Source organism: Canis aureus, chromosome 1 (genome assembly GCF_053574225.1).
Source record: "Canis aureus isolate CA01 chromosome 1, VMU_Caureus_v.1.0, whole genome shotgun sequence".
NCBI classification, from domain to species: Eukaryota; Metazoa; Chordata; class Mammalia; order Carnivora; family Canidae; genus Canis; species Canis aureus.
Genome location: NC_135611.1, coordinates 108,396,525 through 108,510,890, shown reverse-complemented (window position 1 = coordinate 108,510,890; position 114,366 = coordinate 108,396,525). Strand labels below are relative to the sequence as shown.

The 114,366-nt window shown below is 54.0% G+C and overlaps 8 protein-coding genes and 2 long non-coding RNA genes across 22 annotated transcripts; 6 read left to right on the top strand and 4 right to left on the bottom strand.

The window, feature by feature from the left end:
• The first annotated feature begins 1,759 nt into the window (after nucleotides 1–1,759).
• EMP3 (epithelial membrane protein 3 (MAM blood group)) lies at nucleotides 1,760–5,885 on the top strand. 5 transcript variants are annotated; one of them, XM_077846627.1, is made up of 5 exons: nucleotides 1,760–2,093; nucleotides 3,053–3,171; nucleotides 3,447–3,549; nucleotides 4,400–4,540; nucleotides 5,615–5,885. In XM_077846627.1, exons 2-5 carry the CDS (start codon nucleotides 3,094–3,096, stop codon nucleotides 5,782–5,784), a joined length of 492 nt encoding a protein of 163 aa, XP_077702753.1. In that variant the 5' UTR covers nucleotides 1,760–2,093; nucleotides 3,053–3,093; the 3' UTR covers nucleotides 5,785–5,885. The 5 variants fall into 5 exon arrangements, with proteins under 5 accessions (XP_077702753.1, XP_077702742.1, XP_077702750.1 ...); XM_077846616.1 differs by having other exon boundaries at nucleotides 1,762–2,093; nucleotides 2,936–3,171; XM_077846624.1 differs by having other exon boundaries at nucleotides 1,762–2,093; nucleotides 2,920–3,171.
• Nucleotides 5,886–6,687: 802 nt separating this feature from the next.
• On the bottom strand, nucleotides 6,688–27,648 carry TMEM143 (transmembrane protein 143). Its single transcript, XM_077846604.1, has 8 exons — nucleotides 27,491–27,648; nucleotides 26,896–27,136; nucleotides 25,429–25,533; nucleotides 16,330–16,524; nucleotides 15,320–15,450; nucleotides 14,084–14,363; nucleotides 8,682–8,871; nucleotides 6,688–7,764 (listed from the first exon to the last, which is right to left on the bottom strand). Exons 1-8 carry the CDS (start codon nucleotides 27,511–27,513, stop codon nucleotides 7,523–7,525), a joined length of 1,407 nt encoding a protein of 468 aa, XP_077702730.1. The 5' UTR covers nucleotides 27,514–27,648; the 3' UTR covers nucleotides 6,688–7,522.
• A 193-nt stretch (nucleotides 27,649–27,841) lies between these two features.
• On the top strand, nucleotides 27,842–38,609 carry SYNGR4 (synaptogyrin 4). 5 transcript variants are annotated; one of them, XM_077846613.1, is made up of 5 exons: nucleotides 27,842–27,960; nucleotides 28,946–29,140; nucleotides 33,324–33,561; nucleotides 34,788–34,927; nucleotides 35,239–38,609. In XM_077846613.1, the coding sequence occupies exons 2-5, from the start codon at nucleotides 29,048–29,050 to the stop codon at nucleotides 35,470–35,472; spliced, it is 705 nt and encodes a 234-aa protein (XP_077702739.1). In that variant the 5' UTR covers nucleotides 27,842–27,960; nucleotides 28,946–29,047; the 3' UTR covers nucleotides 35,473–38,609. The 5 variants fall into 5 exon arrangements, with proteins under 5 accessions (XP_077702739.1, XP_077702735.1, XP_077702738.1 ...); XM_077846609.1 differs by having other exon boundaries at nucleotides 27,861–28,014; XM_077846612.1 differs by having other exon boundaries at nucleotides 27,893–28,014; nucleotides 28,949–29,140.
• On the bottom strand, nucleotides 38,094–48,988 carry KDELR1 (KDEL endoplasmic reticulum protein retention receptor 1). Of its 2 annotated transcripts, none has more exons than XM_077846614.1 (5): nucleotides 48,693–48,988; nucleotides 45,630–45,730; nucleotides 44,803–44,961; nucleotides 40,234–40,486; nucleotides 38,094–38,868 (listed from the first exon to the last, which is right to left on the bottom strand). In XM_077846614.1, the coding sequence occupies exons 1-5, from the start codon at nucleotides 48,802–48,804 to the stop codon at nucleotides 38,834–38,836; spliced, it is 660 nt and encodes a 219-aa protein (XP_077702740.1). In that variant the 5' UTR covers nucleotides 48,805–48,988; the 3' UTR covers nucleotides 38,094–38,833. The 2 variants fall into 2 exon arrangements, with proteins under 2 accessions (XP_077702740.1, XP_077702741.1); XM_077846615.1 differs by lacking the exon at nucleotides 48,693–48,988 and adding an exon at nucleotides 46,404–46,662.
• GRIN2D (glutamate ionotropic receptor NMDA type subunit 2D) lies at nucleotides 48,304–84,720 on the top strand. Its single transcript, XM_077846587.1, has 14 exons — nucleotides 48,304–48,505; nucleotides 49,305–49,594; nucleotides 52,622–53,112; nucleotides 56,722–57,341; nucleotides 61,721–61,835; nucleotides 62,134–62,345; nucleotides 62,618–62,786; nucleotides 63,185–63,338; nucleotides 65,652–65,777; nucleotides 65,966–66,195; nucleotides 67,904–68,064; nucleotides 81,592–81,779; nucleotides 81,990–82,222; nucleotides 82,393–84,720. Exons 3-14 carry the CDS (start codon nucleotides 52,648–52,650, stop codon nucleotides 83,731–83,733), a joined length of 4,014 nt encoding a protein of 1,337 aa, XP_077702713.1. The 5' UTR covers nucleotides 48,304–48,505; nucleotides 49,305–49,594; nucleotides 52,622–52,647; the 3' UTR covers nucleotides 83,734–84,720.
• Nucleotides 54,795–65,837, bottom strand: LOC144282940 (uncharacterized). 3 transcript variants are annotated; one of them, XR_013351359.1, is made up of 6 exons: nucleotides 65,735–65,837; nucleotides 63,226–63,462; nucleotides 62,724–62,880; nucleotides 61,739–61,931; nucleotides 59,205–59,295; nucleotides 54,795–59,046 (listed from the first exon to the last, which is right to left on the bottom strand). It is a non-coding gene; the product is annotated as an uncharacterized LOC144282940 (long non-coding RNA). The 3 variants fall into 3 exon arrangements; XR_013351354.1 differs by lacking the exons at nucleotides 54,795–59,046; nucleotides 59,205–59,295 and adding an exon at nucleotides 59,304–61,275; XR_013351348.1 differs by lacking the exons at nucleotides 54,795–59,046; nucleotides 59,205–59,295 and adding an exon at nucleotides 59,304–60,262.
• On the bottom strand, nucleotides 80,045–82,461 carry LOC144282957 (uncharacterized). The gene is made up of 2 exons (XR_013351368.1): nucleotides 80,943–82,461; nucleotides 80,045–80,204 (listed from the first exon to the last, which is right to left on the bottom strand). It is a non-coding gene; the product is annotated as an uncharacterized LOC144282957 (long non-coding RNA).
• Nucleotides 84,721–85,547: 827 nt separating the features above from the next.
• Nucleotides 85,548–92,293, top strand: GRWD1 (glutamate rich WD repeat containing 1). The gene is made up of 7 exons (XM_077846605.1): nucleotides 85,548–86,018; nucleotides 86,222–86,339; nucleotides 86,496–86,655; nucleotides 89,017–89,230; nucleotides 89,369–89,511; nucleotides 89,667–89,864; nucleotides 91,311–92,293. Exons 1-7 carry the CDS (start codon nucleotides 85,847–85,849, stop codon nucleotides 91,626–91,628), a joined length of 1,323 nt encoding a protein of 440 aa, XP_077702731.1. The 5' UTR covers nucleotides 85,548–85,846; the 3' UTR covers nucleotides 91,629–92,293.
• Nucleotides 92,294–92,446: 153 nt separating this feature from the next.
• On the top strand, nucleotides 92,447–102,293 carry KCNJ14 (potassium inwardly rectifying channel subfamily J member 14). The gene is made up of 3 exons (XM_077846606.1): nucleotides 92,447–92,933; nucleotides 97,432–98,185; nucleotides 99,812–102,293. The coding sequence occupies exons 2-3, from the start codon at nucleotides 97,484–97,486 to the stop codon at nucleotides 100,406–100,408; spliced, it is 1,299 nt and encodes a 432-aa protein (XP_077702732.1). The 5' UTR covers nucleotides 92,447–92,933; nucleotides 97,432–97,483; the 3' UTR covers nucleotides 100,409–102,293.
• A 1,601-nt stretch (nucleotides 102,294–103,894) lies between these two features.
• CYTH2 (cytohesin 2) lies at nucleotides 103,895–112,121 on the top strand. Of its 2 annotated transcripts, XM_077846603.1 has the most exons (13): nucleotides 103,895–104,124; nucleotides 104,567–104,660; nucleotides 104,959–105,106; nucleotides 105,196–105,262; nucleotides 106,266–106,384; nucleotides 107,538–107,618; nucleotides 108,116–108,228; nucleotides 108,315–108,463; nucleotides 108,863–108,975; nucleotides 111,146–111,224; nucleotides 111,439–111,510; nucleotides 111,609–111,763; nucleotides 111,855–112,121. In XM_077846603.1, the coding sequence occupies exons 1-13, from the start codon at nucleotides 104,122–104,124 to the stop codon at nucleotides 111,940–111,942; spliced, it is 1,281 nt and encodes a 426-aa protein (XP_077702729.1). In that variant the 5' UTR covers nucleotides 103,895–104,121; the 3' UTR covers nucleotides 111,943–112,121. The 2 variants fall into 2 exon arrangements, with proteins under 2 accessions (XP_077702729.1, XP_077702728.1); XM_077846602.1 differs by lacking the exon at nucleotides 104,567–104,660 and having other exon boundaries at nucleotides 108,863–108,974; nucleotides 111,148–111,224.
• Nucleotides 112,122–114,366: the final 2,245 nt, after the last annotated feature.

Here is a 114,366-nt window from a genome sequence, read left to right as displayed (position 1 = left end):
GCTTTCCACGCTTCTTCCAGGGCCAGGTCTCGTCCCCTTCGTCCCCTTCGCCTACGCTCCATGGAGACCACGTGACCCTCCATCCTCTGATTTTTCCCTCACTGACAGACTTTCTAATTTCCCCGGGGTTCTGGATTCAGACTCCCAGTCTTTGTCCCCAGGAACCCTCATTTTGTACTCCCAACTCTTAAGCCTTGGGGCAAAGGGGTTATTAGTAACTTATCCAAAATCACAGCTAATGAGTGAGTACAAGCTGCTTGGATTTGAATCCAGCCCATGTGCCTCTATAGACAGCTGTACTGGTGCCCACTTTCTGGGTTTCCCGAGTACCCCACCGAGTCCCTGAACTGTTCATCCCTAACCCCTTCAGGGAGTTGAGATGACCAACCACTCTCCTGCCACCTAGCCCTGGCCCCATCAAGATTCCCAGACATCCCCTGGTCCAGTTTCCTTTCCCTGCAAGAACCTAGGATTTCAAGTCTCCCAACTCTCAATTCCCTCTCAGGACCCCAGACACCTGGTTCCCTGTCCCTCACTTTTTACTAGCACCCAAACCTTCCAAGAGACCCAGGTATATAGTAATCACAACCCATTCTAATTCAATAACTCAACAATCAGCAATAATAATAGTGAACACTAAGTCCCTGGTACTGCACTTCTGTTTAAAACCCTCCACCGGCTTCTCACTGCCCTCAGAATAAAATCCAAATTCCTCCCCTAGTCTTCAAGGGCCCTCTTTGATTCCCCTTACTACCACTCCCTCCAACTCCCTCTATTCCAGCCACAGTGGTCCCTCTGTCTCCTCCCCAAACAACCTGAGCTTGTTCTTGGGAGCCTTGCATTTCCTCTTCCTCCCAGCATTGAAATGAGTCCTGTCCTCAGGTCTTAGCTCAGATGTCACCTCCCCAGGAAACCTTGTCTGATCACCTTGTTTTAAAGTAGGTTCCTCCTACAGGGTCATTATCACCTCTGTCTTATTTCCTGCAAAGCACTTAGCACTGTCCGAGAAATTTATCGTCTTCATCAATAGATTTTCTCTTTATGGTCTGCCTGCCCCTACTGGGAAGGTAAGCCCCATGATAACAGCAGGCATCACATCTGTGTTCTTTATTATGACCTCCTGGTTCATAATAGATGTTCAATAAATGTTTGATGAAGGAATGAACGTGTCGCTGTGTTAGTGTACCGGTACTACCTTATTCATTTAGAGCAATTATCTGAATTATGACTACCACTATTAATACATTGTCAGTATTATCAGTATTACTGTATCCATGTCACAGATTCAGAAAAAAAACGAGGCTCAGAGAGTCGAAATAGTCAGTCGAGGTCCCCCAGGCAGGAAATGGTGGCACTGGGATTAACTTCCCACCCACCCACCCTCACCCCCACCCCTGCCCCTTTCCAGATTTTCCACCTCTGACACACACTGTGGGGCCAGCTCCCCTCAGCTCTCAACCCATTCCACGCAGCAAGAATCTGGTGTCTTTCCCCAGACCCCCATTCTTCAGAGCATCCAGTCTTAAGCCCCAACAGGGAAAGCAGACATCCCGTCAGGGAGGAGACCCAGACTGGAGGCCTGAGAATCGGACCCTCCCATTCCTCGATGCCTGCCCCACCCTGGCCCTGCTCTGCTCCCTGGGTTCCGAGGACTTGTCATTTCAACCCTGGGAGGGAGTCCCCAAAAGATGCCTGTCTGGGGGCAGTGGGTGGGGACCCAGAGAATGAGGAACCCGAGTGCCTAGTCCCTCCCTCTGGCTGCAGACCTCAGCTGGGTGCGGTGTGGGTGGGTATAAAAGGGTCAGTATATATTGAGAGGAGCAGAGAAAGAAACCAGGAGAGTGAGAGAAAGAAGGAGGTATAGGCAGTAAGGACTGGAGAGAGAAAGAGGGAAGAAAGAAGGGAGAGAGAAAGAGAGATCTCGATTGGAGGGGAGAAGGAGGGAGAGAGCCAGAGGGGAGAGCAAGCGAGGGAGGGAGGAAGGCGGTGAGAGAGGCGGGGGCCTCGGCAGGGTGGAAGGAGGGAGGAGTAGGGCGGGGCACGGAGGCCCCAGCAAGGGACGAGACTCCAACTCTGACTTTCTGCCGCTCTCGGTAAGTTTCCAGTCCGTTATTCGGACTGAGATTTCTTTATTTACTTGGGAGTGCAGCAGTTTGGAAAGGATACCCCCAGGCTGGGAGAGACACCCCGACTCTCAGACCCCATGGAAATCCTTGTAATTTAAGAACTGATCTCTTAGCACTTGGGGTGGAGATTCGGGAAGGGGTGGGGCCCGGCAAGGATTTGGGGTTCTCAGCAGAGCCCTCCACTGGTAAACTTCCTTTAGTTTTTCCCCATGGCTGTCCACTCTCTCCTGAGGACCCTGAGATGGGGGCTTTCCCCAAGAACACCACAAGTCTGGGGGACCTCCAGGCACCCCCTTCCTGGACACTGAAGGGTCCTGGAAGGCTGGCTCCTTCTTCTCAGACTTCGCCCATGCAACCCCCACCTCCCACTTCCAACATGAATCTTACCCATTTTCCTCACAAAATGTCCAGCAGGCACCAGTCTGGCAGCAGGGTGGGGTGGGGACCTCATGGGCATAGCCAGGGGCTGGGGTTTCCCTGGTTCTTGGAGGGAGGGGTGTGGGATGAGTCATTGGGTGACTCACTGGGTCCCCCTCCCCCCCACCCCAGGAGAGGAGGGGGGGTGAGTCAAGGATGCCTGTCTTTGGGGGAAGCCCCCAGCTTCTGATGACTCTGGAGGGGTATCAGCTTGAATTTTCATATCCTGGCCCATATGTGCCCAGGGTCCAGACTTAGGAGACGGCGTGGGGGCAGGGGCGGAGGTGCACACTGCTAGTCCTACTCACTCCTGCACCCAAGAGTCCATCCCTAGCTTGTTCCAACCTCTGGAGAATTCAAGAGTCCTGGCCTCCAGCCTTCTCCCCATTCAGACTCAGGAGTCCGGGCCCTCAGCGCTCTTCTCCATCACCCCAGGAGTCTGGACTCAGCTCCCTTCAACACCAGGATTGGACCATCTCACCCACCCTTGTGCCAATCTCTTCAAACAGTCATCTCCTGACACCCCCTAGCCCAGGCTTCCACAGCAGCCATGTCACTCCTTCTGCTGGTGGTCTCTGCCCTTCACATCCTAATTCTCATCCTGCTTTTCGTGGCCACTTTGGACAAGGTAAGCCTACTCCAGCAGCAAGACATCTTCTGCAGACTCCCGCCAGCCTTGTCCTTCTTCTAAAGTCATTTAGGCCACTCCCCTTTACCCTAGCATCTGCTCTTCTGCGTTCTGCCTCTGATGCCTCTACCCTAACCTTTCCCCTGACTGCTCCCCACTTCTTACTAAATCCATACTTTCCCAGCACCTCATCCTTTCCCTAACCCTTCCCACAATCTCCCTGACCCCGCCCACTTTCCTTTTCTAACCCTGCCTTTGTTTCTCCTCCATCCCAGTCCTGGTGGACTCTCCCGGGGAAGGAGTCCCTGAATCTCTGGTATGACTGCACATGGAACAATGACAACAAAACATGGGCCTGCAGTAATGTCAGCGAGAATGGTGAGGGGCATCGGAGACTGGTCTGCAAGGGGAAGGGTAACCCCAGATCTCTTCCAGGGACCAAGAACTAGGAACCCCTCAAAGTTTAAGTGGGCAGGTCTAAGCCCCACTGCTGAGTGAGTGGGGCTGATTATGACCCTCTTATCCGGATGGTAGGGGGGGCAACGTGCTTATGTTCAAGAGAGGATGGACCAAGCCTCCCTCCCCTATGATTCAGAAAGAGTGGAAACCACATGCTATAGGTTTAAGGAATGGGGAGAAAGTTTCCAAGATTCTGAGAAGGTAGGATTATGTTTTCAAAGTTCTAAAGAGATGGGACTGGTGTCCAGAATGAATGTCTGGCACCAATTTGTCCAAATTCCAAGAAATTGAGGCTAGAATCACATTAAGGTTCCAAAGGGGTGTGGCTCATCTGAGTTAAGTTATACAGGGGGAGAGCTGCATTCTTCTAAATTTCTAAGTGAAAGAAAATGAAAGAGGAAATGCTTTTCCCTAAGAATGAAGCAAGAATTTCTGTTCTCACTAGTTCTATTCAGTGTTGTATTAGAAGTAGCCAATGCAACAGGGCAAGAAAAATAAATAAAGACATCAAGAGGGAAGAGGAAAAAGTAAAAATGTCTCTATTCTCGGTGGACCTGGTCATGTAAAAAATCCTAAAGAATCATGAAAACAGCTAGAACTGATAAGGCAATTTAGCAAAATTATAGGACTCAAGGTCAATCAATATAAGTGATACTCCTAAGTATCCAAGTTTCTATGGCTCTAAATTAGATGGGGCAGTGAACGATGAGCAAGCTGGTAGAGCTGAAACTCTGGACATACTGTAAGTTCCACCTCTATCTTATTGTAGGCTGGCTCAAGGCGGTTCAGGTCCTCATGGTGCTTTCCCTCATCCTCTGCTGCCTGTCCTTCATCCTGTTCATGTTCCAGCTGTACACCATGCGGCGAGGAGGGCTCTTCTATGCCACTGGCCTCTGCCAGCTTTGCACCAGTAAGCACAGTCCTCAGGGAATTGAAGGGAAGGGAGGGGGACTGTTAGAGTGCTGGGGGCCCTGAGGATGGACATCGGGTCAAAGAAAACAATTATCGGCAGACCAAGGACCACTTGAAGTACCTCCATAGGCTACCTTTCTAGCTGGGGACTTACAGGAGTTGTATTTACACTGATTCAGTGGTTTGTGGTGTGTGTCTCTGAGTCATGTGGAAGCTGACACTTAGAGCTTCAAGGAGCTGGGGCTGGGAAAGGTGGTGTGGGCAAATAATTTAGATCCCAGGGACAGGAGGGCCCAGATGGTTGCTAAGTAATACTCCAGGAGAGGACTCTGAATCATAACAGTACTAATTTTATAATCACAGCCAGCTTCTGTTTCTGGTGGACCTACTGTGTATCAGACTCTTCAGCGAGTTTATATATTAAAATTTTTTGACTTCAAGTGCAAAGAGCTGAGTTAGTATAGTCCTCAGTTTTTGGAATACTCTCTTCTTAGGTTCCTTACAAAGTCCCTCTTGTTTTTGTTTTTAAAGATTTTATTTATTCATGAGACACACACACACACACATACACACACAGAGACTGAGAGGCAGAGACACAGGCAGTGAGAGAAGCAGGCTCCATGCAGGGAGCCTGACGTGGGACTGGATCCCTGGTCTCCAGGATCACACCCAGGGCTGAAGGCAGGCACTAAACCGCTGAGCCACCCAGGGATCCCCAGTCCCTCTTGTTTTAATTCACTATTTTCGTGCTTGGCTTGCATACAGGTGCTAAGAAATATTCCTTGAAGGGATGGATGGATGGATGGATGGATGGATGGATGGATGGATGGATGGATGGATGGATAGTATCGTCCCATTTTATGGATGAGTAAAGGGCACCCAGCTAGATTAAATTGCCCAAGAAGAGTATGTGGTCGCCTTATTGCGCAGCTCAGGGAGAGTGAACCACAACTCCCAGAAGGCAGCGGTGCTGCGCCCTGGCCTTTCTGCGGCGTTTTTTGCCCCGTGGCTTATTGGGAAATGCAGTCCTCTTGCGGGCGCTGCCTGACACCTGGTTCTCGTCTCCCCGCAGGCGTGGCGGTGTTTACCGGGGCGCTGATCTACGCCATTCATGCCGAGGAGATCCTGGCGGAGCGCCCGCCGGGGGGCAGCTTCGGTTACTGCTTCGCCCTGGCTTGGGTGGCCTTCCCCCTCGCCCTGGCCAGCGGCGTCATCTACATCCACCTGCGGAAGCGGGAGTGAGGGTCCCGCGTCGCGCTGCCGCCCCTGCCCGCCCCTCGGTCTCAGCCCCGAAGCCCCCGCCCCCGGCCTCCTCCAGAAAATAAAACCGTTTAACCGCCTGATCCGCCTTTGCCTCCTTCCTTCCCTCTGCCTCCTCCAGGGCCCCAGGCTACTCCCGCCCAATCTCTCCTGAACCTGGGACAGCACCCCAGCAGCAGCCTTCAGAACGTCCTGCTCCAGGCCCTCAGTTCCTCCCTAGGACACGGGAGGCCGGCGTCCCAGCCTCCTTTCCCCCTACCCGGATCTGAGGCCCTGGGCCCTCCCCTCTCAGGATTCCTCCCGAGTCTAGACCTCTAGGCACTTGTGGGGAAGAACCAGGCATGTGGGTTTCCTGTCCTCCCTTTCCTTGTACAAGGGTGTCTTTCTCTCAACCGGGCAGGGTGTGTGTTGTTCTAGATTGTTGGTCTCTGCCCCCCACTTTTCTATTTCCCTCTTGGAACTCAGACACCTTAACACCTTAGTAAAAACTAGATGCCATCCACCACCAGCTCCCCTCCAAGCTTACCAAGCCCCAAAGGGACATAGGTGGGGGACAGGGAGATGGCTGGATTTTACAACCGCCCGTGCCCTGGCTGTGCCTTTGTGCAGTAAACAATTTGCACAACTGCACGTGGCTGTCCTATCTCCCCGTCATAACACCCAGTCTTTTGGGGAACTAGGGCCTCTTCTCAGGAACCAGGTCTTCTCTAAGATCCTCTTCTGTTACCCACCGCCAATCAATTTCACCAACTTCCAACCCAGTCTCTGCTTAGGACTACAGCTTTCTCTGCCTAGGCCCCACTCAAATGCCTTCAGCAAGACGGAGTCTTCTTTCCAGGATTCTGATGCTTTCCTTCTCTCTGACCCCTGCAGGTACCGGACTCATTTAGATTTATTAAACATGATTTATTCCTTTGGGAGAGGGGGCAGGGGAGAAATTGGCAGACCAATAAATATTGCACAGGCCACTGGTAGAAGAAAGATCCAGACCGAGGTAGTTTCTGCAGAAAGAGTGAGGGACCTGGGCAGCGAAGGCACCTGAGGTTGTTGGGGCCTGAGTGGACATGAGTCTTGAAGTGAGGATGGTCTCTGGTTCCTCTTGACCCACGGCCGTGTGCCTGACACAAGGCTCCCAACCCCTTGAGCCTGGACCAGCTGATCAGCAGTTGACCTGCCTTTTGAGCAGCGGCAATTGACAGAAAGATTAGGTTTCCTTTAGACGTTCTGATTGGTTGCTCCTATGCAGCGACAACTGGCAGCCTCGGATGGAGAGTGCCCAGCAGCTGTCATTGGCAGTTGGCCAGAGAGCTGGGCTGACCCGCTCCCATTGGCTGCAGACTGGGGCTCCGCCTTGGTGGACGCGTTGGGCATCTTGCCCGGAGCGGGCTAAAAAGACAGTGATCTATGGCCTCGGGAGAGTACAGTTCAACGGCGGTGCCTGGTGGTTTGCAGCACCGGACGGCTGTGATTGGCTGACACTCCTCCTCAGCCGAACTCCGTTTGGGACTAAGGGGCGGCCTAGAAGCAGAGCCAAGAAGCTTTGATTGGCTGTTCAGGGGTGCCTAGCAACTGTAGGCTGCCTCAATCGCCGGCTTCCTTTAAGAATACAGTAACGGAAGTGACTGCGGTTGGTAAGTGGAAGTTGGGGCGGGGCGAAGCATGGTAGCTTTGATTGACAGCTTATCGTGGAGGAGGCGGGGCTTAGCCCCTCACCAGGTGGCTAGGCCAGGCTGGGCGGAGGTTTCCCTCCAGGCTCCTCACTGCTAGGTGCCGGCTGGGGGGCCTCGGAAATGACCGTAGGCAACGGGTCTAGCTTGGGGAGACCCGGGGGTGGGAACATCCCAATGCTGGGGGTCAGGGCTTGCAGGTGGGCCAGGGCCCGAGTTCCGTTGAAGGCCACGGCACAGCCTGACTGGGCCAGGAGCCAGTTCTCTACCTCCGACTGGAGCCACTGGGAGGTCTCTGCAGGGAAAGAAGAGATGTTGTGAGGAGGTGATCGGGGCCTGGGAGGGCCAGGAAGGGCCAGCAGGGAGGGCACAGGGCAAGGAACATGAGGGTCTGGGTTTGGGAGAAGCCTAGGGGTACGCTTGAGGTTAGCAGGGAAATGGGACATGGCCTAGGAGGGTCCAGCTCTGGGGCTCTCATCTAAGGACATCAGGGACTCTTGTTCCAGATGGAGGTTTCTGTTGGCAGGTGGCTCAGCATTTTAGCACTGCCTTCAACTCAGGGTGTGATCCTGGAGACCCGGGATCGAGTCCCACGTTGGGTTCCCTGCATGGAGCCTGCTTCTCCCTCTGCCTGTGTCTCTGCCTTTCTCTCTCTGTCTCTCATGAATAAATAAATAAAATTCTTTAAAAAAAAAAAGAAAGAAAGAAAAAGAAAAGGAGAAATCCTGAGGCTCACATAGGGAGGGGACAAGAGTCTCTTTTGGAAGAAGCGCTAGGGAAGTCGCCAGCACAGGAGGGCATGCCACACCAGGAGTCTGATGATCCAAGACCCTTTTCAGGATAGGGAGGTCACTGCAAGGAGGGACCAGGTCTATCAATATCTGAAGCAGAGTTGGGGGGCGTCTCATCTGCTGCCCACCGAGGTCACCTCAGAAATTGGTCAGATTCACCAGTGGGAGCTGGGAGTGCTGGGTCTGCAGCTTGGGGTTGGTGTCTCAATGGGGTGGGGATCACTTGGGACTCAGTGAGGGGAAAGGGGAATGTCTTGACCTTGTAGGGACAGGATGGAATCTGTTCCAAGTGGGGCCATGTCAATGCTGGGTTGAGATGGGATGGGGGCAGGGCAGCAAAGGATGGGGGGGCAGTGGCGGGGCAGTACTTAGGGCAGGGCCACCTGGTACAGGGTACCAGAGCCCCAGGGCCAAGTCCTACCTTTAGACGGGCTGTGTGCGCCCCGGGGCAGCCGGGCCAAGAAGCTGTGTGCCAGCAGTGCCTCCTTGGCATGTTCATCCTGTGCCCGCAGGGCCAGGGCACTGAGCAGCTCCGAGTTATTGGAAGTGCTGCGGTAGTAGAGCATGTGTGCCAGCTCCAGCGCCTGCATGCTGCGCCGCTGTCCGAACATCTGCAGGTGGGACAGCACCCACGGGCTCAGCTGAGGAACTGGGTGGGAGGGGCAGCGTCCCCTGGGACCCCATGCCCCCACCCATACACCACTATCACAACCTCCCTACCCCAGTTACTCAATGCTGGGCTGGTCCTTCCCATGGCCTTCCCCAGACCTCTTGGGTTCAGGTCCCCAGGACCGGGGCCTGGATATTTGTATTTTTAACACACACACAAACACATACATACACACACACACCCTCTAACCCCAATGACTCTGAGGCCACCAACAGCTTTTAGCAATCGCTTCACTGGTTTGCTTATCTGAGCCAACTATTAATGGATTTGTTCAAGGATTTCCAGACGATTTGAGCCTTAGCCTTGGAACTTTCTGTTATGATTATTTTTTTTAAGTCCTTATCTTTTAGACACATACTAAAGTATTTCCAGGCGATATGTTTAGGATTTGCTTCAAAATAACCCAGTGATGGGAGAGCAGGGGGTGTCTTTGGGTGAAACTCGATTGACTACAGAGAATTATAGATGCTGAATGGCTGGCTACATGGGAGCTCACTGTGCTGTTCTATTCCTGCATTTGTTTGAAGTTTGCCATAATAAAAAGGTTCTAGGGACGCCTGGGTGGCTCAGTGGTGAGCATCTGCCTTCAGCTCAGGGCGTGATCCCGAGGTCCTGGGATTAAGTCCCACATCAGGCTCCCCTCGAGAAGCCTGCTTCTCCCTCGGCCTGTGTCTCTGCCTCTGTGTGTCTCTCATGAATAAATAAATAAAATCTTAAAAAATAAAAATAAAAATAAAAAGATTTTAAATATTAAATTGTCAAGAGAAGTGTCAACAGAAAACAAATACTCCAAGCCTCTTAAGGTAAGGAGACTGGGGGAGGGGCAAGTCTGGGGCCCAGCTGCCTATTAATAGGTGGCCCCCTCCCCCACCCTTTGCCCCCTCCTCACCTGGATCCCTTACCCCATCCTTGGTGTCCCTACGGAGGGAAAGGAGAGAGCTCACAGGTGCCCCCAGAGGCTCACACTAAACACCTTCATTCCAATTCTTCCATTCATCTACAAAATGAGTTCCAGCCTGCTGGGTCCTACAGTCAGGATGCCTGGGGGCAGGCCCAATTGTGCCCCCCACCCCCCCACCCCGGCCAGCTATGAGCCATTGGCTAAGACCTAAATCCTCAGGGGGCACTATCAGTGGAATGAGGTGGAGGATAGGAAAGGTTCCAGAAATCAACATGAGGTTTATGAGATGCTAGGCACTGTGCCAGGCCCATAACAAGCATTGCAACATGAGCCACTACGGAATATTTAGAATATTCATCTGTCCACACTCCAAGCTCAGTGCCATCTTTTAAAGGCACGGGCTGCTTGCCCATCTTACATGGGGACCCAAGGTGAAATCGCTCAAATGACCTGCCCAGGACCGATGACATGGCTGTGTGTGCCTGTGCTCTGCCTTGTTACAGGCCCTGCACGGTCAGTGTGTCCCTGCGTTGGAACCAATCACCAGCTCTTCGGTGGAAGGCGAGATGTGGGAAACCGCTGTTAGGGACAGTCTGGGATGAAACACCGGGGTTTTGCATCTATTCCCGCCAGCTCGTGCAGTCGACTTCTCAGACATTAAGTGGGCTGCTCATGCTACTCCATGGCACAAAGAACAGGCCAGCCCTCTCTCCCCGGAGAGGACACAAGAGCTGCCACCTGGGTATTCCCTTCAACACCCACCATGGCCCCTCATCCCACCTCCCTGTCTACCGGTTCTCCCTTCTTGGGCTCCAGATCTGGGCCTCGCCATCTATCCCATCACAGGCCAGACCCCTGGCAGCATTCTTGCTCTCAGTACATAGGCCCTGTCCCCTCCTCTCCTACCTGCCTGGTGCATGGCCTCCTCCTGCCTGCATCTGCCCCTTCCAGTCTGTCTCCACACAGCCCCAGAGCTGACCCTGCTCTTCCTTTGCTCACAGCCCTGTCATGGCTCCCCAGTGCCCTCAGAGAGTCCACACTCCCTGGCCTGATGCGTAGCCTGGCCCCTGAAGATTTCTCCCGCTCACCTCCTGCTCCTGCTCTCTGAATGCAGCCCATGTTGATGAGCCAGTTTACCCAGAACATTACCCCAGGCTGCCCTCTCTCTCAGCCCAACCGAAGTCACCCCTGGTCTGTTCTTAGAAAATACTCACTGCTGCATTCTCAAGGTTCAGGGTGGACACTGTCCCACAGATGAACAACTGTGTTGGCAGGCTCCCGCAGGGGCCACTGCAACCTCTGTTAGACAGTCCATCCGCGTGCCCCGCACCTCTCCCTGCAGGGCAGGACCAGCCCTGACACATCTCTGGGATACCTGCTTCTCAGCAACCCCAGGCCTGCTCTGTGCTCAGCCTGGGTATGACGGGAGCCCACAAGGGGCACCCCCTGGGCCCAAGAAGGCTGGGAAGTTTTCCTGGAGCCTCTGAGCTGAGGATAAAGAGTGAGCAGAGGATGGTCAGCCCAACCAGGAAGAAAAGACATTGAGGTCAGAGGGAACAGCATCCGCAAAGGGGAAAGCAGTGACGGGGAGCGGCAGAGTGGGCAGGAGGAGGGGGTGCTGGCAGTATATTTTGGTGGAGCTAGAGCACACAATTGTGTTGCATGAGGCTGGGGAAACAGGTTTCTGGGGCCAGTCTGCGAGCAAGGAGAGAGGCCGACTCTGGGGCCCTTGGGATGGGCTGGAGGGCTGGGCAGGACTGACAGGGAGGCTGGGAAGACCTGGGCTGGGGCTAGGACAGAGGGAATGAGAGGAGCACAGAATTGGAGCAGGAAGGACAGGCTGGGTACTAACAGACTGGGGGGCAGGGCAAGGGCCATCTCCTGGGGTCTAGCCAGTGACTGGGGGCACAGGGCATTCTACAGATAGAGAACCAGGATCAGGGTTGGGGTGGGGGCAGGGGGCTGCTGCTGGAGGTGCCTGTAAGGGGCCCCCCAGGGGGGACTGCCCCTGAGTTGGCCAGCTCCAGGCAGAGTGGGGAGCCCCAGATCTAAGAGATGACAGAGAGCTGCCTGTGGAAACCACACAAATGGATCCTCTTTCATGGGGCAGAAAGAGGGATGGGTGTACTGCAGTGAAATCAGCGCCCAGGCATCTGATCTGAGACAGGGACAGGGACTCGGAAGAAGGGGGTGCAGGGAAGAAGAATCCTGGGCTCAGTGGGATGCAGTGTCCGTAGGAAAGGCTTAGGCACTCGTCGAGGGAGCAGGCAGGGACAGGGGTCTGGACACTGGGAGAAAAGCCTGCATCAGAGACAGATATCTGGGAGTGACTGACACAGAGGAAGGAACAAGAGAATGTAGGAAGAAGGCTCAGAGGACCCACATTTAAGGATTGGAGCTTAGCCACTTAGCCGGGAGCGTGGGAAAATATTTAATGGATGCACTCAATTAACTAGGGAACATGGTTTTACACTGGACCCTGCAGCGCTTGAGGCTCCACAGCCCCTTGGGGCCTCAGAGAGGTGGGACTCTGGGTGCCCCCCCAGACCAGCTGACACCCCTCACCAGCACCTCCAGGCCACTGGCCTCACAGCCCCACCCCTTTCATGGTTGCTGCACTCCCTCTGTGCTCGTGACTCTTCCATGGCAACTGCTGCTCTGTGGATAAAGCCTAGGGTCCCTACTCTGCCATTCAAGTCCCTTGACACCCTCTGGGGCCTCACTTCTCCCCCCTGTACCCCGGACTCCAGCCCTGTGAGATTCCCCAAGCTCTGCTGGCTCAGCCCCTTCTCCACCAGAATCTTCCCCTTTCAAAGCTTCCTTTAAATCCCATCTGACCCCTAGGCCTCAGCAGGAGTTGCTATCTCCCCACTCCCAGCCCTGGACCCTCTCAGCCTGGCTATTATCTGTGGGATTTATTACCAGTCTTCCTAAGACCTCACTGGGATGGCTGGAAACAGCTTGGAAACCAATGAGCCAGGGAGTGAATGATCAAGTACAATGGACGCCACATACCAGTCCACACCACTGGGGCCAGTGCCAGCCCTGGGAAGAATGGGTCATAAGCAGCCCTTCTGGGGCCCACTCAGCCTGGAGACAGCCCACATGGCACAAGTGAGGTTTCAGCCCCCACCCTATCCTCTCAGCCATGAATCCTTGGATGGTGAACAACCTGCGCAGCTGTATGAAGCAGCCAAATACTCACATGTAGCAGAATCAGGAAGGGAACGTGTTAAAAATATAGTTTCCTGGGACCCAGTCCCAGAGTTTCCTATTTAGTCCATTTGGGCTGGAGCTCAGGAGGCTGCATTTATAAAACAGCTCCCCTGGTGATAAAGAAACCCTGCCAGGATGAGGAAGCCCAGATTCAGAGAACAACAGCCCAGTTAGTAATAATAATAACAATAATAGTAATAATAATAGGGATCCCTGGGTAGCGCAGCGGTTTGGCGCCTGCCTTTGGCCCAGGGCGCGATCCTGGAGACCCGGGATCGAATCCCACGTCGGGCTCCCGGTGCATGGAGCCTGCTTCTCCCTCTGCCTGTGTCTCTGCCTCTCTCTCTCTCTCTCTGTGACTATCATAAATAAGTTTAAAAAAAAATTTAAAAAAAAATAGTAATAATAATAATCATAGCTCTCATATAGTAGGTTTTGTACTATATGCCAGGCTCTGTTCTCAGCATCACATACATATTCATCCAGTTAATCCCCACAACAACTGTATGCATTAAGTTCTTGTCATCCCCACTCTCCAGGTGTGGGAGCTGAAGCACAGAGAGGTTAAGTGGCCTGTTCAAGGTCACACAGCTAGAAGATAGAAGAGCTCCATTCAAACCCAGGCAGTCCAGTTCTAAAACAACTTCACCAATTTACTAAAACTGCCTCTAAAACAGGCACTTAATGGCTGGCTGTGAACACTCATACAGCGTCTACTGCACACCAGGCACTGTGCCCCGTGCTTTTCATGGCATCAGGAAAACAATCTTCGGGCATACAACCCTACAAGGCAGGTCTTAGACTTGTCTCCATTTTCCAGGTGAGGAAATGGAAGCACAGAGAGATCAAGAAGCCTGCCCAAGGTCATGTTGGGGTACACAAGGTAGAGAAGGAAGGGAAGGAGGGAGGGAGGGAGGGAAAGTAGGAATGACACAAAGCAGGAATAACGCATGAAATAAAACTATAGGGTGGCCTGACCTTCTGGCCAAACACCCAGCAGCAGGGGCCCAGGGAGCACATTGGGTAGTCTGCTTACCTTGGAGGCCCGCAGGCCCATGAAAATAGCAAAGAGTAGTAGCAGCAGAGAGGTGGTCATCTTGAGGTCTGTCAGCACCACCATGCCCACGTTGACGAACAATGCCATGCCCGAGACAAAGAGCGTGAGGTTGAGCAGGGCACGCTGCATGGCGGATGTGCGCACCTTTAGCTCTGGCAGCAGCTGCTCCAGACCCTCCAACGGCGTGTCCTTGAAGCTCTTCAGCACCAGGTGCCCCCGCTTCGTTCGGGCTGCCAGAACCACCCGCTTAAAGTACCTCCTGACGACAAAGACGGGAGGTGGGGGTGGGGAGGTGTCAGGACCACCCCAGGGAGCCCCTCCAGCCCCAGGACACTCTCTACCTCTGTAGTCACGTGATCATTGCAAAGGCTACTTAATGGTGGTGGGAGGAAAATGCAAAGTAAACTAAGTGCCCAACAACAGGGCATCAGTTAAATAATGCAATCCCCTGTTACTGGACACAGAGGTTGCTTCTGGTTTCATGTACTTGGTAAAGGAGAGCTGAATAAAAAGCTTTTTGTTCTTTTTCAAATTCGGAGTCTACTTTTAATTTAGAGTGGCTGCTAGGAGCCAGGGCATGCTATTAAGCTCTGGAGAAACAGCAAGATGAGTCAGTCGCTGCCTTTGTGGAGCTTATAGTCCAGCGTGAGAGATAGATAATTAAACACACAGTCTGCAAGTATAAATATCTCCTTGGAATAGATTCTTGGAAGTGGAATTACTGAGGGGCATCTAGGGATATGAGGGGTTTGGGTTTTGTTTTGTTTTGTCTTTGGGTTGTTCTATTTTGTTTTGTTTTTTTGGATTCGTGACCATATCCGATAAATGAATTTCCAGAAAAGACTGGGTAATTTACAGGCCCAAGATATCCAGCTCTCCTGACCCTGCTCTGTATTAGAATAGCCTCTGTTAAAAATATGATGTTCATCAGAGTCCTTGCTGTGCCATTTTCTCAGAATGTGACCGTCCCTTTCTGAGCCTCAGCCGTCCTCATTTGGAAAACAAGAAGTATCCCTACCCTTTCTCTTCCCCTGGGCATTGTAGTTCTTATATTTCCCTGGGAAGAAAAGGCAGCATTTGGGTGATCTCCCCACCCCTTTCTTGACTTCCCTCACCAGGCCCCAGACACCCAAATCCAAACACTGACCTGTCAGTCCCCTCTCGACTCTAACCTTGCTCCCTCTCGCTGCAGCTGGGGAACAAGGGCCGCCTCACCTCTCTGTGGGGGGCGACCTGCTGAAGAAGCCACGTTTGGAGCCCACGCTGGACTTACGGGGCATCTGCCCAACTCGCTGGCCCAGGGCCCAGAACTGCATGTAGATATACTGATCCAAATTTATTGTCACCTGGCGAGGGAGACAAAGGAAGCAGAGGCAGCTTAGCATGGGCTGGGGTGAGAGTACAGGCTACTAGAATTAGATGCCCCACCCTTCAAGGATTTCTACTCCTCTCCAAGGCTTATCATCATCCAATGTCTAGGCAGGGTGGCCACATATAGTTGCTCATGTTGTATACTGCACAAAGCATACTATGCACGATGGCACCATTTACTTCATAGTCATTTTTATTACCACATTTCCGAAAATCTAAGAGGCTACTGATTTTAAGATACTCTATGACTTTTTAATTGAATAAATATGACCTGTCACACTGTGTAAGCTTAAGGTACATAACATGTTACTTTGATACATTTATATATTGTACTATGATCACCAATGTGGGATATTCCTTATTTTTTTTTTTTTTTTGGATATTCCTTATTTTACGAAGCAACTAAAAAAGGGAAAGTATTGCCAATTCAAACTTTGCCATACCACCACTTATAAGTCATATCCCAATTTCAGACAATAAAATATGACTTCAGAAAAAAAAAGTAAGTCTTAAAAAAATCACTAAAATGGGGGACTTTGGAAGATTTTAGTATTTTTATTATAATTTTGTTGACTTTAAGGACAAAACGTTTTTTGTATTATTTATTATTACACTTTTCTGGCCGATGGTGTTAAGGTATCTAGGCCTAAGAAGCTTGGTATATTATGATACTTTTCCAACAGATGGCAGTAAGGTGACTGGGAAAGAGGTGCCTTATTCGAATTAACCAAAAAATGCTCCATGGGCTCATGCTCTGTGCTCAGGACAACTCCCAGCAGCCTCTGCTTCCCAAAGGCTCCATCCCTACCCCAAGGCCTCCCAGGAGTTCTGGTTCTCCCCTGGAAGACAGGCACCTGGACCTCATCCTGAGGGTGATGGACCACCAGAGCGTAGGCCAGAGTGTCCTCAGAGAGTGGGGAGAAGTTAGCCTGGGCCAGCAGGGGCTCCAGGGCCTGAAGCACCTCCTGCTCATTGGACAGACGCTGGGGGTCCGTAAGCGAAGGCTGGTCGAGGGTCTCCCTGTCGGGGTTGATGGGGTCATACAAGGCCTGAGGAGAGAGTCAGAGGGAAGAAAACTGGGCTACTGCACAGCATGAGGGACTGTCCCTGGCCCACGCTTTAGGTAACAGGGTGCCCCGAGGCTTGTATTGGGTCCTCTCCCCGTTCCTCTCTTCCAGCTCACTTTGAGTCACCTCATTAAAACACCACTCTGGGCATCTCTGGGTATCATCTCTTTGCGGCTTTGCATCTCTAGCCCAGACCCAGGCTCCAGATTCCAGACTTAATATCCGGTACTGGGGCATGAGCATCTATCTATCCTCCTCCTCTCCCCAGTCATGGAGGGGAAGGGGATACACAGGCAGGCATGGAGAGAATGAGTTTCCCAGCCTCCCTGAGTCTGGATGTGGCCAGAAGATTTGTCTCATCCAGCTGAAAACACCACTTTGCCCACAGCTTGATTTTGAGCACAGGGAGGTGAAGGAAATGTTCTAAAGGAACAGCACAGCAACACAATGGAGGGACCCTGGGTCCTAGAACAGCCTCATGTGGAACCCTGGGCCACTTACCACAGGACCGTCAGGTGGGAGAGAAATAATCCTCCACTTCCTTTAAACCATCATGTGGTGAGATCTGCTTGTTATAGCAGCTAAGCCTTTATGCTGACTCATGCAAACTCTCTGGTTGACATTTCTCTTTGGATGTCAATCACCTCAAAGCCAGCAAGTTGAGCCACAGGTCACATCCCCCTGTCCCCATCTTTCAATAAAAACGCCATTCAGGGATTCTTCTCTCATAGTCAACAATCTCTGCATTGATTCACCCCTTCCCTATTGGAAACAGCATCTCACATCCAACATGACCCAAGGAGAATGCTCCATTTCTTCCTCTCCTTCCTCCAGCCTCTCATTTCAGGAAACAGCACTACCCAATTCTACAGATGCTCTCATCAGAGATCTCGGAGGCACCCTTTTTTTTTTTTTTTTAAAGACTATTTATTCATGAGAGACACACAGAGAGGGGCAGAGACATAGGCAGAGGGAGAAACAGGCTCCATGCAGGGAGCCCATTGTGGGACTTGATCCTGAGACTCTGGGATCACACCCTGAGGCCAAGGCAGACACTCAACCACTGAGCCACCCAGGTATCCCACGGAGGCATCTTTGATTCCTTCCTTCTCTTCACTACCTGCACCCCCCCCCCACCATTCAATCCTTTAGCAAGTTCACTGGCTAGAACCCCTGAGTCACCCTTGAGTCCATCATCCCCACCCTCCGTCTCCATGGCCACCTTCTCATCCGGCCACCTTCTCCTCCTACCTCAACAATCATGTTGGGCTTCTGTTCTCCCTGCTTCTTCTCTGGCCACTTCTAAAGCACTCTCCATGAAACTGCTACAAAGAGCTCATTTAGACTAGAAACAGATCCCACACCCTCTCCCCACAGTGGCTCCCCGCTGCAATTGTCCCACCACCTTCAAGGTGGCCCACAAAAGGGGCTCCACCCCACCCATCTCATCTTATGCACCTACCACTCCCCCCACACAATACATACAAGAATTGTTAACTCAGGGTCACCTGAAAGGCTCAGTGGTTGAGCAACATCTGCCTTTGTCGTGATCCCAGGGTCCTGGGATCTAGTTCCTCATCAGGTTCCCTGCAGGGAGCCTGCTTCTCCCTCTGCCTGTGTCTCTGCCTCTCTCTGTGTCTCTCATGAATGAATGAATGAATAAATAAATAAATAAATAAATATTTTTTGAAAGTTGTTGACTCAATGAATGAATAAGGCAGTGAGTTTCTGGGTGCTTGGCCTGTGCTTGTCTCAGGATGACAGATGACTTGCCCCAGACCATACAGTGAGCCTCACAGGGATGTCACTGACCCAGAAAACAAGCCCATTAACAAGCACATAAACAAGCCTGTCTCTCAGGAGAGGTAGCCTGAAGGAGGAACTTGTCTAGGCTAGGTACAATTTTGAATTGAAGGAAAGAGGTACTCCAAGTGGGAGGAACACCCTTAGCAAAAGTTTGGAGGTGGGAAGGCCCAGGGCCGTGGAAACAACCGAGCAGGTCAGCCAAGCCTAGCAAATTCCCTACTTCTTCTTCTTCTACTTTTTTTTTTTTTTTAAGATTTTATTTATTCATGAGAGACACACAGAGAGAGGCAGAGACATAGGCAGAGGGAGAAGCAGGCTCCCTGAAGGGAGCCCAATGCAAGACTCGATCCTGGGACTCCGGGATCATGCCCTGAGCCAAAGGCAGATGCTCAACCACTGAGCCACCCAGGTGCCCTGCAAATCCCCTTCTGAAGGAGCTCCCAGGGCTGGGGAATGCTGCCTGGAGGACGGACTCCAGCTGAGAACAACGACCTGTGCCAGAAGTCCTTCAGGTCCCACAGGCCAAGTTCTCGGACTCACAGAGTGACCTTGAGAAATTCTACTTCCAGGACTGAGCTGTAGTTTGAGAGGGAGGGAAGCTCAGAGCTGGAGGAGAGAGAAATCTGCATTCATCAGGCATCCGCTGCGAGTCAGATTCTCTTCTGGGCATTTCACATCCACCTGCGCCCAGGACTCCGGGCCAGAAACCTGGATATCACAGGTGACCCCTGCTGCTCCTTTCCCCCACACAACAAGTTCTGCTGATTCTATCGTCCAAAATGGATCGCCACTTTGCCCCCTAGCCCTGCCCCATCCACACCACTATCTCCTCCTCCTGCCCGGATAAGTCTAACGGCCTTCTCAATGATCTCCCCAAATTCCCTCACCCCCAACAATCTGTCTTCTACACAGCAGCCAAGATTCTATCAAACCATAACAACAGCAATAATAAATGATAGTGCACGTTTATATAGTGTCAGGGACTGTGTGAAACAGGTATACACGGTCTCACCATGTGACAATGGTACTTTTGTTATCCTCATTTACAGATGTGGGACCTGAGGCACAGAGAGGTTAAGTAATTGCCCAAGGTCACACAGCCAGGAAGTGGCATACTGGGAATTACACATCTAACCATGTTGATCTCCTGCTAAAATCATTCCAAGGCTCCTACTGCCCTGATGAAGTAGGACCATGCTCTGTTCCATGTCCTTCAAGGCTTCTGAGGACCTAACACCACAATCCCCCTTGGGGGCTCAACACCAGCCACACTGGTGTAAGTTCCTCCAGGCAGAGGGACATTGCACCAGCTGTTAAGAAACTCTCCGGGCCCCTTTCCCTTTCCACTACTGAAATCCTATTCTTCTATAATATTCCAGCTCCCTTATCACTCTCAAAAAACCTTCCTCTGCTCTTTAGGCTGAGCAGAGCTGCCTTGTAAGGTTGGGCAGAGTGTATACTGCACAACGGTGCCAGATCTAATAAGTACCATTTTAGATGCTGCAGACATATACATTTATCCTAACAGTCACCCTTTCAGATGGAAATAAAGATTATAGAGCAGCAACCATCCAACAGAACAATGATAGAAACATCTAGATCTGCACCATCCAATAGCTTACCGCTGGTCACAAGTGGCTACTGGGTACTTGAAATGGGGTGAATACAATGGAAGAATGGAATTTCTGAATTTTGATGATCTCAAATTTAAACAGCCGCATGTGGATAGCAACTACCATAAGACACCGCAGCATCAGAAGAGGGCAAGGGGCACGTTTTTTCAATTTGCACACAGTTCGGTACAGAAACCAAGGTCAGCTTTGTTATCTGCTGGCAACAAACCATGTCCAGTGAGTTCACTGTCTGAATCCATCTGTTCATCAGAGGAGAGTGTCTGACTCACAACTGTCCCCACCACCCAAGCTCAGCTGCCTGAGGGCAAGGTACAGGCCTGAATTTGCTGCTGATGTCATTCGTGAACTCCGGACTTACACGCCAAGAGCCCACTCAGTGCTTGTCCGCATATGTCTGACAGGCCTCTTGACACTTCCATGCAGGCATCTAATGGACATCCTCTCAAACCCACTACATCCCAAACTGGGGTCCCGACACTCCTCCCCAGACCTGCTTCTCCCACCACCCTATCCAGCTCAGGAGAGGCCAAGTCCATCCTTCTAGGTGCTTAGGCCCAAAGCCTGGGCTCCTCTATTTCTCACACATTGAATCGATTAGCAAATCCTGATGGCCCCACATTGAAAACAGATCCAGAATCTGACCATTTCTCACCACCACCCTCTCATACTCTACTTACTCCAGGCCTGAGCTACCCTCACCCCCTGGACTGTTGTGATGGCCAGACCATTGGTCTCCCTGTTCCCATTCAGCAGCCCCAACCCAATCTATTCCTCAGGCAGCCACCAGAGGGCACCTATTGTCACTGAAGTCGGTTCACAGCTCTCTGCCCAGAGCCCTCTGGTGGCTTCCACCTCACTCAGAGTCAAAGTCCTCACTGTCCCTAGGAGGCTCTACAGGATCTGGGCCCCAGGCTCATCTCTGCCCTCATTTCTAGCTGTCTTCCCATTGCTCACTCAGCCTCTTTGCTGTTTCTCCTACACACCATGCACACTCCTGCCACAGGGCCTTTGCACTTACTGTTCCTGCAGATCTCATAGCTCATTCTTGCCTCCTCCTGGTCTCTGCTCAAATGTCACCCCCTCAGTGAGCCCTTCCCTGACGATTCTACCTAAAGTTACAAAACATTCCTGCTTTCTTTTTCTTCTTAATTAGGGTTACCAGATTTAGCAAAAATAAGTAAATAGATAGATAGATAATAAAATAAAATAAAATAAAATAAAATAAATAATAAAATCAGTACACCAAGTTAGATTTGATTTCCAGATCAACAACCAACAATTTTTTGGGTTTAAGTACATCCCATGCAATATCTGAGGGCTGTATGATATAGGACATAATTATACTACAAAATAAATTATTCATAGCTTATCTGAAATTCAAATTTAACTGGATGCAGAGGGTTGAACGGTGTCCTCTAAAAATTCATGTCTCCTCAGAACCTCAGAATATGACCTCATTTGGAAATAGGGTCTTTGCAGGTCTAATTAGGTAAGAATCCCAGGATGAGATCATCCTGGATTAAGGTGGGCCCTAAATCCTATGAGAGTGTCCTTTATAAGAGACGGAGAAGGACATGCAGAGTAGCAGAAGAAGGTGATGAGAAGATAGGAGACAGAGATTGAACTATTGTTTCTATCAGCTAAGGAAGGCCAAGGACAGCGGCTACCATGAGCTAGGAGAGGGGAACGGGGACAGTCCCCCCGCAAAGCCTCCACAAGAAATGAATCCTGCCCACACTTTGATTTCAGACTTCTAGCCTCATGAACTCTGAAAGAACAAATTTCTGCTGTTTGAAGCCATTCAGGTTATGGTAATCTGTTATGGCAGCAGTCGGAAAGGAATAAACTAGGTGTTCTCTACTTTATCTGGCAATCTTATCACTAGAATGTGATCCCATGAGGCAGAGATACACATCTGTCAGGCTCACCACTATGTCCTGGGACCTGGAACAATTTGGAGGACACAGTAGGTGCTCAATAAATATCCACGGAGGGGCACCTGGGTGGCTCAGTCAGTTGAGTGTCAGACTCTTGGTTTCCACTTGGGTAGTGATCTCAGCGTTGTGGGATCGAGCCCCATGTTGAGCTCTGTGCTGAGCCTAGAGCCTGCTTGGGATTCTCTCTCCATCTCCCTCTGCTCCTCTCTCTATTGACTCTCTTTCTTATCAATCAATCAATCAATCAAACTTTAAAATACATACATACAAAAAATAAATAAAAAAATAAAATAAAATAGGGATCCCTGGGTGGCGCAGCGGTTTGGCGCCTGCCTTTGGCCCAGGGCGCGATCCTGGAGACCCGGGATCGAATCCCACGTCGGGCTCCTGGTGCATGGAGCCTGCTTCTCCCTCTGCCTGTGTCTCTGCCTCTCTCTCTCTCTCTCTGTGTGTGTGACTATCATAAATAAATTTTAAAATTTTTTTAAATTTTTTTAAAAAAAGCTCATTTCTTTAAAAAAAATAAAATAAAATAAAATACATACATACATACCCACTGAATGAATTCAATGATAAACAAGGCAAAGGAGGTGCAGAGAGAGGTCACCTGCCAAGGTCACTAGCGTAGCTCATAAACAATGAAGTCAGCTATTCTTTTCCTGCACAAGGCAGTTTCCTCAAGGGACTTAGGTCACCAGTAAGGGTCCCCTATGGTGTGTCTCACCTGCCTCTGCTTCTACCCTGCTCTTCTCCTCTTAGCATCTCAGTTTAAATAAGACCTCCTGCCTTAGTGGGAATAATCTTCACTGTATATGTATTCTGTGTCTCTACATATTAAATGTTTATAGAATAAAATGATAGATTTTTTTAAAGATTTTATTTATTTATTCATGAAAGACACAGAGACAGAGAGAGAGAGAGAGAGGCAGAGACACAGGCAGAGGGAGAAGCAGGCTCCATGAAGGGAGCCTGACATGGGACTCGATCCCGGGTCTCCAGGATCACACCCTGGGCTGAAGGCGGCGCTAAACCGGGGAGCCACCAGGCTGCCCAAAATGATAGATTTCTAAGTAACATTTTTTAAAAGCTCTGCCTTGGGGTTCCTGGCTGGCATGGTTGGTTAAGCATCTGCCTTTGGCTCAAGCCATGATCCCCAGGTCCTGGGATCTAGCCCCACATCAGGCTCCCTGCTCAGAGGGGAGCCTGCTTCTCCCTCTCTCTATGTCTCTGCCTCTCTCTATGTGTGTATCTTATGATACAATAAATAAATGAAATCTTTAAAAATAAATAAATAAACAAAATCCCTGCCTCTCCTGGACCCCAGGCTAGGGCTCAGAGGCAGTCAGACCAGGTGCAAATTCTGGCCCCAGCCGGCCCTCCCGGAGCCTCAGTATCTGTCTCTGTAAATGGAACTAACGGCAGCTGCCTCTCCAGGCCACAGGAAGAAGTCCAGGAGCCTGACCCAGGGTGAGTGCTTAGCAACAGGGGTTGTTGTTACTTTTCAAAGCAAAGAGGGAACGCACAGGAGGGCAGTGGCGGTGTGCAGTAAAGGGTTGACTAGAAGGCCTGGGTTGTCCAAACCCTGAACATTCCAAAGGACCGGCCCTTGACTGGCTCCTAAGATAACTATCTAAGCCCTTGGAAATGTGCTTGATAAGAATCTTTGGTTTTACCTGGGGCCTTGGGCCACAGCAGCTAGTCTAGGCTAACAATGGGATTTATGGTGGGACCTTGGGCCAGGAAGTAGCCGTCTGACCTCTGGAGGGGCGCTGGTGACTGAAGTCAGCCACACAAACGCTGACCGACCCTCAATAAAGATCCTGGACACCAGGTGGGGTGCGCAGCTGGATTGTGGGTTCATGCCTCACACTGAGTGCAGAGATTACTTAAAAATAAAATCTTAAAAAAAAAGTCCTGGACACTAGGGCTCCAGTGAGTTTCCCTGGGCAATACTCCATGCATGCTGGCACACCTCACTGGCAAGAGAACTAAGTGTCATCTTGCAAGACTCCTCTAAGAGAGACAACAGGAAGCTTGCCTGGCCTCTCCTGGACCCCACCTCCTGGCCTTTTTCCTTTACTGATTTTGTTCACTATCCTTTTGTTGTAATAAACTATTACTGTGAGCATTACAGCTTTTCTGAGCTCTGTGAGTCCTGCACAGAAAATCACTGAGGCTGATCACTGATCCGACACAGCCAGGATCCTGAGAGGGGAAGGAGGATGTGGAGAATGTGGCTTGCCGACATTACTCTTTCCTGGGGTTCCACTTCTCTTTCTGGCTGCTCCTTGGCTGTCCCCCTCACGGGTTCCAGTTCCCCTTCCTGATCTCAAGGCTAGCATGTCCCAGGGCTCAGCTAATCCCCCTGATGATCTCATTTAGTACCGTTTATATGCTCCCAGGGGCTCCTACTCAGCCCAGACCCCTCCCACGACCTCCAGAGCCCATATTAGCGCCATCTCTCCACCTGGCTGTCTAATAAGCATCTCAGGTTCCCAAGTGCAAAACTGAGTTCGCGTCTTCCCCACAGATCTGCCTCCTGCCCCCGCCATGTCTTCCACATCTCAGCAAATGGCAGTTCCATTCTTCCAGAGGAGCAGGCCCTAACTGCTGGAGGCACCCCCTGACTTCTTCCTTTCCCTCATTGCCCGCCCGCACAGCCAAATGCTGATCCCTTCCAACCATTACCAGCGTCTGACCACTTTTCCCCACTTCCACTGCTATTACTCTTGCTGGGGCTGCCATTATCCCTCACCTGGACAAACATAATTGACTCTGAATAGATCTCCCTGCCTCTGACAGTCTGTTCCAGAAGGTTCCTGTTAACACCTAAATCAGCACACATCCCTCCTCTGCACAGAGCTCTCCTGTGGCTCTCAGCTAACTTAAAGTCAAAGTGGAGTCCTCACCACTGCCCACAGGGCCAGACAACAGTGTACCCTCAATCCCTCTCTGCCTTCATCTCCTGCCCTCTCTCCCTCACTCACACCCCTCCAGCCACAATGCTCCCTTCCCCATTCTTCCAACTCTCCATATGTACCCCCAGGGCCTTTGCATTTGCTTTTCCCTCCACCTGAAATGTGCCTACCTCCCCCACCCCCACCCCTGCCACCAGATATCCATTGGGCTCTGTCTTTACTCAGGTCTTAAATCACCTGTCACCTCCTCAGAGAAGCCTTCCCTGATCACCCTAAAACAAGCCCTCATGTCATCCTGCTCTATCCTGCTACTATGCTCCATTGCTCTTCACAGCACTTATGGCTCTGGGGCAATCCATTTTATATCTATCTATCTATCTATCTATCTATCTATCTATCTATCTATCTATCTATCATCTATCTCCCCAACCGGGTGCCTGCTCCACAAGGACGTGGCTTCATCTGTTCCACTTACTGCTGCATCCCCCATGCTTAAAAGAGGGCCGGGTTCCAAGTAGAGGCTCAGAAGATTTTTACTGAATGATGGATAAGCTAACAAGCACATCAAGGTTCAAGGGGCCTGGTCCTCACCTGCAGCCGGGCCAGGGTGTGGTGGTAGTGGAACAAGGTGCAGAAGTCCACGTGGGCTGCAAAATCCTCCAAAGCTGCCTTCTCCGCAGGGCTGGAGTGGAATTCCTGTTACCTCAGGAAGCAAAACTTCTCTTTAGGCTTCTTTCCCCCTCCTCTTGGGGAGGATTTCTTTCTCTGGCAGTCCATATGACCAAGGCTTTTCAAGATCTTGTTTTGCTTGGGGTGGGGGACAGCTAATTTTACTGACCAAGAAACTGAGCCAGCCCAGTGTAGCAGAAAACAGACAGTGGAAAGAGCTAGAAGATCAAGTTCCCACTTTGACACTCACTCGCTGACATTCACACAATGCTTATTGTGTACCAGCCTCTGTTTGTTGGCATATTTTTCTCCAGAGGCTGTACAGAGATGGAGTTATCACACCCACTTTTCAGAAAGAGAAACTGAGGCTCAGGGGAAGTCGCTTGCTGAGGGCCACAACGTTTGTATAAAGAGAAGCTGAGACTCTAATCCAGACCTACCTGACTCCAGAACACACATATTTAATCGCCTCTTTATGCTTCCCATCTTGGTGCTCTAAGTGAATGTCTTCATCTCTCTGGACCTCTCCCCTTATCAGCAACAGAGGATCACACCCTCTTTCTCAGAGAGTGATGGTGAGAATTTGATGCAATTCTGTGTTCATATACATACCTGTGTGTTTGTGTATGTGTGTCGATATCTATGTATGTGCTTGTGGATAAAGTCTAGCACAGGTCTTACTTAGTACATACAAAGGTGTTCAATAAATGATTTTTAAAGGAACGATAATCCTCTATAATGACAAGTAGGATGATGATAGTCAGTTAAGAGCTTAGCTCTGGTGTCAGATCATGACTTTCAGAGTAGAGCAGGTGCCTAACGCCTCATCAGAGACCATAGTTGCTGCCCTCCCCTGGAGTCAGACCATTTGGGTTCTAACTTGGGCCACAACAACATGGCCTTGAGTAAGTAACTTTCTTTCTCCTCTTGCTTCAGTCACCTCATTTGTAAAATGGGAACAATAGTAGTCTCTCTCTTACTGCGTTGTTCTGAAGATTCAACAAGGCGTGGAAAATGCTTAGCACTGTGCCATACAGTAAGAGCTCAAACAATGTGATAATTATGATTACATCTTCGCTGGCATAATTATTACTAAGTAGTAGTAATAGTTATGATGAGAATAATTATTCTGCCCATTTTGCAGAGATCAAAACCATGCCCCAGAGAGGGTTGTTCAAGCTCCCAGAACAAATCCAGAATTGCTGCTACATCAGCATCTCACAGGTCTGTCCCTGCAGTCCAACGCCACGCCCACCTGGGAGAAGAGGAAAAGGAACTACAACTCCCAGGAGGCACCGGAACAGCCTTCTATAGCACGCAGGGCTGTGCCGCCGCGATGCCTGCCGGGAGTCGTAGTCCCCCGGCTCTTGGACCCGGGACCGGAGGTACCTGTATTAGGAGGCGGAGCAGCTGCTCCTTGGAGAACGGGATGAACCGCTCGCGGTACTGCTGGGCCCAGTCGCGGGGCTCCGTGGGGTTCCACATCTTGCGGTACTCCCCCATCTTGGTCGCCAGTGACGACAGGGCCCGGGGGGGCCCGGGGAGCGTGGGCAACAGGGACCATACTCGGACCCTGGATCCCCAGACCCCCCGGGTCACATGCAGCATGGCCAGACCCTTCCCCTGGAGCCTGAACGAGGGAAAAGGACAGGGGTCAAAGGCCATTTAAAGGAAACGCACCCTCTCCACCTCCAGGGGCTGTCCCTGCCCCAGGCAGGGCGCCGAGCCCATCTGCCCATCTTGCAGCCCGTCTTGCCTTGTGCCCTCCCACAATGCTCATTTTGGCCGGCGCCCCAAGCAGGGGTCATTAGTCTTGAATCCTGGGGCGTTTTTCGGGCCCAGAGACCCTGCAGTGGTACAATGGGCTTCTGAGGGGTCTAGGCGGCAGGTGGATCTGAGGAGCATAGGAGATCGTCGGAAAGACTACCTAGGGGGTGCAAGGCGGCCCTCCCCCGGCCATGCAAACCTCCGCCCTCTCCCTCACCTTAGCCAACGCTCGACTGTCATTGAGCCTCCTGCGCATGTGTAGGAAGGCGTCCTGGGTCCCTAAGGTTCGGCTTCAGCCTGCAGTAAGACGCATGCGCGCAAAGCCTGGGTCACCGAACGCCATCTTTCCCCTAACGCGCTGTCTCAACTGCGCGTGCGCAATCTTCCAGCCTTTCTTCTCTCCCCCTGTTTGAGCGCAGCGCATGCGCTGTGGAAGTGTCTCCTTGTCCGCGTGCTTCAAAGGGAAGGGGGCGGAGCGGGCGCGAGACTCCCGGGAGGACTGGGGCGGGGCAGAGCTCCCGCGCGCAGCCAGCCAACGGCGGGCGGCCCAACGTCCGCTGAGGCCACGCCCCCGCTCGTGTCAGCTCCCGAGTAGGCGGGGAAAGGGCGGGGGCGGGACTTGGACGCAGCCAATCAGCTGTGGAGGAGCGAAAAGGCGGGAAAAAGCGGAACCAAAAGGAGGCTGAGGTGGTGCCAGAGACCAGGAGGGGAGGGTGGGCGGAAGGAAGAGCCGGCCTCCAGGTGACGCAGACTGGGCCTCCAGAGTAGGGGTGGCCCTTTGTCAGACAGCATCACCCCCAAGCCCCACCACCCCCATCCCAGGTCCTTAAAGGGAAGACTCCGATTCTAAGAAGGTAGCCTGGTGCCTGGGGCCTGACCTCCTAATTCTGAGGGGAGAGCTCAGTTCTGAGACCGTGTTCCCCGCATATCTGAGGTCCAGACCCCCCAGCTTGAGGAAATGCATTCTTAGGAAGATGGACTTGAATACTAAGGGGAGGCCCTTATCCTAAGAAAATAACCCCAAACCACGAGGCCAGCCTAAAAATACACCCTGAAACCCCTGGGTTCTCCATTATGGGGGCTGTCAGCACCTTGGAAGGGATTCCTCTGGCTCAGACCTTCCAGGGGTTCTGGTCTACATTCTGGCACCCCCTTGTCCCTGGAAGATCCTTCTCTAGACTTCCCACCCAGAGCACATAGTCCTCAGAATGACCTCCCAGCTCCCGGGTCAAGGATGTGACCCCAGTCTCCCAGCCTTCTCCCCACGCCTTCTCCCCGGTCTGGGATCCTCTCGCCCTGCACCTCCACCTCCGGGTACCCAGGCAGCCCCCTCAGCCGACAACCTCCTCAGCCTGCGTTCCTGACCCCTGGGAGCCCCAGCAGCCCCTTCACATCATGTCCCCATCTCTGGAATTCTCAGAAGCTCCCTTCCCCTTCACCCCATTCATGGGACCCTCACCCACCCTCTCGCCCTGCACCCCCACCTCTGGGACCCCCAGCAGCCCCTTCATCCCCAAGCCCCAACTCCTCATAACCCTGGTAGACCCCACACAACCTCATTCCTGGGACCCTCCAGTACCCTCTACCCCGTGCCCCTCTTCCTGGGACCCCTGGCAGCTCCTTCACCACACGCCTCTGACTCTGACCTCCCACCATCCCTCTTGTCTTGCAGCAGCCGAGCCCAGGGCGGGCCTGGAGCCTCTGGACGGCAGCACCCAGCAGGCAGCACCCAGCATCCCCCCTCCCGCCCCCCAGGGACCCAGAAGCAGCCGCCATGCACATCCCTGAAAGCCTCCAGGACCTGGCTGATAGTGAAGCTGTGCAGTTTCTGAAGAGACCAAAGACAATCACCCGGATCTTTGCAGGGGTGAGGCCCTCCTGTGGGGCTGACTGCCCCATGGGTGACAGGAAATAGCAGTTCTCCCCTCTCAGACACGGTGTGGAGGGAGTCAGGGGGAAGTCTGGGCTTTTTTTTTTTTTTAAGATTTTATTTATTTATGAAAGACACACAGATCGAGAGAGAGAGAGAGAGAGAGGCAAAGACACAGGCCCAGGGAGAAGCAGGCTCCATGCAGGGAGCCTGACGTGGGACTCGATCCCAGGTCTCCAGGATCATGCCCTGGGCTGAAGGCGGTGCTAAACTACTGAGCCACCAGGGCTGCCCAAAGTCTGGGCTTTATGCTGTGCCACCTCCACTGCTCTCCTTTGACAGAGCTGGAAACTGAGGGCCAGGGAGATGATGAGACTTGACTGGGGTCATGGGAGTAGATGAATCAGATCCAGGGTCCTAAGCCAGAGCCTCTCCTTCCAACCCCTTCTGGAACCTGTGGATGGAGAAGGATCCAAAGGGCCTGGCTTAGAATCCTGGCTCAGCCCCATGCTGCCCACATAGGGTGGCACACTCCCCGCTTTGCCTTGCCTGGGCCTAATTGAATCAGCGGGATTGCCACCTTTCCTTCTCAAAAATGCCACATTTTGTTGGATAACGTACCCAGTCACCCTATGTCTGCATGACCTTGAGGAAGTGACTTGATTTCTCTGAACCTCTATAGCCTTGCGTATAAGAGGCCCTGCTTGTAGGAAAGACCGTTCTGAAAGTGAAACCAGTTAATGCCCCTAAACTGATAAGCGTGAACCTGGAAGGTATTAATCGCGCTTTCAATTTGGGGGACCGAGGGTGACGGGCACTTGTGTTCTCCCCCAGGGGAAGGGGGGAATTAGGAATTCCACATCCAGGTTCTGAGTCCCTCACGGGCAGTTAGCCCTTCTGCTCCTCACCACAACCCTATGACATGAACATGGCTACCTCTGTTTGACCCACGGGGAAGCTGAGGTTCACAGAGGTTGAGTGACTTGCCCAAGGACGTCACCCAGCTGGCGGGCAAGTCAAAGGATTCTCACACCTCCAAGGCTCTGGAAGGAAAAGCGGGTGGTAGGGGGGGAGGAGGCCCAGCTGGCGTGGAGTGGCGTGGGGAAGGGGGAAGGAAGGGCCACGGACCGTGCCAGACGTTTTGGTCACGGACTCTGCCCGCCGCCTCCATCCTCCCTCCCTCCCTGCCCTCTCCTCCTTCCCCCCTGGCCTGGCTCCTCAGTAGGGAGTCTCTGGGCAGCTGGTGCTCTTGTCCTTTCACTGCCGCCTGCCAGCTGGTGTCTTAACTGATGAATCTTTGCTCCTTCCCTGGGGATGGGCCAAGGAGGGCGTGGAAGGAGGTTGGACTCTGGCTTCAGAGGGCTCGGGTCCCTCCAGCCCAGCTGAGCCCCCTCCCTGAGTTTCCAGTGCCCAGGGTTCAGGCCAGCAGCCCAAGGTTTTCAGGGTCGGTGGACGGACAGCCCACAGGCCCGGAAGTCAGGAGAAGTGGATCCCAGTCCCCACCTCCTTTGCTGACCTTGAGAGGATGCATCCCCTCTCTGGGCCAATCATGAGAACTACTATCAGGCCTTGGCCCCACCCCCTCTTCACAGCACAGAGACAGACTGGGAAACTGAGGTTCCAAGAGGTGAATGATTTGCCCATGGCCACACAGCTGGCAGAGTCAGACACGTCTGGCTCTTTCCACTCCACCATAATGGCTTCGATTTATCACCTGTGAAACAGAAATGAATCAGTAACATCTACCACGTGGGGCTGGTGCGAGGGAGGTAGGCAGGTAAAATGGATACAGGCTCAAATGATGGATGGGCCTTCCAGTCCTCGACCTGGCTCTGTCCCCAAGCAGCAGAGCAAAATGCTCCCCTTATGTGGACTCCTAGCTCCAAAACAGGGGATGGATGTGGACAGCCTTGGAGAATGTTAAAGTGCCAGACAAAAGAGGGACTCCTTGTCATTGTTATGTTATGATTTTTATTGAGAGAAGGCAATTAAGGGGAAGGAGGGAGGGGGATGGACAGAAGCTGAGGAGTTTAGGAGTTTAGGGGCAGAGCCTCCTCCATCCTCATCTGAAGGGCAGGGCAAGAGCAACACACATTGGCTGAGGTCCAAGCTGGTGGTGGGAAAAGAGAAAAGCGGTCCCTATCCAGGCGGAGTTCAAATTCTAGTGAATTCCTTCCTCTCACCTACTCCCCCACTCCCGTCCCCAATACTGCCACATCCAATCAATCACCAAGTCCAATTTTACGTCCTAAATATCACTGGACTCCCCAGAGCTCTGACCTCAGCTCAAGTCTCCACATTTCTGCCCAGGCCTTCCCACCAATCCCCTCTCTGGTCTATTGGCCTCTGGTCTTGCCCCCTCCGAACCATCGCGACCCTGGATATTGTGTCTGACTCCAGGGCCAAGTCTAACCCCGGCCACCCTCTGCTCAGAACCCTTCCGTGCCTGAAGTTAAATCCAAGTAAGAAATTTCACTTTCCATGGCTCCCAAATCCAGGCCTCTCCATCTGGTGTCCAAGGCCTCTGAGGCTCTGGCTCCCACCTACTTTTCCAGCCTCATCTCACACTCCATCCCTCGGGTGAGATTTCTCTCCAGTCCCCGAAGGAGCCCCCTTCTGCAGCATCTGGCTTTTGCAAACACAGTTTACACCCCCCTGGAATGCCCTCCCTCCCCTATCTGCCCGACAAACTCCTCATTCTTTAACATGCAATTCAGGCCTCACCTTATTTCCTCCTGAATCCAGCCCCAGAGCTATGGTTCTGGCTCAAACCTCGACTCTCTCCCAGACCCCAGGCTGCAGCCTCCTCCCTGGCCTTCCGACCTCCAGACTCACCCCCTCCAGTCTGTCTCTACCCAAGGCCTCAGATCTGCCCCTGTCTTCCCCTACTCACAGCTCTGCTGTGGCTCCCTATTTGCCCTCCAGACAACCTTATCGTCCTGCACTACGCCATACAGCCATCACCTCATCCAGAAAGCCTCCCTGGGGCAACTCCCACCGCCCACCTCATACACACTAGTCCCTTCTGTATCTGGCATGGACCTTGCCCCACTGCATGGTGACTGTCTGGGGCAAAGCATGGAGCTTAACATTTTCACTGAGTGGCACCGCTAGGAACCCCTGCCCTCCAGGCGTCTGGTTCAGCTTGTGGCAGTATAACAGGGCCCTAAAGTGGGCTCAGGAGCTAGGCAGCTTCTGTTCAAATCCAGGCTCCGGCACCTACCAGCCCATTGGTTTTGGGCAACTCCTCAGCCTCCCTGGGCCTTGGTTCCATTTTCTAAAGAAATGGGGCTGTTACTAGTAACCCCCCTCTTAGGGTGGCTGCAAGGATGGTTCAGGTGTGAAGTGCCTGCATGGCATTTCATAAATAAATGCGGTAGAAGACAAGTGGAGACACAGACTGTGACACTACAGTGTGCTGTCTGCAGCAGGCACAGGTGAGAAGCTAGTGTATCAGGGATGTTGTATTTGCTTTTTTAAAAAGTCCTGGGGTAAAAGGGGGGGTGGGGGGGGAAGAGGGGAAAAAATGAAAAATGGTAATGTTCGTTAGGTACTGAATGCTACATCTCTGACTGTACTTGTGTGTGTTTGAAATGCTTCACAAATTTATTTTAACAAGTTGAGAGGAACAAGGGGAGTGGGGAGGGAAGAGGAAGAAATGGCAGGCCCAGGGAAAGGCCTGGCAGGCAGAGATCATCACAGGGGTGACAAATGCTTCTGGACCTCCTCACACGCCCCAGGCACTGCTAAGTATTTTGTATGGGCACCTGGGTTTGGTGGCAGGTACTTGTTTGGGGTGGCAGAAGGGGAGCATGGGTGAGGTGGGGGAGGGAGGCGGGGAGTGGAGAGAGAGAGAGAGACGAAGATGGAAAAGTGCAGGAGGGCAGGGTGTGGAAGGACCTCTGTGGAGGCTTGTGGGAGATAGGCAGAGGGGTGGAGACTGGAGGCAGGGAGGCCAGGGAGGAGGATCCAGTGGTGGGGAGAGGATGAGACCTGAACCAGGATGGAGAGAGGAGGTGAGGAGCTTTAGGAGGGATAAGCTTAGAAGCCCTGAGGACGTGACAGGGTGAGGGACAGGGCCCACTGTTCCCAGATAGGGACCCAGGGGGTTGTGCAGGTTCTGTGGACACAGCTCTGCTCTGGCCCACTGGGATTGGATTCCTCCCTCCTGCACCCACAGGTCTTCTCCCTCATCGTCTTCTCCTCCCTGTTGACCGATGGCTACCAGAACAAGACCGAGTCCTCAAAGCTCCACTGCGTCCTCAATGGCAACAATGTGGCCTGCAGCTTCACCATAGGAGCCGGCCTCCTGGCTTTCTTCAGCTGCCTGACCTTCCTCGCCCTGGATGCCCACGAGAGCCGCATCGGCAGCACCCGCTTCAAGACGGCCTTCCAGCTCCTGGACTTCATCCTGGCTGGTGAGCAACAACTCCCCACCCCGGGGATGACCCACCCAGAGCTGCCCCTTTAGCCCCTGGAGGCCCCTGGGACACCTCCCTTCGCCACCCAGCTGGCCCACCGTCCTCCACACGTGACCTGAAGCCTCACCCCTCCCTTCTGGAAGCTCTTCTGCACCTGCTGTTTCCCCCCAGGGAATTATTACTCATCCTTTAGACTCAGTGTAAGGGTCACCTCTTCTGACCCCCAGGCTAATTCTAGAAGCCTCCCTTCTGCCCTGCTTTTTCCTCACATTCACCTCCCTTCTTCACAGAACATTTCTTGAAAAGCCACCCGGTGGTGGGAGGTGGGGTTCCAGCACAGAGCCAGGCCGACGGGAGTTTGAAATCTCAACTCGGGCGCCTGGTCTCCCCGTGGGCTCAAGCGGCTCTCTTCCCCTCTCTGAGCTTCAGTAGAAGCTGGGATGAAAACCCCCACAATGCAGGACTTTTTCTGAGCACGAAATGAGAGAAAGGAGGCCTGGAGTAACGTTGACCTTCTCTGGGCACTTCCCACATGTCAGGCCCAGAGCCAGGGGCTCCACGTGCCTGGTCTCATTGATTCCCCAGACCCACCTGAGGAGGGAAGTCCTGCTCCTCTCCCCATTTTGCAGAGGAGGAAACAGGCTTGACGAGATTATGTAATTGGGCACACAGCTGCTGATTGGCAATCCCAGGCTTCAGAACAAAGTCTTGCCTCCTAACCACTGCCCAGTACTCTAGATAGAGACTGGCACACAGTAAGCACCAAATAACTGAGTTCCTTTGCCCCAGGACCTGGGGTCCCTCCTCGCAGTCTGATGTTAACTATCCCCACCTCCTCCTCACCCTCTGCACCAGGCCAACCCCAGCGTTCCAGGGCTGGGAGGGCCCTCAAAGGCTGTTGACTCCAGGGCCATCCGAAAGAACTTTCTGTGAAGACAGAAATGTTCCATAGCCACATTCCCCAATTATGGGAGCCACTGGCCACACATGGCCACCAAGCACTTGAAGGGTGGCCAGTGCAACCTGCATTTTTAAATCCTATTTTAATTAACTGAGATGCAGATGGCCACGTGTGGCCAGTGGCTCCCGTAGTGGTCAGCCCACCTGCACTCCAGCAGTGTACTTTATGGAGGGCATGGAGGGAGAGACCCCTTGGCCAGCCTCCAGCCTCACCCTTCCTGAGCCAGGCTACCCCTGTCCCTCTTCTCTCCTGCAACCCCCAGTCCTGTGGATAGGCATCTGGTTCGTGGGCTTCTGCTTCCTGGCCAACCAGTGGCAGCATTCACCACCCAAAGGGTTCCTCCTGGGAAGCAGCAGTGCCAAGGCCGCCATCACCTTCGCTTTCTTCTCCATCTTCACCTGGGTGAGGATAGGTCCCCTCTGCAGGGTGGGGTTGGGGGGCTAGAACATTCCCGCTCTCAGCTCCTCCGGGAGTGAGGGATGGCTCTGCCCAGGGCCTCTGCTAGCTCCTTCTGGGATGGGGCAAATTGGAAAGAAGGCTCCCCTTAGGGTGAGCAGATGCAGCCCAGCCTTAGGCATCATGCTGTGCACCCTTGTCCAGCGAGCAGGGAGCACAACCGTACCCTGTTGTCCCCCTCCTGGACCAGTCCCCAGCCCCAGTCCCTCTCTCCCCTAACCCAAGCTAGCCTTTGGCATGCCCTTTCCTGCCCACAGATTTTCCAGGCCTACCTGGCCCTCCAGGACCTCCGGAATGATACTCCAGTCCCTTACAAGCGCTCCCTGGATGAGGGTGGCGTGGTGCTGACCACCCTCTCCCCGCCCTCTGCCACCAGCCCTGTGAACACACCCACCACTGGCCCCAACAACCTGAGTTATGCCGGTTCTGCTTCGTCCCCCTATCTGACCACTCCGAAGGCCCCCCGCCTCGCTATGATGCCTGACAACTGAACATCCTCCTCTACATCAGTAAAGAGATAATCCTCCCTCCAGAAAGGTTTCTGAAAACAGCCCTCTGTCCTTCTCATGTCTGTTCCTCTTTGGTCTTTGGAGTGGCCAGGGGTGGGGAGAGATCCTGAGGTCGCCTCAGAGTCTCTGCAGTGGGCCACCTTTCCACACCACCTCTTGGACTCTCCATCTGGGTACCACTGTGATGGTAGCACACCCCAGTGACAGGAAGGGGACATTCCTTGTGGCCCCTTCAATCCTCACACGGGCAGTAGGAAGGAGGCACGAGGCACTCCAATGCAGTCAAGTAAGCTCGTGTTCAGAGAAAGAGAAAACGCTTCTGCCCGTGGAGAGAGTACTAGGGAGGAAGCAGGGCCAATAAACACTTGGAGCAGCCCTTCCACTCACCCCAGTGACAAGGGACCCAACTCAAAACCAAGGAACAGGGGATGGTGAGTCCGTAAATGAGAACAGGGGAGACCCCTGTCTGCAAATATTTATGAGGCTGCCTTGGGGAGAGAAGAAAGGATTTTATTCTAGAATGCAGAAGGCAAGTGGGGACTCGTGCCCAGGCCGACAGGGGACCCCAGTGAGTGAAGCACTCTTTAAGGGAGTAGTGGGGACAGAGGGTGTCTGGGAGTGGCAGCCTTCACTCAGCACCCACCATTCAGCACCACGGGCCTCAAGTGCCTTAGGGCGGCGCTGTGCGATTAAAATGTAAGGCAAGCCAGGGGGCAGTGAGGGCCAGAATATGAAACCTTCTAGCAGCCACATTAAGGAAAGTAGGATGAAACAATTGAAATTAATTTTCACATATTTTATTTAACCCAATATATCCAAAATATGATCATTTAGTTTATTTCAACATGTCATCAATATAAAAATTGAGGTCTCTCTTACATTCTTTCCTATGAAATTTCTGAAATGCACAGACACCACAGCTTAAGACCCACCACATTTCAAGCGTGGAGCTAATGCCTACAGTATTGGGCAGCCGAGCTCTAGAGCCTTCTGGCTTTTCCAGAACAATCAGAAACCGCTTTCTTTTTATGTGGAGTTCTTTGGCAACGGGTAGAGCAAGAAAAAATGTTAATGTTATGCAGGCCAAACAAAACACACCCACAGGAGGGCCCCTGTGGCCTGCAGAGCATTCATTTACAAACTGGACAAAGGGATACTAGTTGTGTGTGGGGGGGTCACATGTGGATTCTATGGTCCCCCCCAACCTTTTTTTTTGAGGTTTCCTGGGTGGCAGGCCCCATGCTCGGGACTGAAGGTACAAAAATAAATAGGATGTGGTCCCTGTGGGCATCTAGGGAAATAGCAGCAGGGCAGTGGAGTGGGCAGTGCTCTGATATTTGAAACAGGAAGATCCCAAGCACTTATCCTCACTCTGTCTAGCTGGATAAGCTGGGATGTGGCACTTAATTTCTCTGGGCCAAGCTGTCTTGGCTGGAAAACTAAAGACTCGGACCAGATTTAGATTGATGGTTTTCAGACTGCATACAGAGAGGTGCCACCACCCCATCACGAATCAACCCAAGCAGCCCTGTTTCTGCGTTTTCCCTATCAGGCTTCTGGGTAAATTCCCGTAAGTGGAAGGTCCACACAGCGGTGGCGAAACACATAAGCTGCAGCATCAGGAAGCCCAGGTACAAACGCCAGCTCTGCCACTCACTTGCCCCTACGCATTGGTTTCCTCCTCCACAAAGTACCCCCCCTTTGGGGGTGCTGTAAGGGTCCAGAGAACTCATCCACATAACACACACGCTGGCTGGTACTCATGCTAGGCAAACACCAGCTACCTGCCTCCTAAAGCTTCCAGAGCCATCCTACAGAACCGAACGTGGTTCGAGAAGGTCTTTGGGGGGCATCTAGCGAGTCTGCCTACACCAGGGGGCAAAACTCCAAAGGCTGACAAAGTCCAGGCCGGTAAGACAAGTGAAGGAAACCAGCCAGGTGTGAAGCCAGTCCAGAGGGAGATGTGGAAAATATTGTGTTTTTAACTGCATGAAACAAAAACAAAACCACAGCACCAGCCGGATAATGAATGGTAGCAACCCCTCAGCCAAGTCCTGGGGATTGTGATGGAAGGCTCACACCCCATCCATTCAGCTCCAGCCATCTGTTGCCACCCGGAAGCGAGGACCCACATTGTCAGATTGACAGATTTTTTTTTTTCCCAAGAGAAGCCAGAAATCCAGATTTCAATGTGAAAATCTGATTTTTAAAGGCTGGCAACAGATTCCATTTATTTATTTATTTATTTATGAAAACAGGATGGCTCAGCAAAATGCCAAATGAGGGTAGGACGGGGGCTGCCCATTGGTGACCTCTAAAACATGCTCTTGAAAGTCCTCTGCCACCCTGGGATTCGGGAGAACAGCCAGGGAAGTTCTGTGCCAAGATAAAGAGAATCTTCAAGACTTTTTTTTTTTTTTTCCTGAAACCTCTTCCCCAGCACAGCCATGAGGAGGGTGGCACTCTGAGTCCTAGGGAACCCAGTTTCTCACCTTCCTGCTCCTCCCAGGACTCGGTTGCTGGCAGGTCGGTCAATGGGATAAAGCAGAAGCCGAGGGAAGGGTGAGGAGGGACCCCACAAACACCAGAGAGAGGGCAAGGAGTAGCGAAAGAGGCATCATTTTCCTCGGTTTATTTCAAGAGAACAAAGAATCAACCATCAATTCTGTACAAAAACGTGGCTGTTGAGCCAAATGGTGACCCTCAGGCCAACCCCCTTGCCATGCCCGGCCCCTCGTCCCCCCTAAATTGTCAAAAAATAAGGATAAGCCCAAAAAACCCAAACTCTGGAAAAAAATTACATTGAAAAATCAGGGAGACTGTTCCTCCCCTCCTCCCTCTCCCCAATCCTGAACTTTGAGGGGGGTTTTGTGGGGGAGGCTGTGTTCATGGCCATGGTGGGAGGTCAGACAGGTGAGTGTCTGCAGATTTAGTGTTTGGCAACTGGCGAGGCTGGAGGGTAGGATCTGGGAGGGAGCCGAGCGGCTTGGAGGAGGGCAAAGATATGCGACCCTGCCCCATGGGACACTCAAAAACAGTTTATAAAAATTGGGGGCCAGAGAGTAGAAGAGAAAGGAGTCATCAGAATCAAAAACTAAATAGTGGAAAGATTTTTTTTTTCTTTTCTAAAAGGCAAAAAACTACAAACACCCCAGGTCCTGAGCTCCCCAAGACTTGGGTCCTCCACCACCCCCCTGAAACCTGGCAGGAGGGGGGCTGGGGAGTGCGGAGAGGTTGGTTCTTTAAAAAGTCACCCCTGGACGGGAAGGGAAGGCTCTTCGTCTTTCGCTGCCTTCCTCTGCGTCTCTCGGGCTGCCGAGGAGAGGGATGGCCAAGCCCAGGGCTACGCCGGCAAACTCAGCTTCTTCCCCTTCAGGACTGCAAGGAGACAGAGGGAGTGGACATTACCAAGGGGCCCTGCAGCAGGGATGGCCTCCCACACCCACTTGGACGCTGGGCTGGCGGGGCATCCTGGAGGGTCAGCCGCAGGACCCTGGATCATAAGCTGGGAGGACAGGCCTGAATTGCCCAGGGGTGAGCTAGGCAAACAGGGAAGAGGCATTGCATTTTTTCTAGTGCCAGCTTTCCCAACCACCCTCAAAAGACATTTGGGTTCCAGGTCTCAGAAGGATAGGGTCCAAGGGCCCGGTAGGGCTGGCCAGGTGCCACCACCCCTCCCACCCTCCCAGCCTCAATCCAGAGGGGCCACAGGCTGCCTCCACACTCTGCTCTTACTACCTCTTCTTTTTTTCTTTCTTTTCTTTTCTTTTTTTAAAGATGTTATGTATTTATTCATGAGAGACAGAGAGAGAGATAGGCAGAGACACAGGCAGAGGGACAAGCAGGCTCCTTGTGCAGAGCCTGATGCAGGACTCGATCCCAGGACCCTGGGCTTATGACCTGAGCCAAAGGCAGACAGTCAACCACTGAGCCACCCAGGCGTCCTCCCTTCTTTCCTTCACACTGACTGACTCCTCATATCTCAGCTCCCTGCTTCCCACCACCTCCTCAGAGCATCCCCCATGTAAAGCAGCCCCCTCACCCTCCCTGATTGTTCGCTGACACATCCGTGGTTTCTCTGAGCTCTTCCTGCTGTTTGCAACCATCTTTCTCTCCTTTTTCATTCACCATCACCCCCTACTAGAACACAGGGGACGGGAGGGCCACCTTTTCCTTCTGCTGCAGCCCTAGAGTCTGGCCAGGGACACAGAAAGTACTGAACACATTGGTTGGTTAGTTGGTTGAATCAATGAAACTTGATAGGCCTGAGTCTCTGAGGGGAGGACAGAGACCAAGCAGCAGAGAGGAGGCCCTTCCTTCTCTGAGTGCTGCTGAGGTCGGGGAGATAGGAATTGCTTTTTATGGGATCTGGAACCTCAGAGCGGGAGGGCCTAGGACAGAATCTGAGAGAGGGAAAGTCAGAGGCCACTCCTGCTCTTTGTCCTGTCTCAAATGCCCAGGGGCTAGGAAGAGGGTTGCCAGCTCTGAGACAGCCCCCTGTGCCTCGCCGCTCTTTCCTCAGGGATGCAGGGCCTAGGAGAACAACGCCTTGGTTCTTAGGTAGGCAGGAGCTGGACATCTGAAATCCCAGGAGGGCAGTGAGCCTGGGACCCCAGAAGGTAGGAGAGGAAGCCTTCCCGCCATTGAGTGATCCAGGGCTAGGGAGACGGAGCTTGGCCCCAGGAAGGGCAGGAGCCGGAGAAGGAGCAGGATCCCCTGCAGCCGGCCCTCCATGCTGCCTACCTTTGGTGATGTAGAGGTAGAAGAAATCACAGTAGAGGACAGTCTGGACTAGGCCTGCTACAATGGCAATGAGGTCGAAGAAGCCCTCGAAGTGGTAGCGCCAGATCCAGTTGAAGAGATAAAGCGTGCGGTAGACGCCCAGAGCAAACAGGTAGTGGCTGGTGATGGTCTCTGCCTCGCCCGTCTTGCTCACCATGAACAGCTGTGGCAGGATGGCTACCGACTCCAGGTAGATGGAGAAGGTCCAGAGGATCTGTGTGGAGGGCAAGAAGCAGGGGCAGACAGTAGGGTGAGACGAGGGGACAGGGCAGGAGAGAAGGTGGGGGATGGTGGAGAGAACGGGAACAGCGATGCTGACCCGGCACCCACTGAATGCCAGACACCACCCTGCCCGTGTCACATGTACCCTCCCACCAATTTTTTTTTTTTTTTTTTTTTTATGATAGTCACAGAGAGAGAGAGAGGCAGAGACACAGGCAGAGGGAGAAGCAGGCTCCATGCACCGGGAGCCCGATGTGGGACTCGATCCCGGGTCTCCAGGATCGCGCCCTGGGCCGAAGGCAGGCGCCAAACCGCTGCGCCACCCAGGGATCCCTTTTTTTTAAGTTTTTATAGATAATATTGTTTCTTTCTTTATTTTTTAAAAGATTTTATTTATTTATTCATGAGAGACACGGAGAGAGAGAGGCAGAGACACAGGCAGAGGGAGAAGCAGGCTCCCTGCAGGGAGCCCAATGGAAGACTCAATCCGGGATCCCAGGATCATGACATGAGCCAAAGGTATATGCTCAACCGCTGAGCCACTCGAGCATCCCTGTACCCTCCCATTTAATCCTCACCATCAACCCCATGAGGGAGATCCTGTCATGGGCATCCCCATTCTACGGATCAAGAAACTGAGGTTCAGAGATCTGTCCGAGACCACATGGCTAGGAAGCAACACAGCTGCAATTCAAACCAAGGGTTTGGAGACAGTGCTCATGAGCATTTTGTAGCCATGCCTCCAAAGGCAGACCAGGCTGGAATCTCAGCTCTGAGATTTTCCTTCTATGAGACCTTGGGCAAAAGACCCAGGTTCTCCGAGCCTCCACTTCCTTATTTCTAAAATGGGGCTGATTTTCCCACCCTTAGAGGGGTGACATTCAATGTGAAATCTTTAGAGACATAAATCAGGCTCTATCACTCCCGGTCACTGCCTCTTATCACAACCAGAGTAAGATCCAAATTCTTAACTTTGGCCGTTCCAGTCTAATCTCTTACTCGCTACTTTGCTCTCCAGGATGCAGTCTTCTATCTGGTCCTTCAATACACTACACTCTTTCCTGCCCCAGGGCTTTTGCACTTGCTGTTCCCTCAGCTCTTCCCCCAGAATGTCACATTTGGCCTCTTCTACTTCCTTGCAGCCTCATTCATCCATCACCTCTGAGAGAGGCCTCCCCTGACCAGTCCTACCCCTAAGACTGTCACATCACCCCCTCTATTCTTCCCAGCAGCTCTTGCCAGAATAAGAGCAAGCTCCATGAGGTCCAGGATCCTATATCTTGTTCACTCCATGGCCACAGGGCCAGGCACATATTCAATGCCTGAATGAACGAGTGAGTGAAGCTCCCCATGTGCTTGTCTGTTGCTGGCCACCATTTAGGAAACAGTGACAGTCATCACTTGTGAGCAGGACAGGGCATCGTAGGAGGGGGAAGGAAAGACTAGACATCCACCAGCATCCTCTCAGTCCTCAGCAACCTGAAAGTCCCACCTGGGGTGACTTCCGGTCTGTAGACCCACTGAAACCTCCCCTCAGAGAATAAGACCAGGTGGCAGTTGGAGCTCCTCCTCAGTTGTTTTGGTTTGTGAGAGAAAAGCAGGGAACATCAGCATGCATTCACAACTCACGCTTACGTAGCCTTTACCATATCCAAGGCATGGCTCTACCACCTTATGGGTAGTTAACTGGCTTATGTCTTAAACCTAGAAAGTGAATCCTATTGTTATCCCCATTATACAAATAAGAAGACTGAGGCCTGAGGTCGCACAGCTACACTATGGGGAGAAGCATATTCCTACTCAGGCACTGGACTCCAGCGCTTGCTCCCATAATCACTCCCATAGCACAGCTCTTAGCAAGTCAGGTTTATTGAGGCTCTCAAAAAATGCCTTCATTAAATTGATGCACACCCACCTGTGACTCCCGGGGTCACTCTTGAGGAAGAGAATTAGGACGTAAGAGGAAATGGAAGGTCACATTTTCATCACGTTTATTTTATCTATATGTCTGAATTCTTAAAGAGTAGTTTTCTTCTAGGATTCACTAATAATTTTTTTTTTTTTTAGCATGCACCAATTAATAGCCTGGGCTTTGCAAGCAGGTGGACCTGGGTTCCAATCCTGTGAGCTCTCCTCTCTGAGCCTCATCTCAGCTCCAAGAAATGGGGATAAGGATGTCTGTGTCCTGGGTGCCCAAGGGGTCAGAAAGGACGACGTATCTAGAATAGCCAGCACAGAGCTGGACACAAAGCGGGTGCCAATACTTTGCACAAGTGACCTCCTCCCTCTGAATGAGGGAACTGCAAAAGCTAGAGTCAAGTGTCATAGGTTCCAGTCTGGCCACCTCCATCTAGAACAAGCCCCAGTGCTTTCCCTGAGCCTCTGTTTCCACATCTGCAAAATGGGTAAGTACACCGGAAAAGTGATGAGGATGGTATGTTTGCAAAGGCCAGGGCTACACCCAAGCCAGGGTTCCTGCCATAGCACAGCAGCCTCCCACTCCCAACCCTGGGCTAAAGGTGCCCTCAATCAAATTTGTCTGGCCTACATAGTGGTTTTTAGAAATATATTTTGAAAAAAAAAAAAAGAAATATATTTTGAGGGGAGCCTGGCTGACTCAGTCCAAGGAACAGGCAACTCTTGATCTCGAGGTTGTAAGTTAGAACTTCACTTAGATGTGGAGTTGTTGGGTTTGTTTTTTGTTTTTTGTTTTTTTTAAGATTTATTTACTCATGAGACACACAGAGAGAGAGGAAGAGACACAGACAGAGAGAGAAGCAGGATGCCTGTGAGGAACCTGATGCAGGACTCGATCCCAGGACCCCAGGATCATGCCCCGAGCCAAAGGCAGATGCTCAACCACTGAGCTATCCAGGCGCCCCTAGATGTGGAACTTACTAAAAAAAATTAACTTAAAAAAAAAGAAAGATATTTTGAATATGTGGCCAAATTTGTCAAACAATATCTTTCAGGATAACTCCTAAATTGTGGCCTCTGTTGAAAACAGCACATCTGGCCACTCCGACAAGGCCGGAGGAGGCTCAGGGGAGAGAAGGCTGCTCTGATTTTCTGATTCCTGCAGAAGATCACAAACTTAGCACAGGCCATCTCAAAATTCAAAAACCCCAGGAGTTGGGATCCCTGGGTGGCACAGCGGTTTGGCACCTGCCTTTGGCCCAGGGCGCGATCCTGGAGACCCGGGATCGAATCCCATGTCGGGCTCCCGGTGCATAGAGCCTGCTTCTCCCTCTGCCTGTGTCTCTGCCTCTCTCTCTCTCTCTCTCTCTGTGTGACTATCCTAAATAAAAAAAAAAAAAAAACCAGGAGTTTGTACAGGTGCTACTAAAATGCCATAGAAAAAAAAAAAAACATGATTTTTAGAAGTTTCAGCATGGTATTAAACTTTAGTCATGACACAGTACTTGCTACCTAGTGCCAGACACTGTGCTTTACCAATATGAACCTCTCTTTAGAACCTTATAAGTAGGAACTGATTAGCCCCATTTTACAGACAAGAAGAATCTACAGAAAAATTATAGACTTGCCCAAAGTCTTACAGCTGCTAAGTAGTAGAAGCTGGCTTTGAGTCACCCCACTCTGTGGTTCCATGATCTATATGTTTAACCAGGAGATCATGCCACATGATCAGTAAATCCTCACAATGACCTGATCGGAACTTTACAGATAGGGAAACCAAGGCACAGAGAGGTCAATCACATGCCCAAGGTCAGGCTAATAGAAAATAGCAGATATGGGATTCAAATCCGAGTAGCCTGAGCCCAGAGCCCCCGTTCCCAATTCCTGAGCTACTCATGAAGCCAGTGACCTTGGACAAGTCACTTAGACTTCCTAAGCCTCAGTTCCCTCATCTGTAAAATGGGGCTGCTGTACACAGTAATGAGTTAATGTACACAAAATGCTTAGAGCAGCACCTGGAATGCAGTGAGTGCTGCTGTTAGTGCATTAATATCATTCCACCTCCCAAGCCTGTGTGCTGAACTCATGTATCCTAAAATAAGGAAGTCTGGCGGCGCCTGTGTAGCTCACTTGGTTAACTGTCTGCCTTTGGCTCAGGTCACGATCCCAGGGTCCTGGGATGGAGCCTCGCCAACAAGCTCCCTCCTCAGCACGGAGTCAGCCTCTTGCTCTGCCCCTCCCCCTCCATCAAATAAATAAAATCTTTAAAAATAATAATAAAATAAAATAAGGAAGTCTGAGCAAACCCTGCACAAGGAAGCCTTTGAGAGGGTCCACTGTCGATAGCTGTCCTGCCATCCACCACTACAGGGACCGTGCCACATAGCCTACCTCTAGAGGGGTAAAGTCATGGTTGACCAGGAATGCCAGGATGGCCGTGGGAACAACGAGGAACTCCACTCGGAATGTGTCATGGTTCCCATCATAAGTGGCTTTGAACTTGCTGTAAATCATCCAGACTGTGGTGAAGGAACAGGCAATGTAGACCACCTGTCAATGGGGATGATGAGGAGGGCACTTCAGCTGAGCACCCAAGATTCGAACCTAGGAGTTTGGAACTCTGGCCCCCTCCTCCCTCAGACCCAGGAGTCCTCACCTCCAGCCCCTCCTCCCCCAGCCCCTGGAGTCCTCACCCCCAGCGCCTCCTCCCTCAGGCCCAGGAGTCCAGGCCCCCAGCCCCCTCCTCCCTCAGACCCTGGAGTCCTACCCCCAGCCCCTCCTCCCTCAGACCCTGGAGTCCCCACTCTCAGCCTCCTCCTCCCTCAGACCTTGAGTCCTCACCTTCAGCCCCCTTCTCCCTCAGACCCAGGAGTCCAGGCCCCCAGCCCCCTCCTCCCTCAGACCTTGGAGTCCTCACCTCCAGCCCCTCCTCCCTCAGACCCTGGAGTCTTCACTCTCAGCCCCTCCTCCCTCAGACCCTGAGGTCCTCACTCCCAGTCCCCTCCTCCCTCAGATCCCGGAGTCTTCACCCCCAGTCCCCTCCTCCCTCACACCTTGGAGTCCTGACCCCCATCCCCTCTTCCTTCAGACCCAGGAGTTTGGAACCCCAGCCCCTTCCTCCCTCCGGTCCAAAAATTTGGGATCCATACTCCCTCCTCCCTAGGACCCTCACTTGGCTCCCCCTTCAGGAGGGGCCAGCAGGGGGGTAGAGCCTTTACCTTCATGCACGTGTTGTACAGTGAGATGTAGTTGGTGAAGAGGTCCAGGTACCGGGCAGTGAACACCACAGCAAACAGGACCTGGCTCTTCCCTGAAATCCCTGTGGTCCAAAGAGAGAGTGGGGGTAGGCTGGGAGTGGGCTGCCTGAGGAACCAACCACGGCCCTGCGCCTGGGACCGGCCCAGAGTCGGCCGGAGCGCAGCTGTCCCTGGAGGCCTCCCCAGCCCTCCCCGCAGGAGCAGGGCCCTTTCCCACGGCCCACAGCCAGGGGGCAGCCCGGCCCCGAAGCTACTCCAGCCCGAGGCTCTGTCCCAGGCTAGGCCTCACGGCCACTCCCGGGCCCCTCAGGGTCCTCCCACAGTCCGGACGCAAGGTGGGGGCTCCGAAGGACCCCACTTGACCTCGGCCCCCTGGAACCGGTCGCCGCTCTCCCGCTCCCGTCCCGGCCGCCACGGTCCACGTCACCAACTCCCAGCCACCTCCCTGCCTGCCACGGCTCCCGGCTCCCAGCCCCGAAATCCCGGGGCCACCCGCGAAGGGCCAAGGGGAGCTGAACTGGGTGCCTGGAGCCACCCCCCACCAAACTGTATATACCCCGAGTCTGCGGAAGGGAACTGACCCCCCGGTGACCCCGGACCTGGAAGGGGGATCCCCTGTAAGCAGTGGGGGGGATGGGCGGGGAGACCCGTCCCCCTCGTGCCTCCAAACCCTTCCCCGAGTCGTGGGATGTCCTCCGCACTCTCCCCCCTTCTCCCGCCCCATGGGCGTCTCACCGGCACAAGAGCGGGACTTCCAGATTTTGAGCAGTAGCAAGATGATGGCTAGGAGGTGGGAGAGGTCTCCCAGGAATCGGAAGAGATTCATGCTTTGGGGGGGTCTGGCAGGGCTGGGCTGGTGGGAGGCAGGCTGGGCTGGTTTGCCCCCCGGGGCTGATGTTCTGGCCGGGTGGCTGGGCTGGGGGGCGGGAGAGGGGCCCTCGGGTGGGCTCCACTCCGGGGAGGGGGCTCTGGGAGGGGGAGCCGAGGCCGGAGCTGGTGGCCGAGCAGGAGCTGGGAAGAGGGAGGAGGGCGGGAGGGGGAGGAGCCCGGAGGGAGGCTCCGCCCCGAGGGCGGGGTTCCGGCTCTCCGGCGCCCCCTATCCCGCACCTCCCGGCTTGCAGAATCGGCGCTAAAGGCTGCCAGCCCCAAGGCTGCCTGCTAGGAATTTGCGGGGTCGATGGGATCTGAAAGTCCCAGAGCAGGCGCCTGCTCCTCCAGGCAGTAGGTTTCTCTGCAAGGGTGACAGCTGCGGCTCCCAGCCTCTGCCACTGTCAGGGATTCAGGTAGCTGGTCTGTGAGCTTTAAAAATCCTAGACAGGGACCTAGATGCTGGCCTTTCAGGGGCCTCCAGCTCCAATCCACCCAAAAGACAAGAAAGCAGCCCCCAGCCCCTCCCTGAGACCAGAGAGTCTGGACCCTCAGCATCTTCATCCCCTAGGACCCAGGAGGCTGGAACCTCAGCCCCCTTACCCCCTCAGACCCAAGAGTGTGGGCCCCCTTCCTTGAGACCTCAAACCACTTGTGTCTCCAGCATTCTGTCCCAGGAACCACAATCCCTTCTTTCCTCTGGGACCCACAGATTCAGGTCCCCAGCCTCTTCTTTTTAGGTATGTGAGCCTTCACCCCAGCTCTCCCAGACCCTGGAGTCAGCAACCCATAGCCCTGTCCCCTCACAGGCACATACACACTCTCCTGGGCTCTGCTCTCAGGGGCCCAGGTGTCCTGCACTCCACTCCACCCCAGCACTTTAGAGAAGCCTGGGCTCAGCCTCTCTAGCATGAGGGGTAGGAGCTGGGCTGCTGGCCTGAGAGCCCCTCCAGGGACCAGATTGTGTCTAGGAGGAAGCTTTCCTCCTGGATATTTGAGTACCCATGGGTGACAGAGGCCAGGGTGCTTCAGTAATAGAAGTGATACTGATTTCTTCAGAGGCCTGGATGGATCAGGTACCTGAGGGTGACATGCATGAGTCTCGGACTTGTGGGTGCCTGAGGATGGCTTGTGCTGGGGGATCGGGTTGTCTGAGTGCCTAAAAGGGATGGGGCCTGAAGGAGGGACCCAGAGGCCTGTACTCTTGGATCTGAGGGAGGAGGCACCGGACCTGGACTTGAGGGTCTGAGGGAAGAGGGGGCTGGGGACCTGAATTTCGGGATCTGAGAGAAGAGGAGGCTGGGAGCCTGGACTCCTGGCTTCATGAGGAAAACCTAGTTTGCAATCTGGCCTTCTGGGGCTACAGAAGCCAAAAGATGGGTCCGAGCATGGCGGAGACTGAAGTCTGGGAATGGCCTCCTGCTTCCCAAGCTTCAAAGTGGGGAAGGGGCAGAGGGCAGCAGCCCCTGGGGCCCTGGAGTCCAGGGCCGAAGCTGCTGTGTCAACGCTGGGTTCTGAGTCCCTGCCTCCTGCCTCCCCACCCACCCACCCCCAGCTGGCCCCAACACACACTTCCTCCCTTTTTATTTGCGACCCTCATTCTCTTGTCCCAGGAGGCAGGCAGGGGCCGGGAGCTGGGGGCAGGGTGGGGAGGTGGGGGAGTGGGGGGGCGGCCCCCTCCCCCAGCCCGGGCAGGAGGAGGGGTCCCCAGGGAGGCCAAGAGGGGGGGCTGTGGGTCTCCCGGCAGGGGCGGACGGGGACTGAATGTTAATCGCATCCCGAGTGAGTGTGTGTGTGCGAGAACAGAGCGAGTGTGCGAGTCCCTCCCGCTCCGGCTCCTCCAAGCAGCGGCAGCCGCCGCCACCCTCCGCCCGCAGCCGCCCTCGGCCACCAGTGCCCAGCTGGGGGGTGTTGGCCTGGGTGGGTCCGCCCGGCCCCCAGGGGTCTCTCGTGCGTCTGCCATCTGCCCGGTGAGGATCTGTGTGTCGGGGTGTCTGGGGCTGCGCTGGTGAAGGGGGGGTGTGTCTGTAAGGGCTGCAGCGGCTGAGGGAGGGAGGGAGGGGTCTGTCTGTACCGACCCGGAGCCTCCTGCCTGGGTGCCATGGGCCCCCCAGTTTCCTCCCCCCAGCCCCCCAAACCCGGATGAATGGTGTGTACCTGGACTCTGTGCCTCCTGCCTGCGTCCGGCTGGGCGTCTGGCGTCCCCAGCTGCCTGTGTCCTCCTGTCTGTCCGAACAGCCCCGGACGGCAGTGGCAGCCCGGCCCCCATTGGACCCCCTGTGTGTGTGTGTGTGTGTGTGTGTGTGTGTGTGTGCCTCCCTCCTCAAGCTCCGGGGGTGTTGAGGGGGAATCCCAGGGAAGTGAGGTCGTGCGTGTGTGCGTGTGTATCTGTGTGTGCTTCTGCCTGGCTTTGAGTGTGGGGGTGCTGGGGGGTCTGGAGGTGGCCAAGCGAGGAAGGCAAGCAGTTCCCCCAGACAGGCAGCCTCCCTCCCCTTACACAAACACACACACCAGCCACCGGCTTCAGAGGTGACCCAGACAGACAGACAGACAGACACAGACGCTGGAGGGGGGGCGCTGAGGGCACAAAGGGTGGGGGTGCGAATGAGCCAGGGAGAGGCGGGACCGGACACATGGACGGGGGGGAGGAGCCGGGGCTGAAGCGGCAGAGGGGGGCACCCCAGGTGGGCGGAGGGGGGATCCCCACGGGGTCGGGGCGGCGAGAGGACACCCCGACAGCCTCCGCAATGTCCGGGGCCCAACTTCTAGCGCAACATGTGTAGCGGCGTCCTCGCCTAGTTGGGGTGGCCGCAACCTTGGGGGACAGACAGGGCAGGACGGGACCGAAGACGAGGAGGGAGAGCCGGAGCCAGGGACGGGCAGGAGGTCCCCACCGCCGCCACTGCCACCGCCACCGCTGCCACCGCTGCCGCCACCGCCGCCCTGGGGCCTGGCCCCCAGCGGTTCCCTGAGCCCTCCGCGGAATCTTCGGGTCGCTGGACTCTGGGCTCCGGTCCTGCCCCCCCGCGATACCCCACACACAACAGGGTCATGAAAAGGTAAGGCCCGGGAAGGGACTGCGGGGGTGGGGGTATGTGGACCCCCAGATCTAGGACAGGGAAAGTTGGCCAGGGGCCTCAGGGAAGGAGGGGGGATTGCATGGTGAGCTGGGGTCTCTGCCCCTGGCGGGCTCCCTTGTCTCCTGGGGACTCTCCTCTGCCCCCTCTTTCTCCGTCTCTGAGCCCCTTTCTCCTGGGTCCCCGCTCCTCAGGCCTCCTAACCCCCCATTTCTCTGACACTTTGCACCCTCTCCCCAGCCCCGCATACCTGACACCCCGTATCTCTATCCCCCCCCTCCCCGTCTCTCCATCCCATCTTCCCTCTGCATCCCCCTGCCCGCATCGGGCTCCCCCCTCGCTGGCTGTCCCTCTCCCTCTCTCCTCTCGCTCTCCCCTCCCTTCTCAGAGCTATGAGTCTGCTATTAATACCCCCGCCAAGGACCTTGAGGGCATCCAGGCCCCAAGCACCCCTCGCCCCAAGCTATCACCCCTTCCTCAAGCTTCTGGAATACCCTTCCAGCCTGTTCTGAGCACCGGATTAGGGTGGGGAGAGAATGGTGTTGGGGGGGGACGGGATGCCGTCTGCAGCACGACGCGAGGGGGGGCGGGCTGTTGATCAAAGTGGCCTCTCCTCTCTTCTGTGATGGGCTGTGGGGGGGTAGTGTTGGAGACAGGGACACCCCAGGAATCTCTGGCACCCTCCTCCTCCTTAGCTGGGGGACAGCTGTGCTGTGTCCAGGACCCGAGTGGGGTGACAGGAGGCTGGAGCTGGCGGGGGAATGGGGGGTGCTCACAGGATGTTGGGACTGATGGAGTTTGAGGCATAAAGGGGATCCTTAGGGGAGGAAGGGGCTCTGGGCCTGCACTCCTGGTTTCTGGGCAGAGAGGAGGCTGGGCACCCAGTCGAGGGGCAGGAGGGAGCCAAGACTCCTGGGTCCTCAGAGAGGGCAGAACTGAGCCCCTGGACTCCTGGGTCTGGGAGGAGGAGGGTGCCGAGAGCCAAGACTCTTGAGTCTTTATGGGAGAAGTTAGAGCTTCTGTGTCTGAGGGAAGAGGGGGCTGGGGGCCCAGCCTCCTGAGTCTCTGACAGGGCAAGGGACAAGGAGGGTTTGGCTCTTGGGCCCCATGGAATGGATCTGGGGACTGAGACGAGGTGGAGGTTGGGGGCCTGGGGAATGTGATCCCTGAGGGCATAGGTTCCGAGGACTGGGCCTCCAGAGTTCCCCAGCAGCTGGGGCCACTACTTAGATCTTTGAGGGGTGGGAGACTGTCCTCCCCAACAGAGGACTGGGCATCCAGTTTCCTAAGAAGGGTGGGGCAGGAGCTACCTTCCTGGGCCTCTGCAGGGAGCAGGACCCTGGGGTGCCCAAGGACAGAGGCCAAGCAGGGGTGGGTCTGGGATAGGCAGAGGAGGGTCTGAGGGAGGAGAAGCCACCAGGAAGGGAGGAGAGAGTGAGTGTTAACCCCGCAGGGGCCAGGCCACAGCTGTGGGTTATTTTGGGGTGGGGGGGGCTATTCTGAGCGCTGATTGAGCCAGCTGCTTGGGGAAGGGCAGAGGAGAGGAGGGGCCAGGGGAGCCAGGATTTGGGAGGGATGGGCACATTAGGAGTCCCCACCCCCATCCCTGGGGAGACAGTGGTCCAGGATCCCTGGGAAGGCAGGTGGTGGGGGGGGAGTGAGGCCTCTAGGCAGGGGAGGGGGTGTGGGCCTTTCCCCCACCCGGACTATCTGTGGGGTAGAGGAGGCCTGTGCTGCCATGGCAACCGGACAGGAGCCTGATTGACAGCCAAGAGAGAACTCTCCCCCATCTGGACCCTCACCCTTTCAGGAAGCCCCTAGTGCACGCTCTAATCTCTCTCTGGGAGCTGGGAGTCCAGGCCCCCGGTGCCAGGAGTCTGGGCTCCCCGCCCGACCACCCCAGGCAGCTAGCATTCAACAGGGGACACAGGAAGAGATGGCTGTATTTCCTCTAATTTACTAAATTGCTCTGGGCTGGGAGCCAGGGACCCCCGCCCCCCCCCACCCCCACCCCCCCGCTCTCACAGCTGTGCCCCCCAACCCTGCAACCCAGCCTGGGCCACTGTTCTCTCTAGCTCTCACTGACAATAGGGGGATAGGGACAGAGTAAGGGGACAAAGACAGTTTGGGGGTAGTGGTCGAGGTGGGGGGGTAAGGTCCTGGGGGTGTTCTCTCTCCTTGGGATGCCCCGCTCATTTCTTTTTCTCTCTTATTTCTCTCCCCCCACACACCTGACCCCTTTTCCCTTTCTCATTTTTTTCCCCTCACTTTTTCTTCCTTTTATTTTTGATCCCTCCTGCCACCCGCCTTCCCGGCCTTCCTTTCATGTCTGTGCTGGGCACCTCCCTGGTGGGGGTCTTGATCTTTGCCTTGGTTCGCTATTTCTGTCTTCCTATGTTTCCTGTCTGCTCTGCCTGCCTCCTCCCTCAATCGGCTCTGCCTGTTTCTCCATCTCTTGTGTGTCCATGTCTCTCGGTGGCCGTGGGGTCCGTCTCCGTCTTTCTGGGCTTCTTTCCATCTTCCTCTCTCCGTCCAACTTTCTCGTCTCTCTTATCTCACCCGCCCTCCGTGTCCATCTCCGCGACTCCCCCTGCCTCATCATTCCCTCCCTATTTCTGTCACTCCGTCTTATCTCTCTCTGCCTCCTTCCTCTCTCCATCTCTGTCACTCTGAGCCTCTCTATCCCTATCTCTGGATCTTCTCTGTCCCCATTTCCCACCTCCACTTTCCCTGACTCGGTGTCTCCCCCTTCGTCTCTGCTCTCCCTGGTTCTGGCTCTCCCTTGGCCGGTGTCTGTCTCCCTCTCCGTCGCTCCCCGTCTCTATTATTCCAACCTTTCCCTCTCCTCCCTATCTCTGCGCCTCTCCCTCCCTGTGTCTCCTCTTCTCCGTGTCTCTCCACACCTTGTCCCCTGTCTCTGTCTCCCCCTCTCCGTGTCCTCCTCCCGTTTGTGTCCCTCTCCGCTCCGGGGGTCTCCACGGCTCTGCGCGCCCGCTGCCCCCGCATCAGAGGCCGCCCGGAGGGGCCCGCAGGCGATGCGCGGCGCCGGTGGCCCCCGCGGCCCTCGGGGCCCCGCTAAGATGCTGCTGCTGCTGGCGCTGGCCTGCGCCAGCCCGTTCCCGGAGGAGGCGCCGGGACCGGGCGGGGCCGGCGGGCCCGGCGGGGGCCCCGGCGGGGCGCGGCCGCTCAACGTGGCGCTCGTGTTCTCGGGACCCGCGTACGCGACCGAGGCGGCGCGCCTGGGCCCGGCCGTGGCGGCAGCCGTGCGCAGCCCGGGCCTGGACGTGCGACCGGTGGCGCTGGTGCTCAACGGCTCGGACCCCCGCAGCCTCGTGCTGCAGCTCTGCGACCTGCTGTCGGGGCTGCGCGTGCACGGCGTCGTGTTCGAGGACGACTCGCGCGCGCCCGCCGTCGCGCCCATCCTCGACTTCCTGTCGGCGCAGACCTCGCTGCCCATCGTGGCCGTGCACGGCGGCGCCGCGCTCGTGCTCACGCCCAAGGTGCGCGCGACCTGCGGGGGGCGGGGCCAGCCGCGGGGGGCGGGGCCAGGCCGGAGGGTCGGCGTCCCGGACGGAGGGGGGCCCGCGGGTGGAGTCCGGTCCGGGTAAGGGGCGGGGCTGACTCGGAGGGGCGGGGCCTACACGGGGAGGGGGGCCTGCCGGGGGACTGACCTCCCAGACCCGCTGAGGGTCTGCGGGAGTCGGCGGAGGGAGTGGAATCTGGGGAAGAGGCGGGACCGGGAACAGAATGGGACCCGCCTGAGGTGGCAAGCTCTGAGGGTGGAGGGGGATCTGGGGGTTAGCAAGGGAGGGGTCAGTTGGAAAGGAATGGGGTTCAGGAGGGGGTGAGATCTGGTGAGGAGACCGGAACCAGGAGGGGAGAGGGCCAGGAAAGAGGGTACTGAGGTCAGGGAGGGCTTCGGCCAGCTGCGAGAGGGCCTTAGAGGTCTAGGTAGGAGGACGGAGCCATCCGGTGAAGGGAGGACTGGGAGAGGGGAGAGGTCGCGGGTGGGCTGGCGAAGGGCAGACCAGGCGGCCGGGAAGTGGGGCGAGGGCAGTTAGGGAAGTGGCATGGAGAGAGGCCAGGAAGATGGCAGGGCTTATGCTCTGGGCTAAAGGGGCGGGTCTAGGGTGGGCAACAGTCCCGGGAGTGGGGTTCGCACAGCGGCATGCCCCAGCTGTAAGGCATGGGAAGCGAGAATCCGGGGAGTAGGCCTGGCCTGGGAGGATGAAGGCCCACCAGAGAGGCAGGCCCAGCCACTGAGAAGTCAAATCCAGGAGCCTGCAGGAGAGAGGGGGCAGAGGCTGGAGCCGGCTGTGGCCTGGAAAGAGGCCTGCCGCCCGAGGGCACAGGGGGACCAGCTGGAGTGGACTTCTGGTCAGAAAGGATAAAACTGGACCAAGCCTGGTGTGCGCATTGAGGAGAAGAAGGGATAGGCTAAGAGGTGTCTGAGAAGGGGCGGGGCCTGCTTAGGGGTGGGGCCAGCGTAACGGGGCGAATGGGGCCATCTGAGTGGGTGGAGCCTAATCCCCACTAGTTCCCTACTGTAAGGGCCATTTCTCTAGGACATCCTGGGACTTGTAGTTCTCTCCTGTCCAGAGCATTCTGGGAAGGGCCTCTGGCCAACTTTCTTCCTTTAGACAGTTGTCCAGAGATGTGTAGGCAGATCACCTTCAAGTGATCTTATAGCTCCCTGGCTGCCACCTTTATGGCATACCAAGAGATGTGGTCCCTCCTGCCTCCATTGCTGCTGAGAAGTGTGGGCCACTGTTGATTGTCATCTGGGAACCGTGGCCCGCTCAGTGTACACTTGTTGCCTTTTGGCAAAGGTAGTCCTTTCAGTATCTCTGGATGGAAGAAAAAGTGATCCTCACAGAGCCACCGTGCCTCCTTTGAATGCTGGGAACGTGGTCCCCTCAGCACATCTCCACTTGCCAAGGATGAGATCCTCTCAGGATTCTCTTTGCATACTCATCGGCTCAGGACAACTGCCCTATCTCCTACACATATAACCATAGGTACACGCCTAGGAAGAAAGTCCACTTCCTCTTATCAAGAGCTGACTCTGTGTCAGGGCTGTTTTAGGTTCCAGGAAAATCTAGTTATGAAAAGGGAAGGGAAAAGACAAGATCCCTGCTTTTTTTTTTTTTTTTTAAGATTTTATTTATTGATTCATCAGAGACACACAGAGAGAGGCAGAGACATAGGCAGAGGGAGAAACAGACTCCCTGTAGGGGAGCCACCGAGGTGCCTCAAGATCCCTGCTCTTAATGGAGCTTGCATTCTAATGGACAGATAGAAAGCAAATAACAAATCGTGAAATCTGTCCTGGAGGAAAGATAGGATGGCAGTCAGGAGAAGCCTCCCTGAGGAGGTGGCAATGAACCTGGACCTGAAAAATGAGAAGTGGTAGGTCCAGCATGGAGGAGCTGGGGGAGAGTTTCCCTGGGAGAGGCAACAGCTAAGGGCCAAGCCCTCGAAGCTGGAAGGAACTTGCTGTGTTTGAGGAAGAACAAAGAGGTGGGGGTTGTGGGAGATGAGGTCAGAGAGGCAAAGAAGGCCAGATTGTGCAGGGCCTGTGGGCCACAGTAAGGGCTTTGGCTTTGACTCTAAGGTAGAATTATTGGAAGATTCTCAACCGGGAAGGGATTCGATCCAATTAATATTTTGAAAAGATGACTCTGGCTGCTGATGGAGAATGGGCTGGAAAATGCAAAAATGTGAGCAGAGAGGGGTCAGGAAGCTGTTACAGTTGTCCAAGCAAAATAGAGATCACAAAAGTTGGGACGGGGCTGTCATGAAGAATGAGGTTATGTTTTGAACAGGGAGCTGAGAAGACTAGAAGATGGCCTGGACTGGACGTAAGGGAAAGAGGGGGAAAGGGTGATTTGACTTTGGTAACTGAGCAGCTGGGTGAATAAGGAAAGGAAGATGGGCAACAGGTTTGAGGCTGGAGTGGAGGGAGTGTAGAAGATCAAGAATTCTGGTTTCGATATGGTAATTTTGGGATGCCTCTTGGAAATCCAAGAGGAGATAGATGTTGAGTAGAAAGGGGGATAGGTCTTGTCTGTCTGGAGTTCATGAGAGAGGTATAGTGACTGATGAGAGGCACCATCAACATATTCAATGCGAGGTAATAGAACTTTCTGCAATGGTAATGATGGTCTCTATCTGCTCTGTCCGGCAGGCTGGCCACTAGCCACAGTGTGGCTATTGAGAACTTGACGTGTGGTTAGTGCAGTTATGGAACTAAATATTATTTAATTTTGATTAAACGGATGGCTAGCAGCTACCATATTGGATAGCACAGAAGACGGTATTTAAACACATGGGTCTGGCTGAGATCACCAGGGAAGGAGGACAGAGAAGAAGAGAGAAGACTAGGGCACTTCTGCATTTAGAATTCTGACTGAGGAAGTGTCCAACAGAGGGAACAGAAGTCAGGGAGGTAGGAGGAAAACCAGAGAAGGGAAAATCCACTCAGCAAAGCAGCTTCCTGCTGGACAGGACAGTACCTTCAGCACCCTCAGTGCATTCTGGGAGATGTAGTCCCTCAGTGGATGCTGTGTGTATTCTAGGGTAATGTTAGCTGCTGTAACAGATAAACCCACATGTCTCAGTGGCTTAACCCAATGGAAGGTTGTTTCTCACTCATATAAAATCCAAACAGGCATTCCTGACTAGAGGTGGCTCTTCTCCCAGTGATGACTCAGGGACTCAGGCTCCTCCCTCTTGTGTCTCTGTAAACCCCTGGGAGTTTGGAATTCTTTCTCTTCTGGGGCCACTACATCTGTTCTCAGACAGGGAAGGGAGTAAGGTGCATGGGGGAGTGCTTTTACCAATGAGTCTAGAACTCAGTCACATGGCTAACCGTAACCCAGGCCCAGCTCTGTGCATCCATGGGGAAAGGAGAGGGGTTTGGTGAACAGCTAGTCAGTTGCCATATTGAGAGCTGTGACACCCTGGTGGCCACTGGAAGCTGGGATGCCCTCATCAGTTGCTGAGAGATGAGGTCCCTCTTGACCACTGGGAACTGAAGGCCCCTACTGATTGCTGGGACCTGTGGTCTCCACCTCAGGAGGCCTGACATTCCTCCTCCTCCCCCGCAGGAGAAGGGCTCCACCTTCCTGCAGCTGGGCTCCTCCACAGAGCAGCAGCTCCAGGTCATCTTCGAGGTGCTGGAGGAGTACGACTGGACATCCTTTGTGGCAGTGACCACACGTGCCCCCGGCCACCGGGCCTTCCTGTCCTACATCGAGGTGCTTACTGATGGCAGCATGGTGGGCTGGGAGCACCGCGGGGCACTGACGCTGGACCCTGGAGCAGGCGAGGCCGTGCTGGGTGCCCAGCTCCGCAGCGTCAGCGCACAGATCCGCCTGCTGTTCTGTGCCCGGGAGGAAGCCGAGCCGGTGTTCCGGGCAGCCGAGGAGGCTGGCCTCACTGGGCCTGGCTACGTCTGGTTCATGGTGGGGCCCCAGCTGGCTGGAGGTGGAGGCTCAGGCGCCCCTGGAGAGCCCCCTCTTCTGCCAGGAGGCGCCCCACTGCCTGCCGGGCTGTTCGCAGTGCGCTCGGCTGGCTGGCGGGATGACCTGGCCCGGCGTGTGGCAGCCGGTGTGGCCGTGGTGGCCAGAGGTGCCCAGGCTCTGCTGCGTGACTATGGCTTCCTGCCAGAGCTCGGCCATGACTGTCGAGCCCAGAACCGCACCCACCGAGGGGAGAGTCTACATAGGTGAGTGAAGTTGGTGTAGGACGCCTGTGGGAAGGCTCCAGAGCTTGACTACCTGGGGCTTCTCACTGGCTGAGCAACGTCAAGTGGGTCAAGTCCCCTCTCAGAGCCTTGGTTTGCTTTTCTGTAAAATGGATATAGTTGAGTCTCCTGTCTGGTGCTAAATCAGGTAATTTGGAAAAAGCACCGAAGACACAGTGAATGTATTATGATATTTCATGACTTTAAGATGAATTTTTTCCCACGGTTTTTAAAAAATATATATTTTATTTACGTATTCATGAGAGACACATGGAGAGAGACAGAGACATAGGCAGAGAGAGAAACAGGCTCCCTGCGGAGAACCTGGTGCGGGACTCAATCCCAGGACCCCGGGATCACAACCTGAGCCAAAGGCAGATGCTCAGCCACTGAGCCACCCAGGTGCCTCTCCCCATGGCTTAATGTCTTTGAAATCAAGATATACCTTACAAAAAAAAGAAGAAGAAGAAGAGGAAGAAGAAGAGGAAGAAGAAAGAAGAAGAAGAAGAAGAAGAAGAAGAAGAAGAAGAAGAAGAAAGAGGAGGAGGAGGAGGAGGAGAAGGGGGGAGGGGGAGGGGGAGGAGAAGAAGAAGAAGATATACCTTACAATTGATGGCTTATCATGGTTTCTCCGGCAGCACTTTTTTCTTTCTTTGTGGTACCTAAAACTAGAGATATATCCTATACTTGATAGCACCTCAAGAGATGACGAAATTCCCTGGAGTAGAGGCTGAATTTCAGTAATAGAATGACCCAGCCACACAGGGGCCCAAACAAGATAGGAGCTGTTCTCCCTCACTGAACAATCCGGAGATGAGGGGCCCCTGGCTGGCTCACTTGGTAGAGCGTGCAACTCTCCATCTCAGGAATGTGAGTTTGTGCCCCACATGGGGGTATAGCAATCACTTAAAAATAAAATCTTCAAATAAATCTTAAAAAAAAAAAAATGGGATGCCTGCGTGGCTCAGTGGTTGAGTGCCTGCCTTCGGCTCAGGGTGTGATCCTGGGATCTGGCATCGGGTCTCACATCAGGCTCCCTGCATGGAGCCTGCTTCTCCTTCTGCCTATGTCTCTGCCTCTCTCCCTCTCTTTCTCTCTCTCTGTGTGTCTCTCATGAATAAATAAATAAATCTTAAAAAAAATAAAATCTTCAACAAACAACCCAGAAAGGAGTGTTTCAGCTAACAGGAGGCTCTGTCAGGGATCTAGGACCCTGCCACCTTGTTGCTCTGCCACCTTCTTTGCGCATTTGAAGCTGGGTCTGAATTCTAGCTCATGAGAAAGGGGGAAAAGAGAGAAACTGGGGAGCAAGCAATTTCCTTTGGGGCAAGGGACACATCGGGGATGCAGTCAGGCGGCCAGGGCTGCCTTATTGGTTGCTTACAGGCGCATCCGTGCGGTTGGTTAGACTTCCATTCTGCTTGACTAGCACCTGCATGTGGCCTGGGCTAGCTGCCCTGAGGACTGGGAAGTGCATGCGGACTGTAGCTGGACAGGTGTGTGCCCCGGCTTGCACGCTGTTGTTTTAGAAGAGAACAGGGTTTGGTGGGAAGCAGCATCACCACCATAGGAAGCTTTGGCGATGAGAAATTGATGAGTTTGGTGATGGAACAGTGGAAGGGGAGGCCTTTCATCCGGAAACGAGAACAGGCTGAGCTTGGAAAGAGGTGATGAGTGGAGAAGACAACTGAGGGGAGGAGAATTGAGAATCGGGTGACGAAAAAAAAAAAAAATAATAAAATAAAATAAAATAAAATAAAATAAAAAAAGAGAATCGGGTGACGTGAGGGACAGGACCCGGGGACAAGAGGGTGAGAAAAGCATCCCTCGTTCATAAATACTTACTGAGCACCTGCTAGGAACTAGGGCCCATGCTGGGCGCTTGGAACATGGAGATGAATAAGACCATGGACTTCTCTTCAAAGAACACAGGGTCCTGTAGGGGTGACAGACAGGGATGGGATAATGACAACACAGTGGGATGCTTGCAATCATGGAGGTGGCCCGGGCATTGTGGGAGCACCAGCAGGAATGCTGTCTGAGCCTGGACATTTCTGTTTGCAGGAAGCAGAGTCTCGTTCAAGTTTCCTAAGGGAAAAGGGGGTTTATTGGAAAAACAAACACGCACAGAAACCCAGACACCAGGAATCGAGGCCAAGCCTGGGGACCAGCTACGCTTTCATCTCTTTCTGATTGTCTCCCTCTTACTCTGTCTGCCCCTGCCACTCCCTCTCTCTCTGTCTGACTTGCCACTTCCAGAGGCTGTCCAGTTCTTCTCTTTGCACAGAATTTCTGCTCTCTGCTAATACTCACCATTTCATCCCAGCCTGTCTACCACCCATCCCCCACCCCAAGTCTCACAGCCAACGTCTTCCCAAAAGAGGAATTTCATTGGCCCCAATCAGCCTCCAAACGAGGCTACTCAGGGGTGCTTGGGTGGCTCAGTCATTTAAGCATCTGTCAGCTCAGGTCATGATTTCAGGGTCCTGGGATCAAGCCCCACATCGGGCTCCCTGCAGGCAAAGACCCTACTTCTTCCTCTCCCTCTGCCATTCCCCCCTGCTCATGCTCTCTCTCTCTCTCTCTCTCTCTCTCTCTCTCTCACACACACACACACACACACACACACACTCTCTCTCTCTCTCAAATAAATAAACAAAATCTTTAAAAAACAAACAAACAAACAAACTAGGCTACTCAGTCACAGGCAGCCTATGGAGTCAGGGAGGTCTCCAAGAAGAGGGGACATCTATAAGCTGAGACCTGACAGATGAATTGCTCATTCATTCATTTATTGAATGAGTCTTTATTTTATGAGAGTCTGCTATGTGCCAGGCACTGCTCTAGGCACTGGGGTACATGGTGTTGAACAAGGTCCCTGCTCTCACAGAGTTTACAATCTCCTACGGGGGACAAATGAGACAAAGAAAAAAATATTAGCAAGTGATAAAGCAGGTAGAAGGTGATAAGAAATACCCAGGGTGCTAGGTTAGGTCAGGTCGTCTGAAAAGGTCTTTCTGAGTAGGTGAAATTTGGAATTAAAAAAAAAAATGGGTAAAGAGAAAAAGCCAACTGTTGGAAGATCTGAATGAAGAGAAGGGAGGGGGAACAGCAGGTGCAGAGGCCCTGGGCTGGAATTGCCTATTTGGGAGCCTGAAACAAAGCCATTGTGGTTGGAGCTTAGTGAGCTAGGCGGGGGACAGAGTATAGAGAAACAAACGAAGCCCATCCAGACCCAAGCTCATGTAGGGCATTTTTGGCCAGGCTAGGGGGTTCAGATTTGATTCTGAGAGCAGTTAGGAGTTCTCCAAAAACAGTGAGTATTCCTAGGCAAGGGGAACAGCATCACGCAAAGGCCCGGAGAGGAGAAAAACTCAGGCAGGCTGGCAGGACTGCCATAGCTCAGGGTGGATGAAGGGTAGGAGAATTAGGATGGGGGGTGATGAGGCTGAGGGGTGGGGGTACATGAGGCCAGCTCACAAAGGCCTTGAATCCCTGGACTTTGTTCTGGAGCACTGGGGAGCCATGGGTGGGTTATGAGCAGGATAGAAGTGGAGTCAGTTTTGTATCCAGAAAGACCCCTCTGGAGGGGAGTGTGGAACAGATTGGAAGAGAAAGAATGGAGGTTGGGGGCCAGGCAGGAGGCTGAGGCACAGATCCAGGGGGTCTATGCTGATGGAGAGGAGGGATGACATGGAGAGATCCTGGGGGTAGGAAGGTGGCATTTGGGGACTGATGGCCTGGGCAAGGGGGCAGAGGGGCTGTTGAGGTGAGGATGGCAGTTGAGGGTATTTCACAGTGACCAGGGCCATGGGACAGGCATTCACGGTACAGGTACCATTGCGTCGTGAAGATTATCTAAGGGTGCAGAGACCTTCTGGGGCTCCTCCCAGAGAAAGAGACGCTTGAGCTGAATCTTCAAGACATGAATCAATCAGGGTGAGAAGGGAGAGAATAAACATTTTTCAGGCAGACAGACACCTACAATGGCCTAGAGATAGGAAACCGCTTGATATGTTTCGGGGACTCTTTGCATTCAGGGTCAGTGGGATACCAAAGGGGCTTGGGGTAGAAGGAGTGTGAGGAGAGGCAGAGATCAGAGATGGGGCTGCGCAGGCAGATGGGGCCAGAACACACAGGGGCTCTAAGTCAGGCTGAAGGTCTGCGACCTTGATCAGGGGGTACTGGGCAGCGAGCAGAGAGTGCTAAACACCAAAGAGGAGTATTTGAGTGTTCAGGATCGTTGGGGAGAAATTCCAGCTAGGGGTTGGGGCTGGTCAGTAGAGAGGAGATTTTCTCTGTCTTCAGCCACGTAGGTGCAGTCCAAGTACCCACATGTCCCCTCCCTTCCTCCTGGGCAGGTATTTCATGAATATTACCTGGGATAACCGGGATTATTCCTTCAATGAGGATGGCTTCTTGGTGAACCCCTCTCTGGTGGTCATCTCCCTCACGAGGGATAGGACTTGGGAGGTGGTGAGTCCCAGCCCCGACCTCAGGCATGGGAAAGGGGGTGGGGCCCAGGCCCCTGGGCCTGACAGAGATGAGAGCTGAGCCCACGGAGTCTGGCTTCTGTGGGAGAAAGGAGCCCAGACTCCTAGGTCCTGGGGAAATAAGTGGGAACCCAGACCCATGCGTTCTAAGAGGAGGAGGGAAATGGGGCCTAGACTCCAGGAGAAGGAGCTGGGAGCCGGGGCTCTGAGGATGGAGGGCCGTGACGGCCAGGACATCCTGCAAAGTCCCGGCACCAGAGCCTGAATCTCTGTTGTCCAAGGTGGGCAGTTGGGAGCAGCAGACTCTCCGCCTAAAGTACCCGCTGTGGTCCCGCTACGGCCGCTTCCTGCAGCCGGTGGACGACACGCAGCACCTGACCGTGGCCACGCTGGAGGAGAGGCCCTTTGTCATTGTGGAGCCGGCCGACCCCATCAGTGGCACTTGCATCCGAGACTCCGTGCCTTGCCGGAGCCAGCTCAACCGCACCCACAGGTGACAGCCCCGGCTCCAGGAGTTCGGCTTCAAAATCCCTTGAAGCCCAGCAGTCCTGGCCCCAGCCCCCTCCTCCCTCGGAACTCAGGACCCACAGAGCCCTCCAGCTTAGTCACCTTGGACGAGTCACGGAACTCCTTTGAGCCTGTTTCCCCAGAAAGCGCTAACTATAGTTTTTAGCTGCTGCTTGCCTCTCCCTCCATACCCTCATCTCATGGGAGAGTCTGAAGTGGGGGGTCCCCAGCATCCCCAAGCCTGCTCGCTCCCCGCAGCCCTCCCCCGGACGCCCCCCGCCCGGAAAAGCGGTGCTGCAAGGGCTTCTGCATCGACATTCTGAAGCGGCTGGCGCAGACCATCGGCTTCAGCTACGACCTCTACCTGGTCACCAACGGCAAGCACGGAAAGAAGATCGACGGCGTCTGGAACGGCATGATCGGCGAGGTGGGGCGCGCCTGGACCGGGTCCGGGAGGGGGCGGGGCGGGGGCGGGGCCATCCCAAGGCCCGCCTTGGCGGGGGCGGGGCCACCAGAGGGACCTGTGGGCGGAGGGGCGGGGCTAGATGGGTGGCCCGCCTAAGAGAAGGGGCCGAGAGGATGGAGCCCAAATCCCGAGAGCTTTTTCTGGGAGCATCCCCTGGCCTGGGACTACTACCTCTTTCCACCCCTGACTCTCACCTCCTCCTTTCCTGCCCCACTCTGCGTCCCCCTCAGCCACCCTGCCACCCTTCCAGCCCTCTCTCTCACCCTGTCACTGGCCCGCCGGGGCCAGTCTTGCCCCGCCATCCTCCTCCATGTGCTCGAGCCAGCCAGGTTCCTTCACCCGCCTCGTCCTCACCCCAGGTGTTCTACCAGCGCGCGGACATGGCCATCGGCTCCCTCACCATCAACGAGGAGCGGTCCGAGATCGTGGACTTCTCCGTCCCCTTCGTGGAGACGGGCATCAGCGTCATGGTGGCGCGCAGCAACGGCACCGTGTCGCCCTCGGCCTTCCTCGGTGAGCCGGGGCCCCGGGGGCGGCAACGCTGGGGCGGCTGTGTGCCCAGTTCCCATCCCGGGATTGCCCGTCCCAGCGGTGTGGCTGGCGAAGCGGCATCCCTTCTGAGCTTTGGTTTCCCAGTCTGTAAAATGGGAGCAGCAGGTTTACCACGAGGCCAAGGAAACTGGAACTCCAGGAGCCTTTGCTTGCGCCTTCTCTTCAAGGCCCTGCACCGTGTATTCTCCTATTTATAATTTTATGTTCTCTTTTCTTAAAGACAACCCTCCAAATTGTATAAGCTTCAGGCCCCACAAATTTCAATTCTTCTCCCGAATATATGAGAGGAGGGAAAGAGATTGACATGAAAGTGGCACAGGCTAAGTGCTCTGCTCACTTCTCAGTGTTTACTGAGCACCTATCATGGGCCAGGTGCTGGAGTGTGCACACAAGCTCCTCTCCTCTAAGAGCCCTTGGCCTCGTGGAGAAGACAAAATCATCTCCTAAGGGGATTCATGGACAAGATCACTTCAGGTGGTGATGAATAGTATAAGAGATTAAGCAGGGGTGAGGAGTTGGAGAGGAAGGGATTGGTGCTGCCAGGGATGGGCAAGAAGACCCCTTTGGAGATCGGGCTAGAGAACCTGGCAGAGATCCAGGTAGAGGGATCAGCTGAGACAAAGACCCCCAAGGCAGGAATGTGTACGGAATGTTTGGGAAATGTCTGGAAATCTGTGTGGCTGGAGGGGGCAGTGAGTGATGGGAAGGGGTGGGAGGCAAGGGTTAAGAGGGAAGTGCAGGGCCTTGGTGGCTCTGGTAAGACAGCTGGGTTTTACCCTTACGGCAGTGGCCAAGGTTTTTAACTGTAGATGGTGGGGGAGGTGATATATGATCAGATCTAGGCTTTGAAAATATCCCACTGGAGACCGTTGGGAGCAGGAGGCCCACGAGAAGGCAAAGGTCTGTGCAGAGGAGGTGGGTGTGGGATAGGAAGATGGCAGTGAGGGTGAGGTGAGGAACCAGGCTTGGGGTGTGGTTAGGAAGCTGGTACCCGATGGGTTGGTGGCCGTGAGTGGATCGGGTAGGGATCTCCCTGAATTTGGAGACAAAGAGAAGGAAAAGTGCACATCAGGCCAAGGAGCAGGTCACATCAGTTCCCTCTTGCTCTCTGAAGTCTGGGCAAAGCTCCTGGGAATGGGAAGGCTGGGAGAAGGGACATCTCTTCCTTTGTGTTTGCTTTCTGTATATTTTGCCAAGAGCCTCTCTGTGGCTGTCTGTTTGCCCCAAGGTCTCTGCAGGGCACCCTGAGATGCACGGCATGGGGCCCTGCCTTCTGCAGGGAAGTGACAAGGTCATATTTCTGTCCCATCACGTTGCCCAGTGGAAGCAACAGGAGTGTCCCCAAGATGCCACCGTGACAGTCCATGGTGGTGACCCTGCTGTGACAGGGGCAGTCCTGGCTGCCTGTGCTTTGGCCCAGGGAGGTGAGAGCACCTGGTACGAATCTCAAGGAAGTGGTGATTGGGTTTATTGTCAGTGAACTCCCAGACGCAGTGTGAGGAGGAGACACATGGATGTGAGTTTGTCTGGTAGATAGGTCAGGATGGTGCCCCTGGCAGGGGAGTGGTGGAGATAAGGCAGGGAAGGTGAGGCTTGTTCTGGAACTGTGAGTTCTGGCCCGTCAAGGCTGTGGGTTCTTGAGAGAGTCATCAGGCCGGAGAGGAGGATGGCGGCAAGGCTGAAGGACATTTACTTTGTTATGGAGGCGCTGGGGAGCCACAGAAGGCTCTGAGCAGGGGAGAGACCAGGTCACCTCTGGGTGCAGGAGGAGCTTCTAGGGCTGCAGAGCTGGGGTGGGGATGCCCCAGAGGAGAGAATGAGGCCTGAGGCTGTTGGCTGAGAGAATGGGGAGGGAAGGCCAAAGTGGGGGGCAGTGGTGGGGGGACAGGCTGGAGCTGAGGGGGGAGGGAAGGAAGGTGGGGACAAGGCTGGCAAATGGGGTGGGTGGGTTGTGACTGGATGGAAGGTGGGCCTGGGTGTTGGTGTAAAACATGGTGAGTGGCCCTGGTGGAGACTTGGGTCTGGGACTCAGGAAAGGTTTAGGATATATTTGGCTCAGGAAATATTTAGGGTATATAATGGTTGAATTGGCTGTCTTTGAGAGAGACTGTCTCCCAGGGATCTGAACAGGCAATGAGGCTGTCCCTGAGATGGCGAGCCCAGGAAGGGGACAGATGGACATGGTCAGATCTGCAATGCATCCGGTTCACATGTCTGTGATCCCCCCAGTCCTTTGCTTGGCCAAGCCATGACCCCACACCCCTTTGCCCCCAGAGCCCTATAGCCCTGCCGTGTGGGTGATGATGTTCGTCATGTGCCTCACTGTGGTCGCCGTCACCGTTTTCATCTTTGAGTACCTCAGTCCAGTCGGCTACAACCGCAGCTTGGCCACGGGCAAGCGTGAGTCCCCTTCTTCCGTTACCTCAGAGCACCCAGACCGCAGAGAGAACTACATTTCCCAACAGCCCCTGGGGGAGAGCCCAGCAGTGCCAAAGGTCTTGGGGGCTCCTGGGAATCGTAGTTCTTTCTGCTCCCTCATGGAGTAGAAGGGATTTGGGGTCCATGTCCCCCCTCATGGCCCCCTGCAGGGCCTGGCGGCTCAACCTTCACCATTGGGAAATCCATCTGGCTGCTCTGGGCCCTGGTGTTCAATAACTCCGTGCCCGTGGAGAACCCCCGGGGGACCACCAGCAAAATCATGGTGCTGGTGTGGGCCTTCTTCGCTGTCATCTTCCTCGCCAGCTACACAGCCAACCTGGCCGCCTTCATGATCCAGGAGGAGTATGTGGACACCGTGTCCGGGCTCAGTGACCGAAAGGTGTGTGTGTCCGGGGAGAGGGGAAGTTGGCTATGGTTGAAGGTCAGGTCAGAGTTTGGCACCAAGGATGTCAGAAAAGGATTCCTGGGGGTATTTCCCCAGAAAGAGTTCCAAAATGGTAGAATAGAATGTTCTGGAAGAAAAAGATGATGTTTCATGATGAACTTTTTTTTTTTTTTAAGATTTTATTTATTTATTCATGAGAGACACAGAAAGAGAGAGGCAGAGACATAGGCAGAGGGAGAAGCAGTCTCCCTGTGGGGAGCCTGATGCAGGACTCAATCCCAGGACCCCAGGATCACGACCTGAGCCAAAGGCAGATGCTCAACCACTGAGCTACCCAGGTGCCCCCACGACAAACTGTTTAAATATTCCCAGGAGAAGAGTGACCCCAAATGTTCTGGGGGGCAGTTGTGTCAAATGGGATATTCTAGACCAGTACTTCTCTCAAACTGTGAAAAACGACTAAACTGTGAACTTTCTCCAGTGGAGATCAATGCTTTTGTAAAGTACAATAGAAACAAATTGTGAGAAAATAAACATAAAATTGGAAACCAAGACATGCACAATTCAAACCCAAATTTTTATGTAGTTTCAACAGACTTAAAATTGTTATGTCAAATTGCTCTCAACTGTGTGGTGCCCAGCTAGCTCCATTGGTAGAACATGCAACTCTTAATCTCGGGGTCATAAGTTCGAGTCTCATGTTGGGTGTAGAGTTTACTTTAAAAATAAATAAATTTTAAAAATCTTTTTTTTTTTTTTAAATTGCTCTAAGTGCTCACTCTCTCAATTTCCATACTTACCTCATCACAGATCACAATTTATTCGGGGACTGGTGGTTTGCAGAGCACACTTTGAGACTAAATCGGTTAACTGGGTATCATCATGACCTATTAAAAGGCTGAAAAACCAGTTCAGTGGATTGCAACAAGCATTTTCCCCCCAATTGAATAGAATAGAAAATATGTTTGCATCCTTGTTTTAATCATATATGCATTGAGATGCTTGACAATGCTTGACATTGAGCCAGCACACACTTGTATGGCTATGTCTCTTGTTAAAAGAGTAAACTATTGGGGCGCCTGGGTGGCTGAGTTAGGCATCCAACTCTTGATTTCAGCTCAGGTCATGATCTCAGGGTTGTGAGAGAGCCCCAAGTTGGGCTCAGGCTGAGAATGGAGTCTGTTTAAGATTCTTGCTCTCCCTCTGCCCCTACCCAGCCCACCTTGCAGCTCACACATGCAGGAGTTTTCTCTCTCTGTAAAGAAAAGGGTGAACTATTTCTGAATGGATTGGTAAATAGCAATTGCCTCTGCCTCTGGGACTTCCCATGATCCACCAAGTGAAGGGTTAATGCCTGGCCATCAGAGGCCTCTGAGACCCTTCTTGAACTCTGTAGCCAGTGTCTTTTCTGATTGGATCATGATCAGGCCATGGTGGGTGTTAAATATTTCAGCGTTACTCCTATGTATATATACGTGAGCGTGCACGTGTGCGTGTCTGAATGCATATATGGGAATATCTGCAGAGGTATCTGCTGGGTGGGAGTAGAAAAGGGTCATGGTGAGCAAATGTGAGAAACACTTCTGGACCAGGGTGCCTGCCAGTTGACAGGTGTCCCCCAGAATAGAGCATCTGGGTCAAGGATATCCTTGACCCAGATGGTCCCAGGGGGGCGCCCTAATAACTTCCCATCCTGCCCCAGTTCCAGCGGCCCCAGGAGCAGTACCCGCCCCTGAAGTTTGGGACGGTGCCCAACGGGTCCACGGAAAAGAACATCCGAAGCAACTACCCCGACATGCACAGCTACATGGTGCGCTACAACCAGCCCCGCGTAGAGGAAGCGCTCACTCAGCTCAAGGCAGGGTCAGCGCAGACTCGGGCTGGGGGGTGGGGGGCCACTGGGGACCTTGAGGATGCTTGAGATTGTGAGGGACCAGGGGTCACTCATCAGCTTCAGAGGTCAGCTGTGGTGGGGGTCAGCTTCGAGGGCATAGGTCATTGAGGGAGAACCAGAGTCCTCATGATGTTTTCAGAGATCTAGTACTTAGAGATTCTGGAGCCAGACTGCCAGGTTCAGATCCTGACTGTCTCTTCTTGGCGGTGTGACCTGGGGCAAGTTACTGAACCACTCTGAGCCTTGGTTTCCTCCTCTGTAAAATGGGGATAACAAAAGGACCCACCCTACAAGGCTGCTATGAGAATCATTATAGCTATTATTACTGGTTCGTAGAATATATTATTTGCTGGCAGTAGTGCTGGCACGCTGTGGGTGTTTGCTGCTATATTATTATTTTCATAGATGATCACTAGATCTGAACTCACTGGAATCGACACTTGGATTAGGTTGTGGGGTTTTTTGTGTGTATTTTTAATGTCAGTTTCTCGAATCAAGGAGGTAGAGTTAAGTTCAGGCTCCGAAGTACAGACCAAGGTTACCACAAAGCTGAGCACAGTAACTCTCTCCTTGGCCCTCCCGTATTTCATCATTCAATATGCATTTGTTTTCTTGGTCCCTAGTCTATGCCAGGCAGTGAACAAACAGACCACAATCCCTGCTTTTAAGGGAGCTTAGGGTCCAGAGGTGGGAAATGAACAAGAAACGTACAAGTGGAAAAATCAGCATGATCCACAAAGGGATGGTAAGCCAGGGCATGACCGAACTGGGATATATTCACCAGGGTGTTCAGGACGGGCCTCTTGTAGGAGGTGTCTGGAGCAGGGCCCTGAGGAAGGTGAGGGCATGCCAGGTGGATTTGTGGAGGCAGAGCCTTGCAGGCAGAGGAAACGGTGTGCAAAGGGCCTGAGGTGGGAGTGGTCTTGGATTATTGGAGGACAAGCAAGAAGGCCAATGTGGCAGAAGGGCAGAGAGCTGACTTTGGGGGGAGATGAACATAGGCCATGGGTGTGAGCTCTGAGGCCAAGGTCAGGGCTGGGTTTTCTTTAAAGGGCAGGGAGAACCCATGAGGAGGGGAGAATTCAAGTAGGGGAGGGATGTGATCTGATTTTTGTTTCCAAATGCTCCCTCTGGCTGCCAAATGGAGAATGGAGGGATGGGCATCAATGGGATCTGTGTGGAGGCTATTGTGTCCTCTGGATCACCTTTCCCTATGGCCACCTTCTGCTCACCCCTCAAGTAGCCACTCCTTTTTACTCCTCTGGCTTACCTGGATTTGTTGAGCTGCAAGAAAGAAATCCAGTCGACCTGGTATAAGGAAGATGGTTGGGTCAGCATCGTGACTCAGGGGAGGCTCTCAGAACCAGTTGCCGAAGAGAAACCTAGGCTTTGTGGGATCAGAAAGTCATTCATTCATTTTAAAATGTTTTAAAGAGCACCAACCCTGTGCCAGGCAGTTCCTGCACTGGATAGCCATAGTCGACAAAAGAGGTAAGTCACCTGGATCCCTAGAGTACTTGAACAGACAGGTTTCTTTTTCCTCTCTCAGTAAGAAGTCCAAGGCTGGCACGATAGCTCAGAGATACCATCAACGATCCAAACTCTTTCCATATATTTGTTCTACCAACCTTGGTGCATAGACCTTCTTGCTCATTGTGATTGCCTCATGGTGACAGGATGGCTGCTGCCCCGCTGTGGAGCATATCTTGGTTCCAGGCTAGAAGGAGGAGGAAGAATGAAAGAGTGGAGGATCTTCTCCTGGCAAGGCCTTGCGTTTTTATTGGGGAAAGTATGCCTATCGGAGGACCTTCTGGCTATTTCACAGCCTGCGTCAGATGATCATTCCCAGAGGCAAAGGAAGTTGGGAAATCGACTGTGTTAGCTTTCCAGTCTCCGTCATAGACAATGGCAGAGGGAGAGGTTGCAAATGGAGATGGTGCCAGCCGAGCCATCAGCCCGAGTCCTGCCCTTGTGGAGTTTGTATCGTGTCACCCAGCAGCGTTTCCCTTGCCTCTTTTCCTTCTCTGGGGCCCTACCTCCTCTCTCTCGACTTCTGGGAGTCACAAGGTCTCTTGTCTCCATTTCTGCCTGTGCCCTCTCTGGGCCTTCTTCCCCTGAAAGCTTCTTCTCATTTCCCACTTGGTGGGCCTCAGCCCCTTCTCATCAGCCACCTTTTCTCTTTCTCTGCCCTACTTCACCCCTACAAAGAATTGCCCCTTCCTCTTCCACCCTCTCCCCCTTGAAGCACCAGGAAATCAAGGCATTTGGGGTAACAGACTTTTCTTTTTTACCCTGAGACTTTGAGCAGCCTCACGAACGTTTTCGGGGCTAGCAGAAGAGTCCAGAGGCTGCACTCTAACTATTGAAACTTGATCAACCACACTAGCCGGCCATTCACTATGTTGGTTCTTCCTGCCTTGACAAATGGACCTTCACAAACAGAAAGGGTAAACGAGTTCAAGTTCAGAATTCTGCCTTCCACAAGAGCACCTGACTCCCTGTCTTCCCACCCAAATATCTTTCCTTGCCTCTCGCAGCTTCTCAAGGCTGCCCGCATTCCTTGGCTCATGGCCCTGGATCCTTGGAACTCTGCTTGCATTGTCACGTCGTCTTCTCTGCTTGACCTTCCCCACCTCCCAACTTCCTCTTGAAAGGACCTTGTGACTACGTTGGGTCCACCGGTATAATCCAGGATGATCTCCCCACCCCCAGAGCCTTTATTTATTCACATCTGCAAAGTCTCTTTTCTACTGTAAGATAACATATTCACAGGTTCCAGGCATTAGGGTGTGGATATCTTTGGGGGAAGCTTTATCCTACCTACCCCAGGTTCCCAGAGCATAATCTCCAACAGAGGTGTGGGTTCTGGATGGGCACAACTCCTTGGCCCCAGGGACTCCTCTGGGAATGGGGGGTAGCATGGGAGGAGTCAAGAGCATGCACTCCCTTGCCAGAGGTCTAAGATGGGTATTGAGTTCAGAGAATCCTGGGCAGAGGTGTTAGGACACAGAACAGAACAGGAAAAACTGCTTTTTAAATTGTGCATAAACCTTCTTGCTCATTGCATGCATGCATGCATGCATCCATTCTTTTCTCTAGAGACCACTTGTCCAGATCTTCCCATATAATGTGGGGGTGCTGGTGTCCCCCATGGCCTGGGAGTTCCTAGTAGTATCCTGGGGGGGGGTGTTTAACAGCACTGATTTTTTTTTAAGATTTTATTTATTAATGAGAGAAATAGAGGCAGAGACATGGGAAGAGGGAGAAGCAGGCTCCCTGGAGGGAGCCTGATGCAGGACTGGATCCCAGGACCCCAGGGATCACAACACCTGAGCCAAAGGTGCCTCAACAACACCTCAATCACTGAGCCACCCAGGTGCCTCAACAACACTGATTTTAAAACCAGATCATCCTGGGTTGCAATGGGGGCTAGGGGACTGGTGGGCAAACAAAGTCTTGTGCTCCCTTCCAGAACACCCTTCCTCCACTGGCCTCCTGCAATTTCTGCAGCTGTGGAGGCTGGTGGGCCCCTTCGCCTCACCCCTTTCCTAGGGCTACCCCATCTGGAGGACACCTCCTTTCTCTGTGCCTGGCACCCTTTGCCTTCACATTCCCAAGGCTCTGGAACAATGTTTCCCTTCCTCCAAATGTCTTTTAACCTCTCTTTAGCTGTTTTACTTGCATAACACCTTGTTAAAAAATAATAAGGTAAGGGGCCCCTGGGTGGCTCAGTCAGTTAATGGTCTGCCTTCTGCTTGGGTCATGATTTTGGTCCTGGGACTGAGCCCTGTGTCAGGCTCCCTGCCCAGCGGGAAGTCTGCTTCTCCCTCTCTCTGCTCATTCTCTCTCTCTCTCTCTCAAATAAATAAATAAAATATTAAAAATTAATAACAATAATAAGGTAAAAAGAGAAGATAGCTCCCTCTCCCCTCCTTATGTACTGTTCATGATTCCAGGAGTTTTTTCTAGCTTTTTTTTTTTTTTTTTTTTTTGTAGAGCACAGCTGGGGAACCATATATAGTAATTTAAATTTTTCTATTAATTTTATTGATATATTGTTTTTACCCCCAAATCTCCAATATATGATTTCAATATGTAATATAAAAACTAACTAACAAGTTTTTGGTTTGGGTCTTTTTGGAAGTGTGTTATACTCAGCACATCTCAGTTTGGACTGGCCACATTTCAAGTGTTCAAGAGTCACATCTGACTAGCAGCTGCCCCTGAGGACAGTGTCAATCCAGAACTTTGTCTTTTTACCTTTTTTTCCTTAAGTTTATTTATTTGTAATCTCTGCATCCAGGGTGGGGCTCAAACTCACAACCCTGAGATAAAGAGTCATGGACTCTCCGGACTAAGCATCTCTTTTATCTCTTGTGGTTCCTTTTTCTTCCCTTTCTTCTTTTCCCTACTTCATCCTCCTTCGTGTCCTCCTTCTCCTCTTCTCTTATTTGTACTTCTTCCCCTTCCTGGTCGTCTTCTCTGCTTGCCTCACCCGCAGATGTGATAGAGGATCTCCCTTCCCCTGAGGATCACGATAACATTGGCTCGAAACAACCCTCCAAAGAAGTCTGCAAATTCCTGTGCTTCTTAGGCTCACTCTGGTTTCAAGCTCCTCTTTGCTGGATCTAATTTCGCTTTCTGGAGCATCCCACTGGCCCGAGTGTGTCTTCCCAACCCCACAGCCATTAACCAAAATCGGAGCCCACCCCTTAAATCCGCATAAAAGCCTCCACTGGCCTCAGACCTGGGTGTCCAGTGCTGGGATTGGGGGTGAGCCTGGGAAAGCAGCTGTCCCCCAGAATGCAGCGCACGCTGCAGCGCGATTCTAAAGTTTTTTAGTGGCCACATTAAAAGACGTAAAAAGAAACGGGTGAAATTAATTTTAACAATGCATTTTATTGAACACAGTCTATCCGAAATATTATTGCAACACGTAATCAGTATAAAAATGGTCGAGACCTTTTACGTAATCCCCCACCCCCACCCCCTGCGCGCGCTCCCCCCGCACGAAGTCGGGCGTGCAGTTTACACTCAGCACATCTCAATTCAGACGCTCAGCATTCAAGTGCTGGGAATAGCCACTTGGCGTGCAGCTACCCTATTGGGCAGCCCAAACTACGTCATGTAAATGCAAATTTTCCTAGTGAACCTTAGGAACAGCCCTGGCCTCCACCCCCAGCCCCGCGAGACTCCCGCTTCCTTACTCACCCCTAAAGGATCCTCCCCAGCCAGCCAACTGACTCATCTCCCCCCCCCCGCCCCCTTCCGGTTCGTCCTCAGCCCCTCCAGGAAGACCCCTGGGAATTCCAGATCCTGTCTCTCTGTTCTGCAAAGCAGGGCAGCTTCCCCAGGCTCTGCCCACCCACCCCCTCTAGGGAGCAGGACGGGCTCTTCCTTGGGACGCAGGGGGAATGTCTACCTCTTGTACTTCTCCAGGTATGCGTCACATTCTCGGTCTATTTCCTCACCGTCAAAGAGCAAAAATTCAGACACTCAGGGGGACCCCATGTCCTAAATCCATTTGGTTCCTGAGTTTTGGAGAGCAGCCCCATCTCAAAACAATGAATCCGAATCTCTCCCGCCCCTGACTTCAGAGAATGATGAATACCTGTATTTTTTTTCACCCAAATGTCAGCCACAACCCCCCACCCTTAAAAGTTGCTTGAGGCTTCATTTGTGTCTTGTTGTTGAGATAGACTATGCAGATCTTAAGTGTGAAGCTCATGGATTGTCTGTATAACATGCAGATATGTTCACATGGCCAGATTAGGGTATGGACAATTTCCAGTTCCCCTCCAGTCACCGCAGGTTATCACAATAAACTAGGGTTGCCTGGTTTTGACTATCACATGAACAGAATCAGTGTACATAGTAGCTTTGTGTCTGGCTTGTTTTGCCCCACGCTCTAGCAGGTTTGCTCGTTGCTGTATCCCATTGAGCATACCACTTTATGAATATACCAGAATTCGTCCATTCTACTGTTGGTGAACATTTGGATTGTTTCCAGTGTTTGGCCATTATGAATGCTCTACTATGAACATTCTTGTACAAGTCTTTGGGGGACGTACACATTCATTCATTTTTCTTGGGTAAATCCCCATGGGCGGAACTGCAGGATCACAGGGAGATGTAGGCTTAGCTTCAAAAGATACTGCCAGACATCTTCCAAAGCGGTAAATGCCAACTTACACACCAGCAGTGCAAAGTTCTACTTGTCCCATATCCTTGCCAAAGCTTGGATCGTTCCCATATCTTTTTTAATTTACTATAGTGTTTATTATATATGAAGTTCTGCTCTCATTTAATTAGTTTATTATTAGTTTTCTGGGGCTATTGTAAATTTGTTGCCTCACTGTTCTGGAGGCTAGAAGTCCTCTGGGCTCCTTCTCAGGGCAAGGGAGGGAACTCTCCTTGGCTTGTGGATGGGCATCTTCCCCATCGTCTTCCATTTATGTGTCTCTGTGTCCAAATTCCCCCTTTTTGTAAAGACACCTTTTCTTTTTTTAAGATTTTGTTTATTTATTCATGAGAGACACACAGAGAGAGGCAGGGAGACATAGGCAAAGGGAGAAGCAGGCTCCCTGCAGGGAGCCTGATGCGGAACTCGATCCCAGGACTCTGGGATCATGACCTGAGCCAAGGCAGATACTCAACCACTGAGCCACCCAGGTGCCCCAGGACACCTGTCTTAATGGACTAGGTCTCACCCTAATTACTTTATTTTAACTTGATTACCTCTGTAAAGACCCTATCTCCAACTAAAGTAGGACCTCCATATACAACTGTTAGGAGAGACAGTTCAACCCATAATACTTTAGGGGTGAATATTATCATTCCCATTTTATAGATGAGGAAATTGAGGCACAGCCACAACCCATAGCTACTGAGTGGCAGAGCTGGAATTTGAATCCTGGCTGTTGGATTCTGAGCTCAGCCCCTCAACCACTACACTACATTGCCTCAGGTGGGCAGTGAAAAATCCCAGAATTACCCTCTTTGTGCCCCTCGCCAGCAACCTCTTGGATTCACAAAGGACTGTGTATTTCTCACTGTCACCTCTTGCTCTGATTTCCTGCTTCAGCTGAATTCTTTTTCCCCCAGTATTCCTTTCTACATTTTCCCCCCTAACTTTTAGTTCTATTTTTATCAGAGTTAAACATCCACATATTTTGGAGAGTCAAATACAAGATTTTTTTTTAAATGAAAACCAACAGTCTCCCATCTGCCTACCCCTCCATTTCTCCCACCTCAAGGGAATCTTTTACCTTATTTATTGTATCATCTTGTTGTTTGTGTCCCGTCTCTAAATACCATGTTTGTATGGCTACCTCTTGATTTTTCAATTTTAGGTATTTTCCATTCACTGCTTACTATGGAAGACACATACTCATACTCTTATTTAAATTACTCCAGCCTCCCACACTGTGATTCTGGCTAGATGAATATGCAGTGTTTACATGTTATGACTGTATAAATGCTCCCACAGCTGCCAGAAGTAGTAAACCATGATTACTTTCCTCTCCTACACAATTCTTTGTTTTTCCTGGAGTTAATAATTGTCTTTTTTTTTCCAGTTGCTTAGTGGCTGAGTTTTCTTTGTTAATTCAAAATTCTCTGTTAACTATGTGAATCTCTTCTCCACATACTTGTTCGCATCAGGTACTCCATTAATTCCATCATATCGAAGAAGTTTCTCTTGTGGCCCCTGGCCTGCTCCAGTCTGCTGCATAGCTACCATTTTGATGCCTTCACCTACCCCCTGGTTTGGTTCCTGTCATATACTAATTCTCATTCTTCCTGAGTTTTTCTCTCCTCTTCTTCTGACAAAAGGCACAGGGTGGTGGTGGGGTAGGTAAAACTTTAGAGACACTGTGTATCTGAAAACATCTGTAGTCTAGATAGGCCTTCTGACTGGGTATAAAATTCTGGGTTAGAGATCATTCTCTTCTAGAATTTTGAAGGCATCATTCCTTTGTCTTCTAATTTCCAGTATTACTGTTAAAATCTAAAGTCATTCTGATGCATAAAGCTGTGTGTCACCTGTTTTTCTTTCCCTATTCTCAGTATGCTGACATTTCTCAGCAACATGTCTTCATTTTCATTATTGAATCTTTCCATTATATCCTCATGGCATTCATTCTGGGAAACTTCCTTGATTTCTTTCAATTTCCCCCTTCCCTCCATTTCTCTCTAGATCTCTTATCCTTTCTTCCTGGAACTCTTATTAATTTGATATTGGGCTTCCTGAACTGACTCTTTATCCTCTCTTATTTTTCCATCTCTTTAACTTTCTGCACTACTTACTGAGAGCTTTTCTTGTCCTTATCTTCCACTCTTTTATTAAGCTTTTCATTTCTGGTATTATATTTTCAATTTCTAAGGACTCTTTTTTTAAATTTATTTATTTTTATTAATCTTTACACTCAATATAGGACTCGAACTCACAACCTCCAAATCAAGAGTCACATGTTCTTCCAACTGAGCTAGCCAGGCACCCTATTAAGAATTTTTCTGATCTCTAAATTTTATAATATATTGTAAATATTATAGTATTACTTGACAGTAGCCTACATTTTATGATATGCTGCTATTCAGAGTTCAAAGTTGAGTATCTTGTTTCTCTGATGATATTGGTTGTTGTTGGGTTTTTTGCATTTTTTTCCTCTCTGCATAATCTGTTTCCTCCCTTCTCATGTGTTGGTTTTGCTTCTATCTTATTGAGACTTTATCGATGTTTAGTAATCCTTGGTAGTCTGTTTATACTTGGGAATAGAAGTCCAAAACTCTGGAATTGGTGGGCCTGTGATTACATTAGTGGGGTTGTTGACTGAACTTCACAGTAGGTGATCTGTCTGGACCATTTTTGTTGGGGAATTCAATGTTGATATTTTCTTGTCTTGTATCTCAGTCATATATATGTATATAATATATATGTATGCGTGCGTACATGTATCATATACATATTATAAATGTAATGTTTTGTTTATTTTATTAAAGATTTTACTTATTTTGAGAGAGACAGAGAGCGAGAGAGAGAGCATAGCAGGGAGGAGAGGGAGAAGCAGGCTTCCCGCTGAGCAGGGAGCCTGAATGAATGTCTTTTAACTTTCATATCATTAAGGTTTATTTTGTCAAGGAGATCATGATTCAGTATTTGTTTTCCTTGTTCCTCTCCATATTAAAAACATTACAAGGGCACCTACATGGCTCAGTTGAGCCCCGCATCAAGCTCCTTGATCAGCGGGTAGCCTGCTTTCTCTCTCTCCCTCTGCTTGCCGCTCCCTCTGCTTGTGCTCTGTCTCTGTCAAGTAAATTAAATGTTTTTTTTTTAATTAAATGTTTTTAAAAAGATATTCATTCAGGGATGCCTGGCTAGCTCAGTTGGAGACCATGTAACTCTTGATTTCAGGGTCATGAGTTCGAGTCCCACGTTGGGTGTGGAGATTACATAAATAAATAAACAAACATAAACAAAAAAAGACATTCATCCAATAAGTATTTATTAAGATCTTCTTGCATCAAGCACTGGGCTTGGTGCTGAAAGGGTATAGCAGTGAACAAATCAAAGTCCTTGGGACACCTGGGTGGCTGAGTGGTTGAGCATCTGCCTTTGGCTCAGGTCATGATCCCAGGGTCCTGGGATTGAATCTCACATCGGGCTCCCTGCAGGGAGTCTGCTTCTCCCTCTGCCTATGTCTTTGCCTCTCTCTGCGTGTATCTCTCATGAATAAATAAATAAAATCTTAACAATTTTTTTGAATTTTTTAATTTTAATTAAAATTTAAACTCAAAGAGCCATATATAGCTTGTGGTTACTACCATGGACAGCGCCAGGAAACCCCATCCTTACAGAGGGGTGTGAGGGAATTGGCAACCTCATGCGGTTCTGGCTGGCTCACATACCAAATGTGGTCTTGCCCTACCACAGAGGGCAGACAAGCTCACAAGAAGAGAAACAAAATACATCTCTTAGAAAGAAATGCAGAAACACAGCTTCTCCCAGCCAGTTCTGGAAGCCCATTTGGTGAGAGATATTCAATTTTTCACTCACACAGGAAGGGCAAAAAAAGAAACCTCACGTCCCCTTTCCATAAAATAAGCATTATTTTTTTACCTCTCTGATCAATTAAACTGTGTGTGCATACACACATCTTTATATATTCCTTACTGAAAGCACACACTATTCTCATCTTGCTTTTTCCATGGAGAGGCACCTCTTGGCATCTCTTCCATATGAATGAGATCTTACCTCTTAGCTTCATGCCTGGCCCACAGAACTTCCACCTCGACCCAGCCTGCATTCATTTGTTCATCTACCCTTTATGAAGCACCTGTTGTACGCCAGGTGCTGTTCTAGACCATGTGGATACAGCAGTGAACCAGACAGACAAGATCTGTTCCCTCATGGAATTTTTTGAAAAGATTTTATTTATTTTATTCATGAGAGAGACAGAGGCAGAGACATAAGCAGAGGTAGCTCCTTGCAGGGAGCCCGATACGGGACTTGATCCCAGGACCCTAGGATCATGAACTGAGCTGAAGGCAGATGCTCAACCACTGAGCCACCCCCCTTCATGGAATTTAAACTCCAGCAGGAGGAGATGGATGATAAAATTAATAATCAAGAACATGTCATAGTTACAAGGGGATATGTGCCATGGATGAAAATACAGCTGGGTCACTCCCCCAAGTCTCGGAGGCTTGGGGAAGCTACAGGTCGCAGTATTACATATGTGCTCAGGAAAGTGTCTTTTGGGCAAACACTTGCAGGAAGTGAGGGACAGAGCCAGGTGGCTATCTGGAAGAAAAATGTTCCAGCCTAGGGAACAGCCAGTGCAAAGGCCCGGAGGCAGGAGAGTGCTGGAGCCATCCAGGAACTGCGTGTGAAGGCCAGTGGGGCTGGGGCAGGGGGAGTGAGGGAAGCATGGGTGGGAGATGAGGGCAGAGGGGTAGGAGGGATCCAGGGGTGTCTGGTGCCTTACGGCCTTGTAATGTGAGGTAACTCCATTTACTGAGTAAAGTGGGAAGCCAGGGGAGGGTAGTGAGCTGAGGAAGGACCGGATTGACTCAAATGTTAAGATCCCTGTGGCGACAGGGCAGGAATAAACAGGAAAGGAAAGACAGATGCGGGGATTTTTAATTTTTTCCAAACCTAAGCCGTATCAAAGGCCGTAAAATGGGGCTGAGTGTCAGTAGAAGTTTAGTGACAATGGGAGGGGATCAGGAGTAGGGGGCAGGGAAGGAAGGTAGGCGTCATATTGCCTAAGGACTGAGCAAAAGGTTACAAGTGAAGGCTCTTTGGATCCCCTCTTCCTGTAAGCCCCCTCAAATCTCCCTGCCACTAGAAGCCTTGATTTTTGGCTCTGTCTGCAATGGAGAGACCTGGGGGGGGGTCTCCCCACACACCTCTCCCTTGCACCCCTTGAGGACTCCTGGACACCCTTCTTCTGTCTCATCCTAGTCCTCAGCTCCTCCATCCCTCCTCTTCAACCTGACTCCAGAAACCCTCAGCTCCTTCCACTTAAACCAGGGAAGCAATTCACCTTTCTCTCCCAAGGGCATCTTCCTAAACAAAGAAACCTAGAGAGGAATTACAGTTTGCCTACAAGGCAGCAGCGCCCGCAGGCAGTTGTGATATTTTTTCATATATATATATATATGTTTCCAGATGGCAGCTGGGATCTCCCTGCCTGTTAGGATCCATATGAAATTAATTCATACCCCATTCTCCAGCCGTGGGATGGTGACTGCCCTCCCCAATTTTGTGCTCCTGGAGGAGCTTCAGAGTCTTTGTCTCACCCCCAAGTTTTTGCTTCAGCTAGAATCCTTTCCAAGTGTGGAATCTGCTGTCTGTCTCCCCATGTGGGGTCCATGGACTACTTCTAGCCTTTTCCTTCATTTCTCTTGCAACCAGTCATGTACACAAGGCATTTAGGTGCTCATGTGTGAGAGTGTAGACAGGGCTTTATTGAAAATTTGGGGTCACGGACACATTTACATCCATAGGTAGGCAAACCGCTCCAAAACTCCTTTGCCTTCTCCACGTTCCAGTGTCCAGTCACGTGCCTTCATCTCTCTTGTTTTCCCGGATCTGCACTGTCCAATACTATTTAAATTTCAATTGATTAAAAAAAATTAAGATTTTATTTATTTATTCATGAGAGACAGAGAGGGGCAGAGACACAGGCAGAGGGAGAAGCAGGCTCCCTGTGGGGAGCCCAATGTGGGACTCCATCCCAGGACTCCGGGATCACGACCTGAGCCAAAGGCAGCCGCTCAACCATTGAACCACCCAGGTGCCCCTCAATTAATTAAAATTAAATAAAATTTAAAGTTCCGTCCCTTGGGTTCAACTGGTCACGTTTTGTGTGCTCAAAAGCCACATGTGGCTGGTGGCTGCCACATTGGATAGTGCAGAGAGAACATGCTCATCATTGCAGAATGTTCTTTTGGACAATGCTGGACAAGACAGGTACCTCCCTCTAAGACCTAGTCTGGTGTCTGCAGTAGAGATGACCAAAATTGCACCCCACAAAACACATCATTAAAAAAAAAATTAGAGTTATGCTCTGTATGGGATTCCAGGACTCTTTTTTTTTTTCCTCCCATGGATATACCCTGGACATCTTCATGCCAGATCATAGGCATGTTTCTTGTTTCATAGAAGAGTTACACAATGTTCCCCACCGTGAATTTATTTATTCACTTGTTCACTTATTCCCCAAATATTTACAACCACCTTCTTTGTGCTAGGAATTGTGCTGTGTCCTAGCTGGATCCTGCTTGAGTGGTGCTCGCAGTCTAATTGGAGAGGCTGAGATTAATCAAATAATCACAGAACTACCTGTACAGTGGCAGCAGTTGTGAAGGAAGTGACACGTGGTGTGTGCCACAATGTATTCATCTGCGAGCACTAATTCAATCTCCCTGCTTGTCTTCCCATCAAAGTTCAGAAATTAGGGCCTAGTGGGAGAACCGAAGCAAAGTGAGATGCATGTCTGGGCCTGCATTTCCCATCTGAATGATGGAGATAACAGTTTCCAGCTCGCAGGAATGTGGAGAGGATGAATGAGTTATTACGGTAGATGGAACAGCATCTCACAATAGAAGTGATCGTTAGCGTTATTACTACGTGTACGCATTCCCTTTCTGAGCCTCAATTGTCCCCTGTAACATGGAGGAGTTTGCAGAACCTTCTGGGGAGGGCTTCCCTGAAGACTGAACCGATCAGTCATAGCTACCATGTTTTCAGCACTTTCTTTGCACCAAGTGCCATCTTACCTTTACAATGACCTGGGAAGGGAGGTATTGCTGTAATCCCCATTTTATAGATGGAGACTGAGACACCAAGAAGCGGTACAGTGACTTGCTCAAGAGTTCACCACTAGTCAGGATTTGGAGCACTTGGAGGTTAGGGGTGAGGGGGGTTCCGGGCTGGGCCATGAGGGCATCTGGGCGGGCCTGACCCTGCCTTTCATGCCCCCTGCCCCCAGGAAGCTGGACGCCTTCATCTATGACGCGGCTGTGCTCAACTACATGGCCCGCAAGGATGAGGGATGCAAGCTGGTCACCATCGGCTCAGGCAAGGTCTTTGCCACCACGGGCTACGGCATCGCCCTGCACAAGGGCTCCCGCTGGAAGCGGCCCATCGACCTGGCGCTGCTGCAGTTCCTGGGGGATGGTGCGCTGTACACAGGGATGCCTCGGGAGTGGGGTGTGGGGGACCAGAGCCCAGGGCCCTGGGCAGAGGAGGGGAGGAGGATCAGGACACCAGGGTCAAGGGAAGAGGGGGCTGGGTGCCTAGACTTCTATATCAGAGAAGAGGATCCTTAGATGGTGCCTGTGGAAGGTGACCTATGACACTGCGCCTCCCCACTCCGCCTTTCTCCAGATGAGATCGAGATGCTGGAGCGGCTGTGGCTCTCCGGGATCTGCCACAATGACAAAATCGAGGTGATGAGCAGTAAGCTGGACATCGACAACATGGCAGGTGTCTTCTACATGCTCCTGGTGGCCATGGGCCTCTCCCTGCTGGTCTTCGCCTGGGAGCACCTGGTGTACTGGCGCCTGCGGCACTGCCTGGGGCCCACCCACCGCATGGACTTCCTGCTGGCCTTCTCCAGGGTAGGGGGGAGAGAGGGAGGCAGAAGGGCAGAGCTGGGGGGAGGCAGGCAGGGATGCCTGGAAGTGGAAGAGACCCGGGCCGAGGTGCGGGAGAGGAGGAGGGGCGGAGAGTGTAAGGCAGGCGGTCCCCGCAGGCCGCGCTGACCCCGCTTCTCTCGCCGCCCCCGCAGGGCATGTACAGCTGCTGCAGCGCGGAGGCCGCCCCGCCGCCGGCCAAGCCCCCGCCGCCGCCGCAGCCGCTGCCCAGCCCCGCGTACCCGGCGGCGCGGCCCGCGCCCGGCCCGGCGCCTTTCGTGCCCCGCGAGCGCGCCGCGGTGGACCGGTGGCGCCGCGCCAAAGGTGCAGGGCCGCCGGGGGGCGCGGGCCTGGCCGACGGCTTCCACCGCTACTACGGCCCCATCGAGCCGCAGGGCCTGGGCGTGGGCGTGGGCGTGGGCGAGGCGCGCGCGGCGCCCCGGGGCGCGGCCGGGCGCCCGCTGTCCCCGCCCGCCGCGCAGCCCCCGCAGAAGCCGCCGCCCTCCTACTTCGCCATCGTGCGCGACAAGGAGCCGGCCGAGCCCCCCTCGGGCGCCTTCCCCGGCTTCCCGTCGCCGCCCGCGCCCCCCGCCGCCGCGGCCTCCGCCGTCGGGCCGCCGCTCTGCCGCCTGGCCTTCGAGGACGAGAGCCCGCCGGCGCCCGCGCGGTGGCCGCGCTCAGACCCCGAGAGCCAGCCCCTGCTGGGGCCCGGCGCGGGCGGCGCGGGGGGCGCGGGGGGCGCGGGCGGAGGGGCCCAGGCTGCGCCGCCCCCGTGCCGCGCCGCGCCGCCCCCCTGCCCCTACCTGGACCTCGAGCCGTCGCCGTCGGACTCGGAGGACTCGGAGAGCCTGGGCGGCGCGTCGCTGGGCGGCCTGGAGCCCTGGTGGTTCGCCGACTTCCCCTACCCGTACGCCGAGCGCCTCGGGCCGCCGCCCGGCCGCTACTGGTCGGTCGACAAGCTTGGGGGCTGGCGCGCCGGCAGCTGGGACTACCTGCCCCCGCGCAGCGGTCCCGCCGCCTGGCACTGCCGCCACTGCGCCAGCCTGGAGCTGCTGCCGCCGCCGCGCCACCTCAGCTGTTCGCACGACGGCCTGGACGGCGGCTGGTGGGCGCCCCCGCCCCCGCCCTGGGCCGCCGGACCCCCGCCCCGGCGCCGCGCCCGCTGCGGCTGTCCGCGGCCGCACCCCCACCGCCCGCGGGCCTCGCACCGCGCGCCCGCCGCCGCCCCGCACCACCACCGGCACCCGCGCGCCGCGGGGGGCTGGGACCTCCCGCCGCCGGCGCCCACCTCGCGCTCGCTCGAGGACCTCAGCTCGTGCCCCCGCGCCGCCCCCGCGCGCAGGCTCACCGGGCCCTCCCGCCACGCGCGCCGGTGCCCGCACGCCGCGCACTGGGGGCCGCCGCTGCCCGCCGCGCCGCACCGGAGACACCGGGGCGGGGACCTGGGTACCCGCAGGGGCTCGGCGCACTTCTCCAGCCTCGAGTCCGAGGTATGACGCGGCCCCGGGGGCCCCCGCGCCCCCTCGGTCAGCGCAGGCCACGGCCCGAGGGGGCGCGCGCAACGGACAGGACCCGCGTGGGTTGGGAAGGAAAAAAAAGGACCTGGCCGGACCCCGCCTGGAGCAGCGTCCTGCGCCCCCTCGCTTTGGGGGCACCACGAGCCGGAAGGGATTTGGTCCCCCAAATCTCACCCAGCCTGAAAGGTGGGGGTCTCGGAGCCCACTGGAGAGTTTTTTTTTTTTTTAAACCCGACAAGGGCTTTTTAACGTCACCAGATGGGGCGGGAGGTGGGGGGGTCACGCCACGCCCGCGCCCCACCCCCACGCCCGGGGCCGTGGCCCCCTCATCACTGTGCAGCTCCCCGGCCCCAGCCACGCCTCCGGGGGAGCCCGTTTTTAACCTTTCATCCATTGGGACTCAAAACTGTGAGACGCGTTCGCCAAACTGTGACCCCAGACCTTGGCCCCGCCACACAGAAACCCCTGACCCCAGACTGTGACTTCCGACCCCTAAAAATGGTCATCCGACCCCAGACTGTGACCCCCGACCCCCAAACTGTGACCCGAATCCCGGACTGTACCCTCGACCAGACTGTGACCCTCGACGTCCAACCGTGACACACTCTCCTCCTTTTCCACCTTCGGCCGCTTTTCCTCATCTTTGACCTAGGACACTCCCAACGGAAGCCCCGCCTCCCCCCTGCCCTAGCGAGGATCCCAACCAACACCTGGCCAAAGTTCCCACCCTGTCATCCCTCCCTCTCCCACCCCACGTGCCACCAACCACAGCCCCTCCAAATCCAGCCTTTATTTGTGACCCACCCCCTCCCCCCCAAAGCCTCCTCTTCCTAGATCTCCAGCCGGGTCTGGAGCTGGGCTGTGGAGGGGACGGTCTGGGAATCCACGCCCGCCACCAACCTCCCCTCCCACTCTCCCGTTACACATTGCAGTGTTTGGAATAAACCACGTTTTTATGCCTCCTCAGTCCCAAGTGTGAGCTCCGTGTTTGTCTGAGCCGCCCTCAAACTTCTCTGGAGGAAACAGACCCTGAGAAAAGTCCCACAGAGGAACAGAGGGGAGAAAGAAAATGATACTGAGAACACTGACCCTGGAGGGAGGTGGGAGACAAAGACCCAGAAGGAAGCTGTCAGAAAAGACCCCAAGAAGAGGAGAGAGAAGGGGTGAGGGCGGACCCGAGACCCAGAGAGGAGGAGGAGCAGCAGCGGTGATGTCAACAAAGATCCAGGATCAAAACATTTTAGGATTAAGTCTAGGGTCCCATCCCCATGGCTGCAGGCAACGCGGCTTGCTAGACTCTTTATATCCTGTTCATGCAAGCGAGGGGAGAGAGAGATGGTCCAGCCAACGCACCTATCCTGCATGCCGTTAACCTCACCAATGAGAATCTATTTCTAGCATTTCATTATGCCAATTAGCCAAACCTCTGGTGCTGACGAGCGATAAAGAGAGGCAAAGCACTTGTAATAGAATTCTCCAGAGGGCTGACTTTCTGTTTAAGTGCTCGCCGACCATAGCTGCAGTGTGAACGCCTGGTTAGGCAACTGACTGCCCCAAGAGGGCAAATTCAACCGACTAACTCATACATATCATCCTGTCCACACTGAAGCATTTTGAAGTGAATTAAAGCCATCATAACAAGGAGGGGAAAGGAAACGGGCTTTATGGGTCCTCAGGGAGCAAAAACCGAGTCTCCTTGCCGGTAAGAACTCCTATCTGTATACACGAATAACGTAGCGGAAAGGAAGCGCTGGGAGTCAAAGGTGGAAGATGGCGTCGGGGCTCGGAACTCCTCCAGCAGGAGAAAACGGCCTCGTACAGAACTACAACTCCCAGGAGGCCTTGCCACTGCTCTGCGGAAAAGCGCCGCAAAGTCACGCGAAGGGTGTAGATTCTCCGAACCCGCAGGCCTCGGTCGCTAGGCTGGGACGCCGTTACCTTAGATCTCCTTCACCCTCTCCCCGGCGCCCTCTCAAATTGGTGAGCTGGGAGGTTTCCAAGGCAACCGTGCTGCCGGGCGGATGTCTGAAGGAGGAAACCGCAACCCGGAAGTGACGTCCGTACCTCGCGCCGGCGGTGAGAGGGTTCGAAGATGGCGGCGCCCAATGGTAAACCGCGCACGTGTGAAACCGGGGAACCCATGGAAGCCGAGTCCAGCGGCTCTTCCCAGGTCTACCTGCCTGGCCGCGGACCGCCGCTGCGCGAAGGAGAGGAGCTGGTCATGGACGAGGAGGCCTACGTGCTGTACCACCGAGCGCAGACCGGTAGGGCCGGGCACCAGGACTCCTGGGTCCTGAGTTAGGAGGGGACCGGAATCTTGAGTCCTGAGCGGGGCTGGTCCTGAGTATTTAACTTACGAGGCACTCTGAGAAGAACACTGAGGCTTCAGAAGGGTGAAAGCATCACACGCGAGAGAACTGAGATCTCTGGCCCATCCTAATTTCCCAACCCCTTTTTCTGTCCCCAGGAGCTCCCTGTCTTAGCTTCGACATAATCCGGGATCACCTGGGAGACAACCGGACAGAGCTTCCTCTTACGCTTTACCTGTGTGCTGGGACCCAGGCGGAGAGCGCGCAGAGCAACAGGTGAGTGAGACCCGAGGTTTTATTTAGGACCAAGAGTCTGAGCCCCCAGCTTCCCCTCCCACCAAGATCTAGAAGTTGGGGTTTCCAGCTTCTCTCCTCCCTCCGTCCTAAGGATCCTGGCATCCAGTGCCTCACTCACGCCACACTTTCCCGCAGACTGATGATGCTTCGGATGCATAATCTGCATGGGATAAAGCCCCCGCCATCAGAGGGCAGTGATGATGATGAGGAGGAAGACGAAGAGGATGAAGAAGATCGGAAGCCTCAGCTGGAGCTGGCTATGGTGCCCCACTATGGCGGCATCAACCGAGTCCGGGTAGATATCGTCCCAGGAGCCTACTGTACATTCTCTGACCTCCCCCGCCAACCCCCTTATCCATGCTTTTCAGTTTTTAGAAAAGCCCCTGGCATGTAATTGTATATACGAATTCATTGTTCCTATGCTAGGAGCAACATGGGGCTGTTTTTCAGGTTCTTTCCTCTTCAGTAAAATGGGGAACATTGATTGCAAAATTTGCCTGATGGAACTGACTGGAAGGTGAAATGGAAAACATAGGGTTATTTTAGGTGTCTAGAGACAGCACCTCATTGTAGCGTAGAGATGTGTATTTTCTGTCACTGCCCAAGAACTGTCCTGGGCTGTGGGGTCACTTTTGTGCTACTGAGTTACAGCACCTTCTGAGCAGGCTGATGCGTAGATTTGATCAGATGATGTATGGACAGCACTTAGGGCGGCTCATGGCCCACAGTCCTTGCTGTGGGTTCCCATTTGCGTGTTACCACGTCAGGCACTGGAGATTTGACAGAGCAAAAGGTCTCTGGTTTTGCGAAACTTACATGCCAGTGGGAAAGGGAACAAGAGGAGGCTGAGTAAATGTGCAGCACATCCACAGGTGCCGAGTGCTGTGGAGGAGAGTCAAAGCAAGGTAGGGGAATTGGGATGTTCCTAGAGTGGATTGGCTATCTTAAATAGTGCAGTCAGGGAGGTATTTGGGATAAGCTGCCATTTGAACAGACACCCACAGGAAGTGAGGGAATGAGCTAAAGATCTCTTGTCCAGAAAGGGTTTGTTTATTTTTAAAGATTTTATTTATTTATTCATAAGAGACACAGAGAGAGGGGCAGAGACAGAGGCAGAGGGAGAAGTAGGCTCCCTGAGGGGAGCCTGAAGGGGGACTCGATCCCAGGACCCTAGATCACGCCCTGAGCTGAAGGCAGATGCTCAACCACTGAGCCACCCAGGCATCCCTGAAAGGGTTTATAGGCAGAGGGAACAAAGTACCAGGGCTCTGTGGCAAACTTGGTGTGTTGGAGGAAGTTCAAGGGAAGGCAAGGAAACCAGTGCATCTACCAGAGCAAATGGACAACGGGAAAGTGACAGCATTGAGGGGTGGGCAAAAAGGAGGTGATGGGTTGGATGGGGCTTGTTGGCTGATGTAAGGATTTGGCTTTTACTTGGGGAGAAATTGGGAGCCATTGGGGGGGGTTTTTGAGTTTATTTTTTAGAAAGAATTTTTTTTTAAGATTTTTTTTTTAATTTTTTATTTATTTATGATATCACAGAGAGAGAGAGGCAGAGACATAGGCAGAGGGAGAAGCAGGCTCCATGTACCGGGAGCCCGATGGGGGACTTGATCCCGGGTCTCCAGGATCGCACCCTGGGCCAAAGGCAGGCGCTAAACCGCTGCGCCACCCAGGGATTCCTTTTTTAAGATTTTATTTATTTATTTATTTATGAGAGAGGCAGAGACACAGGCAGAGGGAGAAGCAGGCTCCATGCAGGGAGCCCGATGCAGGACTCGATCCTGGAGACGAAGGCGGCACTAAACCACTGAGCCACTCAGGGATCCCTGACAGAGAGAGTCTTAAGCAGGCTTCACACCAAGTGCAGAGCCCAACTCGGATCTCGAACTCAGGACCCTGAGGTCATGACCTGAGCTGAGATGGAGAGTCGAATGCTTAACTGAGCCACCCAGGCACCCCAGGATCTGACTTGTGTTTTGAAGAGATCCCTCTGACTGCTTTATTGAGAATAGACTGCAGAGAGGTGAGGGCAGAAGGACAGCCCTGTGGGGGAGCCATATTGCAGGGAAAGGAGGACAGGACTAGCAGGAGTGGCTACAGTAGAGGTTGGGGGAGTTGGAAGTGGTGCATTTTGAGCGTAGCTAGCACCAGGTGGGTGTAAAGAAGAAAAGACAAGTCAATGAGTCCCCCAGTTTGGGGCCCAAGGCAGGGAGCCCCGGGGTGGAGGAGGTTGCAGATGGCAATCGGGAGCTCGGTTTTGGATCCATCTGAACAGCCAGTGTGGTAGGAGCTTAGAGCTGAGGAGAGGTCAAGACTAGGGACCACTGGAAACCTTGAGGCTGAACGGGATCTTCTAGTGAGCAGATGTACAGGGCAAAGAGAACCAAGGATGATGGCCTGTGACTCACCAACATTTAGAGGGTTACAAGGACTGGTAGTCTGAGCACCTCCCACCCCTTCCAAGGGTTGGTGGAATGCCTCTACATAGAATGGGAAATTGTCCCAGGTACCAAGCTGATCTTGCAGGCTGTGATTTTTGTCCCCACCAAGGCTTCTGGGAGCTGGAGTCCTAGCCCTGGGGCTGCAGTTCTGCTTCTCGGGGCTGTGAGGAGCTGTGGTCACCACCCTGAGCCTCCTGTCCCTTCCCCTGCAGGTATCCTGGCTGGGCGAGGAGCCGGTGGCTGGTATATGGTCAGAGAAGGGCCAGGTGGAGGTGTTTGCCCTGCGGCGGCTTTTGCAGGTGGTGGATGATCCCCAGGCCTTGGCGACTTTCCTCCGGGATGAGCAGGCCCGTGTCAAGCCCATCTTCACCTTTGCTGGCCACATGGGCGAGGGCTTTGCTCTTGACTGGTCCCCCCGGGTGTCTGGTGAGTCCCTGGGGTGCACAGTTGGTCCTGGGGGTGTGAGAGGGAGCAGGATCTGTAGGGAAGGTGGGAGCTAAAATTGCTGGAGAAGAGGGAGCTGTGGCCATCTGGGCCCTGATACTTTCCTGACTCCGTTTCCAGGGCGCCTGCTGACCGGAGACTGCCAGAAGAACATCCACCTCTGGACGCCAACGGATGGTGGCTCCTGGCATGTGGACCAGCGGCCATTTATGGGCCACACACGCTCTGTGGAGGACCTACAGTGGTCCCCAACTGAGGACACGGTGAGGGGGGCTGGTGGTCTGGACTCCTGGGCCTTGAAGGAGGATGGGACGGGAGCTAGGCACAGTGAGGGGGCACTAGTCCATCGCTAGTCGTCCTTGGGGTCCAGGCTGGGGTGGCAGGTACGCCGAGGTCACCCAGGCCCTGCCTTGTCTAGGTGTTCGCCTCCTGCTCGGCTGATGCTTCCATTCGCATCTGGGACATCCGGGCTGCCCCCAGCAAGGCTTGCATGCTCACCACCACCTCTGCCCATGATGGAGATGTTAATGTCATCAACTGGAGCCGCCGGGAACCCTTCCTGCTCAGCGGCGGGGACGATGGAGCCCTCAAGATCTGGGACCTGAGGCAGTTCAAGGTATTTTCCCAGCCGGCCCTGGGATTTGCAGGCTTCCCTTCTTTAGGTGCTTGTTTACACCGGAGCTGGGAGGGCCTGTTGAGTTGGGGTCCAGCCCTTTTGGGGTGCAGATGAGGAACAGGGCTCAGCAGGAAAAGGCTGTTCCTGGTGGAGGGTGGCTTGACACACACACCCCCCAGCTGGAGAGGTGACAGGAGACGAGTGGCCAGGTAGCAGCAGAGACTCCCCATTCCCATCTACCCACTGGCGAGCAGAGCAGCTGGCCACGTGGCCCAGGGCTTCTGGAGTCTCAGCGAGCTGTAGACTTTATGTTAGTGAGCTTTGTGGAATCAGCTGAGAATTGGAGCCCACATCGCTCATTGCAGGAGAGGAAACAGGTACAGGAAGGACAGGGACAGATGTGACATCACACCCAGTGACAACTGACTATAGAGCTAGGAGGGGCTCTGGACATGAGACATTGCATCTTCTCTCTCCTCAGGTGTAAGGATTTCTATAGCGTCAGCTCTGAGGAACCTTCTAGAAACCGGTTCCAGCCCCCAAGGCAGGTGTAGGGCCAGGTTCCATGGCCAAGTTGATTGGCCACTGGGACTTTGGAACTACTTCTCCAGTTTAGAGAGATTCCGGTCCTCAGCTGCACCTTTGAGTTAGTAGAAGTGCTGCTTTTCTTTCTTTCTGGACACTGGGAGCTATGGTTCTGTTCTCTTTAAGGCCTTCATAGAATCAGTAGGGAGAGAGCAGTTTGAGAACCACTACTCCCCTCCTTTTTAAAGATTTACTTATTTAGGGATGCCTGGGTGACTCGGTGGTTGAGCGTCTGCCTTTGGCTCAGGTGGTGATCCCAGGGTTCTGGGATCAAGTCCTGCATCATGCTCCCTGCATGGAGTCTGCTTCTCCCTCTGCCTGTGTCTCTGCCTCTCTCTGTATCTCTAATGATTAAATAAATAAAATCTTAAAAAAAAAAAAAAAAGATTCATTTGGAGAGAGAGTGAGTATGAGTGGGGTGAAGGGCAGAGAGGGAGAGAGAATCTCAAACAGACTCCACACTGAGCACAGAACCTGACGTGGGGCTTGATCTCACAACCCTGAAATCATGAGCTGAAACCAAGGGTCTGCACTTAAATGACTGAGCCACTCTGGGGGCCCCCGAGAACCACCCCCTTTATAGGAAGGGAACCTGAGGCATGTCCAGGGAGGACCTGCGGTGGGGACTTTGTGACCTGGAGCTGGAAGGGCTTGGCAGGTGAAACCACAGTTCCCACAGCCTCCAGGATGTTATGCCTCTATTACCAGATGTACTTGGCCCTCTGCCCCTTTCAGAGAACCTGGGCTTGTGCAAGTCCCAGGGGTGGGGCCCCAGTGGAACCCCCAAGGCTGGAGAGTGGTGAGGGCTCCCTGGGAGTCAGGCTGGGGTGTCCAGAACCCCTGACTCCCCTCTTCCCATAGTCCGGCTCCCCGGTGGCCACCTTCAAGCAGCACGTGGCCCCCATCACCTCTGTCGAGTGGCACCCCCAGGACAGCGGAGTCTTCGCAGCTTCAGGGGCAGACAACCAGATCACACAGTGGGACCTGGCAGTTGAACGGGACCCCGAGGCAGGCGACACGGAGACCGACCCTGGGCTGGCGGACCTTCCCCAGCAGCTGCTGTTCGTGCACCAGGGCGAGACAGACCTGAAGGAGTTGCACTGGCATCCACAGTGTCCCGGGGTCCTCGTTAGCACCGCCCTGTCAGGCTTCACAGTCTTCCGCACCATCAGTGTCTGAGGAGGCGGCCGCCACGGCCGGGACGGCCCTGCAGACCTGCTGAGCCTCTCTCCTCCCAGAGTCAGGCTTCACTGGACCAGTGAGCTGCCGCGATGGATTCTGTTTGACGTGCTGTTCTTGGAAAGGACTTCGTTTGGCCCCCTGACCCCTCTTGCCCATGCGTCTGGGTCAACCCATGACTGTAAAACTACCTGGTTTGGTTCAGGGAGCCTTCCAGCCAGAGGGCTTGGTTTGACTCCTGTGTCCCCTCCGGTGGAAAGATTTGGGTTTGGCTCCGGCCATACCCCTCCCACCTCAACCTGTCCCAGGACCTGTTGGCCTCTTTCCCAGGTGGGCCCGGTGTGGCCAGCATTGCTGTGGATATTCTGCGAGCTGTCAGGCTTTGACCTCTCGCTTACAGGACCCAGTTTTGGCCACTGGCCTCCCCGCCCCGGAGAACTCAGAGCACTTTACAGTGGGCCCAGCCGAGGTTGAAGGGTGGGTTCTTCCAGCAGAATCTGGTTTTGTCCCCACTTCCAGCCAACAGGGTTTGGCCAGGACTTCCGAGGGGTGGGGGTAGGGGGCTGTATGGGTCTTCCTCCCTCCTGCATCCCAGGCAAGCGATGTGCAGGGAAGGAGGTCCAGGGCCCCCAAGGCAGTAAAGGACCAGAATGAGGCCTGATGTATGTGAGACTCATCCTGCTGGCTGCTTCCCTATGAAGAAAGGGGAGGAGGAGGTGGGACCCAGGTTCCCAGCTGTCCAGAGGCCACCGAGAATCCCTGCTTCATGGAGAATCCCTGCTTCATGGGGTCTCCCTGCCCATTGGGTGCTGTTTGTACACCCCACCCTGAATTTTATTCACATGGAGCCCAGTCCAGGTCTCTGGAGGGGTGGCTCACCTGTGTCCCTGGGCTTTTGAAGTCTTCATCTCAAAGGGAACTGAGGAGCCCATATTTCTGTCCTGCCGCTGTCCCCTTTCTCCCCTTCTGTTCCCTTCTCTGTGTCCCTATCTCCCCGTGTCTCCCTATCCCCCTCCCCCTTCCCGTTTCTTCACCGCGTCTCCTCTCCAGCCTGCTTGGGCTGCGGCCCAGCTGTCCTGCCTGGCCATCCTCCCTGGCTCCCCCTCTGCGGCTCTGGGCTGGCCCCACCCCCTGCCCCCCCTCAGCCAGGCCTCTGATCCGCCTGTGGACACAGAGGTCGGGCGCCCAGCACAAGGCCCCTGGGGCCCAGGACACACTGCTGCCCCTCAGCACCCACGGGGGCCTCCCTGTGGCCCTAGCAGAGGATCCCCCAGCGGAGGGCATGGGGGTGGGCTGCCCCACCAGGTACGTGCCTCCATGCAGAGGTCCTGGGCTGAGACCATCCCACCTCCCCCCACACCCTCCTTGCTAGGGCCCCTCCACCCCGCATTCCCTGTCTTTGCTGTCCCCCAGGAAGGTCCTGCTTCCCCTTCAGTGACCGATTCCAGCCCCAGAGCAACCTCTGCCCCGGTCAGGCGCCTCCATCTCTGACCCCATCTCCATCTGCCTTCTGCCCCTTCATCCCTGTCATCGTGAGCCTGTCTCACCCTGTCTCTGTCCCCAGCTCCGGCTCCCTGTATTCCCATTTCCTGATGCATCATCTCCCCATCCCAGCTGCTCCTAGTCTGCCTGTCTCTCCTGTCCCCTCCTGCTGTGTCTCTGACCACCCCCCCACCCACCCCCGTCTCTGTCCTGCTCCCTCTGGGCGTCTGTCCTCTCTCTGCCTCCCTGTACCCCCTGTGGGATCTGTCTGTTCCTCTGCCTCCCTCAGCGCCCTTCCTGTCCACTCCAAGGCTCTGTCTTTGTTCATACTGTGTCCCGACGCCCCCCTGCTCTCCTGCCCTGTCAATCTCTGCCCCTCAACCTGCTGTTCAGGCCCTGTTGTTGGGGGGGTGTGGTTGGGGGGGTGTGGGTGGGGGGGTGGACAGCCAGGGTCTCCAGAAGAGTGTGAAAGTGCTTTTTGAGGGGGAAGGGAGGCGGGGGCCCGGGGGCGGAGCTTCTTGGCCTCAGATTAGACGGTGACTTTGACACCAAGTTGACACACCTTAAGCCCCGTGTCTCCTTTATATGGAAACATTAAGCTGCTCTGGCAGGTCAGGGGGAGGATGGGGGAGGGCTTCAGGCTCTGGATCCTTTTCCCTCCTGTCCTGCCTTCCTGCAGGGGGGGTGAAGGAGGGTGCTTGAACCCATGTCCCACCCACCCTCTGTGAGCTGGGCCCCATTGGACACGGACAGGGCCCTCTGGAGGTGAAAGCCCCCATCTAATTTGTGAAATGGACATGGTCACTTCCGCCTCACAGGGCCTAGGGGGGGACTGATGCAGAGCCCTGCGTTGGAAAGGCTCAGGACCCGACCTGGCACCCTACCCTCAGCACTGTGTGGGTCTGGCCAGGTGTCCGAGCCTATTCCCCACCCTGTGAAGTGGGGCAGTGATCTTCCCAGCGTCCTGGACAGTCGAAGTGAGGTGAGCAGTGGGGTGTGGTGGAGTCTGGGCGGGCTGCGGGCATCCCCTGAGCTCAGGCAAAAGCCCAGGACATGGTAGGTGCTCAGGAAATGAATCCCCCCCCCCCGAGGTCTGTGGTTTGTCACTTGGGCTTTGGCACCTGAGGACCCTAGATGGGAGTCCAGGGCTTCTACTGTTCAGCTGAGGGGACTGAGACAAAGTTTACTGTGGAAAACAAAGCCCCTTAAGGGTTGTGATTAGACATGAGTGAGCAGGTGTGGGAAGACTCAGCCTGGGGCCCACCTCCCCTACCCTGTTGGTGGTCCCTGGTGGAACCAGCACATAGTGGGGACTTACGGACAGAGGGGGCTACACATGCAGGGGTCAGGGCCTGGATTCAAAGCTGGCCCCTTCAGCATATAGCTTCAGTTAACCCCTTTTTGGAAGAATGAGTTCCCAACTCCAAGGACTGTTGAGGGTAAGAAGAGTCAAGATTGGGGTACATCGCAGATGCTCAACACAGGCCCAGTCCACTCTGACCTAAACCACAACTTTTGTGTCCTCAGAATGCAGCATGTCCAGGTGGTTATGGGCAGCAGGTGCAGAGCTCAGTGACCAGGGTGGGAGACAAGGGAGGTGTGCTGGACCCACTGATGTTGAAACTGGTATCAGTCAACAGCCCTCTCAGTTTGAGCACCCCTGGCCCTGTCCAGAAGCCTGTGAGGATCCCAGAGCCCGGTGCAGGGCGCACACAGTACATTAGGTGCTTGGTAAATACCGATGGACGTGATCGCCGAATATCTAACCCCTAGCCCAGATGGGCCCTCGAAGTCTCTCCTCCACAGCTGCTGGATGTGGGGTGATGAGGTCCCCATCCATGCCCCACTCTCCCTCATCTCTCTCCTGCCCTGTTGAGTCGCTGAGATTCCACTTCCCAGATGAGGGAGCTGAGGTGACTTGCCACCACTCCTACAGTCAGTAAGTGACAGGGCTCAGATTCACCCTAGAACTGCCCGATTTGAAATCCCAGGGTCTTTCCACAAATGAGGCTCCAGAAAATGAAGCCAGTGGTTCCAGAACATATAGTTGGCCAGCAACTAAGACAGGACTGAGTCCTTGATCTAGATGACTGGAAGACACTTCCTAACCTCAAATCCCCCCTTTTACAGTTGAAGAAACTGGTTAGATTTGCCAAAGATCTGAGGGTCAGGGCTGAGCTTGGGCCTTTTTTTAAACAGCTTCATTGAAATATGTTAGAAAAGGGGCACCTGGCTGGCTCAGTCGTGGAGCATGGCACTCTATCTTGAGCTCATGCATTCGAACCCCACGTTAGGTGTAGAGATTCCTTAAAATTTGAAGAAAAAAAAAACTACATAATTCAGATAAAATACAGCTAACACATTAAAGTGTATAATTCAATGTGTTTTTTAGTATTTTCATGGAGTTGTGCCACCATCACCACAATTTTAGAAAACCCATGTCCTCTGGCTATCACTCCTCACATCCTGCATCTCCCCAGCCCTGGGTACCACTAGTCTCCTTTCTCAATGTACAGATTTCAATATAAATGAAAGTAGGCAATATGTGGTCTCTCTTTTTTTTTTTTTTTTAAGATTTATTTGAGGGAGATGGAGGAGCAGAGGAAAAGAAAGGCTTATGCAGAAACTGTGCTCAGCACAGAGCTGACTCGGGGCTCCATCTCACGACCCTGAGATCAAACCTCAGCCAAAACCAAGAGTCAGATGCTTAATCAACTGAGCCACCCAGGTGCCCCAATATGTGGTCTTCTGCATCTGGCTTCACTTACCATGATGTTTTCAGGGTTTGTCCAGGTTGTAATTTGTTAGTGCTTCATTTTTTTATTACTAAGTAGTACTTCATCATGTGGATATACCACATTTATTTGTTTATCAGTTGATGGCTATTTGGGTTGTTTACATCTTTCGGCAATCTCGACCAATACTATTAGGAACATCTGTGTACAAGTGTTTGGACATTTGTTTTGTCCTGAGTAGATACCTAGACTTGGAATTGCTGGGTCATAGGGTAATTATGTTTAACCATTTAAGAAACTGCCAGATGGTTTTGCAAAACAGCTGCACCACTTTATATGCCACCAGAAGCATTCAAGGGGCGCCAACTTCTCCACATCCTTGCCAACACTGTTGTCTTCCCAAGTGGGTGGAAAATAGTCTCGTAGTTTTGATTTGCATTTCCCTGATGGCTAATGACGTTGAACATCTTTTTATGTATCTCTCTTATTGTATATTTTTCCTAGAGAAATGTCTCTTCAGATTCTTTGCCTGTTTTTTTTTTTTTTTTAAGATTTATTTGAAACAGCACAGAGGGGAGAGGCAGAGGGGGAGAGAGTGTTAAGCAGACTCCACGCTGAGTGCAGAGCCTGATGTAGGGCTTGATCTCAAGACCCTTGAGACCACAACCTAAGCCAAAACCAAGAGTTGTACAGAGTTGGATGCTTAACGGGCTGAGCCACCCCGGAGCCCCTCCTTTGCCTATTTTTAAATTGTGGTGTCTTGTTGTTATTACCTTATTGAGGTCTTTAGATATTATAAACTTCTTACATATATGATTTGCATCTATTTTCTTCCATTGGTGGGTTGTCTTTTCACTTTCCTGACAGTGTCCTTTGGAGCACAGAAGGTTTTTTTTTTTTTTTTTTCTTTTTAAAGACTTTAAGCAATCACTACACCCAACGTGGGGCTGAGACTCAAAACCCTGAGATCAAGAGTCCCACGCTCCACTGACTGAGCCAGTGGGGGGCATCCCTCAAAAGTTTTTAATTTTAATGAATTTCAGTACATCCACCATTTTTCCTTGCGTTGCTTGTGCTTTGTGAGCCTGCTTTGAGCCATGGAGGGCCTAGAGCCCCAATTCATCTCTCCATAGGGATTCCGCGCTGACAAAGGGTTACCACTTTGCCGATTCTGGCTTGTTGACGCCCAAATCTTAGTTTACTCAGCACCGACCTTGAGCAAGTCAGAAGTTTTGTGCCTCTGTTTTCTCATCTATAAGATGGAGATAATAACCTCTGGTGTTAGGTTCAAATATGTTCACATTCATGTACAGTGCTCACAGCAGGGTCTGCCGCTGTAGAGACGTCTGCTCTAACAACCGTGGCCCTTGCCATAAGGTCATGGCTATGACTCTGTCGCTGTTGTTGCTACACCAGCATCTCCTATGATATCACCATCCTCGATGCTGTACTCTTCCGACTTTTAGGGTGGGTAATATGCCACCCACTTGCCAGGTGAGGCCACCGTGGCCCAGCATGCATGCCCGGCCGAGGAGCCCACCGTCTCCGGCATCCCTGACATTGCCGCCCGTTTCTCGTCTCCGCAGGTTTGGGGCGCCCGCCCCCCACTAGGCCAAGTGGAGGGGGTGCCCCCGCCCAATGGGCCTGGCCAGGGCCCTGCGCCGCCTTAGCGGCGCCCTGGAGCCAGGGGAGGGCCGCGCCGGCGACGAGGAGGAGGCCGGGCCGGGGCTGTGCCGCAACGGGTGGGCGCCGTCGCAGGCCGGGCGGCGCCGCGGGCGCTTCGTCAAGAAGGACGGGCACTGCAACGTGCGCTTCGTGAACCTGGGCGGCCAGGGCGCGCGCTACCTGAGCGACCTGTTCACCACGTGCGTGGACGTGCGCTGGCGCTGGATGTGCCTGCTCTTCTCCTGCTCCTTCCTCGCCTCCTGGCTGCTCTTCGGCCTGGCCTTCTGGCTCATCGCCTCGCTGCACGGCGACCTGGCCGCCCCGCCGCCGCCCGCGCCCTGCTTTTCCCACGTGGCCAGCTTCCTGGCCGCCTTCCTCTTCGCGCTCGAGACGCAGACGTCCATCGGCTACGGCGTGCGCAGCGTCACCGAGGAGTGCCCGGCCGCCGTGGCCGCCGTGGTGCTGCAGTGCATTGCTGGCTGCGTGCTCGACGCCTTCGTCGTGGGCGCCGTCATGGCCAAGATGGCCAAACCCAAGAAGCGCAACGAGACGCTTGTGTTCAGCGAGAACGCCGTCGTGGCGCTGCGCGACCGCCGCCTCTGCCTCATGTGGCGCGTCGGCAACCTCCGCCGCAGCCACCTGGTCGAGGCCCACGTGCGGGCCCAGCTGCTGCAGGTGCGGGCCCAGGGGCGGAAGGGAGGGGCTCGTCGCGGGGGGCATTGTGGGAGATGTAGGCCCGAGGGTAGGGTGCGCGGTGGGCGTGGAGGGCGCGTGGACTACAATTCCCAGCGGTCTCGCGCCGGGGAGCCCTTCCGCCCTCCATGTGGCCTGAGGCTCCTTCCGGGATCAGTTAGAGGAGCTGGAGACCCAAAAGGGAGGACTGTGACCGGTGCTGACTGGAGACCTAGGCTTGAAACGGGGGTTGAGACATAAAGAACTTCCTGTGGCTTGAGGATGGGCCCCCAGTGGGGTTGAGAGATAGCTAGACCCGAGAAGGCCACACCTGGCCTGTAAAGGCTCTGAACTACAATTTCCAGAAGGCTCTGTGGGCGGGGAAGGTGTCCAGAAGGGACGGTCTGAGCAGATGATATATTTTTGTGGGTGGTGTAAACCATGGCTCTGGTTTATAATTACCAGCCAACATGGTAGTACCAAGAATGGCCTGTGACTTGAGGCTAGTGCCCTATGGGATTGTGGGAGATGTAGGGCCAAGGATGGGGGTGCAAGTCACACCTGCAGAGGCATGGAACACAATTCTCCGTGGCCTCTGGGTAAGGAGTCCTGCAGCCTTTGTGGGGGACTTCATTCCCCATCTCAGTGGCCCAGTTGGCCCCATCAGTCCCCTGCTCAGAGGCTTCCAGGGCTGGAAAACACCCTTAAATTGTAGCGTATCCCCAAAACAAACAAAACAACTACGACCCCCATTTGCCCCTGGGGTAGCAGCTCCCTCTGGTGCCCTGAAGTAGGCGCCTTAGTGTGTCTCTGAAATTATAGTTAAACTGCCCAAATCCTAGGGCAGTAGTTAGTTGTCCTTGCCCAAGTAAAGACATTTAAGAACCCTGGGGTGAGGTTGGACTTTGAAGAGAAGGTGGGGAGAATGGTGGTGGGAACTACAACTCCCAGCAGCATCTGAGGGCTCCTTCTTGCTTCAAGACTAGGATTCAGGACTAGGAGAGATACCCTCAGATACTCCCAGAAGTCTGCAGGGTGCTGACAGGGCTGGGGAGGTTGGGTATGGAGCCAATGAGGGGATGTGGGGGGGGGGAGTGCCAATTGCCCCCACACAATCACATGCACAATGGGGCAGAGGGGCTTGTAGTTGGGTCGGAGGGGATAGATAACCCAAGGCTGGGGTGGAATAGAGAGTATTGAACGGGTTGTCATCTTGATTTATCCCTCAATGGCCATATGTTGAAAACCATTTTTCTTTTTCCTCCCTCTCCACTTGCTGCTTGGACTTTACTCTTCTGTTGTCTCTTTAACTTCATCTCTGCCTTGCTGATTTCTGTGACTCGATGCCGATATCATTGTGCCCCTCTGTCCCCTCTCTTTGTCTCTCTTGTGTTTCTATCCCTGAACCCTTTGAGTCTCTGTCTCTCTCTCTTGATCTCTGGCTCTGTCCTCACCCTTCTCTGGGCCTCCATTCCCCTCTCTCTCTGGGTCCATGTTCTCACCCCACGACCCCTGCTATTTCTGCTCTCCCCTTTCTCTACATCTCCATTCCATTCTCTCCTTGCCTCTGTCTCCATTCCTCTCCGTGCTCCCTGCCATCTGTCTTTGGCCCCTCCCTTCTTGCCACAGCCTCGTGTCACCCCAGAGGGTGAGTATATACCACTGGATCACCAGGATGTGGACGTGGGCTTTGATGGTGGCACTGATCGAATCTTCCTTGTGTCTCCCATCACCATCGTGCATGAGATCGACTCTGCCAGTCCTCTGTATGAACTAGGACGTGCCGAGCTGGCCCGGGCTGACTTTGAGCTGGTGGTCATTCTTGAGGGCATGGTTGAGGCCACGGCCATGACCACACAGTGTCGCTCCTCCTACCTCCCTGGTGAGCTGCTCTGGGGCCATCGTTTTGAGCCAGTCCTCTTCCAGCGTGGCTCCCAGTACGAGGTTGACTATCGCCACTTCCACCGCACTTACGAGGTCCCAGGGACACCAGTCTGCAGCGCCAAGGAATTGGATGAACAGGCAGAGCGGGCTTCCCACAGCCCCAAGTCAAGTTTCCCCGGTTCTCTGGCTGCATTTTGTTATGAGAACGAACTTGCACTGAGCTGCTGCCAGGAAGAAGATGAGGAAGAGGAGGCCAAGGAGGGGGAGGGAGTGGAGGCGGAAGATGGGATTGCTAGCCCCCAAGTACTCACACCAACCCTGGCACTGACCCTGCCCCCATGATGCCAGCTGGTGTCTCCCTCTTTGTACCCCCTTCCCAGAGATAGAGAGATGGAGAGTTAGGGCCCTCTCCTGGGATGGGGGCAGGTGTTACCCGAGACCAACAGGCCTGCTGGGTAAACTCTTAGCTGGTGAAGTTCTGCCATGGATAGGGGACCCACCACAGACATGCTGGATCTTAATTCCTCTGTGTTCCATGCTCCCTCTTGAGATCCCTTTATCAGCCTGACACCTGAGTCTCCCCAGAGCTGGGGAATCCAGGATTCTGGACCACCCAAGAGACAAGAACTGGTGGTTCTAGATTCCTCTGTGTGGCTGGGTTGGGTTGTTGAGCAGGGTCAGGAATCGGTGGTACATTTCCTCCAGGGGCAGCAACAGACATTACGTTTGTAGGTCTGGATTGACCTAAGATTCAAGGGACTGTTGCTTCTAGACTCAGCTAACCAAGTAGCAAATTATTTTTTTTTCTAGACCACATAAGGAGGGAGAGTTATGGAATGCCCCAGGAATTCAAGATCGTCTTTATTAACCAATGACAAAGATTGTTGACTGCAGGTCAAGAAAAGACCTTGTGGTTCCAGAAGGCCCAAGAGTTAAGATTCTGTGAATCTAGATTGACCACAGCGATAAGCACTCATGGTTCTAGAACAGGTTTGAGCTAGAATGTCAACCTACCGAGGAAAGTAAACAATTTTTCTAGAATGCACAAAACAACAGAGTGTCTGTGGTTCTGGAAGGGCTACAGTGACAGCTTGGGAGTTCTTGATATTAGATAACTCCTGACCACCGGCTGTAGAAAGAACATCAAACCAAAGAGATCATCAATGCTTCTTTATGATCCACGGGTTTGTATTTTTTTTAAGTGCCATTCTAGAATGTCCAAAGGAATCAGGATTCTGTGGCTCTAGATTGATCACAGAGTCAAGGAAGGAGTGGCAATGCTAGATGTTTGAGACTTACTGGTTCCAGTTTGCCCAGTGGAGCTGAGAATCTCGATGATTCTTTGTGGTTCTGTAATGCCAAAAGGAATCAAGGCTCCAGGGATCCAGAGTTGTCTATTATTAAAACCTGGAAGGTCGAATCAGCTCCTAGGACTCGGTAGTTCTGGGAGATGGACTCAGGACTTGATTGGCAGCATTTCTGGGCTGATCTAGAAAGGGAGGGCCCATGCAAGACCCTGTGGATAACAGGGCTGGTTGTCAGGCAAGAGATGGAGAGGCCAAAGGTTGATGAGTCTACAGTGCTCTGGAAACCTATACCTAGTGATGTGTGTCTATTTCTTAAAGATGTTATACATATGTGTATTATATATATATAATATAAATACAGATATCTATCTATACTTTGCCATGGTTTGTACAAAAGGGTTAGAAACTGAGCTTGAGTTGATTAGAATGGAGTCCTTTATGAGGATCCAGAAAGCTTTGCTCTAAATCCCAACTCTGCCCCAACTTACTGCTTGAATCTGGGCAGACCACTCCCCTCCTTCTTGCCTCAGTCTCTCCATCTGTAAAAATGGGGCACTGGAACTTGAAGTTCTCCGAGGACTTTTCCACCAGGATGATTCCTCACTTCATTGAAAGGGATGGCTCGTGGTGGGAGTGAAGGTCCTATAGTTGGCCCAGCTCCCCCTGGTCCTGAAATGCATGACCTTCCAGGGGCAACTGGGATAGGAGATGCTCTTGGAGGCCAGCTCTGAACTTGGATGTGTGAACGACAGGGCAGGCAAGGGGTAGCGGGGGCGGTGGCTAAGGGCCAGAACCTCCCCCCACCCCATGCCCCATTCCAGTTTAGGGGACAGGAAAAGGAAAAGGGAGCTCTGAATGCCAGGAGGAAGTATGTGTTCAGGGGGAGAACTGTGCCCCAGATTAAATCATTGTGAGTCCTGGTGGTGTGTCCGTGAGTGTGCTTCTGGGGCTTGGCTCCTCATGCCTGTCCCCCAACCTCCACCGTACTGTTATCCAACTAAGTGCCCAGCAGGCTGGGAGCCAACTGCAGAAGGAGCCAGTGCCAGGGAGGAGGATACATTCCCATTCGTGTCCCAGGACAGCGGGCAGGCACTGTCATTGCTCATTAGCTTGCCCCAGTGCTGCATCAACCCAGGTCCCCGCTTGTGGCTTCCCCACCTCCCTTTATCCTTCAAAATCCCCCACTTAATAACCGGATGGGATTAATTAGCTAGCTGTTCTCCCAGTGCAGGTGTCTGAGGTAGGGACAGGGGTGAGGGTAATGGAAACACCGGCATGGGGAAGGATGTTAAGTTAGGGGTGAAGGGACAGGAGGGGGGTTCTGCTTGGAAGGAAGAAGAGTGGGGCCAGGCTGGCACACCCTAGCTTTCCACGAGGGGAGGACAAGACCTAGGCCACTCATAAAGGTCAGGGAGGAGATTAAGAGGCTCCGTGTCTAATCTGTCAGCTTAACCAGGTCCTGGCCCTGAATCTGTCCCCACCTGCCTAGCCCAGGGATGGCAAATGAGGACAAGGCCCAGTCACTACCTGAGACCCAGTTAGGGACCCACCCATGACAGTGATGCCCGGGTGCTCCATTCTGGCCTGCTGCCTGCACTTGGTTTTTCTGCAAGGAATGGAAATGAGAGGCTGGGGCGGAGGGGGAGGGGAGAGAAGGGTATCATAGGTGGGGAGACTCCGAGAGGAGGGAGGAGTTTAAGAAGAGGGGGAACCTGAAGGGAGGGGAGGCAGAGAGGACGGAAAGGACTTTGTGAGCGAGGAAGGAAGCGGAGAGGTGGGAGGATGTTGAGGAAGAGGAGCCGTTTTAGGGGAAGGATGCTAAAGTGAGGGGAGGAGTATGAGGGAGAGAGGGAGGAACTCGAGAGGCAGAAGGCGTCAGGAAGGCGTAGCCTTCCCCAAATGTCCCACTCTGCATGACAGATACCCAATAGCGTAGAAAGAATGTCTTTGTTTCACCACCCCTCGGCTCGCAAGAGGCTGAAGTGGCTGGGGAAGTCCTGAGAGGGGTTAAAGAAAGGATCTGGAGATCAGAGAGGCCAGTAAGGGGAGGAAGGAGGCCAAACGACGGGCCAAAGCGGCTCCCAGTTGCCTGGCAACCGCTGCGGTCAAAAGCCTGCTGCGCCGGCCGCGGAGGTGTGGCTCCCGGAAACAGCCGACAGTTGTGGCGCCGCCCCCTGGCAACGAGACTAACAAAGTACCGCTCCCCGGCAACCTATCACCAGAGGCGGGGTCGACTGGCCTAGCGTCCTTCCAGAGCCCTTGCGCAGGCGCCGTCCTCTCGGCTCGCGCACGGTCCCGCCTCCATGCAATTCCTCTCCGAGTCTTCTCATTGGCGGGCACACCAGCCACAAACCTTCTTTTGTTTCGGGGGCGGGGCCTGGCTCCCTGGCCGCACTCCGATTGGCCCTACCGCCCGTCTATCTCCGCCCGGACGGTGCTACGTCTGTTCCCTGTGCGCCTATTGGTCCTGGAGGACGATCCTTCGGGGTCGGGGGCGGGGCAGACGAGAGGGCTCTCCATGGATTGGGCGGTGTCAAAACGAGGGGCGGTCCCTATCGGCGGGGCGGTTGGGAGGCGAAAGGAGAGTCTTTTCAGCGCTGAGGACTGGCGCTGAGGAGGCGGCGGTGGCTCCCGGGGCGTTTGAGCGGGCTCACCCGAGCCCGCGGGCCAACGCGGATCCAGGCCCGACCGGCGGGACCGCCCCGGACTCCCCGCGGGCCTTCCTAGCCGCCATGGAGGACGGTGTCTATGGTAGGTCAGGGAGGGGCGGGGCCGGCTGGGAGCGGATGGAGCGTTTGGACTGGAACGTTCGGCCGCGAACGTCCCTCCCGGCGCGCGCCGCGCGGCGCCTTGGGGCCCCGTCGAAGCCTCGCTTTTGTGGGGCGCGGAACGGGCTTCCGGCGGGGCCCGAGAGCAGGGCGTTCCAGGCCATTGTGTGGGCCGAGCCTGTTTCCGGTGGCGGCGGGAGGGGCGGGATGGAGCGGCGGAGGCGCGGCCGGGGCGGAACCATTCCCGCTGGAAGGGCCGGGCGAGCCCAGTGCCTGCTGGGAGCCGGGAGGGGGGCTTCTGGGGCGCTTGGCTGGGGAGAAATCTTGGGGGCTGCGGGGATCCCGCGAAGGCGGGGCGGGGGCCTTCGATGCCCCGCCCCCCTTCCCCAACTCTCAGGAGCTGTCACCAGCTTTCCCTGCCGTAGTTACTTTTCATGGACCCAGGAGTCCGGACACCCAAGCTCCCAGTTGCCTCGCCAGGAATGGAGGCAGAGAACCAAGGCCTCACTCCCCTTCCAAGTAATGGACCCGGAAGTTCGGCCTCCCAGCCCCCTTCTGCCTCAGACTCAGGAGTCCTGACCCCTAGCCTCCTCCTGCCCCAGGACTTAAGAGTCTAGATCCGCAGCCCTTCCTTGTCTGGGCTGAGAAATCTAGACTCCCAGCCCCTTCTTCCAGGAGACAGAGGAGGCCCAATCCTCATCCTCATCCTCCCTTGCAACCTAGTCCTGCCCACCCCAGCTCGGTCCTCCCCTAGATTGCAGGAATCCAGGTTCCCAGCCCCCAGAACTGACCTCCAACCCCTGACCCTGACCCACAGAGCCCCCAGACCTGACTCCGGAGGAGCGGATGGAGCTGGAGAACATCCGGCGGCGGAAACAGGAGCTGCTGGTGGAGATCCAGCGCCTTCGGGAGGAGCTCAGTGAAGCCATGAGCGAGGTGGAGGGTCTGGAGGCCAATGAGGGCAGGTGAGGGCTGGGGTGGGGAACTTGGGGATCATGGGGCCAGGCCAGGGACGTCCAGGCATTGAGCCTCCATCCCTTGCTCTCTCCTGCAGTAAGACCTTGCAACGGAACCGGAAGATGGCAATGGGCAGGAAGAAGTTCAACATGGATCCCAAGAAGGTGCTTGGGTCACAGGGCTGGGATCGGCCAGGCAGACATCCAGACAGGGGCTTCTGGCACTTTCAGGTTCTAGATCTACTTGAGGTGGACACATGTGGCTCTAATTCCGGGATTCAGATATTGGCAGTCCATTTGTTTTCTGAACACTAACGGAGGTGTCCCCGCCTCCTGACCTTTGTGTGTCCTGTGTCCTCTGCCTGGGAGGCTCCCTTCCCCTTTCTGTTCATATTTCTGGACCCTCTTGTGGTGCCACCTAGAGTCTCAGGAGTAGCTCGAGTGTGGTAGGGAACATGGACCATGACATGCCCAAAGGAGGGTTGACCAGTGCCACTTCACAGAGATCCCAGGGCTGTGGACCTTCATGGGGGAGCTTCGTAAAGTTAGGGCTTTCTCGAGGAGAGGATGTTCAGGTCCGGTTTGAAGGACGAGTCAGTGTCCACCTGGTGCAGAGAGATGTTTGTTTACTAGGTCATTCATTTCACACATTCTCTGTGGCCTCCCTCGAGCTTGCCCGTGTACTAGGCAGGGCTGGAGACCCAGGACAAGAGCTGGCCCTACCTTGCCTTTGATGAGCCCTTAGACATGGCTGCCACACTCCAGAGTTAGGTGTATCTCTCCTGGCCCAGGGTGAGCCAAGAAGGCCCCATCCATCCTGAGGCTTGGCCCTCACAGCCCGTGACATGCTGCTGCCTACTAACAGTGTCTCACGGTATTCTTGAAGCCCAAAGCAGTTGTAGTTTGTCACACATTCAGCAAACTCACTGGGCTCCTATTCCTTGTGGGACTCTGCCCTTGCTGCTGGACTAAGCAGGCAAAGGCAGAGGGAACAGTAGGTGTGAAGGCTCTGAGGCGGAAGGGATGGTATTTAGGGACCGCTGTGAAGCCCCAAAACAAGACTTGACCCAGTTCTGTCCAGGCTGGGGGTGGATGCTGAGGTCCTTGGGGAGGCGGTGGGGCGTGGCTTTCTGGCTGTTGGGGCTGAGACCTGGTCCCCACCCACCAGGGGATCCAGTTCTTGGTGGAGAATGAACTCCTGCAGAACACACCCGAAGAAATCGCCCGCTTTCTGTACAAGGGTGAGGGCCTGAACAAGACCGCCATCGGGGACTACCTGGGGGAGAGGTGAGACCCTGCCCAGCTCCCTGTCATCCCCTGTGCCCAGCTCCTTTTTTTTTTTTTTTTTTTTTTTTAAGATTTTATTTATTCACGAGAGCCACAGAAAGAGAGGCTGAGACACAGGTAGAGGGAGGAAAAGCAGGTTCCATGCAAGGAGCCCGATGTGGGACTTGATCCCAGAAATCTGGGATCACGCCCTGAGCCAAAGGTAGGAAGCACCCACTGAGCCGGCCAGGCGTCCCTGCCCAACTCCTGCCCTTAGGCCACCAGCTTTCTCTCCTGAGAGAGGCCCTAATAGACCTGCCCTCTGGCTGGATTGTGACAGGGGAGTGATGGAGGGGTCAGTGGAAGCCTGGGGCTGTCTGTGCTCATCTTGGGGGCATGGGAATCTCCGGCGGATGCCTGAAAAGTTGAGGACCATCCATTTATGTCTGGGGACAGTGGAGAACATCTGTGAGTCTTGTGGGAGCATGAGAATTGTGTAGACAACTGATGTGCATTGGAGTTACGTGGACAGCTAGAGAGCATGGGCACCTGTGGACACCTGGGGTACGAGGTCTGTGGATATTATGGGTGCCTAGGGATTTGTGGACATCTGGGCTGATATGAACATCTGAGGGACACAGGACCGTCTGGATGTCTGGGTTGCTTAGGAATTGTGTGGACATCGGGGAATGTATAGAACTTTCTGGACACCTGGCAAGTATAAGGACTATCAGATGGTTGGGATTATGGGGATTGTATGGATATCCAGAGATGTTTGGGGGCCCTCTGGACATCTGGGGCATATGGGGATTGTTTCAGGAGCATCTGGGATGCATGGGGACAGCCTGGCAGGTGTGGGGACCATTTCTGGACATCTGCAGAACCCGGGGACCATCAGAGAGGTGATAGTAGGTGGGACACATCTGCTGTATTCCTCTTAACTACAAAGGTTCAGCTAAACCAGGGATGATCTTGCAGCAGATGGTCTTCCCAAGAGCGTGTTCTGAGCATTCCTGTCCTGGAGCCAGGCCTGTGCTGGGGCCAGGCTAACATCTCGCCTGCTCCAGTGGCAGCCACTATGCAGAAGCGGTGGCCGAGACTCCCCAGTGTTTGCTTCCTGTCCACTCCCACTCCAGCCTCCTTCCTGTGCATGACTCTGTCTCTGTCCTCCCAGGGAAGAGCTGAACTTGGCAGTGCTCCATGCCTTTGTGGATCTGCATGAGTTTACTGACCTCAATCTGGTGCAGGCCCTCAGGTGAGAGGGATAGGGTTGGAAGGGCAGGAATGTACCTGTCAGGGCTTTCTTTACAGATGATGAAACCCTACTCAGGAAAAAAAAAAAAAATTAGGGAATCGAGCTTTTCGTGTAAGGTAAAAGTCCACAGTAGGGCCTCCTTCAGGCACACCTGTATCCAGGTGCTCAAATGGTGTCTGAAGGTCGATTTTTCTCTATCTTTGGGTTGTCCTTGCCACTGTGTTGGCATTGCTCTCTGTAGACCCTCTTCTCACATGGCAACAGAAGCCCTTGGTGACCACCAGACCTATCTAGCAACCTTAGCAGAAAGAAAGGCTTTTTTTCCTGTATAAATTCCTCAAAAGGCTCACAGCCAGTACTCATGGGGCAGCTTGGATCCATACCTGAGACAGCTGCTGAGGCCACAAGGCTGTTACTGCTTCCTGACACGGGGAACGAGAGCGGGGAGAGGTTTCTGCCAGTCCTGGCACCCACACCCGGCTCCCCCTCTAACCCAGGCAATTTCTCTGGAGCTTTCGCCTCCCCGGAGAGGCCCAGAAGATTGACCGGATGATGGAAGCCTTTGCCCAGCGATACTGCCTGTGCAACCCTGGGGTCTTCCAGTCCACAGGTGGGCGACCCAGACTTCTGGGGTCTGGGCAGGCGGGCCGGGGGGCCCACTGACCTGTGTCGTCACCACCTGACTGTCTGGTGCAGACACGTGCTACGTGCTGTCCTTCGCCGTGATCATGCTGAACACCAGCCTTCACAATCCCAACGTCCGGGACAAGCCGGGCCTGGAGCGCTTCGTGGCCATGAACCGGGGCATCAACGAGGGTGGGGACCTGCCAGAGGAGCTGCTCAGGGTCAGGCACCACCCCCTTCCCCTTCCCTGCCACCCCCCAGTGCCATCCCTCTTCCTACCCTGGGCCCTCCTCCATGTTGGGCCTCCTGGTGCCTGAGCTGTCCGGGGTGATCATGCCAACCTGTCCGTTTCCTTTTCCCTTCCTCCCTCCCAGGCCAACCTCAGTCTCCATCTCTCTGTCTTTTCTGTCTCTTGAGCTTTGCAGACTGCTGCAGCTCTGCCTCTTTTCTTTGTCTTCTCTCTCTGCTCCCCAGGCCTCCTTCCACCCATCTGCCTCCTCCCCTCCTCTTCCCCGGGCCACTCCACCAGTGGTCCCACCGCCTCCCCCCTCCTCCATGGCCAGGTAGCCCTGGGAGGGTCCCTGGGGCCTGGTGTTGCTGACTGCACCTTCGCCCCTCAGAACCTCTATGACAGCATCCGAAATGAACCCTTCAAGATTCCCGAGGATGACGGCAATGACCTGACCCACACCTTCTTCAACCCGGATCGGGAGGGCTGGCTCCTTAAGCTGGGTACGTCCCCTCCTGAACCTGCTGGCTGCCTCTGCAGGGGGACTTTAGGGGGCCCAGGCTCAGGACCTGGCTTTCATGCGCATTTGCTATGTGATCTTAGGCCCATGATTTGACCTCTCTGAGCTTTGTTTCCAAATCCTCAAAATGGGCCTGAAAACAAGATGAGGCCCGTGTGCTGGACCCCAGCACAGGCATAGAGGAGGGGCCCCATAAATATGTGTGGCTATAAGGTAGGCATTGGAGAGCACCGAATAAATGCCAGGCTCTTCCCAACAGGGCTGGAATGCGTGGGATGGGGCCCATCCCCCAGGAAACACGGGGTGCCAGCCAATTCAGGATACATTGTTAGCAGGGGTGGTGTCAAGCAGGTGCCCCTTTCCATGGGGTTACCTGAGGATTGGAGTTGTGCCCACTTGTGGCTTCATGGGAGATTCACCTGGGAACTCTTAAAAGCCCAGCGGCCAAGCCGCAGACTCAAAGCCAGGATTTCTGGGGCAGGATGGGTGCCAATCATGTTGAAAGCCCTCTAGCTGCCTTCCAGGGCAGAGTCAAGGTTGCGAGCAGCTGGCTGGGAGCCATGCCTGGGGATGGTGGGTACCAGGGGAGTGCTAGCTGTGGCTCTTTAGTGAAGAGGTAGCGGATGGCTGCTCCAGAGACACAGGGAAGCTGAGGAGGAATAACAGCCAGGAGCAGACAGTGGAGGCTGCTGGAGCAGCGGGAGGGCCCAGTGCAGGGATTGGAGGGGCGGGGCAGGCAGGGCTGTGTTCCCTGCACCGTGGAATTTTGCTCTTGAGCCAAGACCTGGCTTCCCCAGCAGCAAGCAGGGCCCTGACTGGGTGCATAGATGTCCTGGTAAAAGTGTAAACTGCTCTTTCTAGCCCACAGCGAGTGGCCAGATTCCTGCATCAGCCCCAGGGGTGGGGGCCAGATGAGTCCAGAGTCAGATTTCTCTGGAGGCCAGGAGGTGCCCCTAGCCAAGAGGGTGGGAAAGAGGAACTCTGGCAGGGCAGCTTCCCAGGAGCTAATTCCCCTGTAGACCTTTCCCACCCACAGGAATGCTTCCCATTTCCCAGATGAGGACTTTAAGGCTTGGTCACTGTCCAGCAGCTACAGGGCAGGGGTGGCTTGGGGCCCAGATCTCTGACCGGAGTGTAGCACATGTTGAACTGGATCAAAGGAGGGGGAGGCTGTGTTCACCAAGATGCTTAATGAAAGCCGTTCTTAACTGTTACTGTCTAGTCCCTTGGGGACCACAAGGAACCTAGAGGCAGGTCGTCTTGAGGTGGGAAGGTATGGGTGCAAGTGGGTCTGGAGACTGGAGCCCAGAGAGGGCAAGAGGTGGCCCTGAGGTCACACAGCCAGTTTGTCCTGGAGCTCACATGGGTCCCCACAGCCACCTCAGGCCAAGCACCGGGGGTTTTGTCCTCTTCCCTTTGGGATGACCTTCTGGGGGTGAGATCTCTTCCCTCTGGCAGTGGAGGGCCTTCCCAGCCGGCTGAGGACCTGTCCCGGGGGTGGGGAGGCACCAAGCAGCGACACCAGGAGGTGTTGGGGGGGCTCAGGATCTTCAGCCTCCCCGGGAGGGAGAGGGTCATGTCGATGTAACTGGTTTTCTTCCTTCTCTTCCCCCCTCCCCTTCCCTCCCTCCTTCCCTGCGTCTTCCTCTCTGCCCTCTCTCTTTCCCACCCCCCTGTGCTTTCTTTCCCTGGCCCGCCCTCTTTCTGTTGCCTGCGGCTTTGGGGGGCACCCCATTCTCTGCCTTCCCCTCTCCTCGCCTGGTCCTGCCTGCTTTCTCGCTGTCTGCCCCAGGAGGTAGGTACGCTGCCAACCTGACCTGACACCGACCGACCTGACACGGGAGGGGCTGCCAGGGGCTGCCGTGGCCCTGGGCCATAGGAGGGGGCTGGGCACTCGGGACTCGGACTCCCAGGCTCTGGGCAGACAGGCAGGCTTAGAAAGTGCGGAGCCCCACGTTGGGGGTGGGCGGGATCCTGGAGGGGGGGCCCCCTGAAGGCCTGTCCCTGCTTGTCTCTCTTCCCCCGCATTTCTTCATCCCAGGCCCTGCCAGCCCCGCCTTCCCTGCGCTCACTCTGCCTCTCAGTCCCCTCCCTGCCTCCCGGAGGCCCTGTCCCCCCTGTTGAGCCCAGGCCCCCTCCCACCCCTTCCCTTTCAGGGGGCCGGGTGAAGACGTGGAAGCGGCGCTGGTTTATCCTCACTGACAACTGCCTCTACTATTTCGAGTACACTACGGTGAGGGCAGAGCTGGGCTTCTCTCTGGGGTGCTGGGAGGAGGGGCTGGGGGTCAGGCTCTGGGGTCTGAGGGAGGAGGGCTATACCAGTCCACTAGCGCTGCTGTGACAAAGTACCACAACCAGTGACTTGAACCACAGGCACTGCTGGGGTTGGGGAGGAGGAGCTGAGCAAGGACTGGAAAGTCTGAGTCTTGTCCACCTTGTTCCTTCAGGACAAGGAACCCCGAGGAATTATCCCCCTGGAGAATCTGAGCATCCGAGAAGTGGATGACCCCCGAAAACCGGTAAGACCCTCTCTGTGCCCCTTCCTGCCATGGTGGCACCTCCTCTGGGCCCAGGGCCAGCTCTGACCTGCCATCGCTCTGTTCTCATGTCTCCCCAGAATTGCTTTGAGCTTTATATCCCCAACAACAAGGGGCAGCTCATCAAAGCCTGTAAAACAGAGGCCGACGGCCGGGTGGTTGAAGGGAACCACATGGTGTACCGGATCTCGGCCCCGACACAGGAGGAGAAGGAGGAGTGGATCAAGTCGATCCAGTGAGCCTGGGCTCCGGGGTCCTTGGGTGGGAGCAGAGGGCGTGGGGAGCTGGGCTCCTTGGCCCTCACCCTGGACCCTCCCCTTCTGCAGGGCAGCTGTGAGTGTGGACCCCTTCTATGAGATGCTGGCGGCAAGGAAGAAACGGATTTCTGTCAAGAAGAAGCAGGAGCAGCCCTGACCCCCGCCCCCAACCCCATTATTTATTACGGAGCTGCCCCACCCGGGTGGCCGGACCCCTGGGCCCTGGGGCTGCGGATCCTGGTTCTCTGTTTGGAAAATTCACCACCTCTAGCTCCTCTCTCGTTATTTGTAATTAACACACTGTTGGTAATCTTATTAATTATTTAACCACTCGCAGCCTTGGACCCCTCCTTTCTTGGGGTCGGCAGGGCTGAGGGGCTTGGGCTAGCCAGCCAGGTGGCCCATGCATGCCAGGGGCCAGGAGCTCCAGTCTTTGCTGGGAGCTCTTATGGTACATGAGGAACATGCTGTCAGAGGGTGCAGCCACGGGGGCGGGGAGCGGGTCAGCTCCCATATCTGTCCCTTCTGGTTTTACCCTGAGCTTGCAGGCCAGGGTAAGGGAGGGAGGAGTATAATGTGGCATCAGTGGGTGTGGAGTTAGGATGGCGTGGCATTGAGCATGCAGGTGGGCACAGGTTCTGGGATGAGGCCCAGCATTTGTAAGTTCTGGATTTTACTTGACAACCAGGAGCTGCACAGGTGCTGGTGCTCCCCACTGCTCTCACCTGGCTTGCGTCTTGGAGGGCGGCAGGTAGTATCTGAGGGGTTATGAGTGAGGCCAGTGCTTGGAAGGGGAGTAGAGAGCTGTACGAGCTGTAGGGCGACCTACTGTGGGAGCACAGGGGATGGATGAGCCCGGAAAAGAGGAGGCAGGCCTTGCCGACTAGCTGTCCCTGGGGCTCGGCAAGGGGTTGCTGGTATTTGAAGTGGGCTGGGTGGGAGTGTGGGATGGGGGTGGAGGACTTGGGGCCAAGAGGCTAAGACTGTGGTCTGGTTGAGCCAGTTTCTCAGCCACCAGACTCTGGTCCTCTGGGGACTTTACACCAAGCAAGGATAGCTCTGGGAACCTGCGTTATTATATCTCCTGTCTGGGGAATCAGCCTCTGAAGTGCAAGATCTGCTTTCCTTGAGGGCGAAGGCTTGAGGAGTTGGGGGGCCCCTGAGCCCCTTCCAGCTTGGGATATGCTTGGCTTCCCCAAAGAACAAAGGCACAGAGATCCTGAGGGGGGTGGGTTGGCAGGGTGGGAGACCCTGTGTCACTCTCCTATGGCCAGATCTGTAGTTGAGATTTGAGTGCGAGAACCCACAAAGTTGGGCAGGCCCCGGGACCAGGTCAAGTTGAACGGGAAGACTGCCCCATAGTTCCTCCCTCCCACATGCTGTGTCTTCAAAGGGTCCAACCCCTAGCTGAGTGCTCCTGGTGGTGTGGCAAGCACCCCAAATCTTGGGCCCTTGGCCTCACCTGCTCCAAGCACCGCCCGCCCCAAGTACCATAACGATGCTGCCACTCTTGAAGGTGGCCCTCTTCTCTGTCCTGCAAAAACCCTTGGACTACAATTCCCAGCAAGCTGTGCGGTGCTGGCCACCCTGCCAGTGGGAGAACCAGTCTCAAGGTCTTCTGGGAGTTGTAGTTTCCCAAGGCTTCAACGTGGGGCTTACTGTAGCCCGGTCTCCTACCCTTGTGTGCACGTTGGGGAGAGAAGCCCTTGGCCACTTCAATCGCCAGGCACTGATGGGAGATGGAGTTCCCAAATGAAAAGGGAGTCATCAGCCCAAGGAAATGAGATCTCTGGGTAAATAGAGGGTCCCATCACTGCCTCACTCTATCCTGCCCTCTGGGGCGTGGAGCCATAGGTACTGAGTACTCACTAGTTGGGTTGGCAGAGTGGCCTGGAAAGGCATTGCGGGCCCAGGGAACAGCATGAGCGGAGGCAAGAAGAGTCATGCTGCAGTGGAGTAACCAACCGAGGGGCTTGTGTCCTTGCATGGTGGGACTGGGGAGGGAAGTTGATAAGAGGTGGGAGGCAGACCTGATGGTCGGGAGCGCAATCCACCAGGATAGGGACTTTGGATGTATTTTTAGTTGATGGAAGCCATTCAAGGGTGTGGAACAGGCATGCGACATATTTGGATTGAGGCTGCTGTAGGAGGGGCCTCAGGCTGCTGCCAGAGAATAATTTGGAGCTGAGTCAGGGCAGCAGCAGGGAGGTGCTGAGCACCTCAGTTAGGACGCTGAGCAGTTTTACTCTGGGGGCAACAGAGGAGCCAGCAGGATTTACTGAGTGCGGGACCAACTCCAGGATTCTAGGCTTGAGCCACTGGTGAATGGCAAGGTCATTTATCGAGCCGGTCGGAGAGGGAGTTTTGGAGGTGGGGAGTGGGGCGTTGGTGGTTCTGCTTTGGCCAGCTTAAGCTGGAATTGCCTGTGCAACGTTCCAACCAGACTCATCCCCTGAAAATTGTCCTTGAGTTTTAGCCCCAAATCCATCTCCCCCAAAGACTCAGAGTTCTAGCTGCCAGCTCCCACCTCTCCCAGGACCCCAAATTCCCAACCTCGTTGTTACAGGTTCAATCATATCAG

Coding starts and splice junctions, on each gene's coding strand:
- TMEM143 (XM_077846604.1), bottom strand. CDS start 27,513: ATGACAGTCGAGCGTTGGCTAAG. Junction 25,534..26,895: donor TGCTCCGCCTCCTAATACAG/GTACCTCCGGTC, acceptor CTGAGGTAACAG/GAATTCCACTCCAGCCCTGC. Junction 15,451..16,329: donor ACCCTCAGGATGAGGTCCAG/GTGCCTGTCTTC, acceptor CTCCCTCGCCAG/GTGACAATAAATTTGGATCA.
- SYNGR4 (XM_077846613.1), top strand. CDS start 29,048: ATGCACATCCCTGAAAGCCTCCAGGACCTGGCTGATAGTGAAGCTGTG. Junction 29,141..33,323: donor TCACCCGGATCTTTGCAGGG/GTGAGGCCCTCC, acceptor CTGCACCCACAG/GTCTTCTCCCTCATCGTCTT. Junction 33,562..34,787: donor CCTGGACTTCATCCTGGCTG/GTGAGCAACAAC, acceptor TGCAACCCCCAG/TCCTGTGGATAGGCATCTGG.
- CYTH2 (XM_077846603.1), top strand. Junction 111,225..111,438: donor ACTATTTCGAGTACACTACG/GTGAGGGCAGAG, acceptor TTGTTCCTTCAG/GACAAGGAACCCCGAGGAAT. Junction 111,764..111,854: donor GAGTGGATCAAGTCGATCCA/GTGAGCCTGGGC, acceptor CCCCTTCTGCAG/GGCAGCTGTGAGTGTGGACC.
- GRWD1 (XM_077846605.1), top strand. CDS start 85,847: ATGGCGGCGCCCAATGGTAAACCGCGCACGTGTGAAACCGGGGAACCC. Junction 86,019..86,221: donor GTACCACCGAGCGCAGACCG/GTAGGGCCGGGC, acceptor TTCTGTCCCCAG/GAGCTCCCTGTCTTAGCTTC. Junction 86,340..86,495: donor GAGAGCGCGCAGAGCAACAG/GTGAGTGAGACC, acceptor ACTTTCCCGCAG/ACTGATGATGCTTCGGATGC.
- EMP3 (XM_077846627.1), top strand. CDS start 3,094: ATGTCACTCCTTCTGCTGGTGGTCTCTGCCCTTCACATCCTAATTCTC. Junction 3,172..3,446: donor TCGTGGCCACTTTGGACAAG/GTAAGCCTACTC, acceptor CCTCCATCCCAG/TCCTGGTGGACTCTCCCGGG. Junction 4,541..5,614: donor CCTCTGCCAGCTTTGCACCA/GTAAGCACAGTC, acceptor GTCTCCCCGCAG/GCGTGGCGGTGTTTACCGGG.
- GRIN2D (XM_077846587.1), top strand. CDS start 52,648: ATGCGCGGCGCCGGTGGCCCCCGCGGCCCTCGGGGCCCCGCTAAGATG. Junction 61,836..62,133: donor GGGATAGGACTTGGGAGGTG/GTGAGTCCCAGC, acceptor CTGTTGTCCAAG/GTGGGCAGTTGGGAGCAGCA. Junction 68,065..81,591: donor CTCACTCAGCTCAAGGCAGG/GTCAGCGCAGAC, acceptor CCCTGCCCCCAG/GAAGCTGGACGCCTTCATCT.
- KDELR1 (XM_077846614.1), bottom strand. CDS start 48,804: ATGGGGGCCGGGCTGCCACTGCCGTCCGGGGCTGTTCGGACAGACAGG. Junction 45,731..48,692: donor GCAGGAGGCACAGAGTCCAG/GTACACACCATT, acceptor TTTGGACCACAG/GGATTTCAGGGAAGAGCCAG. Junction 44,962..45,629: donor TGTACAACACGTGCATGAAG/GTAAAGGCTCTA, acceptor CCCCATTGACAG/GTGGTCTACATTGCCTGTTC.
- KCNJ14 (XM_077846606.1), top strand. CDS start 97,484: ATGGGCCTGGCCAGGGCCCTGCGCCGCCTTAGCGGCGCCCTGGAGCCA. Junction 98,186..99,811: donor TGCGGGCCCAGCTGCTGCAG/GTGCGGGCCCAG, acceptor TTCTTGCCACAG/CCTCGTGTCACCCCAGAGGG.